Below are 142,169 nucleotides of genomic sequence, written 5' to 3'. Positions count from 1 at the left end.
TCACACACACACACACACACACACACACACACACACACAAGCACTCACAATGGGAGCAAGAGAAAGAGATTCAGTGGAAGGGCTGGAGTCCACGCAGGGAAGATAAGCAGAGTCCAAGTCCTTGGTTGAAGAGAGGGTAGGGGGTGATAGCTACATATCCAGGCTGGAAAGGGGTCTGTGACAGGTAGTCACTCTGAGCCGCCCTCAATGTGGCCCACACACCTGTCCCTGGGGCAACCGCCCGCCTACTCTCCTGCCATGCCTTGGTCTTAATTAATTAGTGTTTATCAGCGGGAGGCTGCCCTTATACTGCCCCGCTGCTAGGGGGCGCTATCTGCGGCTCTGTTTCCTCCCCTACACTGCAGTCCACACCTCGCCGATGTTAACTCAGGTCTATCCTAATCTTGGCCCCTTCCTGTTCTCCCTGGGCCTTCCTTCTCCGTGCCCACACTTGGGCTTCTCAGTCATGCTGCCCCCCTCCTGGGGCTCGCCGCACCCCACTTGGGCTTCTCAATAGTGCTCCCCTCTCTGGGGCTCGCCACGCCTGCTCTGGGGCTTCTCAAGCGCCCCTCTCTGGGGCTGGGGTGTATGCACCCCGTGTGCTGCGCCTGCTGGCGCTGGGGTTCTCACACTCTGCTGTGAGTCCCCTATGAGGCCTCCTCCAACCCCTAATAGCCTCACCCAAACCACCGGTTTTAACAAACAGCAACACAAACTTGAGCCTCCTGGCTATAACTCAAACGTAAGCCACCTGGCTACAACAACATTGCTCAACTCAAGTCAAGCTGTACCTGCGGTTCTCACATCATTACTCCAGGAGCTCCAGCCTCTCTGGCTACTGGCAGGGAACTGCCTCAGGCCTCAGCTCCGGGGCTTTATAAGGGCCAGGCCCTGCCCCTTCTGGTCAGCTGACCTGCTTTGGTCACCCTGGCAACCCACAGCTGTGCTCCTTAGTCATTGCTAGGACTCCTTCCCTAGCAGTTTTCCCCTCTTCAGGCACAGGGCACCTCAGTGCTCTGTGACAGGGTCCTTGTCCAGTAGGTGTTGTCGGGAGTGGGGTCGCTGGCAGGGCCTCTGGGTGGATAGGTGGAGTGGTGTAGTGCTGGTCCAGATGGAGAGGGCGTCCCAAGGAGTCAGTCTTCGCTACCCCTTTTATGGGGCAGACTACCTCTGGTCTCCTATGGGGAGGGCCTGTCCAGGCAAGGTCAGTCTGGTCCCAGAGGGCTCCAGGTGTTCTTACTGAGCATGTGGAGCCTGGCACAATGGTGGGTTGCCTCATCTTTTGTTTCTTAAATGCCGAGGCTGGTTCCAAGGGCTGGGTCATTGGTCCAGGTATTGGTGTTGATGGTTCGGTCATTCAGAGGGAGCTATTTTTTTTTTACAATATAAAGAAGGGGGAAAAAACAAAACAAATACAACTTGCTACCAAAATCAAATGCTGAAGCTTATCCTATGTCTTATCTCACTTATACTTATCTATAGGGAATAGAGAGGGGGAGACAAGGTCAGAAATGGTTGGGGAAAGAGGGAATGCATTTAAAAAGAAAAAAACGAAAAACTGGGGTTTTGCTACAAGCGCAGCCAGACCCTCAGGAGGCAGCTCTGGAGGGGCCAAAGGTATGGTTGACATCTCTGATACAGATCCAGCGCCTGAGAGATTCACAGACTATGGTAACAATCTTCTCTGTATTCAGGTAACCACAGTTCAGGTTTGGTGCCTCATTCTCAAGTGTGATTCTGTGAAGGAGGAAAAGAGCACAGAAACTTAACTGCTGTGAACCTGAAGATAGTCTGAGTAGTGTGTCAATGCCATTTCAGTCAAAAACAAACCTGTTGTATAAGGAAAATACAATTCCAAATCAGTATCTACAATGCTGCTTTCAGAACACCTTAACTTCCTTTATTTCTAGTCACCTCCCCACACTAATGATGGGGTATGGGTGGGCAGCCATACCCACTAACTTACATGTCATTTGTAAAAGGTGATCCATCCACCCATCGCCACCCTTCAGCTCCTTTTGTCAGTCCAATCCAGTAGTAAAAATGTTCTTTGTAACGGTTGATGATTTCCTATAATTAAATCCAGCAAGACTAGAGTTATTCCTCTTATAATTGCATACAGTTTACAAAAGGCTTACAGTGAAATCCTGTCTTGATATAAGTCACTGGTATGACTCTAATGTGTATCAATGGCCCAATCCTTTACCCTTTGATATGACTATAACACAGAGAACTAATACTTGCCTCCAGACTCCTTATGAAGATCGGACCTAGTCTACTGCTTTGCCCTGCCAGACCTCCACTAGCAGGGCAGATAGGGCAGCAAAATGAAACTGAGGTTCTGTTTGTGGACAGCATAGAGGCTATTATTCCACTGGAGGTATGCTGCCAGCTTCCTGATTGTCTTTACCTGTAGAACGAGCTAACGCAGTAATGGGTAAAAAGAGCGGCACTGGTGTAATAAAAAGGAGATGACAATAGGAGTGAGGCCAAGTAACAGGGAAAATGATACAAAACATTGAAGCTTAAACCAAAAGAGGGGCTGGGTCACAAAACCAAGCACTAGGAGATCTGGGCTCCTTTCCCAGATGCCCTTCTCCATGCCACCTTGTGGGTAAGTCATCCACTCTGCAGTGACCATCTCTGTGCATTTATTTTGGGCAATTCACAACAAAAGTAAAATCCCACATTCCTTGCAGGACTTTGTCCTAGCCTCTCTTTTGTTGTGTTAATTTGGATGGAATAAGTGGGCTTGGAGATTTGCAGGTGTTTTTATGACCTTGTCATTGTATAGTATTGAACAGCTGAAGATGGTACAGGTTGTCAAGTATGAAGACTGAGGCTGCAACACAATCCTTAAAAACTAGTATATCCTTTTGTTAGTAATACAGGAAAAAGTAGAGAAAGAGGTTTGAGTTGATTAAATGTGAAACAACATTTTCATTTCAACAATATCCCTTGCTCTCTTTCCTTTAGCGATAAAGTTTAATTAAAGTTCTGTATGGTGACAAGTTAGGATTGAACATGACATTAACTGTCCTTCTTGAGAAGGGGGGAAAGCCTGTTGAGATAGGCTGGTGCAGTTCCATGCACAAGAGCACGAGCACACAGGAAAAGAAAACAACAGCCAGGATCGGACGTGCAGTTTCTGTCTCTTCCACTTGCAATTCCAGCAGGACACGAGTGGAAACAAACAGGCAGAGCACACAGCCCAAGGAGTCACTCAAGACCTGATAAAATTCTATCATGTTGTTGTTTGTGCCTCTTTTCGAGCTGCCTTTCTGATATCAGGCTCATGGTACCATTGCAAAGGATGGAACTGCCCTGCCAGGCTGGGCTGCACCCATTAGACAGAAGCAAAGGGAGAGAGCTAAGGAAGAGACTAAATCTAGAAGAAAACAGCTCTTCAGGGAGAGCAGGAAACCAAGTATTGGAGCCCAGCTGTCATTTAGGATTTATCTGAAGTTAGTGATGGCATGTAGGTCCCGATCTCAGGACATATCTTAGCATTGGGAGGGAGAAGGGGATGGGAACTCAGTAATGTCACTCTGTATCCCATATGATGATAGGGTAATGGTAGAGGCTGCTTCTGTCAGCCCACATTTCCAATGCATTTTAATTCCCTCCCCCAAAATCTTTAATACCCTCATCCGGAGAGGTCAGGGGATAACCCAAGTCCTCATTAATTTGCCAACAATTAGGCATAATTTCCAACAAACTGATTTTGTTTGGTTAAACACCCTTATTCACCCATTCTTAAACTCAGACCCTGAGTTGTGGAAGCAAACTTCTGGATTTTGACTAATTTAGTCTCTCTTTTCTTCTTGTGAAAACAGGCTTGTGCAGCAGGCTGTGCTGGATGTCTGTTATCTTTTGACAGCCTAGAGTTCAGGCCAGGGCACAGCACACCTCGGCCTGGCTAGGGGGAATTTCGGGGTCCATCTTAATTTTTTTTTTTTTTTGCCTGTAAACTCCATCCTTGCCACTATTACTTTCAATGCTGGACATCTCTTATAAGGCATATCTAGCTATTCTCTTTGAACATCTTTTCTTACCTATTAGTAGCATAACTAAGGAGGCGGGACTGGGGCACCAGCCCTCGGCTCCGACTTAAGGAGGGGAATAAAAATAGCAGCTGCTCTCGCTGCTCTCCCAGGCACTGCTGACAACCCAGCTATAGCTGCTGCAATTTGTGCTGCTGCCACCCAGGGCACAGCACTGCCCATTTCTACCTCTGACAGAGATCAATAGTTGAAAAAGACAAGTCGGTAAAAAGGATCTTTGTGAAATTCTAGTTCAAGACTGCATTTTATTTTGCACTTACCAGGTCTGATTTGGTTTTTATTATGACCAGAGAAGCACCAAGCGATGAACAGAATTCAAGACTTTCATTCCAATTTCTGGTCCCATTGGAAAAATAGTAACATCTCCCATTGTATCCCATCCAACCTTTTGGGCAGTTGTTGCACTCTTGAGGTGAAGTATGTTTCACTGGGAAGGCAGAAAACAAATCAGTGGGTCTGTTAATATAGAACAAGTTTCTCTATTTTCATGACAAATCCTGAGAAAGCAAGAGAAAATGTGCAGAAAACATGAAGGTTGTACAGCAGAAACAAAGGCTGAAAGTATACCAATTATCTTCAGTTAGACTCTGTAAACCAAGGGTGGCTGTGACACTCCTTGGTGGCCACGTGGCTCCTGTTGTGCTCTAGCTCTAGGTCAGGGATGGTCAATTATGTGGGTGCACTGGACACATAGGAAGTTTGGGGGAGCTGCTGTGGGCCAAGCCAGCACCCCTACACCCTGCAACAGCTCCCCAAACCTCCCTATATGGGATGGGGCTGTGGGCAAGTGGGGAGTTGGTGTGGGCATGGGTGGGGGAAGCTGTGGCAGGGACACTCAACTGGGGCCCCTGCCACCACAAGTGCCACCTCCAGGCCACCCTTCTACCCCAAGGATGGGATGGTGCTGCTGCTTCCTGGATTCAGCAGAGGCAGCAGCTGGACAGAAGGTGTTGCTGGGGATTGGGAAACAGCAGGTGAAGCCACCTCCCTCTCACCACTGCTGGAGCCCTTCTCACTGCAGCCAGCTGGAGCCTGCACTGGGGCTGCCCTGCAGCTCCTCCCCACTGTCACAACCAGCACCACCTCTGGGCTGCCCTGGGTCTCTGCGCCCAGCAGGGAGGTAGCACAGAACAGCTGCAGAGCAGGCTCTGGACAGCCACAGCAAGAAGGGCTTGGCAGCGGTGAGTGGGAGGCACCCACGCCCACCACTAGGTCCTGGGCAGTATCCTCAGCCCATGGTTTGGACCCTAGCTGCACAGGTCCTGGCCAATCTCCATGAAGCCAGGGCTGCTGCTGGTGGCAGCCAGGAGCCATCACCACCAGGGCTCCCAGGAAATGTAGTCCCACCTCAGTGCTGACCCAGCCCCATGGTAGATGGCAACAGGGCCAAGCAGAACTGAGGGACCTGCTATGGGCTTCACAAAGTCCCTCTGAGGGCCACATTCAGCCCACGGACCGTATTTTGCCCATCCCTGCTCTAGGTTATCTTCCCCTTCTTCCCCACCCGCCACATCTTGACGTTCTTCCTTATCTTTGGAAAGGAAGGCTAGGCTGCCCAAGGGTCCTACAGAAAGCCCTAATCTGTCCTTCTGTCAGCAGATCCCTCTCAGACCTTACTGGTCCCCAACAGCCTTCATATTAGATAGGTCCTCCTGGTCTGCATGTGCCCTTATGGCAGTGGTGGGCAAAATAAGACCCACAGGCCATATGTGGCCTGTCAAGGGATTCTGTCTGGTCCGTGGCAGGTCCCCAGGCACGTGTGGCAGTCTGGATGGTGCCTCATGCAATCAGTTCTGCCGCCTCTAGGCATGCAGCAGGGCACAGTGGCTGGACTCATTTCTCTGCAGTGGCAGCTCATTCTGGCTGCCACCACTGTCAGACCCAGCACTGCTGCCCAGGTACCCCACTGAGTCAGCCCTGCACCCACCACTGAAGGCAGGACCCACTTGCGCAGGGTGCACACCTGGCCAGATGGGATAGGGCCATGGGCAGGCAGGGAGCTGTGTTTGGGAGTGGGATAGGCAGGAAAGGCCAGGATCATAGTTTCATAGTTAGTAGGGTCAGAAGGGACCTGAGGAGATCATCTAGTTCGACCCCCTGCCATGGCAGGAAAGAGTGCTGGGGTCAAACAACCCCAGCCAGATGTTTGTCCAGCCTTTTTTTAAAGACCCCCAGGATAGGAGCCAGCACCACTTTTTTTGGAAGTTGGTTCCAGGTCCTAGCTACCCTGACAGTGAAATAGTGCCTCCTAATGTCTAGCCTGAAACTACCCTCTGCTAGCTTGTTTCTGTTGTTTCTTGTAACTCCCGGGAGTGTTCAGGGGAATAGGGACTCTCCCAATGCCTGCTGGTCCCCCTTGACTAGTTTGTAGACTGAAACTTGGGGCAGAATTGCAGGGTGGTGACATTGTGGGGCTGGGGCCAGGTTAAAGCTGCGATCCAGTCCATTCACACCCTCATGATGGGTACGGGTTCCGTGGGTAGGTGAATGCAGGGAGCAGATCATGGCTCTGGCCTGGGCTTAGCCCTGGTCCCAGACTGTCACAGCCTCCAGATCCCAGATTCAGTCCTAGACACAGCTCCCCACCCACCTGCAACCCCAACCTATCCACTTGGCCACACACCCTACCCATGCAGGTCCTGGCTGGTTTCCTTGGAAACCCCAAGACTGCGGGGCTTTGGGAGAATGTGGTTAGGGCCCTGGGCAGAGTCACATTCTGAATTTTTAATAAGTCATATCAGCCAATACTGATCTGATCGCTGATATGCAGGTGGGCAGCCTAGAGAGCAGCATCCGGCTGGTAAGTGTGTTGTGGGGGAAGGGGGGAGGAGGGGTGTGTGTGGGGGGTAGATTGAGGCCCCTACAGTGAGGGAGTGGGGCTGGGGCAGGAGCTAAACAGTGCTTATCCGGGAAGGAGGGGGGCGGGTGGGGGGATGGCAGCTCCCGCTGCGACACGCACTCCAGCAGGGCATGGGGGTGTCTGCCCCTGCCTGGATCTGTGCATGGGGCGAGGAGGGGCTGCCGCTGTGGTCTGGGGCCAAGGGCAAAGCCAGGATTTTCTCAGTGGGGGACTGGGCTAGACTAGGTGGAAAAAGGAGCTACAGGACGGGGGGGGACTGCAGCCACCAGAACATTCGCAGTAGCCCCTTCCCAGCACTCCCACTGCCTGCCCCAAGTGCAGCACCAGCCCAACCCCCCACCAAGAAGCTCCCTGTGCCAGCCCCAGCCTGCAGTTGCGGCCCGTCCTTCCCCTGCATACAGATCTGGGGACATGCTCCCAGGGTGCGTGCCGTGGCAGGAGCCACAACCCTCTCTCTGCAGCTCCAAGAAAAGCTGCTCACAGCTCTATCCTGCACCCCATGCCCTGCCGCAGCTGTGCAGTTCCTGCCCCTGCCCCTGCACTAGCTTCACTCCCTCCCTCACCCCTGGGGCCTCAATCTGCCTGCCCCCCCTGCCACGCACCTTCCCTCACAACAGACTTACCAGCTGGATCTGGATGCTCTCCACACTACTGGGCCACACTCCTGGCCTCCCGTGTGCTGCACTGTGGCTGCGTTCATGCATGGGACATTTATCAGCGACATTAATCAGCCACATCAGCCAAAAAACACTGACTGCCAATACTGTCAATTTTCCTTCCATCCATGCCAATCCGATATGGGACTGATGTATCGGTGCACCTCTAATTATTAACATTTTACAAAAAGTTTAGTGATATTAAATAATGCTAACCTAGATAAAAATAATTCATGGTAGTTGTTAAAAACTAGCATGCAGCATCCACCAGCAGCTGCAGCTGATATCCTCTGTCTTTCCGGTATGAATGCTTGTCCATACACTGAGATCACATGTTTTCCTTCCACTGAAGGGGTTGGAATGGTAAAGCAGCATTTTGCCAAGTTGTGGAGATGTCGAAGCTGATCAGAAACAAACAGAATGCCAAAATACAGTCACAGTCAAAGGCACCTGGCACGCTGACCAACTTCATTTAAGCAGCAGGTTCCTTGTCATGCTCTTTCTGCGATCCAGGGATTGATTTCAGTAGCTGAGGGTCAAATCTCAGAAAAGGCATCTATTGAGGTTAAAGATGTGACTAGCACTAGAAAAGGAGGCAGCCAGTTGTTTAAACTGCAGTGGTAGTGACTGATCATACTTGTAGTACTGATTCAACTTTGCAGCTGTTGCCTGCAACAGTTCTTGTCTCCACTGCTTTTCATGTTGACAGTTTGAACGCTGTTTTGATGCCATGTCTTTCACCCAACTTATCAAATCCATCAGTGTGTTGCGTGCTTCATGGATCACCACCTGCCAGCTCTCAAAACACATTAGAAATTCCATGAACTGGATCTCATTTTCAACCACAAATTTAAACTTCAGCTTCAGTGTAACCCTGTCTTAAGAGATCATGTAGTTTAAGCATCTGCTGTGTGCCAGGTGTGATTTCAAGCTCCTCGCACAGAAATTCAGGGTGGTATTTCATATTTTTGGCATGGTAATGAACTAAGCTGAACCACAAATTCCACCTTGTAAGCACTGGCTCTGGTGGAAGTGATACAGTTGCATGTAGATCCCTGGTTTGATTGGCAATGCACTCCATATATTGGCAATGGACTTCCTATATTGAAGCTTATGGCCTAGACAATGTTTGAACACTTTTTTAAAAGAGGAAACCAGGCTATCCACATCAGGAAAATGTGCATGCCAGACATCACTTGCTAGAGAAAGGATGTGTGCATTGCAGGTGACATGAATTGTGCAGGGCATTATTCTACAGAGCATGTCAGAGAAAGCTTTGCACATATAAAATGCATTATCAGACAGAAAAGCTGAGACCTAATTAAATTCTAAGCCGTAGTGTAAAACAGCCTTCACTACTAGAGGTGCACTGATAAAAGGAAATTTGACATTATCGACAATCATTTGTTTTGGCTGGTGTAGCCAACTATGTCACCGATAAATGCCATGTGAATGTATGCAACCGCAGCCCGGCAGCTTGGAGATCAGTGTCTGGATGGTAAGTCTGTGGGGGAGAAGGGGCAGGGGGAGGGAAGGGCCCTGGGGGACGCAGATCAAGGCCCCCGCAGAGAGAAAGGTAATGGGGCAGGGTCAGAGGCAGAAGCCCAGCCAGGGTGGAGCAGAGCATGAGATGGAGCCACGCGCAGCTCGTCTGGGGGTGATGAGGGGTGGGGGGGAACGGATCCCGCCACTTCACACACCAAAGGGGCGGGGGGAGGCATCAGGGGCATGTGCCCCCCGGATCTGTGTCTGGGGCAAGGTCAGGCTGCCACTGCAGGCTCAGGGCCAGGGGCTGTGCCAGCCTTTTCCCAGCAGGGGACCTGGGCCAGTGCTGCACTCGAGGCAGGCAGGTTGGGGCAGTGACATGGGGAGCGATGACTTCGGGGGAGAGTACAGCCACCCCAAATTTTGCTGTAGCCCTCTGTAGCTCCCCCTCCCAGCACCACCATCACCTGTTTCAGCACAGCCCCGGCCCAGCCCCCCTGTCAGGAAGAAGCCGGTGCAGCCCCTGGCCCCGAACCTGCAGCGGCAGACTGCCCTCGCCCTGTGCACAAATCTGCAGGTACATGTCTTCCATGCCTCCGAGGTGTGCGCAGCGGTGGGAGCTGCCCCTTCCAACCTGCCCCCTCCCCCAATGAGCTGACTGTGGCTGTCCTGCACCCCACCCTGTCCCAGCTGGGCAGTGGCTACCCATGCCCCTGCCCTTCCCTCAGTCCCAGCCCTACTCCCTCCCTCACCCTGGGGTCCTCAACCTGCCCCCTCCACATCCCTTCCCCACTTCAGACTTACCAGCTGGATGGTGCTCTCTAAGCTGCTGGGCTGCACATCAGCTAGTGGATCAGTATAGGTCGATATGGCTGGTTAATCGTCAGCCATGGGTTCTGCCCCAAACAACATTTATTGGTGCACCCCTGTTCACTACAGCTTGTACCACACTAGAAAACTTGACAGATGCAAGGTGAACTGGCTCTGTTTGAAAAACAGGCAGGTCATGGTATTTGGTGTCCCAGGTACAAAAAAAAAAGTGCAGAACATTATTACCTTGGGCAGTTGTAGCTTCGTGTATTACACTTGAAATGACAAAATCTGCATTGGCAGAATATGAATCAGACTGAAGATGCAAAGCTATGACTCCTGCTGGTTGATCTTGGTGAAGATTTTTTGCATATGGGAAACTCTCAGCGTTTAGTACACATTTGTTCAAGTTGTACCTTCATTTAAGGTTATCAACAGGGCCGGCCCAAAGTTCCTTCCCTGCAAGTTATAGTTTTGTGGCCCCCTGATGCGGAGAAGCTGTCAGCAGTGGGGGGATGGTGGTGGGCACCTGCAGAAACTGGTGGCGGTGGCAGTGCCAGAGTATTCACGGCTGCAAGGTTCGGGGTCCCTTGCGGTCTTGGTTGCAGGGGCCCCCTGCGGCCTCAGATTTCAAAGCATAGGACAGGACAGCCCTGGTTATCAGTTTTCTCCAGAAGAATGCTGTCAGCCATGAATGCCTCCACTAGTGCAAATGTAGCCTTTCTTCTTGTCAAACTGCTTTCAGTGGTTCTTTTAAAAATTGAGGACATAGTTCTTTGTTTCTGCTCTAACCTTCAGGCTCTGCAGCAGCCTTTTGTTTTATATGCAATTCAGACTCTAAATGCCAATCAGTGCTATTTTTCCTCGATGCATCCGGGGTCACGATCCAGAGTGAACAAAATAATTACCACCATCTCCATGCAAGGTTCCTACAGGGAGCTTCCTTACACGGTTCTGAGCTGAAATGTAATTAGCTGTCTTGGATTTCTTTTCATTCAACATCTTCAGATTGCAGCATTGCATGTGACTTCTTAAAAGAAGGGGCCAAAACTCTTTCACTTTCCTGACTAGCGCCTACACTGTGTCTATGTCACCAGCTCAGCCTCTACAGTAGTGCTCTCTCAATCCACCTGCTCAATGCCTGCAGGAATTGCCGTGCTTTCTTTGTATTCTGCTATGCTTTTATTTTATTGTTTTTTTACAGTGATTCTACACAAAATTGTGGGAAACATATTTTTCATGGTAATCGCAGAAAATGCCGTTTTTTTATAGTTTCCATGCAAATCACAAAACCACAATTTAAGTAGGTCCCTGTACAAATGCTCGCACCTCTCCAATTTGATTTCACTGTTGAGAGTAGTTCTGTAGGAATTACATTTCATCTGGTTCCACAATCAAGCTGAAATCTGACTGATCGCTGGTTCATTAGCAGAGCTGCAAATATAGCAGATGACAGTTTATCAGCTTTCTTCTGTAGAGCATGCATGTTCAGAGTATTTCAAACTCCAAAAATCACAGAAAAGTCTTCACCTCCCTTATCAAACATCTCAGTGTCCTCCCCTACTGTTTATATTCTGGGTTTATTTCTTTTGCGGGTGTCACAGCATTGGGACACAAAACCTGGTTTTGTGTCCCAAAGCTCAGACATTTTTGCCATATGCTAGGCTCTTCTTCTTTCTTGCATGCTTTTTCCCTTAGTACCAGCACTGGAGCCTGGGGACCAGGTTCTCAGCGGTCCCTTCTTTGTTCTGGCTCCCGGGTCTCTTCATATTGACCCTGTGTATTTGTTCTACACCAGCAATTGTTGTGACTCTTCCCTTAACTGATTCAGCTGCTTGTAAAATTTGGACACTTGCCCAGAGGCAGATCAGCCTCTCTAAACAATCTCTTCCTTAGCAGGATAGGATCAGACGTCCCACAAATAATTCTGTCTCTTATTAGAGAGTTTGTTATGGTCCCCAAATTATACTGGATGCCAATGTTTTCAGCTCTGTAACATCATTATCTATTCCTCTTCCAAATCCTGATTCCGGGTTTAAAAAAAAATTAAAAAAAAAAACACCCTGCAAAAAAACAACGCCCCCCGCCCAAACCCCCCCCCAAAAGAGTACCTTTCCACAGTCTCACTTTTTATTTAATGTTTACTTATCAAAAGCCCTCCTCAGCTGCTCTGATGTACTGGGCCCCTCAGAGGTCCAGTGTTGCACTCACTTCTTTGCCCTTTGTCCCGATGAGGTAATGAGAAAGATTTATCTTTATTTTCTCATCTTGTCCAGCAGAGTCAGCCATGTGTGTAAGTTTAACTCTTCCTTCCAGTGCTTCCATGCTGCTGCCAGGTTTCTTGATGGAAATCCAAATATGCAAGGGGTCTGAGGCCCTCCGTGCTGCCTGCTTTCTTCGCTGTGTGGGTGATGCTTCAAATCACACATTCTTCACTGTGGTTCTCATCTGCTGCCACCGTGTTTCATGCAGACAGCGCTGTGCAGTTATAAAGGAACTCCATTTGGATTGCAAGAACTTGGATCTTCATTAGAAGAGTGGTCTGCTCGGTGCTGCTGTCTGCAGCCACGTGGTGCAGCACGTGCTTAGAGCCATCCCCAAATCCTCCAAGAACGCAGAGCTTCATGGTGTCACCTTGCAAATGATCCCCAGTACAACTCATGTTCCAATCTGTAGGGACCTGCAGGTTGTTCAGCTAACCACAACAACCTGTGAGTTTGGCTGGCCCCTTGGGTCAAAAAGGGGTATTAAGAAAATAAAGCAAAAAATAAAAGGCAACAAAACAATCCTGGTTGGGAACCAATCTCTTTGGGTTGATTTCCCCTCTGACTTCCCTTTACTGTAAATGGCATTTTCAGGCCTACCCCAATAGCACCTTTAATGGAATTTCACCAGGGCAGAATGAACATGATCTGTTTCAAAAATATGAATTAAAACATAATCAAAATGACAGTAAATGAGCATTTAACTACAACAGCATTTCTGGGTGACACTATTTTACACTGCTATTCAAGTAAGTCTCTTAGGGCTGCAGAGAGATCAAGAAGTGAAGATATAGGTAATGTTATCTCCTTGCACATCATGTAACAGTGGAGAATAATTTTAGTATTTACCTGCGCAAAGCTTAGGAGTGTCAATTAGAGATAAAAATATATATTTAAAAGAAGGTAATAGGTGTAGCCAACTCCTGGCACACAAGGGTCTTTTGCTTGGAATGTATGCCTCAGGGCAAATGGTGGGGAAGGGGTCGGGGTGCGCTGCCACGACAAGGATCAGGCCCTCACGGCTGCCCTGTCATCTGTCCCTGGCATGCCAACACCTTATAAGTCAAGGTTGCACTCATTTTTAGCACCCTGACCAAAAATGTTGCTGACCCCTGTAACAGAGTATTACTCCAGCTCTTCCCAATAATCAAAACAACTTACCTAGTGCAATTGCCAAGCCCCCAGTGATGAGAAGGAGCAGAATTATACTGACAATGTAGATGCAGTTGCACTTTCTTTGCGTGCTCTTAAATCCCTGTAGGAATGACCGCTTACCTGAAAGAAAAGCGGTGAATTTAGGATTATCACACTTAGAAACAGGGATGTAAATGAGATGAAAGTAATATTTAAGGTATAAAGACAGGTATGTGTGTACAGGAAGCCTGAAACAATGGCCCAGAGAACCAGAAACTCCCCCACACCGCTTATAGTCAGCCCTAATTAATGTACCATTCCCAGGGGAATGCAAATCAGCATGAATTATCAAGTAGTGATCACTTATAGGGAGTTAATAATTGAGAGAGGTGGGGGGTAGCACTAGTAGAGAATCAGAATTATGGTGAATTTATCCACACTGGCTAAACAGACCACAGTTTTCTATAACTCCATCAGATGACACTTTAACCATCTCAGTTAAATGAACCACTAACCATTTCATTGCTATTTCATCAAAGGTCTTGTGGAAGATACTTATGACCACTAAGCAGTTAAAAGCTGCTGAAGGTGAGAAACACTAAGGAAAGAAAGGAGATACTCAAATATTGGGAAGGCTAAAGGAACAGAGAAAGCAAAGTAAGGAAAGACAAAGGACAGAAAGGGGAAAAATGCCAGTGGTACTCAAGGGAAGTGAATGTGCACCCATCATTACAACTACACCTTTGGTAACTGCACGAAAACCATGTCCTACATTTATTTCTGTGCAAACCTCACATGGACATGGGTATGAATTTAGTTGTAAAATTAGTGAATGAAGTTTATGCTCCAGTCCATGAGCCATAATAAAAAAATCAAAATGAAATTAATCTCTTGCCACACAAGAAATTTGACATTTCCACTGTATATTCATTTTTACATCTTAATAGAAAGATTTCAGGTTGGGAGATGACTTTACAAAGTCCCTTCCTTTCATCTAAATAAAAATTAGCCATTGAAGTTTAAAAAGATGTTTAAAAAAATAACATGCGCAATAGGATGACTAGAAGTCCCTTCTTAGGTCTAGTGTAACCTAGAGAAATTTTAAAACATATTTACAGTCCCTGAACTAGCAACACCATAGACAAGGTTCCTAGGGCTGCAGAGCCCTTATCTTGCAAGAGGCTGTGGGTGGATCCCTGCACTGCATGGTGCCCCACTGAAGGCAGGGTTGGCTTACAGGGAATCATCTCCTTGATGGGGGCCTGTGCCAGTGAGACCTTCAGGAAATTTTAAGCTGAATATTCAGGATCACTGAAGAGATTTTCCACCTCTCCTTCAAGCACAGTGTAGTCTCACCAAGAGCAAAGAATCCCATACTGGATGAGCTGGATATAACCACCAGCCACCCAAGATCAAACCTTCTGTTCCTGAGCAAACTACAGACCAGTAGAAACTGAAGCAAATACTGAAGAAAGGATACACAATGAGAAACACCCATTGTAATATAGTTGGGTCAGGACATGGGATAGAAAGTACATTAGTAGTGCTAACTTGACAATTTCTGGAAGATAGCAGGACATCAAGAAAATGTCCCCAGTGGGGCAGACACTATCCTGTTGCTAGTTCTCCACGTTATCCAATGAATATGAAATGCAAAGTGCAGAAAATCTGTGGGGGATCTGGAGCTGGAACTTCTTTCCTTCCAGGGCTTTGACCATGTCACTAACCTATGCCACCTCTTGCTTGCTCTCTGCCTATTTGCCCTAAATATCTTCCCCTCTGAGTTGCCCAGTGGGGCAGCTTCAAGAGTAGGCTGGGTAAATTGTTGGCCTGGTGGTTACAGAACTCTCTTGGGAAATGAGAGGTGCAAATTCAATGAGCCTGAAGTTGGTTCCTTATTCCCAGTTCCTTATTCCTGGTTTCTTATTCCCGGTCCCTGGTTCCTTTTTCAAAAGCTAATCTAGACCCAATAAAAGCTTGTTATTAATGAATTATGCATTCTAAAGAGAGAGACACTTCATTAGCAAGGCAGATATACTAATTAACATGTAAAATAATATCCCACATCAAGTACAGAGCCCTAAATGAACCTGAGATTAGGATACGATTATGGGGCAAAATACTTCTTGGGCCACCCCAAACTTCCTGTCTATGCCACTGGAGGACCGTCCCAAAGAACCCTGACCACAGTCCTGCGCGGCCCAAAGCACAGTTTGGCCGTGCCAGGCTGCCAACTGACAGCCCCCATGCCCACTCTACTAAGTATAATGGGGCTTGAATAAGGAACTATAGCTAGAAATCCTTCTTGGGCCACCACAGAACACATCTCTGTGCCACCAGGGAACTCTCCTGCACATCTCTGATGAGAAAGTTGCCCAGCCCAAAGCGCGGTTTGGCCGTGCCAGGCTGCCAATTGACAGCATCCCCAGCCACTGTGCTAAGTATGTGAACCTGAGGAAGAAACAGTCTTTTGGGCTAGGATTACAGCTAGAAATCCTTCTTGAGTCACCCTATGGCATACCTCTGTGCCACCGGAGGACTCTCATGGACATCTCTGACCAGAGACTTGCCTGGCCCAAAAGGCGGTTTGGCCGTGCCCGGCTGCTATCTGACAGCACCCCAGCCACTGTTCTAAGTAAAATGGCTTGGATAAGGAACTGTTTTTTTGGGCTAGGATTACAGATGGAAGTCCTTGTTGGGCCACCCCACTCTGACTCTGTGGCACTGGGTGACTCTCCCAGGCATCCCTGACCAGAGTACTGTCTGGCCCAAAGCACGGTTTGGCTCTGCCACGCTGCCAACTCAGAGCCTCCCCCTGCCTGAGCCCCCCTCCTCCCAGCAACTGTACTAAGGACAATGGCTTTAATAAGGAACTCTTTTTGAGCTGGGATTAGAGATGGAAATCCTTCTTGGCCACCCCACACTATGACTCTGTGGCACCGGTAGACTCCCCTGCACATCCCTGACCAGAGTCTTGCCCAGCCCAGAGCACGGTTTCTTCATGTCATGCTGCTAACTGCAGCCCCCCCATGCCCACTAATATAATAAAAGGCTTAGTCTGTCTGTCTGTGCATCTGTCTGTCCATAATGCTTCTAGCCAACTGCGCATGCACCCCCAAGAGGGTGGGTGGCTATTGGCTGGGTGGCACACATTGCGTGGGCCCAAGTTTGCACCGCTTCTGGGGAATTTTGGCGTTGAGGAATGTGCCCCAGGAGAACAAGGGCTCCCCGCCTCCCTGCCTGAGGGCAAATGGGGTATTGCAGTGGCTGCCCATCCTGGATGCCCCCCAGAACAACCGGCAGCGAGGGGGAGATGGGGGGCAAGCAGACGCAAAGTGGCTGGGGAGGGAGGAGGGGAGCAGGGTCAGACCTGAAGCAGCAGGGAGGGGGTAGGAGTGGGATCGAACTGAAGTGGTGGGAGGAAGGAGGGGATTGGGCTTGGATCCAAAGTGGGGAGGGGAGATGGGGTCAGACTCGAAGCGCTGGAGAGGAGAGGACATTATTTAGGTCTATATATTTAGCACAGTGGCTGGGGTGCTGTCAGTTAGCATCCTGGCAGAGACAAACCGTGTTTTGGGCCAGGCAAGTCTCTTGTCAGAGATGTCCAGCAGAGTTCCCTGGTGGCACAGAGGTGTGTCACAGAGTGGCCTAAAAAGGATTTCTAAGTATAATCCCAGCCCAAAAACGAGTTCCTTATTCAAGCCATTCTACTTAGTAGAGGGGGCATAGGGGCTGTCAGTTAGCAGCCTGGCATGGCCAAACTGTGCTTTGGGCCGGACAGGACTGTGGTCAGGGTTGTTTGGGACAGTCCCCAGGTAGCATCGAGAGGAAGTCTGGGGTGGCCTAAGAAGTATTTTGCCCCATAATCACATCCTAATCTGAGCTTCATTTAGGGCTCTGTACTTGATATTAATTAGTACATATGCATAGCTAAGGAAATCCTCTCTCTTTAGGATTTGTAATTCATTAATAACAAGCTTTTATTGGGTCCTTATTAGCTTTGTAAAGGAACCAGGAACCAGGAATAAGGAGTAAGGAACTGGGAATAAGGAATAGGGAACCAGGAATAAGCAACCAACTTCAGCCTCGTTAAATTCAAACCCCCCTGGTTGAGGGGGACCTAGAACCAAGGGCTTGTACTTCCTGGCCAGTGCCCTAACCCTTAGACTATGGGACTAAAACATAGAAGCACACTCCTTCTCTCCCACCCTTGTAATCCTGGCTATAGGCAGAAGCAAAGTCTGAACAGTGTCCAAGTGACAAAAATCACACGCGTTACTTGGTTACATAAATACCACTAGGGAAAGAAAAAGTTAAAACAGATTGAATTCCAAGACTTCCTGTAGCAGTCTGAATTACACCATTTAAGATCATCTAGGAAATCCCATCCCATCCTATCTTGGCAGGTAACAATCTAGCCTCAGTTACATGTAACTTGGACATTTCCAAACTGCACTACTGCAATGCCATTCACCTAGGCACAAAACCATCACACCTCAGGAAACTCCAATTAGTGTGGAATACAGTATAGCTTCCCAAGGACATAAATGGCCATGAGCAAAACAGACCTATCTAACCTTTAAGATACACTGTTTAATTCTTACCTTCATGCTAGTTAGTCCCAAACAACTAAACGAGCACCCAAAACTCTGTGGTTCTGCTCCTTTCTTTCCACTGCAGTTCTTTGACATATCTTTTTACCAGTCAAACACAGAACAGTGTATGTTACTGATTTATATCATTCATCTTAAAACAGCTCTGTTTTCAAGCATGCACGTGTGTGCACTTCTATACCGGGTTACCCACTGTGAACTTAACTCAGGGGCAGGCAAAATGTGGCCCAGGAGCTGGATGCAGCCTGCCAGGTCATTTTATCCAGCCTGCGGGGCCCCTAAAAAAGTTAGAAAATTAATATTAATCTGCCCTGGGATGCCTCTCATGCAGCCCTTGATGTCTTGCCAAAACTCAGTAAGTGGCCCTCTGCCCAAAATAACTGCCCGGCCCTGACTTAACCCAACATAATTTCTGGACTACAGATTCCTCAGAAGAGCAGTAGATGCCAGACACTAGCTGAGCTGCAATCCAACCAGATGGTATCAGTCTGGGATGGATCTGTGCAATAATTTGACTTACGGGGATGCAAAGAGACATGTTTCTAACACATGTTTTTTCAAGGCTGTGCATCTTAGATCTCCTTGCTCAAATTCAGTCTGCTGACCTATCCTGAGCCCTGATGATGCACAGCAAAATGCAAAAAAAACAAAACAAAAACAAAAAAAAAAAAAGGAGATTGCACACAGTATATTTCCTCAGGTCTCTGTTAAAATCTGTGATACCCAAAACCTTGTCTATGTCTATCCCAGTCATGCAGTTGGTTCAACAAAAGATATCACTCACAAGAATTCTTTCCTTTTGCATCTTCCCTAGACCGTCCGCAGCGTCACCTCCACATTGCCGACACATGGATGTTAGAGCATTAGTGCACCTACACAAGGAGCATGGCTCTGTGTTTGCAGTCATCCCCACAAAACAGGAAGCACATTTTTACAATTAAAAAAACGGGCTGTGTTATGACAGCAGTGGCATTGCAAAACTGAGTTCTTGTTTTGTAACAAAAGATACTTCATTCAAAGTCCCTTTCATGGGCCAGCTGTCTCCAAGACAACAGTAAGACAATTTAGGTACAGGGCCTAGCTACACACACACATGCACGCGCTTAATTCGTTGCACCACCCAGTAGCCGAGGTGCAGCAATAGGTTGTTAGGAAGGAATAAATGCAGGCCACTTCCCAGTCAAACTTTCACAGCAGAGAAAGTAAGAGAACGGCACAGAAACAGCTGTGGGTATTTCCAGGAAGAAAGGCAAGTCTGGCCACCCCGTCCAGGCACGTCTGAAATAAGCACGGGAGAGAACATCTGTCCTGCGGCCAGGGGTGCAGGGAGCGGCAGCACTGACACGGGACTCGGGTGCCTGCTAGCCGGAAGGAGGGGGCAAAGCAGGTCAGAGACGTGGATCTCAGGGATGCCTGAGGGCAGAGCTGAGACCCGGGAGGGGGAAGCCGCCCCGTGCCCACCGGGTGCAGGCGGCGGCAGGAGCTGCTCCGCCACCTCTGCGCCTGCAGCTCCTCCGGCGGGGCGGGGCGGGGCGGGGCGGGCGATGGTCTCGGCCTCTCCCGGCCTCCCGGCACACTGAGCCCGGGTGTGGCAAAGGGCTCCCCAGGCCCTGCTTGCTCTGCAGCTGCTCCGCATGCGCTGTCTGTCCTGCAGGCTGTGGCGCCGGCGGCCAAAGGCAGCGGAGGAGTCGCCCCTCCTGCGCGCTGCCCTTTCTGCGGCTGGAGCCGGCCGGCTCCCTCTCCCACGCGTCTCCCCCGAAGCGGGTATTGCCCCTGCTGCAGGAGGCAGAGCCCGCATCCCCGCCGCGGCACAGCTCTGCCTCGCCCCTGCCCCAAGGTCCAGGGACTCCGGGGTCTCCGTGCTGCCTGCCTCCGCGGCCCCGGCACGCTCGCAGCGCAGGGCACGGCGCTCCGCCTCCGCCTCCGCCTCCGCCTGCCCGGGGGCGCGTCCGGCCGCCCCGCCCCCCCGCAGCTGCGCTCTGGGGAAGGCTTTACAGTGGGGAGAGGGGCACGGAGCCAGCGCGACCCGGGCTTCAACGAGCCGGGCATGGCAGCGCTGCTGGCTTATAGGGAAGTGTCATCATAGTCTCCATGGGCTGAGCCCTCCATCCCGGCTGGAGATCCGGGGCTGCGAGACGTGCTTCCCTGCACGGAGCTGGGCTGTGCGGGCCAGAGGCTTTCTCCCAGCTGCCTGGGCACGGTCTCGGCCCTGGGAGAGAGTGCTTGATCCTTGCTGCTCCTTTAGCACCAGCCAGAGAGGATCCTATGGCTGAGCTCTGTGCTCGTGCCCCGGTAGGGATGATGTTTGTGTCAGGACCGAGGGTCGGTCTGAGGCTATGGCCAGTAGCCCGGACTGTCAGGTGGGGTTTTTCCACGATGGAGTAGAGTTAGGCAGGGAGGCGTATTGGTTTCATAAAGAAAGCTTTACTTACGCTGCCGATGGTCACAGTGCAGGGAGGAAACTTGCTTGAGTTGCAGTTGCACACAAACAAACACAAATGAGATCTCTTCTGAACCGCACCGAACCGAGATGAGTCGTCGATGTACGACTCTATGAGCGCTTCACATGGGGATACGTCAAATTCATATTATGACGGGGAGTGGCTAAGAGCTGATTGGGCCTCTCTGTCCTCCTCCAAGACACACGCGGAGTTTGCTAGGCTCCACAGCGCGCTCAGAGTTCCCCACGAGATGGTTGTGGAGTCCTCCAACTTGGGCGGAAACTGCTCTAGCCTTTTGTACGGCTAGCGAGCCAATTGCTAGCCGCCACGTAGGAATAATTTAGAATCAGCCAATAATGGGGTACAAATTTGCATACGTGTGGCGGGAACTCTTTGCACCCGGGATTTCTCTCTGCAGCTGAGAAATCCACCATGCAAAGAAAGCTCCATGTGGCGGGAAAATTCCAATGTGCCGAGGCACTAAAAATCATTGGGTTATGACAGTTTGCATCCTCATAAAAATATGTTTGGACGCTGGAAAAGAACCAAACTATGACTCACCAGCCCACAGGCCAGGAGTGCCCACCCAGACCTCTCATTAGACATCTTGAAGCTGCCCCACTGGGCAACCTGGTGATAAGAAACGTGGGCTAGGAGGACGAGAACAAGCCACAGGGTGCACGGCTGGCTGAGATGTCTGCTACCCTGGAAGGGAGCGGATCTTGCTCCCAATGAGAGAGGAGCGCTCCCAGGGCAGCCTGCCCATTTAAGCCAATGCATGTGAAATGCAAGGGACAGTGGCTGAGCTTCAAGCAGAAAGCTGGAGCAGCCTCTGGCTGGCCTGGTTAGTTCACTTTGCTGGGAAGAAGGAGACACAAGCTCATGAGGCCACTGGGTGAAAGGGACTTCAAACCCAGCTCTCCTGCTCTGTCACATTGTTAGGCCCCAGCCCAAGTCTGGGTTCGTGCCCGGTATGCAAAGGCCAATAAAGATACCAGGGGTGAAAGTATAAAAATGATTTATTGCTAGCAATAAAAGGTGCAAGCGGAATAATCTCCCAAGACAAGCACACGCACATTCAATACTGAGCCCCTTATATACCAGAGGTTGAATCTTCATAAGCATCCTTGTTTGCTAATTGGTTATAAAGGAGTGACGCAAGGAGTTCTTTACTGAGCATGTCTCTATACCTGTGTTTTAGCTATGTATCTCATTAACGTACATATATGTTCCATTAGCATATATCTTCCCCGCCTCGGGGTGTGATTCTTAGTATTTTAATGAGCTCTTTGCTCCAGTACCTCTGATTCTGTTTTTTGTTTTCAAGTTTCCTCTATCTAAGACTGTCTGCCCCTTATCATTGCAGATGGGCATTCGACACACAACATTCACTTTTGCTTAGGCTTTGCATAGTAGTTTCTAGGTCAAACCTTACAACATTATGATGATGATGATGATGATGATGATGTTCACACCTAAGGGTGTATACAGAAGTTGTATTTTTCACCATTTAAAGACATCATTGCCATAACTTAAGAGAAGTGCACAGCTTTTCAGAACTTTAAAAATGGGTACAGCACTTTAAATTAACTCTTGTTAAATGAGGTATTACATGTGAAGCACTGTATTTTAAAGCACTTTAGCAGCCTACAGCGCTTTAAGCAGCTTCTGTATGCTAGTCAGTTTTCTGGCAATGCCGCCAGTATCCCATAGGTTTTGCAAACTTGGCTAGTGCTGCCGGAGTGTGATGACAGCAAGGGACTCTGCACCTGCTCCGTGGCTCCCAGCCCACCTGGGCTTTCTGCTGTCTTGATGCTTCCTGCAGCGCTTCCCAGCAGGGTACAAAGTGGGTCTTCAGCTGGAGGTTCTTGGAAACCAGCACACCTTCTTCTTCCACCCCATGATTGCTGCTGCCTGAGATCCCCACAGACACAGACCTGAGCCCCTGGCCTTGGGGGCTCTCACTCCCACTGCTAAAAATTGTGCACTTACACCGTGCAGTGCTGCTGGGCTGGCGGTGGGGGGACAGCAGTACTGTGGGCCAAGATGCAGGTGCCCCTGAAGATGCTCTGGCGGGAGGGGAGGCCTAGGAGCTGCTGGGGGCCTCCTGAAGTCTGGAGCTGTGAGCCCCGTAAGGCACTGGAAGGACCATGGGCTGGAGTGCTGGGCCAGACCCAGGATACTGGCCACAATCCCCAGCACTGCCACAGGCTCCCTACTTAACCTTAGTTGGAGCCCCAAACCTCTTGGTAACTCCCCAGGGGCCTTGGGCCCAGCCTGGGCAGTAAGGACAGAAGAGTGGCCTTGGCCTACCAGTCTATTCAGACTCCTCCAGGCTGAGACAGGCTTTTGTAAGGCACTTGGACATGCCGTGGGTGGGACACACACACAAAGACACACGCATGCACACACCCACAGACACATGCATGCATGCACCCACAGGCATCTTGTCCCTGCTCTCTACCCCTCACTGAGACTCTGCCTGGCTGGGAACAAGAGGCTTGGAGCAGGGCCAGAAAGAGCTGCTGCCAGTCATGTTCCTAGAAGACATGGTGTCCACTCCAAGTGACAGGCTAGAGGACACACACACACACACACACACACACACACACACACACACACACACACCCCGCAAGACCCTGCAGGCTATGCTTTCTCTCAGGACAGCTGAGTTTAAGCCAGGCTCCACCCCTTGTCCCCACAGGGCTGGGCCATGCCCTCTTCCCTCCACCTGGTCATCTGGAGATCAGGCCATGCCCCCTCAGCCTGTGCAGCTGATTCAGGGCTGGACCATGTCCCCTTTTACCCATGGGGCTGGGTCATGCCCCCTTACTGCATGGGGCTGCATTTGATCAGGTCATGGTCCCTGCCTCCTGCAAGGCCAGGTTGAGGCTGCTCCAAGGCCCTTTCCACTGTATAGCTAGATTGGGGCTGGGCTGCCCACTCCCCACTGCGCATGGCCAGATGGGGCCCTGCTAGATCTGGCCCACAGGGGGGTTGGGCACTGCCCATCCAGCCTGCCAGCCAAAAGTGTGAGTGTTGGGGCCTAGTCAGGCTCAGTGTAATAGAGAGCCAGGGTTCCCAGTACTTTAAGGGAGAAGTAGTCCCAGGGAGATCCTCAGGTTTGGTGGGGGAGGAGGGGAAGGGCTGCTCTTTAGGGGCTGTCTGCAAGGCAGTAAGCTGCCAGAGACCACCTACAGGCTGTGGATATTGGGCTAGCTGCCCAGCAATAGGACAGCAGGGCAGAGTCCTTTTTGAGCAGCAACAGCACAGCTAGGGCAGCCAGAGGAGCCCCTGTAAGATGCCCATCAGGTGGATGGCTGTGTTGAGGCTGGAAAACATTGGTGATGCGTAGGGGGTGCTTGCAGGTGAGATTGGCCGTGCACCCCCCAAGACAAGCACCGGCGGCACTTCTGGTTGCCGCTGGCACTTGTGCCGGCGGGGTGATCAGCCGCTGGGGTACCCCCTCCCTCAGTTGGTGATCAGCCACTAGTGCCCCCCCAGTTTTAGGAGGCACCAGTCCCCCATGCTGGAGAATCACCTGGCTCAAAAGGGGCCCTGTTTTGCTCTGGAGAGTTTAAAGCTAGCAGGTGGAAACAAGAAGGGAAGCCCATGCTCCATAGTGGAGAGAGCTCTCAGCAGGGAGGAGCTGCCTGAGAAACACTGTGAGATCCCTGCTGGAGGACGGCCGACTGAAGGCTTGTTTCTTTGTTCACCCTGAGTAGGGGGAAGGATTCCTTTAAAAATAAAAGCCTAGACTGATTTTTAATTTCCTCATGTTCATTTGCTCAGAGCAAGAAGGTTTTTGTGTTGCGAAGTTGCTTTGCCCAAACTGGAGGACCAGGGGTGGCTATCAGGGGAAGTCTGGAGGCCATGGAGGATGCCAGAAGACACATGAGGGCTTGAGCCTGCCAGGGGCAGGGGTGCAAGCTACAGTGGTGCCCGAGGGGCACTGGGTGTTTTGAGCTGTGCCAAGGACCAGACTCACAACACAGTCAGGCAGAAGTGGAGAGGACTGAGGCTGGAGCCAGAAAGGCGAGAGAGGCAGGCTGCAGACAGGAAGGCTAAGGCCAGAGCCTGAGAGGGGTGGGACCAAGGCCAGGGGCTGGAGCCTGAAAGGGCGAGATAGGGGCTAGAGTCTGTAAGCCAAGGTCTGGTGCAGTGGGCCTAAGCTAAGGGGCCAGGTAGAGAGAAAAGGGGTGAAGCCTGGAAATGCCGAGGCCACAACAAGGTTGTAGAAGCCTGAAGCGGCCTGTCATTGGCTTGGGGACAAAGTACCCCACCTAAGTGATGGTAACCTCTGTGAAGCATGGGTGTGGATACAGGGGAGATCACAGGCCATGAAATTAGCCCTGAAGGCCATTAGTGCACTAGAGCATGGAGGGGCTGGGAGGGCCACACACAGTGCCTGAGGGGCAGGGCAGGGATTGGCTGAGTCCAGGAAGGACCTACTGACAGTAAATAGGCAAGAACTCGCTCTGGGACTCAGAGCAGCATCCTTTTTTCCAATCTAATAACACCAGCAAGGCATGGCAAGCAAAAGAAGAAAAGGGAGGGTACCCAAGGAACCAAAGCAGGGTAGGAGCCATGTGGCCAGCAGGGAGCGTCATAGCCTCCCCTGGGGCTCAATCCTGGGTCACTCATGCTTCTCCTGAAGGCAGATGCTCTGTAGGGTGGGGTGTCTGCATGAGGGCGTGGTTGAACTTGATGTGTTTGTCTCTAGTGGGTTATGGAATAGAGAAAATCCCACACAATTTACTGATTTGTTTTGATGCACTGGCTGGGGGAGTAGTTAGTTGATTGCACGATTTCACAATGATTACACACTTAATTCATACAACACAATTTTATTTTAAAACTCTTTGCTATGCATATAACACTGCTTAGCTTTAAGAAACACCACAAACATTAAGAACACAATAATTACATATATCAGAAACAATGCTCCGAATGCACTTCCTTCCCAAACAATGCTATAAGAATTAGTATTACAAAAACAACTACAATTACAACTAAAAGTTACATTTGAATCAATACTATTATTTTTCATAATATACTTACAATCCTAGAATTCCGAGAAGCCAAACACCTAAATATGGTTTCATTCCTCAGTAGTACAATTTAATGGGTTGGCCTCAGTAGTGCGGTTCAATGGGCTCGCCTCAGCAATACGATTCAATGGGCTGGCCTCAATACTGATAGGGCTAAGTCCCCTTCTTTCAGTCCCTTTCGGGCGCTCTGCAGCTTCAGCGTGAACTAAGAGATTCGTGTTCACGGAGAGGGTGGTTCAGGTGATCAGTCTGATCCGGCCTACACTTGCGATTCTTCCTTCGTTGTTCTGCAAGTATAGTCACCTCCAAATTGGGAGAGTAAGTTGCAGTTTTATTGAGTGAGCTGCCGTCTTGGGCTCCTCCTACTCAAACCTGTCATTACCCCCAAATTTGGGCTCGGATCTTACTCAACAGATTCTTTTGCTTAGTAATTAGTTTCTTTTGTTGATCATTTTAATTACTTTGGGGAGCTTCCATACCACTGCAAGTGACCTTTTCTTACCAATCTGGTCAAAAGGCTCTAGGGTTTGATCTCTCGGAACTCAGGATATTTGCTGAAGGGTCAATTTTCAGGTTCTCTTTGTAAAAGACTTCTAAAGATAAAATTCAAGAGTTAAAACTTCAAGCAAAGTCTGGATCTTTCACACCTAGTCCAAAACAATGACCTAGATAAGGAGATAAATCTTATCTTCTTCCTGAAACTGGCTAATGGGCAACCATTACAAACATTCAAACTATTTCATTCAATATGACAGTGTTTGCTTCTGTTACCACTATAAAGCATGTAGAAAGGCTCAGAGCAGGGTCAGAGCCTGCCAGATATCAATTATGAAAAAGATGAGGCCTTAAAAATGGAAACACCCCTTTCAGAAAGGGACATCCTAGAAACCAGAGGTTGTTTAAAGACCCAACTGGCTAACTGTGTAACATCATAAAATAAATACTGAATAGAAACTGCAGTGCATGTATTTATTTCTAGTGTCTCAGACAACACAGTATTATTATCAAATTCAGGATTCGGGGATAGTTGCAAAAGATTTAGAAAAGAAATGACCATGCAGGGAAAATTGTTATGAGTTAAAAAACGTTTCAGGTCATTATTTACCATGTGTCAAACAAACACTGCCATTGTTCTCTCAGGAGCTGCTGTAACAATATCTAGATTTAATTTTGTTTGGGATTTTTGCCCCTGGGGGAAGGGCTGGCTTTATTCTCTGTGGACACTGTTACATGTTGGGATGCAGCTGTGCTTATTGTATCAGCATCCCCATGCTGAAAAAATTGCAGTGAGGTGCTATGAACTAAAGCTCATTGAACATGTTTTATTTCAAAGCGCCCCGCTGCCATTTTTTCAGTGCAGGGACACCCGGGGACCCTGGTACATGTGACACAGAAGGCTGCCAGAGTGTGTCATTTCCGTGCTCCAGATTAATCGAGTCTGTTCCAATGCATTGGATTTCCAGCATGTTGGAGTAGGCTTTCCACATGCCTGTAGGAGCCCTGTGTGTTTAATTTTATCCTCCACGACGTTCAACAGCAGTTTTGGTTGAAAAAAATAAGTCAGTGTATGAAGGTCCCATTAGGTCCAGGCTCCTGCTCTGAGCAGTTTAGTTTGTCCTGTTCTTAATCTACTGGCCCTGCTACCGTGTTATCTAAAATGGCAGCGTGGTAGGTCCCTGTTATGCTTTTTCTGAACTTTCCCACCCCGCCACAGAAAAGTACATATGATGGCACTGGGTTAGAATCAGCTCAAGAGCACTACTTTAGGGGAAACAAGTGTGTCCCTCACTGATATGGGAGGCCCAGACTGATGAAGGCCTGATGAAACATGGTGGCAATAGGTCAATTTTGACAAATCCCAGTGAGCAGTGCTGGAATGTCTCTCACTGTCTGACTCATCTTCTTTCAGCACGTCATAGTACTGGGGCAGCAAGGTGTCATTCAGGTCTCAGTGACGACTCCTATGGCCAGAGACACAGAACCTTAGAGGAGGGTTGGCCAAGTGCCACCACAGCCCTAGAGCAGAAATGCCAATGTCAGTGCCCGCATGCACTGGTTCTGAGGAAACATGTTCAGAACCTCAGGAAACGAAAGCCAGGTGCTATTGTTATATAAATCCTTTTTATCCCAAGCTGGGCTCCCTTGCCTGTTCTGGGAAAATTTTTAACTTAAATCTGCAATGACTTCTGACAGCTTTTCTTCTCAAGGAAAGATGGGAGTAGTGGTAATAGCATCTACGATGCAGCTCTTTTTCTCTTAAGGTGCAGACAGAAGTGACAATTTTCAACTGATATGGTCCCTGAAAATGCACTACATCTGTGACCAAATACAAGTGCACAGCTGCAGAGTGCTTTAAAAAGGTCCAATCCCATTACAATCTGAACCCTCATTGCATGAGGGTTCAGATAAAAACAGTCCAAAATGGAGCACCTTCAGTAACCTGTGTGTCTGCCAATGCTGAGAGCAGGGCTGAGCTGTGCTCCTGGTGCTGTCTTCAGAAAGGGAGCAGAGGAAGTTTGTTCTGGGTTGTTTTTTTTTTTTTCAATCAGCCATGGAGGGTGGGGTGGGTGCACTGGAGCCCCCCTGAGGTGGGGGGGTTCAATGCACATACCCCGCCCTTCAGTGCTGGCTGGGAAACCCCCACAATGAGCTCCTTTCCCCCTCCTCTTCTGAAAACAGCTCCAGGGCTGGGATGGGAGAGAGGCATTGCTAGGGGAGAGCAGCTGTAGGCTTGCGGCCACTCTAAATAGCAACCCAATTCATTTCCCCGGTGCACTTGCAATACCAGGAAACATCTGTTGGGTCCCAGGGATCATTGTAACTCGTGGTGCTTCTGTCTGCACCTTTAGTTATATAACTAAACAAAACCATTGCTGTTGCGCATGTTGTCTTGCATATTCAAACCAGTATATGATACAAGGCTCAGAAGATCTTAAGTTATATTGTATTAGCTGTTTGTATATTCATGTTAATAATTATTGGGACTTTTTTCAAAAGCAGCTTTAATTTTTTCTTTTACAAAAACAAACTCACATCATATCCCATATATAACAGGCCATCCCGCACAGTATGAAAGTGCCGAACCAGTTTGGGCCTTGCATAATTCCAATGTGAGCTAGGCTCCTCGTATCTTTTGCTTTTCCTGTGGGCAGCTGAATTTGCGTGGTGACCTCACTGATACAAAATGAGGCTTGCTTATTCTTGTCTGTCTGTATTGCAGTTTAATGGATATGCTGGTTGTACATTCATTGCTCTATGAATCAGAGCATGGCCCAATAGCAGTGTGTGGCATCCCCATGCCAACTGGTGTTCTTCTGTATCTATGGAAACACATAAAGAATTAACTTCCCCTTCATAATGTACACTGGATATGCGTCTATTTTCCATTTCTGATTTGGGATTGCTCCTAGTATAAGCACCAGTTCACCAATTTATCAGCACCCTGGTTGATGCATTTCCTCGGAAAGAGACACAAATTTCTCCTTTAGTCATTTTTCTCTACTTGTTTTACTTAACTTGTTTTACTTGAACTGGGCATGCTCATACTTGACTGTTAAATATTCTCAGGCTGAACTTCCCATTTCATCAGAAAGTGTTTGTTGCTCTCCTGCTTTTGGTCCACTTCTGCTTTTCAGAGGACTAATAGAGCTCCTTGCCACTCCTGATGAGGGAAAGTCCCTAAACCTTTCTTTTTTGCGTAATTTTTTTAATGTGAACAGAGCTCTTATTTCTTGGAGCCTCACACGCGATAAGTACTTGATGGTTAAAGTTCTGCTAAAATCTCTTTCCAAAGATCTTTTTGACATAGATACCTGATAGAATATCTTTATCTTAAAGGATATTGGAGAAACTGTAAGAGTTAAACCGTTCCATAGGCTGTTTTCTAGACGTTCAGTGTGCAGAGAGGGTAATGTTGTCCAGGCCATGTCACTCAGATCAACTTGTCAATGTTCAATGCCATCAGATACAGCTGCTTTCTTTTATTATCTTTTCATTTCATTCTTTTATTTATTTTCATCTCACTGTTTCTTGATTTGTGCAGGGTGTAACCATCCTGGTTAATAAACCAGACTGCAGCATCCTTTGTGTTCAGACCTGTTTCAGGGGTTTAGGTTGTAGCCGTGTTCGTATAAGGACATAGGCAGACAAGGTTCTTTGGGTGAATCTGATATCTTTTATTAGACCAACCCAAATAGTTGGAGAATAGTTATTAAGCAAGCTTTCGGGTTCAAAAACCCTTCGTCAGGCTAAGGAAGCTTCAGCAGTTGGTGTGTGCTCTTCCTGGATGGAATGACAAGTAAAGAAGCCAGGGGCTGGGCTGGGGAGTCAGTTGCCAGGCAGATTATAATGTATCAAAAATCCAATGTCTATGCTTAGTCCATGATCTCTAGTATCCAGGAGGTTGATGAAATGGAGATCATAGGCTCGTCTCTGGGAAGTGTTGTGTAAGTTTCCTTTGAGGATCAGGACTGAGAGATTGGAGAGAGAGTGGCCCTCCTGTGAGAAATGTGCCCCCACCGGTAATTGGGTGTTTCTGTCTTTGATGGATTTCCGGTGTGCGTTCATTCTGGTGCGCAGTTGTTGTTTGGTCTCTCCTACATATCTTCCATCAGGGCATTTGGTGCATTGGATGAGGTATATTACACTTCTGGAGGTGCAGCTGTAAGATCCTGGGATGCTGATGGCTCTGTTTTGGGGTGTAGTAATAGTGGGGGTGGTGGAGATGTGTTGGCAGGTTTTTCATTTCTTGTCATGGCACGGTCTGGATCCTTTTGGTGTGTTCTGGGCTTGAGGAAGTTTGCTTCTGGTGATGAGGCTGGCAAGGTTCGGTGCTTGTCTGAAGGCTAGGAGGGGTGGCTCTGGGAAGATCTTTTTAAGAATAGGGTCTCTTTCTAGTATGGGTTGCAATTTTTTGAGGATTTTCTGTACAGGTTCCAGAGAGGGGTGATACGTCATAACCAGCGGTGTGCGGGTTGTGGGAGGTTTTCTTCTGTACTGCAGCAGTTCTTCACGTGGTATTTGGGTGGCTCTTTCAAATGTGCGATCTATCTCTCTGGAGGAGCATCCTTGTTGGGTGAAAGCCTTTTTAAGATTGGTGAGGTGGCAATCCCAGGTGTTTTCTTCAGTACAAATGCGGTGGTATCTGAGGGCTTGGCTGTATATCACAGCTTTTTTGGTATGTTTCGGGTGATTGCTGGTTCTGTGCAGATATGTGTGTTGGTCTGTGGGTTTCTTGTATACTGTGGTCTGTATTTTACCCTTCTGGATACTGATCATTGTGTCTAAAAAGGAGATGTTGGTGCTGGAGTATTCTAAAGAAAGTCGGATGGAGGGATGGTGACTGTTGAATTTCTGGTGGAACTCAATCAGAGATTGCAGGTTCTCAGTCCAAATGATGAAGATGTCTTCGATGTATCTTAAGTATAGCAAGGGTTTGATGGTGCAGTTCTTGAGGAAGTCTTCTTCCAGGTGGCTCAATAAAAGGTTGGCATACTGTGGGGCCATTTTAGTGCCCATAGCTGTTCCCATCACCTGGAGGAAGTGTTGATTACTAAAAGTGAAATTGTTGTGTGTGAGGATGAAGTGTATAAGCTCAGTAATATCTTTGGGTCTGTTTTCTGAGTTGTAATCTTGTTCCTGTAGATATGTAAGGCAGGATTGGATGCCATCCTGGTGTGGGATGTTGGTGTATAGGCTGGTATCGTCCATGGTGGCTAGTAGTGTGCTGCTGGAAAGGTAGTCTATGTTTTTAAGTTTCCGTAGAAAGTCTGTAGTGTCTTGTACAAAACTTGCTCTGTGGGTGACAAGCGGTTTTAGGATTGATTCAACAAAACCTGATATTTCCTCAGTTAGGGTCCCATGGTTGGACATGATAGGTCTTCCAGGGTTCCCTTGTTTGTGGATTTTAGGGAGCATGTAAAAAGTCCCCGGGTTAGGTAGTGGGGGGATCAAGGTCTGTAGTTTTTCTTGTAGTCTTGGTGGAAATGATTTGATGGTATTGTTGAGTTTTTTGGTGAAAAGGGGAGTAGGATCTTCTTGTAGTTCTTTGTAGTAGGTGGTGTCAGAGAGCTGTCTGTTGGCTTCCTTTATGTAATCCTCACGGTTTAGGATGACTATGGCTCCTCCTTTATCTGCTGGTTTTATTACTATTTGGTGGTTAGATCTTAGAGATTCTATGGCCTTTTTCTCTGGTAGAGAGAGGTTGTTATGGTGGCGTGTGTTGCTGATTGTTTCATTGTTCATTCTTTCCCTGAAGCAGTCAATGTAGCGGTCAAGGTTAGGGTTTCGTCCACTGTGAGGTGTCCAATCTGATGTTTTGGGGGGCTTTTTGGCATTGATCCTTTCTTGAATGTTGTCAGAGGATGAGTTGTTGTTGGGAGTGGGTTCAGTTTGGTCGTGGAAATATTCTTTGACCTGTTTCACACATTTTAGTAGCCTGTATAATAGGGCTGCACTTCCCACCTTTCTGGGAGAGAAGGGAATTTTAGGTCAAAGTCTTATACTTTCTTATCCCACCTGACTGTATGACTTAAGTGTATGTAAGAAAACATGAGGAGAGTTGGTTGTTTTTAACAGAGAATAATATTAGATCAAATATTATTAAGTCTCTATACTAATGCTAGGAGCATGGGAAACAAGCAGGAAGAACTCGCACTCCTGCTTGCAAACAAAAAAATCAACTCAGCTGGGCTAACTGAAACCTGGTGGGTCCTTATCCATGAGTGGACCGTAGGCACTGAAGGCTATAGGTTGTACAGATATGATAGAGTAGGGAAAAACGGGGAGAGGGTGTTGCTCTCTATGTTAAGGAGCATTATACATCTTCCATCATGAAGTTGGGATCAGAGGAGGGGCAAATTGAGGTATTGTGGGTCAGAATACAAGGGGGTTGGGGAAAAAGGACTTGGTAGTGGGGGTCTACTACAGACCGCTACATCAGGAGGATGAGCTAGACCTGGAATTGTCAAGGCAGCTCTCAGAGGCCGTATGGTCTAGGGACGTGGTTGTCATGGGGGACCTAAACTACCCTGACATCTGCTGGGAGGAGCAGTCAGCTGGAGCCAAGCATTCCCATAGGTTCTTAACCTGCATACAGGACCTTCACCTAACGCAGGAGTTATATGGTCCCTCTGGGGGACATTCCTTACTGGACTTGGCGTTGGCTACAGGGGATGACCTGGTGGGGGATCTACGGATACAAGGTAACCTAGGGAACAATGACCATCAGTTGATTGAATTCACTATCCGGTGAAGGATGGGAAAGATAACCAGTAGGGCAGAAGAGATAGACTTCAGAGAGGCTAACTTCAATGCAACGTGCTCAGGAGATTAGTTAGAGAGGCACTGAAGAACAAGAGCATTGGTGAGACGGGAGTCCGGGAATGGTGGCTGTTCCTAAAGGGAGCAATCCTGCGGGTGCAGAAGGAGACAATCCCATTGCTCAAGAAAGGGGGCAAAGGGGCCAAGAAACCCTCTTGGCTGAATAGGGAAATCCAGGAAAGCCTAGGGGCAAAAAAAGAGGCGCACAGGCTGTGGATGCAAGGGGTAATTTCCAGGGAGGAGTATACCTACTTGGCCTGCACTTGCAGGGAGGCAGCTAGAGAGGCCAAAACAGAAATGGAACTTAGGCTGGCAACAAAAATTAAAGACAACAAAAAGTCCTTCTTCGGGGATATATGGAGTAAAAAGAAGGTGCAAGGTAACATAGACAAACTAGACAAACTACCCCTACAAGACAAACTAGGCCAATTGGTGACAGATAGGGGGGACAAGGCTGAGCTCTTCAATGAGTTTTTTGCTTCTGTATTCCTGAACACGGATTAAGACAAATATCCCATTTGGTTCGTAGACGGACACAGGAGGGACACCAGCCCACCAACTGTTAGCACCGACTTAGTGAAAAGATACTTAGAGGGACTGAGTGTGTTTAAGTCACCAGGCCCAGATGATCTTCATCCAAGGATGCTGACGGGACTAGCCAGTGTCATAGCAGAGCCACTGGCACGGCTGTTTGAGCACTCATGGTGCTCAGGTCAGGTCTCAGAGGACTGGAAAAGAGTCAATGTGGTCCCTATTTTCAAGAAGGGGAGGAAGGAGGATCCAGGTAACTGTAGACCAGTTAGTCTCACCTCTATACTTGGGAAAACCTTTGAAAAAATAATTAAGGATCACATTTGTTGGAGTCCAGCAGGAAAAATAATGCTGAAGGGAAACAAAAACAGCTTCATAGCAGGTAGATCCTGCCTGACTAACCTTGTTTCTTTTTATGACCGGGTCACAAAAGGCTTAGATGTAGGAGTCGAGGTAGATATAATTTACTTGGATTTTAAGAAGGCTTTTGATACAGTTTCTCATCCTATTCTCATAAATAAACTGAACAGCTGTGACAGATGATTACATGGTCAGGTGGGTGGCAAAGTGGCTTAGGGTTCACACCCAGAGAGTGGTGGTGGACTGGTCGGTATCGACCTGGAAGGATGTGGGCAGTGGAGTCCCACAAGGCTCAGTACTTGGACCTGTGCTGTGCAATGTCTTCATCAGTGACTTGGATGAGGGTGTGGAAAGCACTCTGTCCAAATTTGCAGATGACACCAAACTATAGGGTAAAGCTAACGCACTAGAGGGCAGGGAATGGATCCAGGCAGATCTGTCCTAAATTGTTATATGTGGCCGTTGCACCCAGCTCTGGGGTGCATCTCAGCCCTCCCCATACACTGTTATATGCAGCTGTTACATCCCAGAGCTGGGTGCATATCTGCCATTCCCATGCACTGTTATATGTGGCTATTACACCACAGACCTAGTTTACCCCATGCCATGCCACACTGGGGAACTCTCTTGGACACCCCTGACCATATGGGCTGGACCAGGGTGAATTTCCAGCTGTAATTCCAGCCCAAAAAACCAGCCCAATTCCAGGAAAACCAGAAAACTAGAAAAATCAAAAGCGCACGAAAAGCAAACCCCCGCCAAAATGCCAAAACAGAGCTCTTCCCTGTGCAAAAAGTAGTGGGGGAAAAATTTGCTGGAGGCAGCTTTGTAAAGTGGGTACATGGGAGATGCAATGCTCGTGTACACTTTAGTAACCCTAAGGTACCACACACCCAGCGCCACACCCAGCACCTGGTGCAAAAAATAGCATGCAGAAAAACAGGGAGGCTGTTGCAACAAGCACCGAAAATGTGAGGGAAAGCAGAGCCACTCCATGCCATGTCTCTGGCACTGGGGACTTTTCTGGACACCCCTGATTATGCGGGCTTGCCCAAGAAGGATTTTGAGGATCCCAGCCAAAAAGCAGCTTCATTGGAGTACTGTTAATGCAGACAAAGCAATTCAAAGGGGGCCTGGGTTTTTGGTATAGCTGTGTTGGTCTAAGGAAATAGGCAGGCAAGGTTCTTTGAGTAGATGTGATATCTTTTATTAGACCAACTGAGCAGTTGTAAAAAAGTTCTTGGCAAGCTTTTGGGTGTAGCCACCCTTCTTCAGGCATGGGGAGTCTCTGCTGTTCTGAGACTCCAAGAAATGAAGAAGCTAAGAGGTGTGGCAAGAGGTCAGTGAATATGTAAATAGGGTTGGGGAGAGTCACTCAAATGTAAATAGGGTTGGCCAGAGTCACTCAACTGGTTTTAAAGGTTCTGTTGAGGAATCTTCAGGTAATGGTCTGAGGGGGGATGGGAAATGGTCCTCTCCAGTCCTACAGGAGGCACCCAGCTCTGGGGTGTAACAGCTGCATATAACAGTGTATGGAGAGGGCTGAGATACACCCCAGAGCTGGGTGCAATGGCCACATACAACAATTTAGCACCATACGCTGTTATATGTGGCCATTACAACCCAGAGCTGGGTGCACCACAGGACCCAAGCCTCTCTAAGAGTGTGTGACTCTCCTCTCCCTGCAGTAGCCTGGGAGTTGTGGCACAAGCATGTGGGGGGTTGGTGCTTGGCATGGGCAGCACCCCCTGCCCCCCACCCCTGCCTGTGTTCGTCACTTCAAACCCGAAGACCCCCACCGCACAACCTCCCTGGGAGTGTTAGGTCATGCTGGCCATTCGTGTTTTCTTCGTGCGGGGGGGGGGGGTTGGAGTAGGTTGATCATGGCCCCCTGAGCATCACTTTGGGGGCAGCTGTCCTGGGCAAGGGGATCCCTGGTAACCAAGGAATCTTCATGATCCTAGAGAACAACCACTGCCCAACCACTGCAGAAATGCCTTACAGTTAGACACGATACAAATGAGAGAAGACACAGGATTCATTCCGTGCTAAGAGAGAGCACCCCCCAGCCGTGGGGGAAGAAGCTGGCTGAAAAACTTCTTTATTTGTGGAGAGAATAATATTATATCACAAAGCTATATCTATATCTATATATATCTATATATCTATATATCTATATATATATATATATATATCTCACAAATTTCAAGTTCTTACATTATATTATATCACAAATAAACCCCAGAGATTTTTTTTGCCCCATCCAGAGCCCCAGCCAGGAGGCAAGAGGCAGAAAAACATTATACCACAAAGTTTACTTTCAACCAACACTGTTCAAACCTGCATGTAATCTTGGTCTAGATTTTTAGGGAAAGCCCTTTTTTGAGATTTTATCCCCTCCCGCCTCCCCAAAAGGAAGCTGCTCTCTGCAGTGAAAGAACTAAGGATTTTTAGCACTCATTTTTTGTCAGCACACACGTTTATTTTCAGATTTTGCAGGAGGAAGACATTAAGCCATGTTTTGATTACAGCAGAAAGTAAGAAGCATAGGCAAGATGGGGGGGAGGGAGGCTAGGCATCTATCCAGTTCCCACCCACCACACTGGCAGGCAGCAAACACCTTTTCATCCTGGACATTAAAACTGACTCCATTAAGTCATATTTTGGTTAGAGCAGAAAGTGAGCTATGCTAGATGCAATGAAACATGAAAGCATGAATGTTGTAATGCTAAAGCCTGAAGCCTGTAGCTGCGGGCCTTCAGGGAAGGTGGGGGAAAGACTATTTTGCTCCAGAAGCCCCTCCTGGCCATGGACAAGGTGTGTGGAAGGGCTATTTTGCCTGAAAAGCCCCAGCAGGGCAGAATACCACAGCCAAGAAGCTGCCCACCTTGAACTCCTACATCAACAGGACTGGCTGGTTTTATCCAGACTTTTACAAAAAAGATGTGGGTTCTATCTAAAAAGCCACCACGCCACAGGAAAGACTCAGGGAGAGTGGGAGGACAGGCAGGAGTGTATGTGCATGTAGAGTACATAGGTAAGGTAAAAAAAATGGGGCTACATGAACAAAGACAAACAAAGAAAAAGAAAAAGGTGTGTGTGTGTGTGTGTGTGTGTGTGTGATGCCCTTGGTAGTGAAAAGCTGGCTGAAAAATGTTTTTCTTGTGAAAAGAATAATGTTAGATCACAAAGTTTACTTTCAAGCAGCACTGTTCAAAACTGGATGTAGTCTTGGTCTTGATTTTTAAGGAAAACCCTTTTTTTAACCCAAGAAAACAGGCTAAAATAGGTGTTCTTAAAGAAGCTGCAGTATAGCAAGTGCGAGTGGAGGCATGCAGGCCACCACCCACCAGGGGCGCTGTGAGGGAGCCACCAGCCATGGGGAAAGCATAATTACTTGGGATAATTACCTGGGCTACATGAAAAGACAAATAAAGAAAAAAGGAACATTACATACACAATCCTTAAAATGAGCTAATGAAGCATATTTCAGTAAGTAGCTGCTTGGACTAGGTTGACCAAGCCTTAGTTGCTGATGTATTCACAGAATATGAGGACTTGTCTACATCGTGGCAGAGAGTGGTTAATGGTGAATTCTGTTGCACAAACGGCTAGTTTCGTGCCCCTGGAAGCTTGTCCAATCCACCCCAGGAGAGAATCACACACAGGCTAGGTCCAATTTCAGATTTATTGTTTGCAAACAGACCGACCCAGGAGTTGAGCCACTCAGATCAGGGTCGACGACAAACTGGGTTTGAAACTTCTTTTTATAGCCAAGGTAAACAATAGATTTTAACATATCATGCAATTATTGGCAGACTTAGCATTACATTTTGCATCGTATGTCTAGCAGTTACATGTTCTATGACGGTTTACATACATGTCTCATTTACATCTTAAATCCCCTCCCAGGGGCAGTTCTTAAGCCCCTCGCGGTCATCCTTCGGTCAGGGTCTGGTCTCTCCACCTCAGCATCTTTCCTGCCTCTCTTCTCTTATCTCTCGTAAGGAGTTATTTATTGCATCTGTTCCTGGCTCTGTCTGCAGAAGCTTTTGTGCTACTCATAAATCTATCATTAGCATATATGCCTTAGCAAAAGCAATTGTGAAAATATGCAGAAGCAATTATAAAAGCAGGAAAATATAGATTATGCTATATTTTTACCACAATTATTCCCCCTCAAGATGCTCTCTAACTCTAATTTTAATAATTTTCAGCTATGGCTAACTTTTGATAATGTACAAACATCTCTCGGTTGACGACCGACTGTACTGTTCGTCTCACGAGAGCCATGATGCAGGGTATAATACAGGGAATCAAACAAAGTATCAACATTAGCAGACAAAAGATTAAGAACGCTCCCCTTAACCATCCAAAATTAGGGAGCCAGGATGTAAACCAATCAAAATTCCACCCGTTTCATGTTTGGACTGGGACATGTGCTACCTCCTCCATTTTATCCGCTAAGGCCTTTATCAATTCACCATTATCATCAATTTCAACACAACAATTTGATAAATTCAACTTCCTGCACACCCCTCCCTCACTTGCAAGTAAGTAGTCAAGAGCTAAGCGGTTTTGCAGTACCGTAGTACGTAGTTGAGTGAGCTGGTTGCCAATCAGACGCAGGGCTGCGGCAGTTTTATTGGTAACAATTTCTATTATGGCCTGGAGTCTAATAATTTGATTTGTCAAATATGTGGGCTCTCTCCCAACCACGTTTGGCTTCTAAGTTGTTGGACCATAGTACTGAATGATTCTCTCTGCTGGCCACTCATCATTTTTTCACTTTTGGCCTCCCCCTGCTGCAATGCCCTCAAAAGAAACATCAGTATTTTGTTTGGCTCGATGAGTTTTGGGTTGTGTTATCCAAACACCCGGAATTAAACCCCCCAAACAACAAGTCCCAGCCCAATTGGCGGGAAGCTGCCTATATGCCCGTCGCCCAGAAATCCACCATAGCCCACAGGCTTCATTTGTGATGGTGGAACGAGAGTTCATTAAAGTTAGAGTTAGTGAGCTTCTTTTTGCTGAACTCCCATTCACCTTGGTATCATTTCGATAGTGGGTATAATTAATGCTCCAAACTGAAATCCACTCCTTACTCAATAGGCAGCTATAATTGTCAAAATTGTTATATGAGACATTTGCGCATGTCCATGCACCCTCCCAGGGGGCGATTTCCTTAGAAATCCATGTTTCCTTGCACCTTGACTGTCCCACTTTAAATCCACTTCCGTGTTGGGAAATGCAAATAGATCCAGTAATTTTTGCCACCATAATTCTCCCAGAACCATTATATCGCAAAGAGAAATTCCGGTTAAAACCCCAATCTGAGACTATATCAGTCCTATTGAGGGGGATAGGCAAGAAAGGGACTCCCTCATCACTAGAAACAGGAGTAAGCGCACACAAAAGACAACTTTGTTAGTTAGAGCCTGAGCTGAGTCTTTAAGAAGGGCCACCCATGAATTTCCCACCCATGTATTTGTAGGTGTGCCTTTAGGTTCCCATATATTATTGACAGGTTGAAGGCTTGAAGGCCAATCTTTGAGAATTGCAGACCAGATTTCTGGGTCTGGCTTTACACACAGCGGTGTTGTATCGCCGGATTGAATTATAGTTTCTCGACATGGGCAGCACCGGGAAATGGGGTGCAGGAGGGCACTAAGTATTGTAGACTTTGAAAGTTTGTAGTTAGCCTCAGTGAGGGTTCCACCCCCGTTTTGGGGACACTTATAACAGGTGGGCATAATAGCTGGGTTTGCTATACCTAAAAGGGACAAGAGCTTCAACAAATAGACTAGGGCCCACATCTTTGCAAGTGTAACTTTAAATCTCCAGCAGGTTCACTTTTTTATTTGTTGGCTTCTTGTTCCCGGGTGTTATCAGCTTTCAGAGTGACCACACCCTGGGAGTTGGTGTCCTCCAGATGAAAAGGCTTTACCCTCGAGCAATGGGTCCACTTATTGCTGTTTGATAAGTGAACAGCTGTGTGTGTAGTCAGCACCTGGTAGGGTCCCTCCCACCTTTCCTCAAGAGGATTTTTTTTTTCACTTTTGTATCAGGACCTGGTCACCCGGTTTAAAGTTGTGGATCGGTGCATCAAGCGGGAGGCTCTGGAAGGGTGCAGCAAACCTGTGTAGGGAAGACAAAACAGACTGCAAGGCGATAACATGTTTTCAAATTTCGGATTTCTCCAAACCCACAGTAATCTGTTCCCTCCACCCCGCTGGCAAGACTCTGGGAGGCATATCAAACATTAATTCAAAAGGTGACAATTTAATCCCTCTACGTGGTGTGCTACGAATACGAGTTAAAGCCAGTGGGAGTGCCTGCGGCCATTTCAAATGAGTCTCAATACAGATTTTCGTTAGCATAGCCTTCAGTGTTCTATTCATGCGCTCCACCTGACCTGAACTCTGAGGTCTCCATGGAGCACGGAGTTTCCATGTGATATCTAAAGCTTTGGACACTTCCTGTACTATTTTCCCCACAAAATGACTTCCTTGATCTGACTCAATGGATTCAGGCAACAGAAATCGGGGTATTATCTCGTGGAGTAGTACTCGTGTCACTGTGGATGCGGTAGCCGTTCTTGTGGGGTACGCTTCCACCCATCCAGTTAGTTGATCAACCAATACTAGCAGATAACGGTAACGACCAGACTTTGGAAGTTCAGCGAAGTCAATCTGCCAAGCTGGTCCGGGATAATGGGCCCACGGTCTTCCTCCCATAGGGGCTGGTGGTCTTGTAGATTTTGGGTTGATCTTTTGACAGGTCGGGCACTGAGAGACCACTCTCTGGGCTTCCAAATAAAGTCCTGGAGCCACCATTTGACGAGTTAACAAGTCTCCCATCGCATTGCCTCCCATGTGAGTGGTATAATGTAACTGGTGGAGTATCTCTCCCAATAAGCATCAAGGTATTAATACTTTCCCTCCGGGTACAATCCACCATCCCTGAGGGTTCTTAATAGCCTTGAGCTCTGCGGCTAGCTTATCTGATCCTGGGCCATACTTTGCTTTACAATCTTTTAAGTAAAAAGGCACCTCATGGGCCGAGCCCTGAAACACTGCCTCTCCTCCCATCTGTGCTGCCTCTTTGGCTGTTACGTCAGCCTTCGCATTTCCCCTTCTCTGGCACTCGTCTGCAGCCTTGCCATGGGCTTTAACATGCACCATGGCCACCTCTTTCGGTAGCCGGAGGGCTTCCAATAGCATTACAATCTGTGGCCCATTTGCAATCTTTTGTCCAGAGGCCATGATGAACCCACGTTCTTTTCACAACAACCCATGGGCATGTACAGTGGCAAAGGCATAGCGCGAATCTGTAAAAATGTTCACTCTTTTGTTTTTTCCTAATATCAATGCACGTGTCAGGGCAGTGAGCTCCGCTGCCTGTGCTGACCAGTTTGCAGGGAGTTTTTCTTTCCATATAGTCTCAGTTAAGGTTATCACAGCACACCCCGTATGCCGCACGCGATGTATTACACTACTTGAACCATCTACGAAGAACTCCTCCTCTGGGTCCTTGAGTGGGTCGTCTGTCAAGTCAGGATGAATTAGTACTGTCTGAGTCAATACCTCTAAGCAATCATGGCACGGAGGTCCCGGTTCTGGCATCAGGGTGGCTGGGTTCAAAGCAGTGGTGTGTTTGAAGGTGAGGCCTGGATTAGATAGGAGAAAGATTTCATATCTGGATTGTCTGGAGGGGTTTAAAAATTTCCCTCCCTCTCCTCCGAGGATCTGGGGAACCCCATGGGGTGTATGTATTTCCATATCCGCTCCCATAACAATCTTTTGGGCCTCTTCCACAAGAGTAGCTGTGGCAGTGACAGCCCTTAAACATGCAGGCCATCCCTTCGCTACCAGGTCTAGGACCTTGGAGTAGTAGCCCACGGGCTTCCAAGTTGGGCCTACTGGTTCAGTTAAGACCCCTGAGGCCACCCCTTTATTCTCATGCACATACAGTCTATAGGGCTTGTGCCCATTTGGAATCATCAGCGCTGGGGGTTGCAAAAGGGCAGCTTTTAATAACTCAAATGCATGTTGGTTTTCCTTAGTCCATTTCCAATTTGTGAGACCCTCTTTTGTGAGGGACTCATATAGGGGTTTGGCTTTTCCCCCAAAATCAGGAATCCACAGTCTACAAAACCCGGTTAGGCCCAGGTAAGCTCGCAGCTCTTTGGGATTTTTGGGGGAAGGCATATCCTGTATTGCTTGAATTCAATCCCTACTCAAAGTCCGAGCCCCCTCCTCAATCTCATAACCCAAAAAGGTGACTTTTGGCTGACAAATTTGAGCCTTTTCTCGTGACACTTTATACCCTTTCTTTCCCAGGGTATTCAGCAAGGATTCTGTTGCTCTTTTTCCCGTCTGCACATCAGGGCTTGCTATCAATAAATCATCAACATACTGCAGCAGTGCCACCTCAGGGTGTCTCTCTTTCCAGTGCTCCAAGTCTTTTGCAGCTTTCTCCTCATGTGAGGGAGGTGTTTTTAGAACGGCTTGTGTCAGCTATCTCTTCCCGATCCATTTGGTCTGTGTCCGGTGGTGTTTTAGCCTCATCCCAGCGCCTTAACCCTTGAGTCAGATCTCCCTCACTATCAGAATCAGAGAGGACTCGGGGCTTTCTCCCAGCGTCTTTTGCCAATAACATCTTACACATTTTTCCTTTACACTTCTGAATCCATGGGGGAATGGGATTCATCACAGCACTCACCCAGCAATCTATATACGGATACTGATCCCAATGACCGTCCCTTGTTATCACACCTAACACTGCATTAGCCAACTTCACATCAAAAGAACTGACATCCGGCCACCCCACCTCAAATGACGGCCATTCCAATTGACAGAAAGTAATCAATCTGTCCTTTGACAGCTCTATTCCGTAATTTTCTTTGAACTTACTAAAGTTCCTTAGCACGCATCCTAATGGGGTTGCAGAGCTTTCTTTCCGGGAGCTACCCGAACCCATTGTGTCAATCAAAATTCAGACCTATTTGCTGAACACTAAAACAAAATCACTCAAAACAAAGTCCCCGGGGCTAATGTTCAGACTTATATACTGAACGTTCCAAAATTCCAAAATCCCTGAGAGACCACTCAACAAAGTCCCTGAAAGACTTCTCAAATGACACAAGGAAAGCGAATACTTATTCCTGCCAACACCCTGGCGCCGTCTCTTCGGAGCCTGCTCAGCCTGGGTGACTCATTCAGTGGAGAGCCTTTTAACCTCCCGCGTGTCCCGACTCACGTTCTCAGTGACCATGACAGACTCCAAAATCAGTCTGGTGCGCACTTCACAGACACCTTTCCCACTTCCGTCGTTGACCCTGGGGTAGGCCAAGAGCCTCTCCTGGCTGGCTCGCCAAATTGTTGCACAAACGGCTAGTTTCATGCCCCTGGAGGCTTGTCCAATCCACCCCAGGAGAGAGTCACACACAGGCTAGGTCCAATTTCAGATTTATTGTTTGCAAACAGACCGACCCAGGAGTTGAGCCACTCAGATCAGGGTCGACGATAAACTGGGTTTGAAACTTCTTTTTATAGCCAAGGTAAACAATAGATTTTAACATATCATGCAATTATTGGCAGACTTAGCATTATGTCTTGCATCGTATGTCTAGCAGTTACATGTTCTATGACGGTTTACATACATGTCTCATTTACAACTTAAATCCCCTCCCGGGGCAGTTCTTAAGCCCCTCGCGGTCATCCTTCAGTCAGGGTCTGGTCTCTCCACCTCAGCATCTTTCCTGCCTCTCTTCTCTTATCTCTCGTAAGGAGTTATTTATTGCATCTGTTCCTGGCTCTGTCTGCAGAAGCTTTTGTGCTACTCATAAATCTATCATTAGCATATATGCCTTAGCAAAAGCAATTGTAAAAATATGCAAAAGCAATTATAAAAGCAGGAAAATATAGATTATGCTATATTTTTACCACAATTCCCACACGCTTTTTTCAGTAAAAGGATATTAAGAGTAGCAAAGAGGCACCTGGCAGTGACATTGCCAGCATTTTTACTGGAGATGGAAGTGGCGCCAGGCGAGTGTCTGAGGCTTCTGTTCTTCTCTTCTGCCTGCTGTGCACAGCGGGAGCAGCATATGAAACAACATTCAGGAACTAGAAATATCAGGAAGGGGGAAATTAAGAGCATAAGACTTTCTATTGTAAAACCACCATGCAGTCATTCCAGCCCTGAAATGGTGGTGCCTCTCCTGTATTGGGGTGGGGGGGGCAAAAAGAGCAAGAAGGGGGAGGTGTATCCTCCACCCCGCCTTGAAACTTGCCTTGCAACTTCAGGACTTCATGCTGTGGGATAGCTTGCACCAAAATTCATGGCAATTAAACCCTATTTACATGAAAATTTCAGTAAACAATGCAAGCCACCCTCCCTCAGGTAACAGCCAAGTGTCTTACCTTTGCCTTGCTTGAGTGTCCTGTTTCAAGTGTCACAAAAGTGGTTTCATTCTGCAGGAGAACGCTGCACCGACATCAGCAGCCAGCTCTGTTGAACTAGTCGTGAGGGAGCAAGTGTCCCACTGGGCTGAGTCCCATTCACCTTAAAAGTCTCTTGTTCATGGATATGCTACACTGCACCAGACATCGGCAGCAAGAATTGAACTGGTCAAACTGGTTTCTGCTGGGCTAAGTCCCATTCTCTGTTTGTGGATATGGCGTGTGCACCCTGATCCCTGCTCCTTGAATTAATAGACCCTCGGGGGGCAGCCTCTCCCCGCCCAAACCCCCGCTGGCCTCGTTCTGGTGTAAAAAAAACCCAAACAATTTGGTGCCGGCATGGAAAGCACCATGGGCTGCAAGAGTGCACAAAAAGCAAAGCCCCCAAAAAACACCCAAACCAAACTCTTCCCTGTGCAAAAACTAGCAGGGGAAAAAAAATGCTGGAGGCAGCTTTGTAAAGTGGGTGCGTGGGAGATGCAATGCTTGTGCACACTTTTGTAGCCCTAAGTACCCCACACCCAGTGCCACACCCAGCACCCAGTGCAAAAAGAGTGCAGAAAAAGAGGGAGGCTGTTGCAACAAGCACCAAAAAAGTGAGGGGAAGCAGGGCAAGGCAGAAGAGGCAGGCAGCCTCTGGGGTGCTTTTGCATGAAAGCACTTGGGGGCAGCCTGAAGGATACCCCGCACCTGGAGCCCTGTGGAAGCAGCATGCTGCCTAAAGGGTGCCCGTTTCCCCCACCCCAGTCCCACCCCAACTCCCCCACCCTGCCGGCCAGCCTTGGGAGATGCTTGTGTACACTTCAGGAGCCCCGCAGGGCTTTGCAATGAAAGGTTTGGCGCCAAAAAAAAAGCTCCTGAATGCCCCGTGCTTTGGGTTAGCTTTGCACGGAAAGATTTCACGCCTCAGCCCTCCAAGCACCCTGTGCAACTTGACCCAGGAAAAGACAGTGGCAGAAGTGCTGCATCTGGGTGTTTCTTGTCCTAAAGAGGTGCCTGGCAGTAAGGTAGGACTGAAAGAGCATGAGGGTACAATTGTTCTGACACGCCCGCTAGCGCTTATTTACTAGTCATAGCATAATAAGCCTGTACATGGTAAATCATGCCCACGTTACTTATTTAGCCATCTTAAACTAAGACAGAAAAATTAAACTAGAAACATTTTTAGCGACTACATTCTATCTCCTGAGCTGACCTTGCAGTGATGTAAAAACCTCAGTCCCTGGCCCTGTGCTCTCTTCTGTACCACGTAGTCTTTCCTTCCTCGTCATCCCTGTTTCTCTTCAGTGTATTTAACTAAAGCAGTATAGTAAACTGTACAGCATCTACAAACACTTTCGTTCCCAGCAGTGTTAATTCTCTGCATGAAGGGGAGGGGCTGTCCAGGAATTTTTAAAATTAATCTTCTTCCTTTATAAGACCCACCCCACCGCCTCCACCCACAGCTCCAACCCCCTCTGACAAGGACAGAGTCTTTACAAGGAAGTTTAAAGTGCATTCAGATGCTCATGTCTGCTGGACTTAATTTCTGTCTTCCCTGACCTGCTACCCCTGGAGACAGCTGAGAGAGAACAGAAAACTTGGGAACTTTTGTGGAGTCGTCTTGTTGGATCTGTTTCTTTTTGCGGCAAGCAAACTTTTCTTTCTTTGGCTTTCTGCCTACATGTACAATTGTTCTGTAAAACATGGGGGTGGGAATTTGTGTGGTTTCAGTTTCTAAAAAGCCTGAACAACCTAGCCACGGCTTGTACGTGAAGACAGGAAAAGCTGCAGCAGGCCCTGGGCACAGGACCAAGGGTCCTGCTGACAGCTGGCAGCAGGTTGGGAGCTGGAGAGACAGGTCATCCTCAAAACTGAGAATAAAGCTCAAGGGAAGAGTGTCGGATGGAGAAGGGGGAGGTAGAGCTGCCCAATACCATTTGTAATCCCTAATTTTCTTCACTGTTCTGGAAGTGTGTATATTGTAGTGTATGCCAATTATTACAGAACCAATTTTGACCCCCTTGACTCCTCAGTGTCTTTGCCAAACCAGAACCAGAAGCCCTGACATACTGCAGGCCTGGTCTCTGCCAAGGTTAGATTTTTTTAGGCAGGTCTGAGGAAGATGAGACATGACACCTGACTGTACCACGGACACATGGGTGTGTGGTGAAGACAAGGTGGAGCTGCAGGGCTTCAGAGGGAATTACAGCTGAGATCACGCCCCTTCCCCAACTCCTTAGTGCCCATGCTAATGTGCATCTTGCACTGTCCTACAGAAAGAATTGCATGTTTTTCTCCCATTGCAATCAGGCTGCTCTGCTGAGCCAGGGCAAGGGCAGCCAGAAAGGGGGCTGGGTGTGTGGTCCTGACACACCTTTGTCCAAGGCCTTGTCACCACTGTAGAGCCATGGCTGGCGTGGTGGAGTGGGAGGGCATGCCTGCACCTTCTGCTCTGCCTAGGTAAGATCTAGCCTCCTGCTTCTGCTGATGTGCAGCAAGTCTGAAGACATGCTTTCTTGGGCTGCCCATTTAGAGCTGCTTTGGAGGCTAAAGCCCCACAAAAACAACCTGAGTACTCATGTAGACTTGTAAACACTCATACCAAGAGCCAGACACATGACTGTGGCAAGTATAGAGATAGTGAGAGTGAGAGAAACTGCGAGCGAGCAAGCAGCCAGTAGAGATGGAAATGAGACTGCACCCAAGATCTCTCTACAAATTGGAAGCATTGGTACTTTAAAAAAAGTTGGTATCTTTGATATTAGTATACTGCAATACAAGTTTCATGGTTGGTACGGTCTGAAGGGACCTGAGCAGATCATCAAGTCCAACTCCCTTCCATGGCAGGAAAGCGCACTGGGGTCAAATGACCCCGGCAAGGTGTTCATCCAGCCTCCTTTTAAAGACCCCCAGGGTAGGAGCCAGCACCACGTCCCTTGGAAGTTGGTTCCAGATCCTAGCCGCCCTGACTGTGAAGTAGCGCCTCCTGATATCTAGCCTAAATCTACCCTCTGCCAGCTTGTGACCATAATTTCTAGTCACTCCTGGTAATGCTCGGGGGAACAGGGACTCCCCCAATGCCTGCTGGTCCCCTCTGACTAGTTTCTAATAGGCCACCAGATCCCCCTCAGCCTTCTCTTGTGGAGGCTGAACTGGTTCAGGTCCCTTAGACTCTCCTCGTACAGCCTGCCCTGCTGCCTCCTGATCATGCGAGTGGCCCTCGTCTGGACCCTCTCAATGCTGTCCACATCCCTCCTGTAGTGCGGCGCCCAGAACTGGGTGCGGTACTCAAACTGCGGCCTGACCAGTGCTGCATAGAGCGGGAGGATCACCTCCTTGGACCTGCTACAGATGCATCTGTGGATGCTTGACAAGGTGTGGTTGGCCTTCCTGACCGCGTCCCCACACTGCCGGCCCATGTTCATTTTGGCATCAATAATGACTCCAAGATCCTTTTCTGCCTCTGCACTGATAAGCAGAGAGCTCCCCAGCCTGTAGGTATGCTGCTGGTTCTTCCTTCCCAGGTGCAGTACCCTGCACTGGTCAGTGTTGAAACCCATCCTATTCTCACCCGCCCACCCCTGTAACCTGTCTAGGTCCAATTACAGCCTATTCCTCCCTTCTAGCGAGCCCACATCCCCCCACATCTTAGTGTGATCAGCAAATTTGAATAGGGTGTTTTTTACCCCTTCGTCCAAGTCACTGATGAAGATATTGAACAGTGCGGGTCCGAGGACCAAGCCCTGGGGGACCCCACTGCCCACATCCCTCCAGGTCAAAAATGACCCATCCACCACCACTCTCTGGGTGCAGCCCTCCAGCCAGTTAGCAACCCATCTGACTGTGTAGATGTCGACACCACAGTCTCCTAATTTTTTAATGAGAACGGGGTGAGAGACAGTGTCAAAGGCCTTCCTGAAGTCCAGAAAGACTACGTCTACTGCTACCCCTGCGTCTAAGGATTTGTGACCTGGTCATAGAAGGCCACCAGGTTGGTCTGACAGGACCTGCCTCTAATGAACCCATGTTGGTTGCCCCTAAGCCTAACCTCTCCTGCTGGCCCCTCGTGGACATGCACCAAGATAATTCTCTCAAAAAGCTTACCCAGGATCGAGGTAAGACTAAGTGGCCTATAGTTCCCTGGGTCCTCCTTCCTCCCTTTTTTGAAAATGGGGACCACATTGGCCCTTTTCCAGTCCTCTGGCACCACATCAGAGCACCACGAGTGCTCGTAAAGCTGTGCCAGGGTCCAACAATAACTTCTGCTAATTCCCTCAGCACTCTGGGGTGGAGGTCGTCAGGACCAGCTGATTTAAATACATCCAGTCCCTCCAGAAGTTCCCTGACTAGATCCTCACTGACCCTGGGCCTGGGTGCGCCTCCCCTGGGCCTGAGGGGGTCCCAGCAGAAGGGCAGATTTGGTTCCTGTTGAGGAAAATGGAGACAAAGAAATGGTTAAATAGGTTATCTTTGTCGTCTGGTGCGACAACCAGATTTCCTAGCTTGTCTTGCAGATCATCAAGTCTGACCCCGTGCCATGGGCAGGAAAGGATGCTGGGGTCAAATGACCCCAGTTAGGTGGCTGTCTAGCCTCCTTTTGAAGACCCTCAGGGTAGGAGCCAGCACCACTTCCCTTGGAAGTTGGTTCCAGTTCCTAGCTGCCCTGACTGTGAAGTAGCGCCTCCTGATGTCTAGCCTGAATCTGCTCTCTGTCAGCTTATGGCCATTGTTCCTTGTTACTTCCGGTAGTGCTCGGGGGAACAGGGACTCTCCCAATGTCTGCTGGTCTCCCTTGGTCAGTTTATAGATGGCCACCAGGTCCCCATAGCCTATCTTCATAGGACCTGCCCTGCTGCAGCCTGATCATGCGAGTGGCCCTCCTCTGGACCCTCTCCATGTTGTCCACATCCCTCCTGAAGTGCAGTGCCCAGAACTGGATGCAGTACTCCAACTGCAGACTGACCAAGGTTGCATAGAGGGGGAGGATCACTTCCTTGGACATGCTTGTGATGCATCTGTGGATGCTTGACAAGGTGTGGTTAGCCTTTCTAACCGCATCCCCACACTGCCGGCCCATGTTCATCTTTTAGTCAATAATGACTCCAAGATCCGTTTTTGCCTTTGTGCTGGTGAGAGGGGAGTTTCCCAGCCCGTAGGTGTGCTGTTGGTTCTTCCTCCCCAGGTGCAGCACCCTGCACTGGTCAGTGCTGAAACCCATCCTGTTCTCATCCGCCCACCCCTGTAACCTGTCCAGGTCCGATTGCAGCCTATTCCTCCCTTCTAGCGTGCCCACTTCTCCCCACATATTAGTGTCGTCTCCAAATTTGAAAAGGGTGTTTTTTACCCCCTCGTCCAGGTCACTGATGAAGATATTGAACAGTGTAGGCTCGAGGACCAAGCCCTGGGGGACCCCACTGCCCACATCCCTCCAGGTTGAATAAGACCCGTCCACCACCACTCTCTGGGTGTGGCCCTCCAGCCAACTAGTGACTCATCCGACTGTGTAGGTATCGACGCCACAGTCTCCTAGTTTTTTAATGAGAATGGGGTGAGAGACAGTGTCAAAGGCCTTCCTAAAGTCCAGAAAGACTATGTCCACCACAACACCTGTGTCCAAGGATTTTGTGACCTGGTCGTAGAAGGCCACCAGGTTGGTCTGACAGGACCTGTCTCGAAGGAAGCCATGTTGGTTGCCCCTAAGCATAGTCTCCCCTGCTGGCCCCTTGCAGACTTGCACCAGGATACTTCTCTCAAAAAGCTTATCCAGGACCGAGGTAAGACTAACGGGCCTATAGTTTCCTGGGTCCTCCCCACACAAAGAGGTTTGAGCCACTTACATGAACAGCGCCTCTTCTGCAGTGAAGGAAATTCTTGCCATGCCAAAGTCAATAAAGAGCCAGGGCGTAGCATAGTCCCTGTTGTGTTACTGAGTAACAGAGGCCAGAGAGGGACATGGCTCCTCTGAGAGGATCCTGGGATACACATCAATGTGGGCTCTGGGGCTGTGGGAGCCACCTGGTTTGAAAGGGCTGCTCCTAGGTTTCTGGCCACTACAGAAGTGCTGGAGCCCAGAGGCTCTGAAGGCAGCTGCTGCCCAGAAGACAAGAAGCTGCAGCACTCCAGGCTCTAACTAGTAGGTCCTAATGGGCCCAGTTGACCTAAGCCTCTGCTAACGACAACCATGGCAGCCGATTGGGAGCCAGGCAGGTCAAGGTGTCTGGAAAAAGAGTGGTCGGGGTCTTATAAACCTAGACCTGTGCTGCCTGAGACTGGTTCTTGCCAGGCCCGGAGGGAGCTCTGCAGGGAGTTTGAGTCTGAAGAGAAGAGCTTTATGCTGCATGATTAATGTTGCTCTTTAAAAGCCATGAGGCATGGGTGCAGGGCTGAAAGGAGAGAAAGAGGACACAGAAAGCACCTAGGAAAGGGGCTGAAGCTTTGCTGATTTGGCTTCTGAGGATTACAGACTGAGGAAGAGCAGCCTGGACTCTGTGGGGGCCATAGCCAGGAGGGCTGCTTGAAACGGCACCGTTCCACTTCGCCTTGAATTTCGACGATTCAACAGAACAGTGTTTCGTCTCAAATTTTAATTTCGTCTCGAATTTAATTTCGAGACCAACTGGGCTGACTTGCCTTCCCCAGTGATAGATTGGGCCAGGGGCCCGGTGTGATCTAGCAAACAAATCTCATTTTGTTTCAAGGCTATTTTGAGGGCTTTTGTTTTGTTTTGATTTTGCTGTTTGTACCTCGACATTGGTCGAAACAGCGTCGAAATGAAACAGCCGGCAACATTTTGCACAGCCCTAATAGCCAAGCTCTGCTAAGGGGCCAAGAAACCCAGCAGAGGGTGGGGAAGGGCCCACAGCCTGTTTAGGGGAAATGGCCAAGGAAGACTGACGGAGAGAAAGTGGTACAAAAATCTCCTCAGAAGAGGAGGGGTTCCAAGCTAGCAACCTACTTAAGCAAGAACAGCCTCCTGTGTTTATAATTTGTAACATCAGGCATGGCAGGAAAGCTGGGAAACTGCACCAGGGGCCCAGAAAGGTAAGCAGGGCAGAGAAGGGTGCCAGAGTGCATCAGACCACCTGAAGCACTCTAGGATTGCTATACATGGACTAGATTTTGCCCTCAAAGTGGTGCTGGTAAGCACTCAGTGCCATGAGCTAACCTGTCAGAGTCAAGAGTAATACTTGAATGAGTGCTGTGCATGTTTCCTGGGGTGAACAATAATTGAGCATTGTAGCCCAAAGAGTTTGGACACACTGGGAGTTAGAGATACCATCCTTAGGAGGGCAGGATGATTTGAAAGAGGAAGCTTGATATTACATACTAATTTTCCTCGTATTTCCTCCTTCAGCTTTCTGTTTCGCATTTGCAGAGAGCTCCCCAGGGTCTGTGATGGATCTGGATGCAGAGACTGAACCCCTACTAGACAGAGATGCAGGGGAGACCAGCTCTTCCCAGTCCACCACGGCAGGAATCACAGTGTATCAAGAAATACAGACACCCCTTGAGGTGCCAGCCCTGACAGCCCACAAGACTCACCACATCTTCATCAGTTACAGCAGCACAGACGCAGCCTGGGCCTGGGGACTGATTCAGAAGCTGGAGGCCACCCTTCCTGAGCTGAAGGTGTGTTTCCATGAGCGGGATTTCATGCCAGGCAAAACCATAATTGAGAACATGGTTGAGTCCATCCAGGGAAGCCAGAAGATCCTCTTATTCCTTAGCCCAGACTTTGTCCAGAGCAGGTGGTGCTTGCTGGAGGCCAACCTGTCCATCTTCCGAGACTGCATTGAAAGGAAGCCTGTGATCCCTGTCATGCTGCAGACCTGCTCTGTCCCACTGCACCTCACCCACCTGACCTACCTCGATGCCAGCGATGTGCACTTCTTTAACAAAGTCAGCAAGGTGATCTGCACTCCCAATCACCAGATGCAGAATGCCACCATGGTGCGTTACAACCCCCCATCCCTCTACAACGGGAAAGCTCTGCTGACCTTACATGCAGTTAATGAGTGCTTCCTACTGAAACGGTCAGGGGGTATATTCAGTGATGTAGTCCCTGACCAGCTGAGCATGGTGAGTGATGATCCTGTGTCATACAGGGCAGCCATCCAGATGATTAATGAGGTTTCCTCTAGGACAGTCCCTTGTTTTCCTGCCATCTGTTTTTTTGTGATATGGACTTGTCTGTTTGTAACCTTAATATTTAATTTTTTCATGCCCGTGGATGATTTAAACAAGAAAGGATTTTCTTGGTTGTTTGAGTGTTTGGGGTCTATGTTGCTTGCCCTGCTCCTGGTCATAATTGTTGCACTTGTCAGCTGCATTTACCACAACAATGTTAAATTACCTAATGTGAAACTCCTGGAGATGTCCCAAGCTGCCGGCTTGGCCAACTGCCTGCTGCAGAAGAGCTCCCTGCTGATGGGGTGTGCGTCCCATGCAGAACTCCACTTCGTCTACATGTCCCTCGAGGGGTGCAGGAAGGAGTTCGCTGAGACCTTCGGGGAGAGCAGCCCCTCTGCTGAAGAGATGTTCCAAAGAGCCCTGCATTATTTCTCCTCTGATTATGCCTGCTGTGTAGCCGAGAAGTATTTCCATTTCTCTTGGGCAGGGGGCATGCCAGGGCACTGGGATAAAGGGCCTTGTTTCTGCCAGTTTGTTTCTCACTGTGTGAGGAAAGGATCCTGGTGCTGGAATGCTTCTGACCACTCAGGAAAGAGAGTGAGTTAGGCTTTGATTCAATATGGGGATCTAGACACTGGATGGAATATTTGTTCTGGAGCTGGTTGTTCTAACTACCTACCCCTTGTTTGTTAAGGCTGAAATGCTGTGTGTGTGGGAGAGGAAGGAGTTCTCCTCTAGTTCCATTTTCCCACCAAAAGAACAATATGCCTGGGGCCAAGCCAGTGAACCCCAAACAACCTTCCCGCTATACATTCAGGTGTCAGAGTGTGGGCTGTTGTGTCTAACTGAAACACCACTATGGCAAGTGCAGATTCTGGATGTAGATTAAGTGTAAATTATAGATATGTTCCTATGGTTGTATGGGCTGACTGCTAAAATATAATCCATATATGGTAGCCTGGGAAAGTAGAGCAAAACCTGCAAGTCAAGGCCACCAATATTGGGCTGGAGCTAGACCGTATACAGGTAATTTTTGAAAAATGCTAATCAATTGCTGTAACGTGAAGTTTAACCTTTTACTAAGAATGTTATAGAACCAGCTAGAATTCTGTTAAGGTGCTAGTGTGTTCTTGTTGACTGGATATGGTAAAAAGGACATGTGTAAGCCCCTATTGCTGGCCTTGACCATTTTGAAGGGGCCTCAGTTATACTACGGAGATGTGACTGAAGTGGACAACCCCAGGTGGTTTTTTTTCTGAATGACTGCAGAGTGTGTTGTTTTTTTCTGAATGACAGCTAGTCTGGTCTGCAAAGGTCAACTTAAACAGAGCAAAAGTTCTGAAGGGAAACATTATGTAAATGCCTTTATAATAATCCAAATATAGTTTATCATAGCTTTAGCTTGAAATTATTGAAAGTATTAACTGAAATAATCAATTATACAAGATATAGTTTTACTATAATGAATATATTTGTTTTAGGTTTCTAGAAAGAGGTGCAAATTAAAGTAGCCGTATTGGTGAAAATCATGAACCAAGGTGAAGTCAAACCAAGACAGAGACAAGCAGCATTCCAGGATGGTGAAGGACAGCAGGCAGAAATTGTTCTTTCCAGAAATGTAATTTTCACAAGGACATAAATATCAGCTCCCTGACAACTACTAGTCTATATTTCAAACAAAACAAAACAAACAAAAAACCCCTTTGATTCTGTCCAGTTTCCAAAGTTTCAGTTAAACCAACTGGAATAAGCCATGCATAAATATATGGTATAGAGTCAAGGGAAATAGAAGAATTCCAAAAATGCAAGATGATCTGCCAGTCTGGGTCCTGTCCTGAATCCTGGTTTGAGTCTCTCCAGATGGTATAGGTGAGAGTCTATTCTGCTGTTGTAGGTAGCTCGATAGAACTGGGATACCTATTTATTTCTGTGCTTTTAGGTGTAATCAATAAAAAGGTCAGACTCTAAATCTGTCTCTTTCATCTTTTTTATAACCTGCATGGTAGTAACACCCTATCTGCAAAAAGGGGATGGGGAACCATCAGGCAGGATAATAATTAACAGAAATTAAATTATCTGATTCTTGTATTTAAGAAAGATAATCATTAAGGGAATTGTACATGATCCTATATTTTGTGCCTAAGTTTGCAAAGGGGTCCTGACCATAAATGGGCTCTAGTCCTGTTTTTCTAAAGGTGAGATAGTCAGACTATGCTAATATATGGTGAGGTATGGCTGTCTTTCTCCAGAGCCCCTCAGTGCAAGGATTAGTCCCTATGTGGGTGGGTATTCCAGGCACAGGTGACGGTTTGAGACCATGACCCCAGCCTCATAGCATCAGCCACTGGAGCCAAGCGGGTGGGGCACAACCCACACTACAGCCGCACACGTCTATGGGACCAGCCAGCCCCAGGCCTCCCTCAGAGATGTGAATGAAAAGAGATGCTTGAAAGTGAAACCTTTCCCACTGCCTCCCCCCACCCCCAAAGTCACTCCTAAAAACACCCTGTGGATTTTGAGGGGCACAGAAAGGATGTTACATTTTCTTTTTCCTGGTGGGCGATGTGGGATCAACCACTCTCAGCCTGAAATAGGGCGAGGTTTGGGGGTCACCCAAAGTCAGAGGAAGCGACTAAGATCCAAAGTACCCTTCCCCAAGCCTACCCTCTGTAGTTCACCAAGTGTGGTGAACTTGTGGGGAGTGGGATTGGGCCTGCCTGGATGCTCCCTTTGCTTGGCTGACTAAAGGAGACTATTTTTTGTGCTTCAGGCTAAAGGACACTCCCCAAGTGCTCACAGTGGCTCAAGCACCCTCAAGGACTACACGGCCTGTGTACCCCAGGGGAAACAAGGCCTGGAAACAGTTCAGACCCCTGGGTGGTGGCAGCGGTTACCCCAGGCTTGTGGGTGTGCTCCAGGAAGGGAGTTGGCGGGATGTGAGGTGCCCCAAGGGAGGTGCTCGGGGCTTGGTAGGTAGTCAGGCAGGTGAGGTGGGTGGCTCAGTACAGGAGTGCCCCCTACTGGCCTGCCACAGGCCACATTGTGCAGGTGAGAGCATTTGTATGTCTTCCATGCAGGGATCCTTAGTTTGCAAAAGGACTCATGGAGACCGTCTTCAATGGGGCACTTCTGTCTTTGGTTAGAAAAATAGTTTTAAGCAAGGAGGGAGCAGAGCATGAGGTGCTTGTAATACAGCACATCCATCTTCTGAAGGCTTTGTGCAAGTTTCCTTGAGGACAAAGGTTACAATGGGGCCAGAGATTGAATAGTTCTTAGATGAAAAGTGTCTCCCTCTGCTGACGGTGAGTTAGCCCTTTACTGTTTTTGTCTGTGAGTTAATTCTGGTGCTGTGGTTTCTCAGTTTCACACATGCGGTTTCTATGAGTGCATCTGGTACACTGAATGAAGAATCACACATTTTGGGATAAGCACGCGTAGGAGGCATGGATTCTGATTAGGACTCTCAGCCTGTAGCCTAAGAGAGACAGAGATTTAGTCTGAGATCTGTTCTTACCTGGCATGTCAGTCTAACACTACCTTCCTCTTGCAGTCACTTATGCCACACCTATTACATCCATCAAGAGATGCACCAGCTTTCCAGTTCGGTGCTTTGTGTTCTAGGTTGACAGTGGCAGCCAAGACCTCAATTTCAAGTGTAGGATACAAGAAAATGCATGTAGGTGGTCCAACTGTTCCTCCCAATTTAAATGGAAATGTCATTGACTCTAGTAAGGAGCAATGTTCAGAATGTTTGAAATAACCTACCAGAAAAGACGGGCGGGGTTTATGGGACCGGTGTCTGTTTTTTTTCCAGAACAGATCTGCAAGATCACTTCCTCAGAGGTCCTAAAGGAGGGGGGGGGGGGGGAGGGAGGGAGGGGAAGTATTTAGAAAGCAGGAAAGGCTTCCATTAATGCATGAATCAAGCTAAAAAATCTAAATGTGATTCAAGCCTTGGAGAGTCCCAGACAAATCTAAGAAATTGTTTTCCTTTGAATAAAACATTAAGGGAGAAACCTAGGGCAATGTTTGTCGAGTTTAACTACATGAGAATGAAGTTGCAAACAATCACAGAATACAATTATCAGCCTCCACAAGACCACATTTTTTCATAACTTTATTTATATTTTTTCCTGTTTTTTCCAAAACAATGTTAACGTGTAGGTGTAATTTCTGGTGAGACTTTCTGAAGGTTCCTGAGGTGTGGTAGGCAACTTGAAAGAAAAGAGCGTACTCTGGATAGAGCATTTGGTATCCTCATAAAAAATGACCCTTTTTTTTGGAGCAGCTGCTGCGGAGAAAAGAGAGCAGTCACTTAATATAGAAAAATAAAGCAAGGGTGTCCAAAGGTCATTTAGTCCAATGTCCTTCCTCAAGAAACAAGCCTCTCCTGTGGACAGGATTTGATCTGGTACAGGGAAACACATTTGGATTTCTAATCCAGTCTTGTTATCACTCAGCCATTGCTCTTAGCCAAAAATGGAGTCTACAAGCAGAGGGAATAAGCCATGTGTGCTATGAAGGTATGTGTTAGGGTCAGTATCCAGAAGGGTAAAATACAGACCACAGTATACAAGAAACCCACAGACCAACATACATATCTGCACAGAACCAGCAATCACCCGAAACACACCAAAAAAGCTGTGATACACAGCCAAGCCCTCAGATACCACCGCATTTGTACTGAAAAGTGTGCCCAGGATTGCCACCTCACCAATCTTAAAAAGGCTTTCACCCAACAAGGACACTCCTCCAGAGAAGTAGATCACACATTTGAAAGAGCCACCTGGATACCACGTGAAGAACTGCTGCAGGACAGAAGAAAACCCCCCACAAATCGCACACCGCTGGTTATGACCTATCACCCCTCCCTTGAACCTGTATGGAAAATCCTCAAAAAATTGCAACCCATACTAGAAAGAGACCCTATTCTTAAAAAGATCTTCCCAGAGCCACCCATCCTTGCCTTCAAACAAGCACCGAACCTCGCCAACCTCATCACCAGAAGCAAACTTCCTCAAGCCCAGAACACACCAAAAGGATCCAGACCCTGCCATGACAAGAAATAAAAAACCTGCCAACACATCTCCACCACCCCCACTATTACTACACCCCACAACAGAGCCATCAGCATCCCAGGATCTTACAGCTGCACCTCCAGAAATGTGATATACCTCATCCAATGCACCAAATGCCCTGATGGAAGATATGTAGGAGAGACCAAACAACAACTGCGCACCAGAACGAACGCACACCAGAAATCCATCAAAGACAGAAACACCCAATTACCGGTGGGGGCACATTTCTCACAGGAGGGCCACTCTCTCTCCAATCTCTCAGTCCTGATCCTCAAAGGAAACTTACACAACACTTCCCAGAGACGAGCCTATGATCTCCATTTCATCAACCTGCTGGATACTAGAGATCATGGACTAAACATAGACATTGGATTTTTGATACATTATAATCTGCCTGGCAACTGACTCCCCAGCCCAGCCCCTGGCTTCTTTCCTTTTCATTCCATCCAGGAAGAGCACAGAGCAACTGCTGAAACTCCCTTAGCCTGATGAAGGGTTTTTGAATCCGAAAGCTTGCTTAATAACTATTCTCCAACTATTTGGGTTGGTCTAATAAAAGATAACAAATTCACCCAAGGAACCTTGTCTGCTTGTGTTAGGGTGGGGCACTGATAACCAGCTTGACTGGATCCTCTGCTGTGGCCGAGCTCTGCATGATGTTGTATTTGAAGGTCAGGACCTAACTACCTCTTTCTGGCAGTGTTACATGTGAGGTGGTAGGTAGGGCAGAAATGATGGTCTCTGGCTAGGTCAATGAATGTGGATTCAGGAGGCCTAGAATCACTTCCTGGCTTAGCTACAGACTTCCTTGTGACCTTGAGTACATCACCTGACTTAGCCAGTGTCACTTCCTCATGCATTCCTGTATCAACATCCATTTCTTCTGATATGGGAGATATTTCTTCATTCTGGCTAGCGCCTGCAGCCAGCGTTTCCAACTGTTCCATGGAAAGAGTTAAAAAAAAAAAAAAAAAAAAAGAGTTAAGAAGGACTCTGTTTGATCTGTGCTCCTCCGAGCAGCACTAAGGGAACAGACCCAAGCTACCCACTGTATCAGAAAGATTAGAGCAGCAGATTGCATGGAAGGGAAAGACGTTCCATGCTAATCCTGCAGAACCAGCCAACCTGAGCAAAGGAAAGACACAGCACCGGTATCCTATATCTACACTACTGGGCATCCAGAAAGCAATGAATGAGCAAAGTAGCTAGGGGTTGACAGCATGGACACTTTTGCAAAGAGGAGTGGATACAGGGAAAGCTTCCCATCTAGAATGAGGGAGGGGAGAGGCATTCCAATGCATCCAGTGTTCCAAAGATTTCAATATCCTTCTTAAAATGATGATTCCTAAGGTAACGCATTACTTTATGTGATTTTATCCACATGCTTAAGTTTGCAAGATGTGGGCCTACAAAGACTACATGCATTGCAGGCAACAGCTAGTTTTTAAGGACATAATACACATGATGGGCTGGAGTAAAAGAAACAATAGTTAGGATAGAGATTAGGAAAAAGCACTCAGTCCTACTCCCATTGAAACCAGTGGGAAAATACCCCTTGACTTCAGGGATAGCAAGATTGGAGTCAAAGCTTTGAAGAGGTAGAGCAGCTGGGCTGGGGAAAGACTCCACTGCATGGCTAGAGGTGGCCTCTGTGAGAGATTACAGAGCAGATATTAGAACTGAATGAAATGGTGAAGAGCCTGCAAAATGCAAGGGCTCAGCTGGGGAGCCAAGAGACCTTTTGTGGCCATTTCCTGGGGTTTTACAAGATATTTACCTCACACACACAGAAAGTCTCCTATAGCCCATGCTTGGCGCATGTCATCATAAAACCCTGTAAACAAAAACACATGCACAGTCAGCTCACCTGGGACTCATTTCCACTTCTATGACTGATGTTTTTAACTGTTGTTTTAGCATCACTGCAAAGTAGCGTCCTGCAAGCATTTGTTCTAATGGGCCTGTCTAGGCTGCATTGTACGCCAGCAGGGAGTGCTGCAGTGAGGTGCACCATGCCTGCTTCTGTGCATGCTGCCTTCCCAAGCTGATGTAATGTAACACCCCATTGGTGTGGTGCTGGCTGGGTCCAGTCAGCTCTAGCTCTTGGGTGAGCCTGCCGATGCACACACACCACCTGACTGGGGAGGGACGGCTTATGCAGAGCACATGCTGCCTTCCTCATCTTGGTGATCCCTGGTGCAGTACCGAAGCACACAGACATGGCCAACGCATAGGAAGAACCAGTGCATGCTCTCTTTTTTCTGGAGGAGGTTTGTCTGTGTTTTGATGCGATTTAGTGCTACCTCTGGGGCATGTTTGTGTAGTGTGTACTGCGTGGAAGCAAGGGCCCCATTGTGCTGTCCTAACAGCAATCCACCCAGCAATCCATATGAAAGACCTGGTTCTCTACAACCCACAGATTAGGTACAACTTTGGATTCATTTTGCAGGCTGTTAGTGGAGTGTCTCTTTATGGAAGTTTGTGCAGGGAATTTACAGGTAGAATGAAAACCATGTGGCAGGTGTGAAGAGCTTTCCTTTAAAACATGACTTCCTTTGCCAGAAAAAGTCCGTTCTGGAGAAATCCCCCACCCTGGTAGCATAACTATTCTCTAGAACACTGTAGTTTTGAGACAGTCTTTCACCATCCAAATGATCACTGAGATTAAAGGAGTGAAAGAATTAAAGAAATTATAGGCAATTATAAAGACATTAAGGGAAATACATAAAACCCTAAAAAAGTGAAAATCTCATACATTCACCCAATCTCTGGGCTTCCAGTGCTGCTGAACTTTCTCCAGCATTCTCACTAAAAACAAAAGGAAACAGTCATTTGGATTTAGAGACAGACAAGAGTAAAGGGTCATAACATTTGTATTTCAATAGTATTTTTCATCTTTGTTTCTTGTTCGCCACGCTGTTGTATGCTGAGCACATTGTCAGTGCTTTAAAAACAATGAAAAATCACTGCCTTACAGATTCTTGACCACATCCAGCTTCTCTGAGGTGAGGGCATTTGTCCTGCTGAAATACGACCTGGCTGGGAATCTAGAGTCTGTAAACCTGCCTGTGACTCTGCCACTAATCTGTTGGACAGCCTTGGGTAACACACTTCATCTCCTAGGTCTCACTCTGGAATGGACTCTTAGGCCCAGTCCTACGTACTGTTCACATGTGTAACTGCATTGCTTCACCCGCATGCCGTTTGGGATTCTAATTGCTTCTTTGCATTTGGAAGCAGGATAAAGCCTTGGACCACCTCATATCCCTACTAACCTCCCTGTTTTGGCTGCCAAGGGGGCAAGCTTGGAGAGGAGAGATGGAAAGAGCTCGAGGAAAAGAATTTTATGCTAGTGGATTCTGCATGTACAGCAGGTATAGCTGAGAGAGATGCCCTTGCCCTCATGCCCCTTGGCTGAACACGCCCTCCCATCAGCTGTGGTTTTGTAGATTGATATGGGGATGGGAAGGAGGCATGTATGATGGTGGCAGAGTAAATTAGCTTTGTATGGAGCCTCACTGGCACAGTCTGGTCCCACTGTGTTGTGACAGTGAAAAGGTGTGGTTACAAGCAAGCGGAGAGCCGGACAGAGCCCTGCCCACCTTCGTGTTGAACATAGTCTAAAGAAGGGACAGCTCTGTCCAGTGACCCCAGATGATCCTACTCCACCACAGCTCCTATTCTTGCTGTACTGCCAGAAAAGTTACCTTAATTGTTCATTGTCCATAGAGAAAGCCAATGAGCTCCCCACAGATAGAGAGGATTCAGTTTGAATGGTCTCCTTTATTGACTGTATCTCTTCTTCTCCCTCCCACTGTAGCTTTGCTTCAGGATTTTCATTTTCAGTATGATGGGCTGCCAGTTGTGCAGGGAGGTCCACCTTGGGTTGAAAAGCTTTCAGAAGGTTCAGCACAGGCTTCAGCACCTTCCCGAATGAGGTCCTGCTGAAGGACTGAAACCTAAGAAGAAGCTTTTAAAGAGGACACCTCCTCAGAATCCTTCCTAAACCAGTTTTTCCTACAGTTTTCTCTTTCTAGTGATCAAATGGCCCTTTTGTCTTGAAGAGAAGTTGCCTTTGAACCAGTCTCTGCCATCAGTAAACAAAGCAGAGAGCTGTAGCTGTCTTGTCCATATGCTTAACCCAAGGGATTCCAGCCCTCTTCTTATCCCCAGACAGATTTTTGGAGAGTAGATTCAAGATTAGTGAATTTACTGGCCACTAACCCAAAATCCCAGCTAGCGAGGGTCCTCCACACTGAAGGCCCACTGCAGGCTCTCTACGAGATGATCTACCACCTCTATAAGAGCATTCTGCATTCATAGTAGATGGGCTTTCAATGTCACATGATTATCTTAACGAAAGATCCAGTTAGAAGCAAAATGGCATTCACAAAACAGGATTGCCTCAGCCTTATTCTTTCTACTTACCTCCTCTCGACTTACAACTGGTTGTCCTGTGCTACCCAGAGAAAAATGACTGTCTTCATTTCTCTGTGCCTCAGATATTGAACTTGCATTTTCAGAACACTTCTCAGTTTGAGCAATGGATGCTTTTTTCAGTTTCTCAGGAGGTTCTATTTTTAGGGAAATAACTCGTAAATGATCAGACACCAAGTCCGAAGCAATGGGTATATGTGTGATTCTAATATAATGGATTGTTTTCACAGTCAGCTCCTCTGTCCCTGATGCGGTTTTGTTTGTAGTGGAACCTGGGATTGTCTCTTCAGAACTCCAGGTTTTAAGCTCTTCACTAGTGGACTCTTGGGAAAGGACCATGTTGGAAATTCTGCCTGGGTTCATTGTACTTTGGCTTGGTGTTGCTGGACTGTCACTAACAGCCTGTAGAAAAGGGCAATCAGAGAGTTCTTCAGTTATTGCAAGGCTGATTTTATGTTTGGACAGGCCTTGTTCCATGGCCTCTTTAAGGTCCTCAACAATTTCATTCACTTTGGATCTTGATAAATGTCTTCTGGAATTTGGGCTTGTGCCGTCAGTTGGACTTAAGACTTTTGCAAGGAATCGACTTAATATTTCTTCCACAAATGTCACGGGTACCACAGGAATAGGTGGGTTTATAGGTGGCTTTGACATTTTCTCTATCGTGCCAAAATCAGCAGGGAATTTCTCAACAATCATGACAAATCCTGAGAAAGCAAGAGAAAATGTGCAGAAAACCTGAAGGCTGTACAGCAGAAATAAAGGCTGAAAGTATACCAATTATCTTCAGTTAGACTCTGTAACCCAGGGGTGGCTGTGACACTCCTTGGTGGCCACGTGGCTCCTGTAGTGCTCTAGCTCTAGGTCAGGGATGATAAATTATGTGGGTCCACTGGACACATAGGAAGTTTGGGGGAGCTGCAGTGGAACAAGTCAGCACCCCTACACCCTGCAACAGGTCCCCAAACCTCCCTATATGGGATGGGGCTGTGGGCAAGCGGGAAGTTGGTGTGGGCATGCTTGGGGGAAGCTGTGGCAGAGACACTTAACTGGGGCCCCTGCCATCACAAGTGCCACCTCCAAGCCACCCTTCTACCCCAAGGATGGGATGGTGCTACTGCTTCCTGGACTCAGCAGAGGTGGCAGCTGGACAGAAGGTGTTGCTGGGGATTGGGAAACAGCAGGTGAAGCCACCTCCCTCTCACCACTGCTAGAGCCCTTCTCACTGCGGCCAGCTGGAGCCTGCACTGGGACTGCCCTGCAGCTCCTCCCCACTGTCACAACCAGCACCACCTCTGGGCTCCCCTGCGTCTCTGCGATCAGCGGAGAGGCACCACAGAACAGCTGCAGAGCAGGCTCTGGGCAGCCACAGCAAGAAGGGCTGGGCAGCGGTGAGTGGGAGGTACCCATGCCCATCACTAGATCCTGTTTTTCCCTGGCATCCAGCAGACACTTCTGTCCAGCTCCAGGCTAAGCAGACAGCCCTGGCCCTGGTCCGCCCTGAGCAGGGGGCGAGGGTTCCTACAGCATCCACTCGGGACTAGTCCTCCCTGGCCATGATGAGTAGCAGCAGCAGTCGTGACGGCCAGGCAGAAGCTGCTGCTGGGGAAGTAGAGGCAACTGCGCCAGCTGCTCAGTCCCATTTTTTCCCTATATCTAGCAGCAGCTTCTCCCTGACTGATGCCACCACTCATCGTGGCCAGGGTGGTTGGATTTGGATTTGGAGCTGGTGCTGCAGGAACCCTGGCCCGCTGCGGGGCGGGCTGGGGCCACGTCCTGGGCAGTATCCTCAGCCCATGGTTTGGGCCCTAGCTGCGCAGGTCCTGGCCAGTCTCCATGCAACTCAACAAGGAGAAATGCAAAGTGCTGCACCTAGGGAGGCAAAATGTCCAGCATACCTACTGCCTAGGGAATGACCTACTTGGTGGAACGGAAGCGGAAAGGGATCTTGGAGTCCTAGTGGACTCCAAGATGAACATGAGTCGGCAGTGTGACGAAGCCATCAGAAAAGCCAATGGCACTTTATCATGTATCAGCAGATGCATGACGAACAGATCCAAGGAGGTGATACTTCCCCTATATTGGGCGCTGGTCAGACCGCAGTTGGAATACTGTGTGCAGTTTTGGGCGCCACACTTCAAGAGGGATGTGGATAACCTGGAAAGGGTCCAGAGAAGGGCCACTCGTATGGTTAAGGGCTTGCAGGCCAAGCCCTATGAGGAGAGACTGGGGCACCTAGACCTCTTCAGCCTCCGCAAGAGAAGGTTGAGAGGCGACCTTGTGGCTGCCTATAAGTTCATCACGGGGGCACAGAACGGAATTGGTGAAGTTTTATTCACCATGGCGCCCCCGTGGGTTACAAGAAATAATGGCCACAAGCTAGCAGAGAGCAGATTTACACTAGACATTAGGAAGAACTTCTTCACAGTTAGAGTGGCCAAGGTCTGGAATGGGCTCCCAAGGGAGGTGGTGCTCTCCCCTACCCTGGGGGTCTTCAAGAGGAGGTAAGATAAGCATCTAGCTGGGGTCATCAGAACCCAGCACTCTTTCCTGCCTATTCAGGGGGTCAGACTCGATGATCTATTGAGGTCCCTTCCAACCCTAGCATCTATGAATCTATGAAGCCAGGGCTCCTGCTGTTGGCAGCCAGGACCCACCACCACTAGGTCTCCCAGGAAATGTACTCCCACCTCAGTGCTGAACCAGCCCCGTGGTAGGACACACCATGGGCCAGATGGCAACAGGGCCAAGCAGGACTGAGGGACCCACTATGGGCTGCACAGAGTCCCTCTGAGGGCCGCATTCAGCCCACAGACCATATTTTGCCCATCCCTGCTCTAGGTTATCCTCCGCTTTTTCCCTACCCGCCACACCTTGATGTTCTTCCTTATCTTTGGAAAGGGAGGCTAGGCTGCCCAAGGGTCCTACAGAAAGCCCTAATCTGTCCTTCTGTCAGCAGATCCCTTGCAGACCTTACTGGTCCCCAATAGCCTTCATACTAGATAGGTCCTCCTGGTCTGCATGTGCCCTTATGGCAGTGGTGGGCAAAAAAAGACCCACAGGCCATATGTGGCCTGCCAAGGGATTTTGTCTGGCCCATGGCAGGTCCCCAGGCATGTGGGACAGTCTAGATGGTGGCTCATGGAACCAGTCCTGCTGCCTCTAGGCACGCAGCAGGGCACAGTGGCTGGACTCATTTCTCTGTCAGACCCAGCACTGCTGCCCAGGTACCCCAGTGAGTCAGCCCTGCACCCACCACTGAGGGCAAGACCCAGTTGCCCAGGGCACACACCTGGCCAGATGGGATAGGGCCACGGGAAGGCAGGGAGCTGTGTTTAGGAGTGGGATAACCAGGAAAGGCGAGGATCATGGGGCAGAATTGCAGGGTGGTGACATCGTGGGGCTGGAGCCAGGTTAACGCTGCAATCCAGTCCATGCACACCCTCATAATGGGTGCAGGATCCGTGGGCAGGTGCATGCAGGGAGCAGATCATGGCTCTGGCCTGGGCCTAGCCCTGGTCCCAGACTGTCACAGCCTCCAGATCCCAGATTCAGTCCTAGACACAGCTCCCCACCCACCTGCAGCTCCAACCTGTCCACTTGGCCCCACATCCTGCCCATGCAGGTCCTGGCTGGTTTCCTTGGAAAACCCAAGACTGCGGGGCTCTGGGAGGATGTGGTTAGGGCCCTGGGCAGAGTCACATTCTGAATTTTTAGCAAGCCATATCAGCCAATACTGATCTGATTGCTGATATGCAGGTGGGCAGCTTAAAGAGCAGCATCTGGCTGGTAAGTGTGTTGTGGGGGAAGGGAGGGAGGGGTGTGTGGGGGGCACAGATTGAGGTCCCCACAGTGAGGAAGGGAGTGGGACTGGGGTAGGAGCAGGTGCTGCACAGTGCTCATCTGGGAAGGATGGGGGGGGGGGGGATGGCAGCTCCTGCTGCTACACGCACTCCAGAAGGGCATGGGGGTGTGTGCCCCTGCCTGGATCTGTGCATGGGGTGAGGAGGGGCTGCCGCTGCGGTCTGGGGCCAAGGGCAAAGCCAGGCTTTTCTCAGTGGGTGCTGGACTAGACTATGCGAGGAAAGGGGCTACAGGACGGGGGGACTGCAGCTACCAGAACATTTGCAGTAGCCCCTTCCCAGCACTGCCACTGCCTGCCCCAAGTGCAGCACCAGCCCAACCCCCCACCAAGAAGATCCCGGTGCCAGCCCCAGCCTGCAGTTGCAGCCCGTCCTTCCCCTGCATAGAGATCTGGGGACATGCTCCCAGGGTGTGTGAAGTACAGTGGCAGGAGCCACCACCCTCTCCCCATGGCTTCCAGAGGAGCTGCTCACTGCTCCATCCTGTGCCCCACGCCCTGCTGCACCTGTGCAGCTCCTGCCCCTACCCCTGTACTAACTTCACTCCCTCCCTCACCACTGGGGCCTTGATCTGCCTGCCCCACCCTCCCGCCACGCACCTTCCCTCACAACAGACTTACCAGCTGGATCTGGATGCTCTCCACGCTACTGGGCCACACTCCTGGCCTCCTGTGTGCTGCACTGTGGCTGCATTCATGCACGGGACATTTATCGGTGACATTAATCAGCCACATCAACCAAAAAACACCGATTGCTGATATTGTCAATTTTCCTTCCATCGGTGCCAATCCGATATGGGACTGATGTATCGGTGCACCTCTAATTATTAACATTCTACAAAAAGTTTAGTAATATTAAATAATGCTAATCTACATAGAAATACTTCATGTTAGTTGTTAAACGCTGGCATGCAGCATCCACCAGCAGCTGCAGCTGATATCCTCTGTCTCTCCAGTATGAATGCTTGTTCATACACTGAGATCACATGTTTTGCTTCCACTGAATGGGCTGGATTGGTAAAGCAACATTTTGCCAAATTGCGGAGATGTTGAAGCTGATCAGAAACAAACAGACTGCCAAAATACAGTCACAGTCAAAGGCACCTGGCACGCTGACCAACTTCATTTAAGCAGCAGGTTCCTTGTCATGCTCTTTCTGCGATCCAGGGATTGATTTCAGTAGCTGAGGGTCAAAACTCAGAAAAGGCATCTATTAGGGTTAAAAATGCGACTAGCACTAGAAAAGGAGGCAGCCAGTTGTTTAAAATGCAGTGGTAGTGACTGATCATACTTGTAGTACTGATTCAGCTTTGCAGCTGTTGCCTGCAACAGTTCTTGTCTTCACTGATTTTCATGTTGACAGTTTGAATGCTGTTTTGATGCCATGTCTTTGACCCAACTTATGAAATCCATCAGTGTGTTGTGTGCTTCATGGATCAATGCCTGCCAACTTTCAAACCATATTAGAAATTCCATGAACTGGATCTCATTTTCAACCACAAACTTAAACTTCAGCTTCAATGTAACCCTATCTTAAGAGATCATGTAGTTTAAGCATGTGCTGTGTGCCAGGTGTGATTTCAAGCTCCTCGCACAGAAATTCTGGGTGGTACTTCATATTTTTGGCATGGTAATGAACTGAGCTGAATCACAAATTCCACCTTGTAAGCACTGGCTCTGGTGGAAGTGACACAGTTGCATGTAGATCCCTGGTTTGATTGGCAATGGACTCCATATATTGGCAATGGACTCCCTATATTGAAGCTTACGGCCTAGACAATGTTTGAACACTTTTTTAAAAGAGGAAACCACGCTATCCACATCAGGAAAATGTGCACACCAGACATCACTTGCTAGAGAAAGGATGTGTGCATTGCAGGTGCCATGAATTGTGCTGGGCATTATACTACAGAGCATGTCAGAGAAAGCTTTGCACATATAAAATGCATTATCAGACAGAAAAGCTGAGACCTTATTAAATTCTAAGCTGTAGTGTAAAACAGCCTTCACTACTAGAGGTGCACCAATGAAAGGAAATTTGACATTATCGGCAATCATCTATTTTGGCTGGTGTAGACAACAATGTCACTGATAAATGCCGTGTGCGTGTGTGCAACCGTAGCCCGGCAGCTTGGAGATCAGTGTCTGACTGGTAAGTCTGTGGGGGAGAAGGGGCAGGGGGAGGGGGAGGGAAGGGCCCTGGCGGGGCAGGGGGACACAGATCGAGGCCCCCATGGTGAGGAAAGCAATGGGGCAGGGCAGAGGCAGAGGCCCAGCCAGGGTGGAGCAGGGCATGAGATGGAGCCATGCGCAGCTCGTCTGGGGGTGCAGGGTGGGGTGGGGAACGGATCCTGCTGCTTCACACACCAAGGGGGAGGGGAGGAGGCATCAGGGGCATGTGCCCCCCGGATCTGTGTGTGGGGCAAGGTCAGGCTGCCACTGCAGGCTCAAGGCCAGGGGCTGTGCCAGCCTTTTCCCGGCAGGGGACCTGGGCCAGTGCTGCACTCGAGGCAGGCGGGTTGGGGCAGTGGCATGGGGAGCGATGGTTACGGCGGAGACTACAGCCACCCCAAATTTTGCCGTAGCCCTCTGTAGCTCCCCCTCTCAGCACCACCACCACCTGTTTCAGCACAGCCCCGGCCCAGTCCCCCTGTCAGGAAGAAGCTGGTGCAGGCCCTGGACCCAAACCTGCAGTGGCAGCCTGCCCTCGCCCTGTGCACAAATCTGGGGGTACATGTCTTCCATGCCTCCCCCTGGGGTGTGTGCAGCGGTGGGAGCTGCCCCTTCCAACCCATCCCCCACACTGATGAGCTCCCTGTGGCTGTCCTGCACCCCACCCTGTCCCAGCTGGGCAGTAGCTACCCATGCCCCTGCCCCTGCCCTTCCCTCAGTCCCAGCCCCACTCCCTCCCTCACCATGGGGGCCTCAACCTGCCCCCTCCACACCCTTTCACCCCCTCAGACTTACCAGCTGAACAGTACTCTCCAAGCTCCTGGGATGCATATCAGCTACTGGATCGGTATCGGTCGATATGGCTGGTTAATCGTTAGCCATCGGTTCTGCCCCAGACAATATTGATTGGTGCACCCCTGTTCACTACAGCTTGTACCACACTAGAAAACTTGACAGATGCAAGGTGAACTGGCTCTGTTTGAAAAACAGGCAGGTCATGGTATGTGCTGTTCCCAGGTACAAAAAAAAAAGTGCAGAACATTGTTATCGTGAGCATTTGTAGTTTCATCTACTACGCTTGAAATGACAAGATCTGCATTGGCAGAATATGAATCAGATTGAAGATGCAAAGCTATGACTCCTGCTGGTTGATCTGGGTGAAGATTGTTTTCATATGGGAAACTCTCAGCGTTTAGTACATATTTGTTTAAGTAGTACCTTCATTTAAGGTTATCAACAGGGCCGGCCCAAAGTATTTTCCCTGCAAGTTATAGTTTTGTGGCCCCCCTGATGCGGAGAAGCTGTTGGCAGTGGGTGGGGGGGAGAGTGGAGAGCACCTGCAGAAAACGGTGGCGGTGGCAGCGGTTGCAGCATGGGGGGGGGACGGTGCCAGAGTGTTCACGGCTGCAGGGTGCGGGGTCCCCTGTGGCCTTGGTTGCAGGGTCCCCTGCGGCCTCAGATTTCAAAGGATAGGACGGGACAGCCCTGGTTATCAGTTTTCTCCAGAGGAATGCTGTCAGCCATGAATGCCTCCACTAGTGCGAATGTAGCCTTTCTTCTTGTCAAACTGCTTTCAGCGGTTCTTTTAAAGATTGAGGACATAGTTCTTTGTTTCTTGCTCTAACCTTCAGGCTCTGCAGCAGGCTTTTGTTTTATATGCAATTCAGACTCTAAATGCCAATCAGTGCTGTTTTTCCTTGATGCATCCTGGGTCACGATCCACAGTGAACAAAATCATTTACCACCATCTCCATGCAAGGTTCCTACAGGGAGCTTCCTTACACGGTTCTGAGCTGAAATGTAATTAGCTTTCTTGTATTTCTTTTCACTCAACATCTTTAGATTGCAGCATTGCATGTGACTCCTTAAAAGACGGGGCCAAAACTCTTTCACTTTCCTGACTAGCGTCTTCACTGTGTCTGTCACCAGCTCAGCCTCTACAGTAGCGCTCTCTCAATCCACCTGCTCAATGCCTGCAGGAATTGCCGTGCTTTCTTTGTATTCTGCTAAGCTTTTATTTTATTTTTTTTTTCCAGTGACTCCACACAAAATTGTGGGAAACGTATTTTTCGTGGTAATCGCAGAAAATGCCGTTTTTCATAGTTTCCATGCAAATCACAAAACCACAATTTAAGTAGGTCCCTGTACAAATGCTCACACCTCTCCAATTTGATTTCACTGTTGAGAGCAGTTCTGTAGGAATTACATTGCATCCGGTTCCACAATCAAGCTGAAATCTGACTGATTGCTGGTTCATTAGCAGAGCTGCAAATATAGCAGATGACAGTTTATCAGCTTTTTTCTGTAGAGCATGCATGTTCAGAGTATTTCAAACTCCAGAAGTCACAGAAAAGTCTTCACCTCCCTTATCAAACATCTCAGTGTCCTCCCCTACTGTTTATATTCTGGCTTTATTTCTTTTGCGGGTGTCGCAGCATTGGGACACAAAACCTGGTTTTGTGTCCCAAAGCTCAGGCATCTTTGCCATATGCTAGGCACTTCTTCTGTCTTGCATACTCTTTCCCTTAGTACCAGCACTGGAGCCTGGGGACCACATTCTCAGTGGTCCCATCTTTGTTCTGGCTCCCAGGTCTCTTCACATTGACCCTGTGTATTTGTTCTACACCAGCAATTTTTGTGACTCTTCCCTTAACTGATTCAGCTTCTTGTAAAATTTGGACACTTGCCCAGAGGCAGATCAGCCTCTCTAAACAATCTCTTCCTTAGCAGGATAGGATCAGGCGTCCCACAAATAATTCTGTCTCTAATAAGAGAGTTTGTTATGGTCCCCAATTATACTGGATGCCAATGTTTTCAGCTCTGTAACATCATTATCTAGTCCTCTTCCAAATCCTGATTCCGGGTTTAAAAAAAACAAAAAACACCCTGCAAAAAAACAACCCCCCACCCCCTCTAATACCCTCAAATAGTACCTTTCCACAGTCTCACTTTTACTTAATTTTTACTTATCAAAAGCCCTCCTCAGCTGCTCTGACGTATTGGGTCCGTCAGAAGTGTTGCACTCACTTGTATGCCCTTTGTCCCGATGAGGTAATGAGAAAGATTTATCTTTATTTTCTCATCTTGTCCAGCAGAGTCAGCCATGTGTATAAGTTTAGCTCTTCCTTCCAGTGCTTCCATGCTGCTGCCAGGTTTCTTGATGGAAATCCAAATATGCAAGGGGTCTGAGGCCCTCCGTGCTGCCTGCTTTCTTCGCTGTGTGGGTTATGCTTCAAATCACACATTCTTCACTGTGGTTCTCATCTGCTGCCACTGTGTTTCATGCAGACAGCTCTGTGCAGTTATAAAGGAACTCCATCTGGATTGCAAGAACTTGGATCTTCATTAGAAGAGTGGTCTGCTCGGTGCTGCTGTCTGCAGCCATGTGGTGCAGCACGTGCTCAGAGCCATCCCCAAATCCTCCAAGAACACAGAGCTTCATGGTGTCACCTTGCAAATGATCCCCAGTAGAACTTTTGTTCTAATCTATAGGGACCTGCAGATTGTTCGGCTAACCACGACAACCTGTGAGTTTGGCTGGCCCCTTTGGTCAAAAAGGGGTATTAACAAAATAAAGCAAAATATAAAAAGCAACAAAACAATACTGGTTGGGAACCAATCTCTTTGGTTGATTTCCCCTCTGTCTTCCCTTTACTGTAAATGGCATTTTCAGGCCTACCCCAATAGCACCTTTAATGGAATTTCACCAGGGCAGAATGAACACGAGCTGTTTCAAAAATATGAATTAAAAGATAATTAAAATGGCAGTAAATGAGCATTTAACTACAATAGCATTTCTGGGTGACACTATTTTACATTGCTGTTTAAGTAGAAGTCTCCTAGGGCTGCAGAGGGATCAAGAAGTGAAGACATGGGTAATTTTAGCTCCTTGCACATCATGTAACAGTGGAGAATATTTTTAGTATTTACCTGCGCAAAGCTTAGGAGTGTCAATTAGAGATAAAAAAATATATATTTCAAAGAAGGTAATAGGTGTAACTCCTGGCACACAAGGGTCTTTTGCTTGGAATGTATGCCTCAGGGCAAATGGTGGGGAAGGGGTCGGGGTGCACTCCCACAACAAGGATCAGGACCTCACAGCTGCCCTTTCATCTGTCCCTGGCATGCCAACACCTTATAAGTCAAGGTTGCACTCATTTTTAGCACCCTGACCAAAAATGTTGCTGACCCCTGTAACAGAGTATTACTCCAGCTCTTCCCAATAATCAGAACAACTTACCTAGGGCAATTGCTAAGCCCCCAATGATGAGAAGGAGCAGAATTATACTGACATTGTAGATGCAGTTGCACTTTCTTTGCGTGCTCTTAAATCCCTGTAGGAATGACCGCTTATCTGAAAGAAAAGCGGTGAATTTAGGATTATCACACGGAGAAACAGGGATGTAAATGAGATGCAAGTAATATTTAAGCTATAAAGACAGGTATGTGTGTACAGGAAGCCTGAAACAATGGCCCAGAGAGCTAGAAACTCCCCCAGACTGCTTATAGTCAGCCCTAATTAATGTACCATTCCCAGAGGAATGCAAATCAGCATGAATTATCAAGTAGTGATCACTTATAGGGAGGTAATAGTTGAGAGAGGTGGGGGGTAGCACTAGTAGAGAATCAGAATTATGGTGAATTCATCCACACTGGCTAACAGACCACAGTTTTCTATAATTCCATCAGATGACACTTTAACCATTTCAGTTAAATGAACCACTAACCATTTCATTGCTATTTCATCAAAGGCCTTGTGAAAGATCCTCATGACCACTAAGCAGTTAAAAGCTGCTGAAGGTGAGAAACACTAAGGAAAGAAAGGAGATACTCAAGTATCGGGAAGGCTAAAGGAACAGGGAAAGCAAAGTAAGGAAAGACAAAGGAAAGAAAGGGGAAAAATGCCAGTGGTACTCAAGGGAAGTGAATGTGCACCCATCAATACAACTACACCTTTGGTAACTGCACAAAAACCATGTCCTACATTTATTTCTGTGCAAACCTCACACGGACATGGGTATGAATTTAGTTGTAAAATTAGTGAATGAAGTTTATGCTCCAGTCCATGAGCCATAATAAAAAAATCAAAATGAAATTAATCTCTTGCCACATGAGAAATTTGACATTTCCACTGTATATTCATTTTTACATTTTAATAGAAAGATTTCAGGTTGGGAGATTATTTTAGAAAGTCCCTTCCTTTCATCTAAATAAAAATTAGCCATTGAAGTTTAAAACGATGTTTAAAAAATAACATGCACAATAAGATGACTAGAAGTCCCTTCTTAGGTCTAGTGTAACCTAGAGAAATTTTAAAACATATTTACAGTCCCTGAACTAGAAACACCGTAGACAAGGTTCCTAGGGCTGCAGAGCCCTTATCTTGCAAGAGGCTGTGGGTGGATCCCTGTAGTGCATGGTGCCCCACTGAAGGCAGGGTTGGCTTACAGGGAATCGTCTCCCTGATGGGGGCCTGTGCCAGTGAGACCTTCAGGAAATTTTAAGCTGAATATTCAGGCTCACTGAAGAGATTTTCCACCTCTCCTTCAAGCACACTGTAGTCTAACCAAGAGCAAAGAATCCCATGCTGGATGAACCGGATATAACCACCAGCCACCCAAGATCAAACCTTCTGTTCCTGAGCAAACTACAGACGGGTAGAAACTGAAGCAAATACTGAAGGAAGGATACACAATGAGAAACACCCAGTGTAATACAGTTGACAGGACATGGGACATGGGATAGAAAGTACATTAGTAGTGCTAACTTGACAATTTCTGGAAGATAGCAGGACATCAAGAAAATGTCCCCAGTGGGGCAGACACTATCCTGTTGCTAGTTCTCCACGTTATCCAATGAATATGAAATGCAAAGTGCAGAAAATCTGTGGGGGATCTGGAGCTGGAACTTCTTACCTTCCAGGGCTTTGACCATGTCACTAACCTACCCCACATCTTGCTTGCTCTCTTCTTCTTTGCCCTAAATATCTTCCCCTCTGAGTTGTCTGGTGGGGCAGTTTCAAGAGGAGGCTGGGTAAATTGTTGGCCTGGTGGTTACAGAATTTTCTTGAAAAATGAGAGGTGCAAATTCAATGAGCCTGAAATTGGTTCCTTATTCCTTATTCTCAGTTCCTTTTTCCTTATTCCATGTTTCTGATTCCTGGCTCCTGCTTCCTTTGTCAAAAGCTAATCTAGACCCAATAAAAGCTTGTTATTAATGAATTACACATTCTAAAGAGAGATAATTTCATTAGCAAGGCAGATATACTAATTAGCATGTAAAATAATATCCCAAATCAAGTACAGAGCCCTAAATGAAGCTCAGATTAGGATGAGATTATGGGGCAAAATACTTCTTAGGCCACCCCAAATTTCCTGTCTATGCCACTGGGGGACTGTCCCAAAAAACCCTGACCACAGTCCTGCCCGGCCCAAAGCACAGTTTGGCTGTGCCAGGCTGCCAACTAACAGCCCCCACGTCCACTCTACTAGGTATAATGGGGCTTGAATAAGGAACTGGGTTTGGGCTGGGATTATAGCTAGAAATCCTTCTTGGGCCACCACAGACCACATCTTTGTGCCACCAGATGACACTCATGGACATATCTAACCAGAGACTTGCCTGGCCCGAAGCATGATTTGGCTGTGCCAGGCTGCCAACTGACAGCACCCCAGCCACTGTGCTAAGTATCTGGACCCGACTAAGTATCTGGACCTGAATAAGGAACTGAATTTTGGGCTGGGATTATGGCTAGAAATCCTTCTTGGGCTGGCGCAGAACACATCTCTGTGCCACCGGGGGACTCTCCTGGACATCTCTGATGAGAAAGTTGCCCAGCCCAAAGCGCGGTTTGGCCGTGCCAGGCTGCCAATTGACAGCAACCACAGCCACTGTGCTAAGTATGTGAACCTGAGGAAGAAATAGGCTTTTGGGCTAGGATTACAGCTAGAAATCCTTCTTGAGTCACCCCATGGAATACCTCTGTGCCACCAGAGGACTCTCGTGGACATCTCTGACCAGAGACTTGCCTGGCCCAAAAGGCGGTTTGGCCGTGCCCGGCTGCTATCTGACAGCACCCCAGCCACTGTTCTAAGTAAAATGGCTTGGATAAGGAACTGTTTTTTGGGCCAGGATTACAGATGGAAGTCCTTCTTGGCCACCCCACACTATGACTCTGTGGCACCGGTAGACTCCCCTGGACATCCCTGACCACAGTCTTGCCCGGCCCAGACCACGGTTTCTTCATGCCATGCTGCTAACTGCAGCCCCCCCATGCCCACTAATATAATAAAAGGCTTAGTCTGTCTGTCTGTGCATCTGTCTGTATGTCTGTCTGTCCATAATGCTTCTAGCCAACTGCGCGTGCACCCCCAAGAGGGCGGGTGGCTATTTGCTGGGTGGCATACATTGCGTGGGACCAAGTTTGCACTGCTGCCGGGGAATTTTGGCGGTGGGGAATGTGCCCCAGCCGCCCGAGGGCTCCCCGCCTCCCTGCCTGAGGACAAATGAGGTATTGCAGTGGCTGCCCATCCTGGATGCCCCCCAGAACAGCTGGCAGCGAGGGGGAGATGCGGGGCAAGCAGACCCAAAGTGGCTGGGGAGGGAGGAGGGGAGCAGGGTCAGACCTGAAGCAGCGGGGACGGGGTGGGAGTGGGATCGAACTGAAGTGGTGGGAGGAAGGAGGGGATTGGGCTCGGATCCGAAGTGGGGAGGGGAGATGGGGTCAGACTCGAAGCGCTGGAGGGGAAAGGACATTATTTAGGTCCATATATTTAGCACAGTGACTGGGGTGCTGTCAGTTAGCATCCTGGCAGAGACAAACCGTGTTTTGGGCCAGGCAAGTCTCTTGTCAGAGATGTCCAGTAGAGTTCCCTGGTGGCACAGAGGTGTGTCACAGAGTGGCCCAAAAAGGATTTCTAAGTATAATCCCAGCCCAAACGCCAATTCCTTATTCAAGCCAATGCATTTAGTACAGTGGGAATGGGGGGCTGTCAGCTGGCAGCCTGGCATGGCCAAGCCATGATTTGGGCAGGCAAGATGCTGGTCAGAGATGTTCAGGAGAGTGTCCAGGTGCCACAGAGTCATAGTGTGGGGTGGCCAAGAAGCATTTCCATCTCTAATTCCAACCAAGAAACCAATATCTAATTCAAACCCATATACTTAGCACAGTGGCTGGGGTGCTGTCAATTGGCAGCCTGGCACGGCCAAACCGTGCTTTAGGCTGGTCAGGTCTCTGGTCAGAGATGTCCAGGAGTGTCCCCCGATGGCACACAGACATGTTCTGGGGTGGCCCAAGAAGGATTTGTAGCTATAATCGCAGCCCAAAATCCAGTTCCTTATTAGGGTTCAGATACTTAGCAGGGTGGCTGGGCTGCTGTCAGCTGGCAGCCTGGCAGGACCAAACCAGGCTTTGCGCCGGGCAAGTCTCTGGACATAGATGTCCATCAGAGTCCCCTCTGGCACAGAGATGTGGTCTGGGTGGCCCAAGAAGGATTTGTAGTTATAATCCCAGCCCAAAATCCAGTTCCTCATTCAGGTCTATATTCTTAGCACTGTGGCTGGGATGCTGTCAGCTGGCAGCCTGGCACAGCTAAATTGTGCTTTAGACCAGGTACGTCTGTGGTCAGAGATGTCCAGGACCGTCCCCCGGTGCCACAGAGGCATGGCATGGGGTGGCCCAAGAAGGATTTCTAGCTATAATCGCAGCCCAGTTTCTAGTTCATTATTTGGGTCTATATACTTATCACAGTGGCAGCAGTCCTGTCAGTTGGCAGTCTGGCACGACCAAACCGTGCTTTGGGCCCGGCATGTCTCTGGTCAGATGTGTCTACGAAAGCCACACATGTCTATGGGACCAGCCAGCCCCAGGCCTTCCTCAGAGATGTGAATGAAAAGAGATGCTTGAAAGTGTAACCTTTCCCACTGCCTACCCCCCGCCCCCAAAGTCACTCCTAAAAACACCCTGTTGATTTTGAGGGACACAGAAAGGATGTTACATTTTCTTCTTCCTGGTGGGCAATGTTGGATCAAACACTCTCAACCTGAAATAGGATGAGGTTTGGGGGTCACCCAAAGTCAGAGGAAGCAACTAAGATCCAAAGTACCCTTCCCCAAGCCCCCCAATTTAAATGGAAACGTTGTCATTGACTCTAGTAAGGAGCAATGTTCAGAATGTTTGAAATAACCTACCAGAAAAGAGGGGGCAGGGTTTATGGGACCGGGGGCAGGGTTTTTTCCAGAATAGAGCTGCAAAATCACTTCCTCAGAGGTCCTAAAGGAGATGGGAGAAAGAGTATTTAGAAAGCAGGAAAAGCTTCCATTAATGCATGAATCAAGCTAAAAAATCTAAATGTGATTCAAGCCTTGGAGAGTCCCAGACAAAGCTAAGAAATTGTTTTCCTTTGAATAAAACGTTAAGGGAAAAACCTAGGGCAAAAGATTAAGGAAGAAAACAAACCACATGAGGACCGAGACAGCCTGTTTGAGGGGAAACCCTGGATCATTAGCAGCTGGATTACTGTAGCAGTGTCAAACATATGGCCTGTGGGCCAGATTTGGCCTGTGGAGTTATTCCATCCAGCAGCTACCAGAAGTTGGGGTATGGCCAGCAGGGCATGGTCTGCCACAGAATTTGGGAGTGCTTAATACAAATAGACAGGCGCATCAGTGACAGCGGGGCAAGAAAGGTATATGTAGAGACAGCCCTTGCTTGACCTGTCACCACCTGATCCTCAGACCTGTGCCCAGTGCAGTTGCTGCTGGCATCATGTATTCAGCCCAGAAGACTGGATCTGACCCAGGATGATTTTAATACCCTTGGATTATGATATAATCATTAGCTTCTGGTATTACAAAGCATACAGCACTGTTTAGTCTAGACACTCTCATCACTGAGCTTGCAAAAAAATAACTGGTATTCACCACTGAAGTTGTCATGGGTCTAGTTGAGACTGTGGTGGTTTTTTGAGATCCAAGGCCATAGCTATTCCTATATATATATAGCAACCTAACAGAATGCTGAAGTTAATTACATAATTTCAGCATTTGTCTTCTTTTCAGTGTTAGTGTGATACTGTACCTAATGTAGAATACACATTCTTGTACTATCCTGCATGCTGGACTTACCTTCCCCATCAAGACAGAGATGAATAAAGCTGTCTTATGCAGAATCAATATCTGTCAAGTCAGATTCTTGCTTTGTATCCCATAATTACAGCATCAAACAATAGGAGAGTTATCCTGTTTGTACTGGCCAGTGTATTTTAGTATTGACTTCAACAGGGCCAAACTTTCACCTTAGGTCAATGGATCCAAGTCAAAGTTATTTTCTTTCAGTACACCGCTCGTTACTTAGGTTGTTCACAACTTGGGTTTTATGCCATTAGAGAGATGCCTTTGTTCTTGAGCAGTTTCCATGGTGCCATTGCTTTGCCTGCAGAGAGTGTCTGCAGGCAATACTCTTATGTCACATAATATACAGCTTGTTTTTACACCATGGTCCTGTAGTGCAGTGCCATTATAGTGCACTGCTACACTGTAAAGCTGCAGAAAAAAAAAACAAAACTCAGTTGTAACTGCTTGTGAATAACTTATTGTTTTGTTTTTCTTTTTCCCTTAGGACTAACATGATGATCTGGTGTAAGTTAGGGTATTTCATTAAAGTCAATAGGACTGTGGATAGGTATTTAATAAGAGATGAGGCATAATTTTTAGGCTGTCTTCCTTGGATTAGAGGTCTCCTGTGGAAGGGCCACACAGTCATGAGCTACCCCTACGGGAGCATGCTCTGTGAGATGGGCAACACCAGGATTGTGCCCTGTAAAATGAAGCTTTTCAGCCCTCTCAGTGAAATGTTAGTCTTGGATAATCACTCTTCCTGCTATCTCTACACCCTCGAGAAGCAATGAAGATATGTTGAAATTTCATCATCTGAGGATCTGGACCATCCTTTAGCTAGTCAGTTGGAGCATATTAAAATAATAGCAGATAAGAGAAGTCTTTGGGTACTGACAGATTTGTAGCTCCCCACTGTAACTCATGGTGCTTTATCGAAAGTGCCATGAGTTACAGTGCACCTCCCCGACCCAACAAATGTTTGCCGTTTGGTCAGGGGTGGGGGTGATCAAGTTCCACTTTAGAACTGGTCCTTGGGAGAGAGGCTGCTTGTCTGCAGTCAATCTCCCCTAGCTCTACCACCTCCCCAGCTCTGGTGCTGTCTTCAGGATGGGGGGGCAGGAAAGAAAGGAGGGAGCTTGATCTGGGGCTTGTGCAGCCCCCATGGAGGGTGGGAGAGGTGGCTTGGAACCCACCCCCCACCAAGGTGGGAACCCCCCAATCCACCTCTCTCACCCTCCAGTGCAGATTGGCTGTACCCCACCCTGAGAGAAGGGCCAGTGGCACTTCTGGGTTTGCTGCCAGCACTTCCAGTTTAGTCATTGGTACTTCCACCTGCAGCGGTGATTGGATGCTGGGGGACCCCTCCCCTCCCCGACTGGTGATCAGCTGCTGGTGCCCCCCCTCAGTATTAGGAGGCACCAGTTGCCCATGATTAGTTTGTCTTGCAATCAGGCACTTTTAAAGCGCTCTGCAGCCATGCATTTCTGTCAGGGCATGGCTGTAGAGTGCTTTCAAGGAGTCAATCATACAACAGTCATAACTTCTGTAAGTGCCCTTGATGGCTATGTTGTTTACTATGAAGGAGAGAGAACAAAAGGGAAGCTCACGTAGCATGATGGAAGCCACCCTATTAATCCCATTTCTTGACACACTAGCTTATGAAAAGTAAAATAAGCTTTGGAGCCAGCACAGTATTGTTCTTCTCACATAAGAAAATGTGGAGATGACATCTCTCTCAATTATTTAATTATGGTATTTATTCTCTGCTTATCATGGTGGTAGCTGAGCGACCCTGCTTTACGTAGGAGCTTCTTGAGTTCAGGATTCTTAGTGACATGGCTGCCCGCTGGTTCTGAACAAAAGTGTTAAGAGGCCTGAACAGCCAGTGTTTGCAAAGGGGAAGCCCATCTAACACTCTGCAGAACAGAATGCTTGCATTTTGAGATTACTTCGGAAGGAAGGTGCAAAGCAAGCAAATGGAGGAACTTTATTTGTAACTTATAAAAATGTTGTTTCATGCAAAAAATGATTTGGAAGTAACTTGTAATGGTACAGAGTGATTAGGACCTGATAATTTAATTTTTTCAGTGAGTAAACTAGTTATATTCATGTTACAGGCCACTTATCCAAAAAGAACAACTGGAGTGTGAAATCACTGCTCAAATAAAAAAGCAGGTAAAAGGGAAAAGATGTACTAATGGGAAATTTTTACTCCCAGGCACAGTGTGCAGAGTACATTAAATGGAGAAAATAAGGCTAGAGATATATTAGTAGACTGTACCGGACTGCAGTTTAATCCAAAATGTAAGCAACATGCAAGAATGGAACAGTAGTGGAACTGGCATGAAACTGTAGAGAGAGTGTAATTGAGGACAGAAAGGCAGGGAAAAATCAGATGTCATAATCATAAAACTCAGGAGGTTTAATAAAAAAAAAAAGAACACCACCAAAAAACAAGGCTTTCTTAACTGAAGTGTACACACTATGTATTATAGATGTAATGTGCCCCTTTCCCAAAATAAGCTACTGAAATGAATAGTTTATGCAAGGTAGCAGAGATTTTTAAAGATGACCAGAAGATCTGAATGCCCAGTAAAAATGAATGGGAAGTGGTCACCCAAATCCCTTAGGCAGCTATAAAAATAGATACTCTCTGCATTAATAATGGTTCTTAACATTTTTAAACTCAAGGAACCACTTGTTAGACTAAGGCACTCCTCAGAAAATGTCACCTCTTAACTTTCACTCTTTTATGACTATGGAAAAATAAGAGAGCAATTCTTCTGTTGCAAAGAGCTTAGAAAGACCACAGTAGGTCAGAATGTTTTTTACCCTCTGGATTCCTATTTGAAATCTCTGAATTTATCTTGTGAACCATGTATGGTATGTAGCAGGGCGAGGGGACTGGGGAAGGAGAACACTCTGCTCGTCCCCTCTCCCTTACCTGGGGTCTGACAAAAAGCCCCAGCAGCTCCGGGCAAGACATCCAGAATGCTAACCCCAGTGCCACAAGAAACGCAGCCTGGGTGCTGCAGACTGGAAGTCCCCGCCAAGAAATGGCAGCTAGTGGAGAGCACCCCAGCCGGCACGCTGAGCTCTGGGGAGCCCAGGGCCCCGGAAGAAAGGAGTCTTGGCACGACTCACTCTAGGTGGGTCCTCTGCCCACAGGGGGCACAAGCCACAGCTGGAAGGTGAGTCCCGTCACTGATTGGCTGGACAAGCCCCATAGTAAAGTCAAAGGCATGCCAGAATTGACAAGAGGGGCTCTTGGATGCTAGATGAGCACAAACACACCAGAAGAGGTTGAGAGGCAGCCGGGCTGCCCACATTTCTTTATTTTCATGATAGACAGATTGTTGGAGATTCCAGGCATGAGGTCTGGGAGATATTGTTAGTACGCTCCAAGGCTGGCATAACAATCAAAAGGCAATTGATGGAGCAATGGGAGCCTGGGTCCACTGGGACCACAGAACCATACGGAGGCCTGTGGTGCGAGCGTAGGAGTGGAGGAGCTCCCAATCTGGACGCCATCAGGGTCCCACCAAATGGCACTCAGGAGCACAGTAACTGATAATGGATGGCCCCAACTCAGCGAGCATTGTCTCCTGCTGCAGCAGAATTCTTTAATTTTTCCATCAAGTCATGGTGGGCAAATGCCTCAGCTAGGAATGGTCCTCCCCAGCATGGGCAACTGGAATAACAACCAGGCCAGAGGGTAGGCATTGTCACAAGGTGCTTGCATACATAATAGTGCTAGCATTGTGTGAAACCCTGAGGTACTCTTAAACTCTTGCAGCACTCCAAGGTGTCATGGCACCCTGGTTGAGAACCATTGCTCTGCACTGTATTTTTTTAATATACTTTAATTCACTTGCCATGCCACCAATGGCACCTTTTGCCCTAGTCTTCCCTACATTGAATATGAATGCAATAATGCTAGAGGTCAGCCTGACTTTTTAAACCTCTGATGTTTTGAATGCTGTTTCTAAATAAGTGATACTACCCAGTATCTGTAAAGCTTTAATAGGCTAGTCAGTGTCTGAGTTCCTACCAGGTCTCTCTCCAGTACCCTCATGCTCTTCTGTGCATCTCTAAATTGGAATGATAAAGTCAGATCATCAGCTAATAGAAACAGGCCAAGCTCCATTTAGGCCCATGAACAGTGCCTATTCACACTTCAGTACTTTCCTTCATGTCTTGTAGCATATTCATGGCTACTACTGAAATCACAGATTACAAATAATTCTATATAATATACACTTGACCAATGTATGTTGCAGTATCTCGCCCACTAGGGTTACTTTGTACCATATAAGCAGTGGTGATGCATAGGGGGTGCACAGGGGTGCACGTACACCCCCTGAGAACACTGGTGCACCCCTTTACAGGCCTTGCTCTCCGCTTAGGCAACAAGCAGAGGGGCAGGTGGGAGCGCCGGTGCCTCCCCATGAGAACTGGCCAGGGAACAGGAGCGCCGAATGAAGCACAATGGTCACTTCCAGGAGTGCCACAGCCACTTCCACGAGCACCATGGTTGCTTCCTGGTCAGCACAATTGACCGCGGGGGGACCCTCCCTCACAGTTGGCGAGATTGGCCATGGGCCTCCCCCCAGTCACCGACTGCTCATGGAGGGGCACGTACCCCCCCGACTAAGGTGGAACCAGTTGCCCATGTGTATAAGTACACAGTCAAAAAGCCTGAGGCTGAGTTGATACAATCTTCGCAGGTTAGTTTAAGTTGTATAGATTGAACCAATAAGCAAATGAACAGACACTCACTTTTGATTCCAGAAATGCAGCCACATGCCTGCAGTGGCTCAGGCCGGAAGTCAGGGGCATTAAAGCAAGCCTCTCTGCTTGGCCGAAGCAGACAGCTTGGACCAAGGCTAACTCACCCATCTTGCGGGGGGGGGTGAAGGGAGGCGGGGGGCGGGTATGTGGGGAAGGTGCAAAGCATCCTGGGGGACTGTGACTTAACTTGAATGTGGAAGGGATCTGGAATAGCACTTCAAGAAACTTATTTAACCTAAATCAGTCAAGTCTGATACTACATCCATCCAGATTTGTCTTAAATATTTTTTGGCCATTTTGAAATTGGTTTTTGTGCATTGAACTTCTGTTGTGCTACAGATTTGAACTGGTTTCTGATCACTTGTACTGGTCTATGTGTAATTTCTGTCCCTAGCCCCAGAGATAACCAAAAGTATGTTTCTCTTTCATAGGTGAGCTCTGCAGGCACAAATATGGCATGTCCCATGCCAGCTGTCATTTCATCACTAATATGAGGCAAAAAAGGGTGTGTGTTAAGGGTATACCAATGGGCAAGATATATGAGGGGGGAAAACATGTGGTGAAGTAAAGATCTGCTATGCCTGAGCCTCCGCTCCTGGAAGGTCCCTGAGGAACTTTAGACCAGCAGTGTATATTAGGATTGTTCTTTTATGCACATCTAAATTGCATTGAAGTTGGACAGCCATCAGTCACCTGCAGTTATCTTCAGGCAAGCCTTCTTTCCCTCTACCAAGCAGAGTATGGGAAGATTGGAACTGAGGTGTAGCAGGGCAGCTCCATACCCAGGGTAGTTGTGATGCACAGGGCAGGCCTGCTACCATCATGCTGATCATAGTCGGGGCAAAAGTGGCTATTTTTGTGCCCCTTCACAAAGATGGCACCTGGGGCTGCTACCTTGGGTATGTCTCTAAGTTACCCTACTAGACTGGAGTATCAGTCTCACAGGGTTGTGACATGTTAAAGAAATTGCTGGTACTGAGATTAAGAATAAATATGTTCTTTACCTGTTTGCTTATCTGCAATGGACAGCTTCCTAATATTTTCTTTTCATTAAATGTTGGAAGAGTCATTCCCTAAAGTAAGTAGATTAAGAAGATCATCCACATGAAAAATATTTGGAGAGAAATGTGAAAAAAATATTTATTCCGGAAGTTAATTCTGAAATGGAGTTGGGGAGAACGTGGGAAAGGAATGAGAACAAGTCATCAGTGTGGACAATATTATTGGGACATCACTCCATTAATCAACTCAATCATCTTCCAGTAATTTCAGTAAAACCCAGGAATAAAAAGTGATATTACCTCGACGTAAATATCTCACAAAACTGAGTCATAGCCTGGAATGATTATCCCTTCTCTCAAATACCCATCTATCCCACTAAAACATTTTCTCTTGTCTTCCCATCTGAATAGCAAATCTGCTGCTCCCCTCCCCCCAGCCTTTTGTCATAAATATTTTCTTCCTAGTTTTAGTCTCTCTTTAAATCAAGATATCCAATTTGTGTCCTTCAAATTCCCCAGTCTCTTTGTTCTTTGCCTGGCATGAATAAGGCAAACTCTCTGAGCTTTTCTTTTACAGTTAACTAAAATGATACCTGGACATTATGTATTGTGATAATGGGAGCCAAAAAGCCCCTTAGATGGAGAAGCAGGCACTGCGTGGGTTCCATGGTCCTGAGGATCTTAATGGTCCTAAAGGCAGTGAACTGAAAATGGAAAATGAATGTAGGTAAGAGGAAAAAAGATTTACTTGGGTTCTGATACACTTTGTGCTGGCCTCCCTAACTCCATGTCCTTTAAAGAAGAGAAAGGTATATCACAAGCTAGCTTTTGGCTCTGATGGGTCGATAGACTGTAGAACAGGGCTTGAGTCAAGTCTCCCACAGCATTTACACTGGCCACACTGCACCAACTTAGATGGAATTGGTCCTGTTTTGCATCACTGTAATAAGAATTTCTCTAATTTATAGTATGACTCAGTCTCCCTGCCAACCTGTTTCTCTCTTCCATGTCATCCCTCTGCTTAGATCAGCTGCCCTGCTTTGTGCTAGAGTACACCTGCTCTCTTTCATATGCTATCTTAATATCCATGTTTTTAAAGAAGGCTTCAGGCTGAGGACAAAACCTCTTCTTTTTCCCTTTGAACTATTTGTCTCAGGTTGTAGGGCATGAATACTCTTCTGTACATGTTTATAAGTGTGATACACACCTACGGTGCTCTCTAAATAGCATAGACCAGTTCACGTCATTCAAAATACCAGTGTGTTGCATGCCTTTCCTTTCTTCACTGAGAGACATGCCACATGTCACATAGCGCTCTTGGTGGTCCCCTCTTAGTTTGTCTGAGCCATTTCCCATCTGTGCCTCCACACAGGCTGTCCTGAAATATGATGCAGAAAATTTTAGTCTTCTATTTAGTGATAAAACGTATGGGGTTATGTTTAAATGAATTAAATGAAGGCTGTTGCCCAGAAACCACTCTGTATGCTGGGTAAAATAATACACAGAATGAATATAATATTCATTCTTTGATTAGCGGTAGTAATAGCTCCAACTATGTTATAAATATATATATATTTCTGAGTGCTGGATCTCTGAATGAACTGCAAGGTCTGTAAAACAGTAGGTCATTCAGATGCACATTTTTTTTATGTATTCTTCCCCCATCAAGCACATATGTACACTCAAGGAACATGCATTGGTGTTACTTTTGAGCAGAACCATGTGAACATCAGGTATATAGGATACGGACTGTTCAGTGTTGTTCAGGTTGAAATGGGGAAAAACCCCATCAAGTCTGGTGCTTCACTCAGGATTCTTCTTCAAATGTCTGGTAGTGTGATAGCCACCAATGGGTCCTTTAACCTCTCTTCTCCAGGCAGCCTGTACCTCCTGAATAGGCCTTATAGCTTTACAGGGTACTAAACACTTCCCTCCAGGGCTTTGTTTCCCCACCCTGCTGTACTTATCTATGCAAGGGGAGGTCCAGGGGACCATTAAGTCCTTTTGCAGTTTTCCTTCCTCTTCAAGAGCAGCACTGGATCCTGCTACCCCTGTGTTGTGGCTTTCTAATTAGAGTATGACCCAAGCCTTTTTCCCCGATTATTTGGTGGTTTCAAATTTACGTTCTGTCCACCACAAATTGGCGCCCTTTCTCATTGGGTCTATTAGTTTTTCAACAACTTATCACAGGTATTGTGAAATCCTGGAGCTTGGTGAGAAACCTACTTCCATTTCCACACGAGCTGCTAGCTGCCAACCATACTTTCTGGAACACATGTCAACAGATGATCTAATAGTTCTCTCCAATTCTTGTTTCCAGGGTCCATCCTAATGTAGCATCCTGGAGCAGCTAACCTTGAATTAAAACATTTACTAACCTCTCTACAATGTACACAGTGGCCATGTCCACATGAGGGAAAAAGAGAAATTGCAAGCAGGCTGCAGCAGAGCTATACTGGGGATGGGACAAGAGCTGCAGCCGCAAAGAGGGCAAAGCTACCAGGGGCAGTGCAGTCACACAATCACACCCCATTTCAACAGTGTGGCTCACCTACTGGTGGCTCCAGTACCCCATGGCCTCAGATGGCTGGGTCCCCTATAGAGCCTGAGCTGTATGGGGTGCCAAGAAAGGGGTCCCTGCTCCCTTTCCTTTCCCTTGGGTTTTCCCCATAGATCAGGGAAGCTCCATTTGCTGGGAGTGGCTATGGGCAGGGGGAGGGGGTGAGGGAAGGCTGTGCTGGGATGGGCCAGGGATAGCAGCAACTGTGGGCAGTCCCTGCTTCCAGTGCCTGCTCTCAGGCAGCAGGACAGGAGTGGCCTGGAGCACTCTCCCGCCCCAGGTCCTATGGGGAAAGTGGCAGTGGTGGATGGGTCCCCACTTCATGTGGCCAGAGGCAAAACCTGTTAGAGAGGGGGAGGTAGAATAGGAGGGGAAGGGACGAGCCACTGGGCACTGGAGGGGAGAGGGTACCCAGAGTGCAGTGGTGGGGGAGTCAGACCTGCTTTAGGGACTCAAAAAAATCCCTGGTAGTTACTGTTGTGGTCAGGCATGCTCCAATCACCCCTGCAGCCCCAGTCACATCTTCTACCCCCACTTTTTTTAAATCCTAGATATGCTCATCAAGGCTACTATGTGTGCAGTTGCAGTGGCTCCCAAGTGACAAGCAGAGTATCCATATGTGTGTGGCACTGTGCATAGGCCAGTCTACCCTGCATTTCAGCTCAGCTAACTAGCCTGCCTGTGATGCCACATTTACATGGCTACACTGGTTCTGCTTCAGGAGCAATTATGCCTGGCTTGTTGAAGCATGGCACCATCTTATGACTTCCAGAAACGCTCTTACAGGGCAGGCTCCATCAAGAGGAGTGTGCTTTGTGGGAGGCATTTGGTGGTGGGGGGAGTTGTCTGAACAGGACACAAAAACTTCTCAGTACAGTTTGGGGCACCAGGAGGGTGGCGGGCACCTGCAGTAGAGCCTGAAGCATTGGATGAGGTGGAACAGGAGGAAAGCGGTGGAGTGCATTGCCTAGAGTCTGCAGGAGAGTGGTTTTGTTTCATCTTTTGCCCAAGTCTTATATTACAGAATAAAATTGTGCTAAAAAAGGAGCATTAGCATAGCAGTGAGTCCTTCTACGACTGAGGAAATGTGTCAGCTACCTTACAGGCAGGCAGACAGTCTTTATGCCAATATAAGAACAGTAATAATTAGAGAAGGACTTGATAAATTTATGCCATTAACTGCCATTACATTCTAAAAGCAATTAATCAAACCAGTGTGGAGAAAAGTTTTCTGGTAGTTAAGAGCTCTTTAATCCAATGGCATAAGATCTAATGCCTGGAAGCTGAAACTAGACAGATTCTGATTGGAAGTAAGGTGTAAATTTTAAAAATGAGGGTAATTTAATCTTTGGAACAACTTACTTGAGGGTATCATGAATTCTGTTTTACTTAAGGACTTAAAATCAGCTTGAAGGTCTTTCTGAATCATATATTCTAGCTCAATCAGTACATATTTTTTAGATAAATTCTATTTCTGTATCTTGTATACAGGCTAGAAAGATGATTGTAGTAATTTCTTGTGTCCTTAAAGTTGGTAACTTTTTAGGACAGAGAATATCTTTTATTTTATATTTGCTCATCACCCAGTACTGTATAGTCTCCTTAAAAATCTAGATTAAAACTAATAGTAAAACCAACCAACCTGTAATATGCATGTGTGAGGTGTACACACACATACACAGCATTATGATAAATATATGTATAAGGGCCTTGATTGTCCTGCAGAGATAAGGGCCAAAACCACTGGTGTTCAGCAATAAGAAGTTGATTGTATTCTGACTGTGTGAACATATTTAACATATATGAGCATTTTTTGTACTTTATATAAATAACTGTATTTGTGCTATTATTAAACTTAAAACTGCATAGCAAGATCTTCAAAATGTATCCTTTAATATTCCCTTACTATCCTTGGTTTCTTCTGGATCAATTGCAAAAAAAACAGCAGAGATACAGTTCTAGTAGCTCAGCTGGAAATAAAGCAGCTGGTATAGCATGCTTTAAAATCCCGAGGCTCCTGTTTTACTTATATATGAAAGAGGAAGGGGAAAAAGCAGAGAAAAATAAAACTTGCAGATCACTTTAATCAACATCAAGATGATTATTTATGGAGTGTAAGGTATTTATATCCCTGTTTATCCAACACTTCAGTAATGGCTATTGATCTCCAGAAACAGAATAGTCAGAGCTTTAGTACAATACATTGGTCTCAGCGGTTCTGGGAACCACCTCTTTTCTGTTGACCCATTCAGAGTCTGCCAGCACATCCCCAGCTGCCTCTCCATCTTGCTCTCTGCAGGCTTTTCCTCACTGGCTGTTTCAATCCAAATTCCCCTTGACCTTGTTCTCTCTCTGTAGTTGTTTTTTTTCCCCCAGCCTCCCTCCACTCCTCTCCCATATTTTTCTCCCTTGCCCTTCAATGTACATGATTACATTTTCATGTACTTTTTCTCTCATCATATGCAAGGACTGCAATATACAAAACAATTTATTCTGTCTACTGTGAGGAGAGACCCTCACAGTAGCTTTGCAGCCTGTCTGGCCGAGCACTTCCATTTGCAGTGTAATAAAAGCCTAAGTGACCTGTCTACGGATGAAATAGATTAGCCTACAGATCATTCAGAAACCTAACTGGACAGGCTCGAAAGGTACAAAGTCATCCTTTGGCTGCTAGAGCAGGAACTTGAAAGAAATCCGACCAAGGAAGGTATACTTTCCTCTTTTAATACTTTCACATCATTAACACAAGTGTTTAAATATGTGGGCTGTTCAGTGGAGTACCAGGTCAGAATGGGAACATTTGGGTCTACAACAATGACACTTTACAGGCACAGACACACAAAACCAGAACTGCCTGTAACACCTGCTAACCTACTTCATCCTGTTTTGATGAATGAAGTGTTCCCAGGGTACTGGCCTGCAGGGTGCAACACACACAAGAAAAAGAAATGACATGTGTCCTTACATGTCCTCCAGGCAGATAAGTTATCACCAAGGCTTTATACTATGTTGACTTCCTAGTACCATCTCCCCAGGGATCAGGGGCAACAGCTGAACGAGTGGAATACCCTCTACTATTATACCATGTGCACACACATGTATGTCACCTTAATGATAAGTTTATGTAGTTTATAGGGTATGTAGTAAATGCCCATTAGTCAGTTTAGGCCAGAATTAACAATTGACTAGAATTCCGAGCAATTGAAACCTAAAAGATTTTAGACAACTAATCAGAAATTGAGGGCACTAAAGGTTCACCAGTGGTATGGAAAGTCCTAGAAACTGAGGGCACTAGGACTTCACTGCAGAGGAAAATTCCGCTTGGTGGCTAAAATCTTCTCACCAAGAAATTTTCCATGACATAATATCCGAGCCCAAACATGGGAGTAGTGACAAGTTTGGGAAGGAGGGACCCATGATGGCAACTCACCCGCTATATAAACCGTAACCTACTGTTCCAATTTGGAGGTAACCTCACTTGCAGAACACCAAAGGAAGAATTGCAAGTGTAGGCCGGATCAGACTGATCACCTGAACCACCCTCTCCGTGAACACGAATCTCTCAGTTCACGCTGAAGCCGCGGAGCGCCCGAGTGGGACTGAAGGAAGGGGACTTAGTCCTATCAGTATTGAGGCCAGCCCATTGAGCCATACTACTGAGGCCAGCCCACTGAACCGTACTACTGAGGCCAGCCCATTGAACTGTACTAGTGAGGCCAGCCCACTGAACCGTACTACTGAGGATGAAACCATATCTAGGTGTTTGGCTTCTCAGAATCCTAGGATTGTAAGTATAATATAGTAATAACTTTTCTGGTTCAAATTATATAATTATTTGTAATTGTAATTGTTTAAGGAAGTGCACTTAGAGTATTGTTCTTTATATATATATATATATATAGTTATCATGTTTTTGATGTTTATGGTATTTCTTGAAGTAAGCAATGTTATATGTTTAGTAAGGAATTTTAAAATAAATTGTGTCGTATAAAATAAGTTTGTAATCATTGTGAAATCGTGCAATTAGCTGAAAATTCCCCAGCCAGTGCATCAAAGGAATCAGTAAGTTGTGTGGGATCTTCTCTATTCCATAACCCACTAGAGAACATGGCATCACAAACAGGATGTGCTGGTTGTCCACTTAAAAATGGGGTGAACGTGTTGCAGCATTGCACGTTCCACAGTGATAATGAGGGTACTTGGAAAGTAACCATAAAAGATTTTAAGAGTGAGGATGAAAGAATCACGTATAATTTTGTATTTACACAAGATGGTTTGAAGTGTTGTTTAGGAGGCATTCAGAAAGTATACAGTCTAAGAGATTGGACCCTAGAAAATAAGGAAGTAAAACCAGAAATAAAGGTGTGTAGGAAGAAGGAAAGCAAAAAAAGATGAAGGAGGGCTCCAAGAAACAATGCGGAGAGTGTTAGGAAAGGGAGTATATAATCGGTTGGAGCTGCCGTTAGCGAGGGAAATAACACACTCAGTGGCCAGGGAAGTAGTAAGAGAGTTAGAAGTAAGTTGGAAGCAAGCATGAGGAGGTCCTTTGAAGAAACCTAATTATCTGTCCCTCTTAGGAGAGGCGACTTGGGGGATTATTCAGTTACTGCATGAGGTAGAAACTTTAGTGGCTGAAAATAATGCCCTAAAAATGGCCACGAATCTAATTGAAGTAAATAAAAAAGGAGAACAGGAGGAGAAGCCAAGTAAAATATCTGTGCAATCTACTGCACCTCCTCCGATTACTCCACCCCCGTATGGTGAAGTTACAGCAGAATTAAAAGAATTGCAAGAAAGCTATGAGGTAGGAGAGGTAGCTGGAGATAAAGAAAACCCCATACCGGAGGCCTGTCCTATAGTAACTACCACTTGGAAGCAACAAGGGATGAATCCTGCAGTTAGGCAGAATACCTGTTGAGAAAGGAGCAGAGAAGAGAGAGAGGAGATAGCAAGGAGAACGGCACGACGTACCAATGAAAATTGTTACGTTTGGCTGGGAAGGGTAATAGAGGAGGAACATGAAATAGGAGTGCTGTTGAGCCAGGAAGAGACCATTCCATTGCTGAGACATTCGGGATGGGGTAAGGTGGCAATCCTCATAAACACCATGAATACAATCCCGGGATGGACATATCCCATATCTTTAGCTGGATCAATTGCCACTGGAGTTAAAAACCACCTGGGAGCTCTAACTTTCCCCAGAATCTAGAGGGAGGCATAAATAACGTCAGGTACATAATATGGGGAATTAGCTTTGCCCATTGGATAGCTCCCCCAAACACCCTGATGACAGCACAACAAAGTATAAGAAATTATTGTTTGTTTGTTACCACTCCCAAACAAGTGGCATGTCATAGGATGGCATTAGAGGTAGCAGCAAACATAATAAAACCACCAGGGAATTAAAGCATGGTTACTGCTACCGGTGGGGCAGACACCCTGGGAGGTAACTGACCAAATAGGAACCATAGTGCAGGAGGAAGAAACCAAGAAAAAGCCCAAAGTATATGTAACCGAAAAGGGTACAAGTAAATCTAGCCCAACTAGAGAGGATAAGGCAGTGTTTGGATACCTGTTAAGTAAAGGGTTTGAAAGGGAGAAATGAAGGAAAAATACGCTGAAGGAAAATAAGCAATTGGCCATAAACCATGGGTGGAAACCTTGGAAAGAATGGGCCACTGAAAAACAAAATCATCCAAAAAACGAGCTACAGGGGGAGAACCAATAAAACGTGGTCCCTCCCCCGAGACAGCTGAAATTATGCCAGAACAACAAGATTCCTGTCCTTATGTGACCCTAGAATGTGTGAATCCCGAAGATTTAAAATTAGAAGAAGTAACCTTCCTAATCGATACAGGGGCACAAGTTAATGTGATAAGAAAGACAAACTCAAATCTGGTCATACTAAAAAGTGAAGAAATTATGATTACAGGAGTGAATGGGAAACACACTAAACATCAGGTTGGAACTATAATAATAACAGGAAGAAAAGAAATAGAAGTATTAATTGGCTCCAAGAATATATTAGGAATAAGCTGCATAAGGCATGATTCTCACATAAAAGAAATGTTAAAGGAAATGTTACCAATTGAAGTTTCAAAGGAGGAACTCCACAAACTTAAACTAAAAAGCAACGTTCCCCCATGACAAAAAAGGTGCGCACCTACCAAATTAAGGACTCGTTATTAATGCCAACCCAAGTATTAATAAAGGAGTTAATCGATGAGGGAGCTACTGAATTAACTACTCCAGGCAAGTATGTCAGTCCTGCCTGGACCATAGAAAAAGGCAACAGGAAGGTCAGATTAGTAGTAGATTATCGAGAAGTAAACTCAAAGATAGAAGATGTGAGTATCATGCAAAATCATACAGCCCAAGAAATATTGTATTCCATTAGAAGCTTAGAAGATCACCCATGGGGAGCAAGTATTGATCTGAAAAACATGTTCTTCTCAATTCCTACGCGTGATGAAGAAGGTTTATTAAATATGAACCTTGATGGGAACACATACCGGTGGAAAGTATTTCCACAGGGTTATAAAAATTCACCAGCCATAGCGAATAGTTGCATAAACAAAACTCTTATTAATTTTCAGGCCGACACAAGTTACATAGCCAAGGGAATAAGAATCTGGCAATATGTAGATGACATTAATAACCTGCCCCATTGAGAAACAGGTCAATGAAACTCTAAAGCTGTTAATTAAGCATTTAACTCAGGAAGGCTGGGAGGTAAATCCAGACAAAACCAAACTAGCAGCTGCAACTTTTACCTTCTTGGGGAGAACAATAAATGAAAAGGAAATAACCCCAGAAGATACATGGGTGACGGCTTTAAAGAAAGCAACTGAAACTACCCCAAAGACTATAACTGAAATGCAGGCAATATTAGGGATTATCAATTGGTTAAGAGATTGGATTGAAAATGCGCCGGTGCAAACCAAGGCTATCAGAGCAGCCATAAAAAATAAGAGCTGGTCAGCAGCAGCCCAAAGCCAAGTAGAGAGAATAGTAGCAGGTTTAAGTTCCAGGAAATTACATCAGATACATAATCAATACCGATGGAACTATACGTCAGGACAGGCATAGCTTGGGTAAGTGGAAAAGCAGTCCGAGGAAAAAATGTAATAGACTTGTGGAGTCTTATGCTTAAAGGACCTGAAACTAGGTATTGGACTTTAGGTAAAGTGTTACTTGGGTTACACTGTTGTTATAAAAGGTACACCCGAGAGTTAATGGAGAATGCAAAAGTCCATCATCCTGCAGGGGGAGAACCCGTAACCCCTAATACTCCAGCTGCAGATTTTGAAGGAAATCACAGCACTTGGGTAAAATCAGCCTCTAGCCTAATGCAAAATTGAGGGAAAAATTGGCAGGGACATAGAACCCCGAATGACAGTCAAAGAATAATGCCACAGTTTGCACATGATGGAAGCATGTTTATGGAAGGATGGGGATTTAGCGATGGGGTTCAACCAAGGATGGGCATAAATTTGGTTGGAAATGTACCAGGTGTCAGGTAACCCACCTAACCAATGAAGTCAACAAATGTAGTGCCCAGGTATTAGAATTAAGAGGAATGCAAGCATCGATACAACATTGTATGATACATCACGGTTCAGAAATCTGGGAGTTAGTAACGGATAGTACGTACATCTGGCAGGTGTTAACAAAGGGAGCCAACCCAGTAGCACACTTAGAAATTTGGGAAAGTATTTTTCAAATGTTAACTACACACAGAATCCCAACATTTGTTACCCACACCAAAAGCCATACTAAAAGTACTAACCCACACCATGCAGCTTTCGATAATGAAGTACAAAATTTTAGCCTAGAAAAGAACCAAGAAGTTGAGCTAGAACCGTACCTTACATGGCTGCATGAATACAATGGACACTGGCGTCAGGAACGGGAAAACCGAATATTAAAAACCAATAGATGGGGTCCAATGAACGGCTGGAATCTAAGGAAAAGGATTAGACAACAGTGTGAAGTATGTAATCAATTTAAAGTTTCACTCAAAAATCATTATGCATATAACTATCTTAAAAGCCAGTATTTTAATCTAGGCGAAACATGGCAAGTGGACCTTATGGGACCATTAACAGATGCAAAAAGGTTCCCAAGTGGATTAGTGGTAGTGGCCATGGGAACAAGAATGCTTAACCATGTTCTGTTGAAACATACCACAGCTAATGATGTTGTAAAAGCCTTAGAAAGGATTAGTAGTTCATGGAAAATCCCAAAGCAAATTGCTACAGATGGTGGTCCGCCATTTCAAAGTAAATAATTTACTGACTGGCGCCAAATTAATAATATAGAACACCATGTACACACTCCGTACCATCCACAATCAGTTGGGGTTGTGGAAAGACACATTGGCATTTTGAAAACACAATTAAAAACAAATTTAAAATCAACCTCTTTTAAAAACTGGGACATGGTACTGCATGTAACCGTAATCCAGTGCAATAATGATAAATGTATGTGGCTAAGTCACGAAAAGGTCCAACTTCCAGTTTGGATATATAAATATAAAAAAGGTGACAATGTACAAACACACACACACACACACACACACACATTTTTATCAGGCGAGTTGCTTTTCACTTTGCCATCTCGAGTCTCAGCAATTTCGCAGTTGGGCACCATTGCCTGTAAGAGACTCCCAGCATTCAGCTAGACAGGGACAAGATTTGGAGGAGCTTCATTCAAAGCAGCATCACGGCCACTTGCTTCTCTCCCAGTCCTGGTCCCCCCACACTGTTCCCTGCACCAGAAATGAAGGGGAAGCCCCCTGCACCTCTGGCACTGCCCAAGTGTGGCGCAGCCTGCTGCGTTTCCCAGCCCCAGGTGGCCAAGGGCTTGCACGATGCTGTACAGCTGCTAGGGGTGTGCGATGGCTCTTAGATGCACTGTGGGTGCAGGCAGCAAGGGGTGTGCATGTGTGTGTGTAACGCTGTTCGGGGTGGGTGCAGCAGGGTGTGTATTAGGGGCAGAAAATGGGGGGGTGTTTGTGAATGTGTGTGTGTGTGTTAGGGGTGGGTGCAGGCAGTGGGGGATGTGTGTGGGTGTTAGGGCTGGGTGCAGTGAGATGCGTGTGTGTTAGAGGCAGTCAGCAGTGTGTGTTTGTGATTGTGTGAGAGCTGGGTGCAGTCAGGTGCGTGTGTGCGTGTGTGTGAGCGCGCGGGCTGGCTGGCTGGAAGGCGCCGTCAGCGGGCTGTGCCGGGGCCGGGGCCGGGGCCGGGGCCGGCTTGGCCGCCCGTCTTGCCCGCCCCGCTCCCAGGAGCTGTCCATGATCTCCGCCGCCGCCGCCGCCAGCCCGGCCTGCTCCCCGCCCGCGCCCTGCCCGCGCCGAGGGCGGCGGCTGGAGCCAGGGAGGAAGCGAAGAGAGACGGCGAGGCGATGCGCGTGGGACGAGCCCGGAGCGGGGCGAGGGGCCCCGACACGGCGTGTGCGATGAGGCAGCTCCCCGGGAGGCTGCGCGTGGCCCTGCCCGCCCGCCCGGCGGCGCCATCCTCCAACCGGCGCAAAGAGAAGTGGAGGCTTGGCGCTCGGCGGCCGCCCCGCCCCGCCCCGCCCCGTCCCGTCCGGGTGCCACAGGTCCGCCATGAAGACCAGGCGGGGGCGCTCCTCCGGGGGTCCCGCAGGGGAAGCAGAGGCAGGGGTAAGGGCACCGTGCGCCCGCATCGTGCCGCAGAGAGCCACGAGGACGCTGGCAGCCGGGCAAGTGAAAGCATCTCCCAAGGGCTGGCCTGGGCACAAGGGCACCGGGGCGGCTGCTGCCGGCACCGGGAGCCTGAGCTGAGCTGAGCTGAAGTGTCTGTGCCGCCCGGGCCTTGCTGCAGCGCCGCGCTCCCAGCAACGCGGTGCTCGGGGCCGCCGGGGAGGAAAGGGCCGTGAGGCGGCGGCGCTGCATGGAGGGGCGCACGCAGCCGCCCGTGGGAGCTCTGCACAATGAAAATAGCTACCTACGTAGGCAGCAAAGCCAAGCACTCAGTTTTAAGATAGTTTTAAAATAGTTGATTTAAGATTATTCATGCAGTCTTAATTCTGCTCTCTTCTGCATTCCTCATATGTACTAAATGAAGCTGAGGTCCTATGGAAAAGTATTGGGTGATGATAGAATCAAAGACTGTATCATAATTCACTATAACACTTAGAGTTGTTATTTTGGCTTTCTGCCAGTTGTGAGGAATGCAAGCAAAAGAAAGAAAATAATGATTTTCAGAAATGTATAACTCAACCACATCTGAATAAAATTGATGAGAAAAGAAAAGGGCTATCTCTAGCTGCAGGGCTTTGTCTATTATCCCACCCATCTCATTGTGGGAGAATTTGATCACTTTGCAGGGAGAACATACATTCCTGGGAATTAAGTGTGTGTAGGGAACACCATAGGAGAGGGAAATGAGGGGTGTGTAAAGCCCATGCCTGAAAAATGCCTTCTTTCTACAGCACTACTTACAGGGAGTGCACTGCCATAGACTGGGCAGGATAGCCAAGCCAATTGCTGGTGCTACCAGTGTTTGAAGTCCAATACAGGCAGTCCTCGACTTACAACAATTTGCAATTACAATAGTTATAAACTTTCTTTCTTTAAGAAAACAGACAAAACTCCAGAAAAACCTGCAGCCAAGACTCCTGAGAAGACTCCAGCCAAGAACCCTTCAAAAAGTCCAAGCAAGAGCCTTTCAAAAAGTCCAGCAAACTCACCTCAAAGAAGTCCTTCCAAATCGATGTGATTGCTATTTACACTATAAATACATTAATGTAGCTATGACAAGGTTCCTTGGGTGAATTTGATATCTTTTATTAGACCAACCCAAATGGTTGGAGAATAGTTATTAAGCAAGCTTTCGGGTTCAAAAACCCTTCGTCAGGCTAAGGACACTGCAGCAGTTGCTGCATGCTCTTCCTGGATGGAATGAAAAGTAAAGAAGCCAGGGGCTGGGCTGGGCTGGGGAGTCAGTTGCCAGGCAGATTGTAATGTATCAAAAATCCAATGTCTATGTTTAGTCCCTGATCTCTAATATCCAGCAGGTTGATGAAATGGAGCTCATAGTCTCGTCTCTGGGAAGTGTTGTGTAAGTTTCCCTTGAGGATCAGGACTGAGAGATTGGAGAGAGAGTGGCCCTCCTGTGAGAAATGGGCCCCCACCGGTAATTGGGTGTTTCTGTCTTTGATGGATTTCCGGTGTGCGTTCATTCTGGTGCGCAGTTGTTGTCTGGTCTCTCCTACATATCTTCCATCAGGGCATTTGGTGCATTGGATGAGGTATACTACATTCCTGGAGGTGCAGCTGTAAGATCCTGGGATGCTGATGGCTCTGTTGTGGGGTGTAGTGATAGTGGAGGTGGTGGAGATGTGGGGGCAGGTTTTGCATTTCTTGTCATGGCACGGTCTGGATCCTTTTGGTGTGTTCTGGGGCTGAGGAAGTTTGCTTCTGGTGATGAGGTTGGTGAGGTTCGGTGCTTATCTGAAGACTAGGATGCGTGGCTCTGGGAAGATTTTTTTAAGAATAGGGTCTTTTTCTAATATGGGTTGCAAGTTTTTGAGGATTTTCCATACAGGTTCAAGGGATGGGTGATAGGTCATAGCCAGCGGTGTGCGATTTGTGGGTGTTTTTCTTCTGTACTGCAGCAGTTCTTCACGTGGTATCCAGGTGGCTCTTTCAAACGTGCGATCTACCTCTCTGGAGGAGTGTCCTTGCTGGGTGAAAGCCTTTTTAAGATTGGTGAGGTGGCAATCCCGGGTGTTCTCTACAGTACAGATGCGGTGGTATCTGAGGGCTTGGCTGTATATCACAGCTTTTTTGGCGTGTTTCGGGTGATTGCTGGTTCTGTGCAGATATGTGTGTTGGTCTGTGGGTTTCTTGTATACTGTGGTCTGTATTTTACCCTTCTGGATACTGATCATTGTGTCTAAAAAGGGGATGTTGGTGCTGGAGTATTCTAAAGAAAGTCGGATGGAGGGATGGTGACTGTTGAACTTCTGGTGGAACTCAATTAGAGATTCCCAGTTCTCACTCCAAATGATGAAGATGTCATCGATATATCGTAAATACAGCAAGGGTTTGATGGTGCAGTTCTTGAGGAAGTCTTCTTCCAGGTGGCTCATAAAAAGGTTGGCATACTGTGGGGCCATTTTAGTGCCCATAGCTGTTCCCATCATCTGGAAGAAGTGTTGATTATTAAAAGTGAAATTGTTGTGTGTGAGGGTGAAGTGTATAAGCTCAGTGATATCTTTGGGTCTGTATTCTGGGTTGTAATCTTGTTCCTGTAGATATGTAAGGCAGGCATGGATGCCATCCTGGTGTGGGATGTTGGTGTATAGGCTGGTAATGTCCATGGTGGCTAGGAGTGTGTTGCTGGGAAGGTGGTCTGTGTTTTTAAGTTTCCGTAGCAGGTCTGTGGTGTCTTGGACAAAACTTGCTCTGTGGGTGACAAGCGGTTTTAGGGTGGATTCAACAAAACCTGATATTTCTTCAGTTAGGGTCCCATGGTTGGATATGATAGGTCTGCCAGGGTTCCCTTGTTTGTGGATTTTAGGGAGCATGTAAAAAGTCCCCGGGTTAGGTAGTGGGGGGATCAAGGTCTGTAGTTTTTCTTGTAATCTCGGTGGAAATGATTTGATGGTATTGTTGAGTTTTTTGGTGAAAAGGGGAGTAGGATCTTCTTGTAGTTCTTTGTAGTAGGTGGTGTCAGAGAGCTGTCTGTTGGCTTCCTTTATGTAATCCTCACGGTTTAGGATGACTATGGCTCCTCCTTTATCTGCTGGTTTTATTACTATTTGGTGGTTAGATCTTAGAGATTCTATGGCCTTTTTCTCTGGTAGAGAGAGGTTGTTGTGGTGGCGTGTGTTGCTGATTAATGTAGCTATATCACTCATTTATAATTGATCGAGTATAACCATTCTGGGGTATTTTTGGTGAAAATGGGGTATCAAGCCTTGGTTCAGAAACCAATCTCCCATTTATAAAATTGTTTTTTTATGAGAAAATTGGTTCCAAGTTACAACGTTTCAACTTAAGACACGGTTTTCAGGAACCAAGTGTGTCATAAGTCTGAGGACTGCCTGTATAGATAAAAGCTAGCAAAAGAAGTAAATGAGATGGAAGACTACATGCGTGTAAGGGAATGGTTAAAGACTCCTCAGACAAAGGTCTCCTTTGGTACGCTGCTTTCTCTGCAGAGAGAGTTAAAGGGCTCTGAAGTGAATTGAGACTTAGAATTGAGGCTGGGTGAGGGTTGTCTCCACCAAATTTCTGGATATGTGGGAACCGTGGAACTCCACACTGGACCCGATTAAATGCGTAATGTCTGAGATGGGTATGGATATACCAGCCCTACTCAATGCTAAGTTGGGGTCTGACACTTAAAATCTATTCTAGTATCTGTCTTGCACCTGCATGCCTTGAGCAACCGAAAGTCCTGCAGCCAACAACAAGGGGTTAGAGACTAAATAAAAATGTTCCGAGAATGTTTTATAATGGACTTGCTTATAAAGGTAGGCAGCCTACACATATGGGATACTACCGACCCTTCCTATAATGTATGTAAAATACTGGGAATACAACTGTAATATATAGCACATGGCGTAATTGCATACATTTGCAAACTGTGTACTATTTTTCAGTTTGTTTGGCACCCAGAGGTGCCAAAGGTCACACAAAAGAATGGTATGACTATCTGAATACTGACAGGTGTTTTATATTACAAGTAAGATGAAGATACCTTCTGGAATGCAAGAACCACACTGAACTATTTTCATCTATGCAGAAAGAGTAAACAACATCTCTCACTCTGTACCTGATTGGAAAAAAGAAAAAGCTTTAATTTGAATTTGAACTTCCAGTCTGTTTTTGGTGTCCAAATTAATATTTTGAAGTCTATTTAGGTTCCAATGTAGCTGTGTTTGCTCAGTTCAGAGAAGTATATGAAATGGTTGGTACAAGAAAAATAAATCAATAAATAAAAAGGCAAGGGTTTTTTTAAATATCTGTACTTAGCCTAAAGGACCACATGATAAACCTTGTGTGTGTTACCTTTATACAGCAAAATGGATACTGCCTTGCATAAGAATAAACCATTTAAGGGGCATGATCTGTTGCGCTCAGTGGGTGCCATTATGTTTGGCACTATAGAATCCATTTCTTTATAGTAAGATTTCTTTTTTTTTAATGGATCATATTTTGCTTATGTATGTAGGTTTATAGTGCCATATAAATGAGTTATAAGTACAGGCAAAATTCAGTTGGGCAACTTTGAAAATTTCTCTCAAATGACTTAAAGAAATCAAGGGTTACACATTCCAGGAAGCGAGAGGTTTTTGGTGATATTGTTTGTTGGACTAACAGTAGAACTGGAAGAGGTATTAGATAAGCTTTTGGTCAAGTACCACCATTTCTCAGGTAACTGTCATCAGCATGTGCATGACCATAGAATCTGTCTGCATTACTCTTGTAAGCTTGGCAGCTACCCAGGAGCAGGGAGATAAATGAATTAACAAATTCTCTTCCTTGAGCTGTGATAGCACAGATATTAATGACCAAGTGGTAAACAAGTATTTAGAAGAAACTACTCTTTTGGCCCTTTTTCATTAATAAACATTTGAGGGAATGTTTTTTTGGGTTTTTTTTAGTGTCTGAGCTAACATTAGAAACATTTAAAAAATGAATAAAGTTTAAAAATAAAAATGGATAAGACAAATTAGAGTAGCCAGAGCAAGTAGAAGGAGAACAGCAAGTGTAGAAACATTCCAATCACAGGCACCTCTGCTTACTTCACTAAAGCAGTTTTGTCTGACAAGCACTGCTTTACTGACAGGTTTTCTGACTTTGGAAATTCATGCACAGGAGCCATAGAAAATCTAAAAATACTGCAAAGCTGCAAATTCATCTTTGGCCAGTAGGTGATGGCAGCTCACCAGCAAGCCTATAATGAGTTAGGGCTACAGGAAACTGGTTGAACACATGCCCTACTGTTCTCATTTGCAAAGTGCTTATTGCCAGGGGAAGGAAAAAGCTTGGGGCTTGAGGGGAGAAGGCAGAAATGGGAGAAGCCTTTGGGGTTAAATTTGGGGGACAAAGTAGCAGCAAGGACAAGGGAGTGACTGAGAATGGAAAGGTAGAAGGGGAAAATGTAGTGTTAAGATAGACTACATCAAATACAAGAACTGTACAGTGATAAAAATGATATAAAAGCATGGAAGGTAACTTAAGATTTTGTATTAGAATGAGAGTCTGAAGCTGGGTCTGTGCAGCTTTATGATATGCGATGGAAAAAGAAGTGCAGGTTTATGGAGTTGGCACAAGCATGGAAATGCATGAGCAAGTCCTTTTCCATAGCGTTTCATTCCCATTCTCAGTTTTCACTAAACACTGTTTTTTTGTTGATAATCTTTGAGTCCACTACCACTACGGGAAGCTCTCTGTAACTATCTCTTTATAAGAAGAGTGTATGCTAAGGCAGATTTTATTTTCTTGGCAGTTAATCACTCTAGGGTTACTATATTTCCAGGATCAAAACAGAGGACACCTATGGGGAGTGGGGTGGGGGGAGGGGGTAGCTGGTGGCGGGGAGAGGAGAAGAGGGGGAAGAGTATATATATATATATATATATATATATATATATATATGTATATATGGGGGGGGTCAGTGATATGCCTGTACCCAGCCTCTGCCCTTCACTCCTAAGCCCCTGCCCCCCGCCCTGCCAGTGCCTCTCACTCCTGATCCACAGCCCCCTGCTTCCCCCAGCACTGCCTTCTCTGTCTGCCCTCTTTGTTGAGTTTAACTACATGAGAATGAAGTTGCAAATAATCACAGAATACAATTATCAGACCACATTTTTTCATGACTTTATTTATATTTTTTTCTGTTTTTTCCAAAACAACATTAACGTGTAGGTGTAATTTCTGGTGATACTTCCCGAAGGTTCCTGCGGTGTAGTAGGCAACTTGAAAGAAAACACCGTACTCTGGATAGAGCATTTGGAACCCTCATAAAAAATGAAGACACTTTTTTTGGAGCAGCTGCTGTGGAGAAAAGAGAGCAGTCACTTAATATAGAAAAATAAAGCGTGGGTGTGCAAAGGTCATTTAGTCCAATGTCCTTTCTCAAGAAACAAGCCTCTCCTGTGGACAGGATTTGATTTGGTACAGGGAAACACATTTGGATTTCTAATCCAGTCTTGTTATCACTCAGTCATTGCACTTAGCCAAAAATGGAGTCTACAAGCAGAGGGAATAAGCCATGCGTGCTATGAAGGTGCGTGTTAGGGTGGGGCACTGATAACCAGGTTGACTGGATCCTCTGCTGTGGCCGAGCTCTGCAGGATGTTGTATCTGAAGGTCAGGACTTAACTATCTCTTTCCAGCAGTGTTACATGTGAGGTGATAGGTAGGGCAGAAATGATGGTCTCTGGCTAGGTCAATGAATGTGGATTCAGGAGGCCTAGAGTCACTTCCTGCCTTAGCTACAGACTTCCTTGTGACCTTGAGTACATCACCTGACTTAGCCAGTGTCACTTCCTCATGCATACCTGTATCAACATCCATGTCTTCTGGTGTGGGAGATCTTTGTTCATTCTGGCTAGCGCCTGCAGCCAGCGTTTCCAACTGTTCCGTGGAAAGAGTAAAAAAAAAAAGAGTTAAGAAGGACTCTGTTTGATCTGTGCTCCTCAACATTACACCGCCACAGAATGAGGGACAGGCAGTGGTGGTGGGGCTGTCCTCCCAGCCACGGTTCCTGGTGGTGCCATGAATGGCCAGGTGAAGCCCGAGTCCATGTGTGGAACGAGGGCCCCTTGTGTCCTACCTTCTGAAGTCAAGGGTGGAGCAGTCTTGCATACAGGAGCCTCAGCTCAGCCCCTCCCCTGCCTCCTCTGCTTTCCCGAAATCCCAGCTAGCAAGGGTCCTCCACACTGAAGGCCCACTGCAGGCACTCTACGAGATGGCCTACCACCTCTATAAGAGCATTCAGCATTCATAGTAAATGGGCTTTCAATGCAATATGATCATCTTAACAAAAGATCCAGTTACAAGCAAGATGGCATTCACAAAACAGGATTGCCTCAGCCTTATTCTTTCTACTTACCTCCCCTGGTCTAACGGACACTTGGGAAAGGACCATGTCGGCAATTCTGCCTGGGTTCATTGCACTTCGGCTTGGTGTTGCTGGATTGTCACCACCAGCCTGTAAAAAGGGGCAATCAGAGAGTTCCTCAATTATTACTATAGCCATTTCTTGAGGAAAAAATAAATCGAAACCTGTTATGTCATCATGAAGTTCTTGCTCAGATCCAGATATTTGTAACATATTCCTGGAAACAGAAAGAACAACTTCATTAACTGCGTCTTCACGCTCTGGAGGTAAATGTTCATTTGTAGCTGCCACAAGGCTGATTTTATGTTTGGACAGGCCTTGTTCCATGGCCTCTTTAAGGTCCTCAACAATTTCATTCACTTTGGATCGTGATAAATGTCTTCTGGAAGTTGGGCTTGTGCCGTCAGTTGAACTTAAAAGACTTTTGCAAGGAATCGACTTAATATTTCTTCCACAAATGTCACGGGTACCACAAGAATAGGTGGGTTTATAGGTGGCTTTGGCAGTTTCTCGATTGTGCCAAAATCAGCAGGGAATTTCTCAACAATCCTAACAGCTTCTGTTGAAGTTGAAACAAGCAATGTCTCCCCCTCTGAACTGCCTTGAAATTCAGGTTTGGCAACTTCTTTTGCTATGGAAGCCGCTATCCTATTAGCTAAAATATCTGTCTTATCTGTTAGGTTTCCGCAAACAAAAATGTCAGAGTCAGAATGGTCTCCAGTGCTTGTGGAAGCCAAATGGAATATGTCTCCCATAGCCGGCCTGTCTTCAGTGCCTAAAAATTCTCTTTCATTGATATGTTTGTTCATGTTCATCTGGTGTTGTGACAGGACTACTTGCAAAGCATGCAGTATTTTCCTAGTTGCTCCATTCAGTAACAAAATCTTTTCTCTGTCCAAATCGGGAAAGGGAAAGAGGGAAGAAAGTGTTGACATAAGGTTTGCTTCTAGTTTTTCTATGATGAGGGGAGCTATCTTACTAAGATATGATGATAAACTGTTTGGGTGATGCAAAGGCTCAGTAACATTTGTTAGTGTAACTTTTTCAGCAATCTCGTCAGCTCCAGCACAGTGGTGAAGCAGTAATTCTTCAGAAAGAGAGTTCTGCAGTGGATGTCCAGAAACCTCTTGGACGACCAAGTCACAGAGAGCTTCAGAAATAACCATGCACCCATTTCTTAGACAGTTCTGCATATTTAATCTAGACTGAAACTGTGTCAAAAGCTTATTATAGACTGCATCAGCAATTCTTTGAATCGTGTCCTCCGCCCTGGAATGCGGCTGTTCAGTATGCAGGCTGGAAGAGTTCTCATCTTCAGAGATTTTTGCCATGACTTTACTGATTATCTTCATGTGAATTAAGTCAAATTCTGCAAAATCCATTTTATTTTCTGTAGAGGAAGATGTGCTGGCGGTGGCAGGGAGAATGTTAGATAAAAGCCTGCTGATTAGATCTTCCAAAAATTTGTGGCATACCCCCAGAACAGATGGTGTGGGACTTTGGCCTCGGGCGTTACTTTTGGTAGGATCTTCTAAAAGCTTTTCAGCATCAATTTCTCCAGGTTCTGGAGGGTTATACGGAACTGAAGAGGGTGCCTTTGCTTTTTCCTCTTGGTAACCAGTAATTTTTCTCTTCATCAAACCACCAAAGCTCTCTGCTGGCACACTGTTGTTGTTTTGCATGTCTGCGTAAACTGAGACTTGGGAAGCTCTTTCTTGCATAAGGTCAGAAAAACTGGAAAGAATAATTTTGGCCGTCAATGTGTCTATGTCAGGGGAGAGACCCTGGTCTTCAGAAGGCTGCAGGTTTGTGGCCTGACATATGGAAAGCTTATTTAGGATTGAATCAGCTCCAGCTGTGCTGATACATGAGGGATTGCTTCCAGGGATTGGAATGTCCTGAATATGTGGGTTTTGTGATAGGACTATTTTGCTTATTAGTTCATCATATATCTCTTTAAAAAAAGCATCAGCATAAATACTGGTTGGTGACTGCAGTGTTTGAGGCTCAGCTGTGCATGTTGCCAGGGGCTTGCTGAAATCTCCCTGCATTGCTACTTCCTCTTTGGGAAATACCTTTCTGAATGATGGAAAAAAAGGCTTTCTTGCAAGGTGCCTTCTTGTTGGAGACTGGCTAGGTGCCTGTTGAGAAAACAGTTGGATTATTTTCCTTCTCCTCCCTCTCCTCATACATCCCGGTGATCTGCTGGGTGTTCTGTTTCTGTCTGTGAAGACAAAGTTTTTGGCATTGCCCTCATCATCTCCCCTGTCTCTCTCTGCGATTTTTCTTCCTTCATATTGAATTATTGCTGGATATATTATGTCTGTTACCTCAGACACAAACCACGTCATTATTTTTGTAATTTCATTGGTTATGTCTTTGGTCTTGTTTTTCTGTAGCAGGAACAAATGAGAAGGGACAATAAATGTGTTAATTAATTCCTCCATTCTCCCTTCTGTACATGGCAACAGCTGTCTAATGGGTGCGATTCAAACTTTTAGGATAAACAATAACAGCCCCCCCATGAAAAGTGACATGTATCACCAGAGCCGTTTGGATAGGGCGGGATATAAAACTTACGGAATAAATATAGGAAATAAAGAAACAGCCAGTTTGGGAAAGTCAGTGAAGGACAAACTAGGATATAGGTTGCTTCTCCTTGAGTTTGTTTCTGAAGGGCCAAAGTGCAGTCTGAAGACCACGGAAGAAAATTCTGCCCATCTTGAAGCCCAAGAGGGGTTTGTTACTGATTTTAGCAGGGCCAGGATTCCTCCACATGAGCATAGAGATGATCTATTTTTGCCAGTTTACCCTATTACAAGTGTCAGGGGGGCTAGAAGTTGGATATATGTTTGGACTTACTCTGTGCAAAGGACCCTGTGTCCAGAGACTCTGCCACATTGGGACTGTCTCACTTGTTTCCAAAAAGAATGTGAAAGATTGTGTAGAACAGTGCCATTTGGTGACTCTTGCACAATAATACACGTCATGGCAGGGTGCACTTTATCTTTCATTTGTGGCATCATCAGCTTCCACTTTTGATGTCTCCCCATGCCCTGACTTCTTACCCAAGAGGATAATCTTTTCTTGTTTGTGCCTTTTTAGCAATTGGCGTAAATCTAGGCTGCTGATTACCTGACATGAAAAACAGTACATTCCTAGGATAGTCCTAAATGTTGAGTGTAAACTGCTTGCAAGTCTAGGATCTGTGTCCCAGACTCTGCTATAAAAAAACAATTCAGGGGGTGAATAAGGGTAAAAAGCTTGGCCCTACTGAATTAAATGGGAGTTTTGACATTGGCTTTGGTGTAGCCACAGTTTTGCCTAAGGTACATAACCGTTTTAATGGAAAGACAGTGAAAAGACAGATACAACAGTGGAGACAACCCCTGGAGATCAGGACCTTGATCAGGACTGTGAGAACTCTGCTCATCAAATTAAAAAACTGACAGGGTCCAGTTTCCTTCTGTGTTGTACCCTGATCCTACAAACATTGATGCAAGTGGCTACGAAACAATCACGGGAGAAGTCCTATTGAGCTCCCTGGGATCACAGACATTTTTGAAGTAAAGCATGAGCATGTTGTTAGATTGGGGCTGTAGTCATCACCTTCTTTATGAAATTCCAAATAGAACTGCCAGCAAAACCACTGATTACTATTGACTCTAGCCATTTACCGATTTACCTCTAGCCATTTACCGATTTACTGATGACCTATGTATATAAATTGTATTGTGGCTTTGTTTCTAACCTTCATTGCTTTAGGAAGCGTATGTTGTTTCCTTTTGCTCTGTCGGTTTCTTTGTCCGTCCATCCGATATGTCGTCTAAGAAGCTAATGAGTTTTTTGTATTCTGTGGAAAACCTGGCAAAATCTCCTGAGAAACATGTAAACAGTTGGTTAATATCACTTCTGGTGCAATCAATTTTTCTTTCACCTCCTCCTTTCCCTGGGTTTCTTTTTGCTAAAGCAATGGTAGCATTTTTTAACAAATTCCAAGAAGTTGCTAATACCATTTGTGAGCTATAGCTTGGAGGCTTGCAAACTGTTTCAGTGGAGTGTATTGCTGATGAATGAACACAGGCCACATCCTGTCTTTTTGAAGGCACAATGAAAGTGGAAGGATGCACCTTTCCTTTATGAGCCAGGAAGGGGACCATGCTCAGTATCTCTCTTTTCTGTGAGATGTTCTAAGTCACCTTCTCCACACATTTTATAGTAAGGTGCTGGGATGCTTAGCAAGGAGCCAAGAATGAGGAAATATGGAACCGAGACAAGGCCAAGTTGGAGGGGACCCAAAAAGAGTTGAGGCTTGTTGGAGAGAGAAAATGGGCACAAGGCTCTGGGTCACTAGAGTGCACCTCTGTCCAGATCCTGGGATAGACCTGAATATCCACGAGTCTACCCCACTCTTCTGCTGCCAGCAAATTTCTGTGAGCCCTATTTGTAGAGTGTGCCCCTTCTCCCTCTACCTCCCCCTCACCGTTCCCCTCTCTCCCTCTCCCTGTCCCTTTCCTCCCTCCCCCCTACACTGGTGGACAGAGAGATAGACAACCCATTGTTGCTGTCAGTTCCCGAATCAACTTCAATGGCAGAACCCACTCCTAATTTCTGTCGAGTGCCACTTTTTGCCCCCTTTTCTCCTTGCCATGTACTGATGCTTGGCCCTTATTTGCTGCCTTCCCTTTTTCTTGCTTAATGCAGAGGGGCTTAGAGACAAAGAGTTTTCTTTCTTGAATGTGGAGTCATGGCTCTTTGGCCAGATGATGAACTATTTTCCTAGGATTCTCCATTTCTGTTTGTATTTTTTGTAATGTTTTCCTCCTATCAGTTGCGTTTCGCATTATCTTCAACTTGGGGGGATTAGATGATTAGAAACACTGATTATGTGATGTGATGTCATGGCCATATAATTACAGGCTTAAGCTCTCCTCTGTGACAGCATGGAATGTAATTGGATCACAATCACCTTGCGCTAAGCAACCACCTGGCCATTGTGTCCTAGCATCAAATGCTCTGCTCCATGATTGGCTATGTCTGGCTCATTTGAATAAAAGCCATATCTTTCCTCCCAGTAGGGTTGGAGTATTGTTGTAGCCATGAAGGTCTGGGCAATATGCTAGGATCAAGGTGATTTTAGGGATCTCTTTTCTTGGACCAAGCATATAGGTGGGAAAGAATTCCCCACTTCAGTGTTGATTTTTCTGTCACGTTTTTCTCCCAGTCACAGTCTTTTTGCGTAGTTAGAGAAGTTTCTGGGCACCAGGTGCCCTTCTTCTGTGCCCTTGTCTAACATCACTCCCAAATTTTACGCCTGGCCCAATAAAAGACACCTCCTTTGCTTGATCCCCAGTGGATGAGACTTGGAGCAGCCCCTTTGTTTGCAGTGCAGCAGCACCCAAGTCAGAGTGACAGACAGCTGGAGAGACAGAGCGAGCTGCAGGGGAATATGGGGATCAAAGCTCCCTGCCCATCAAAAGGGGACAACTCAGGTATTTTGTCCTGAGCCCAAACATTCCTGGGGGCCTGAACTGGCTGAGATTTGGCAGAGCTCATAACTGGCTTTTACACCAAAGTTACTTGCTAGGGCCCTGTGACCTGGGCCTAAATTACAGACTGTGACTGAGAAGGGCCACAACCCTGAACTCATGAACCATGAGGAAGTATTGGGGACCAGGCAGAGAGAGGAGCCCAACTGCACCACTTGGCCCAAACCTGAGAGTTTCTGGGGGTTGCACCTGTGTGGCGGGAGGGATACACAGATAAGAGAGGTGGCCCTGGGACCAGAAATAGGAATCAGATTCTCCCTTACCTGTAGGAGCTTCAGCCAGAGAGACCTGCCACCATAAAGGTGTGTTCTGGTCTGAGCCTCTGGCCTGGGGTTCTGGAATTTATCCTGCAGGCTGATATCAGCCCTCTATGAGGTCACTGTCTCTCTGGCCCAATGCCTGATATCCTACCAATGCCCCTCTATGACCTCACTGTCTGCCCCACCCTCCCCACCCAGCCGGGCTCATCCCCTACCTATAGCCGCCCCTCCACTATATAGTCTAGCAAATCCTGTGTGCCATCCCTGACAGTGCCCAGTGCTCAGTGCCAGAGACTGGAGAGAATGGTACAAGAGAACCCCATCCTGGACAGTGGGGGGACTAGTCTGGGCAGAGAGGGGACAGTTCTGCCAAAGTGCATGTAGTGAGTGCAATCTGCCCAGCAGTGCGAGTGACAAAAACCAAGGGTGTTTATATACATGCTCTGGGAGTGTGGGAGGGCGGTGCTTTAGTTAGAGTGGCTCTGAGAGCCATCATGTGCATCAGTGTCCCCATGTTAAAAAATGGCAGTGGGGGCACTTCAACTACAGCTCACTGAAAGCTTTAGTTAAAGCACCCCTGACAGCATTTTTCAGCACAGGGACACTGATACACGTGACACTGGAGTCTGCTGGAGTAATTACCATGCTCCAGCAAACTCAAGTCTGCTTCCACACACTGTAATTACAGTGTGTCAGAGCAGCCTTGCTGTATGTTAGGGGTTTTCAATAAAGGGTACGTGTACCCCTGGGGGTACTTGGGATGGCTTCAGGGGGTATTCAGCAGTGGGCGCCGCCACTGCCACTCTGCCAATTCAACATGGGGGTGGGGGAAAGCCCCTCATCCTGAATTTGAGTACCAGATGGAGAGGCAGACAGTTGCTGCAGCTCCAGTTCTGGTCCAAACCCCAGCCCCAACCCTGGCTCAAGGTTGGAGCCATGGCTGCTTCCCCCCACACTGAAACCTGCCCCTGAGTGTTGGGGGATCATTTTATATTCAAAGTTGTCTTGGATTTGGGTAAATACAGTAATCTTGGTCTATCAACTTCAAATATTAAACATGAGAACTAAAATGTGCATTGGAAAGAAACACCTAAGTCAAATGGCCGCTGGCTGTCCACTGCCCCAAAAAAGATGGGGACACACTGTCATCCTGAGCTGACATCAGCTCTAAATACTAACTACTTTATTATTTGTTGTTTTGGGGAGGACCCCTAAGCAAAATCTAAAATGGTCAGTGTGGAATGGCTCTGTAACTGTGCAAGAATATTGTGTTCTTCCTTTTTTCTGTGAAGAATACCCAGGGCCACTGAATTCATAGCAAACTCCCACTGACTTGCATAGAGTCAAGTTTTCACTTTTGTCTGTGAAAAATCTTTGCTTACATTTTAAAAAGTTATTTCTAGCACTACCGTTTTGGAAGTGCAGTTAGATTAGAAAGGCATCAGGATTCTTCTACTCCATCAATTTATTAGCAACCTTTTAAAAGAAATGTTAATTAGCGAATGCTTATTGGTGATGGCTCTATAGAAAAGAAGAGGTTCTAGGGTTAGTTTACACTGCAGTGCTCAAAACAACTGGAGTTGTAAACGGAATAAATGGAGCTGTTCTGAACGTTTAAACCATGTCATAAGTTTCTATTTTATTTGACTCTCCTTTCTGATTACAACTGCATTTGAAACAGAAGTTATAATGCAGTCTTTCTGTACTGGTAATTCATTAAACATAACCAGGACTCATTCATTTATCTCTGTAAGTAGGGGAAAGGTTCACTGCTTTATTTTATATATCTTTTATTATTGTCTCAAAACACCTGGTGCCAGGGCTAATAAACTCCCAGGAGACATTATTATACATCCAAGGAAATATTTTAGTTCTGCGATGTACTCTATAGTGGAAACCTTTTATCCATATGTATGGGGGGTTTTTTTTAAATGGTCAATCACTTTCAGCAGTGTTTCATCTTTTTAGTTGAAAGATGAACTTTTGATTTGTTATTACTAAACCACAAATATAATGTGAAATGTATATGCTAAATTCTTTCTACTTTTTGAAACAATTGAAAGAATCCCTGCAGACTTCTGACCTTTTTTTGTGTGAATGAGCTGGGTTGGTGACAAGCTATCAGATACATTTATGTAGAAAGCAGAACCAAAAGATGGTTGGTTCAAAGTAATTTTTGTCACATAGTATCTTACATGTAACATAGAATATCAACCTGGAGGGGTTGAAATGTTAAGGGTTTAGGAATACGGCTGTGTGAAATTTTGGCAGCTGTTTCATTTTGGAGGTGTTTCGGGCCGTTTCAGCGTCTGAAACACCAAATCCAAATTGTAACAGAAGGCTCAGAAACTTCTCCAAAACAAAACGAGGCATCCAAAATGTTTTGGAAAATTTCAGAGATTCGGAGCCAGGCCTGCAGGGAAACAGCTGCCCTGCTGCGCGACTTGGCTCCACAGGGAGTAGAGATCCGTGCCGGGAGTCTCCTCACTGCTGCTGCCGCCCTGCACTGTCCTGGTGAAACAGGGCTGCATGGGGCGGGCAGTGGTGCTGAGGAGATCCCCGGCCCAGATCTCTGCTCCCTGAAGAGCCAGGTTGTGTGGCAGGGCAGTGCTGGTCCCTGCCACGCAGCCTGGCTCTGCAGTGGTGAGGAGACCCCGGCATTGTTGTCTTCTCCCTGTGGAGCCAGGTTGCATGGCAGGGCAGTGCTGGTCCCTGCCATGTGACCTGGCTTTGCAGGGAGCAGAGATGGGGCAGCGTGGGGCGGGCAGCGGGGGCAAGGAGACCCCGGCACGGATCTCTGCTCCCTACAGAGACCAGTCATGCCACAGGGTACAGCAGGCTTGCTCGCTGCTCTGCACTGCTTCTCTGCCCCATGACCTAGCAGCTCTGCCTGGATGGGCAGTAGGACTGTGCAAAACTTGCAGCCTGTTTGAAACAGATTCGGAGGAGATTCAGCTGAAACGAAACAGGACAGTGATCCGAAACACTGAAACGAATCACTGTCCTCTGAAATGGCCGAATCCGAAACTGAATCGAAACACAGCTGTTTTAAACAGCTCTAATTAGGAAGATACTGCAAAATTACTATGACACTACAGAAATGAAGACAGCCAGATCCAGAACTCATCTAGGTGGACAGTTTGTTAAGCAGTATTTTATGCCAGGAATGATAACAATCTGAGGCCTGACTAATTTCATAAATATCTGCTGCCAAACTCTGGCCCTCCCTTTTTTAATACCAAATGGAATCAACAAATAGTGAAAACAATAATACAATGCAGCTCTGAATATAACTACAAAGTAGACATGGTTTCAAAGACATAAAAGCTGAATTAAATAATCATCTTTAGAGGTTAAATAAGAATGGGTATATTTGGATTTAATTTGTAGAAAGTCGGATGGCTTAGACATCTGACACTTGCCATGGTAACCTAGCAAGGTTTATCGTTGGAGAAATGTTTTATGTATGTCTGGGTTGTGTGTGTTATAGTCACATGGGTCTGATGATAGCCAAGGGATAACTGAAAGAGCTGTCATATAATCAAGAGATGTTCTGTCAATTACTTTGTGTACCACTGGAAGGTGCCTATTTTATGTGTAATTAAAGTAATTACTTCTATGCAATTTACATGTCAGATTTACAGCAGCATAACTATGCATATAAAAATCACCGTGCATTCAGGGAAATGCCTCACTTTACACACACAGTTTTGAATAACAGAGCTTATGTAGGTCCTTAGTGTTGGATTTCACCCCCCTTGTGCATCTTTGAAATGGATGGAATCCCTTGCTATTGCAAGTATGGGTAAAATGTGGCTCTTGGGTGTAATCCTTTAAGCAACAATTAAATGTTATTCTTACATAAGTAGAAATGAATAGTGGCATGCACACAGTTATTCATTATCATACATATTAAGAAATGGTCATTAGACTTGTTTCCTTTTCAGGGTAAAGTTTACTAAATCAGGGGTTGGTAACCTATGGCCTGTGAGCCAGACCCAGCCCAGAAAGTAGAGTAAAAGCTTTGCTATCTGGCATGAGTGGGATGAGGAGGGTGCCGGTTATCTAAAAATCCCGTTTTAACGGAATTAACACGGTGGTGGCAGCAGTGGTGGTGGCAGCAGCAGCATTGTGAGGTGGCGTGCAAACTCCTCCCCCCTCAACATCCGGCCGGCCAAGTGGCACCTGTGCGGCCCGCAGAGGGGAGCCACTGCCCTCAAGTTCCCCCCACCCCCCTGGCCCTGCTCAAGAAATACTTGATGTGCTTGTCGGATAATAGAGTATTTTGGTTAGTAAAATGCCAGTTAACACAGCTTTTACTGTAATTGAATCTGGTCTACGGTGGCACAGATGATTGGTGGCACACAGCTTAGCTTGGTACATCCCCCTCTCCACTTCATGCCATACTATTAATCCTCCATCTCACCTGCAGTGCCCCTGCCACCCACCTTTATCACTACGGCATGCACTGCTCACCATCACTGCTAAATTCAGCCCTCCCCACTGCTACTGGGGATGGGAACTGATAGCACATGGTGAAGACAGCAGCATGTGGTGGGGCAGCGGGCAGCCTGGGTACTGCAGACAGAGACATGAAAGAAGGGAATGGCAGCCTGCAGTGATAGCTAGGTCAGAAGTGGCAGCCACACTTTTCTAAAAGGTTGCTAACTCTTGGACTAAATAATAATGAAAATCCAGCTTCAGTGACATTGAAACCTGGAGAAGTGGGATCAGGAGAAAATGGCATTGCTTCTCTTTTTTCTCCAGGCAAACAGTACCTGTATTGCATCCTTTGTGTTCAGTAGATTTGGCTATACTGCTTCCAGTTGGGCAGTAGCATGTGCCATGTAGCTGAGGACAGTGTTGCCAGTCAGGGTAAATTTGTGTCCTAGATGTGGCCTATATCCACTGAAAGTTTGTGGGACTGGTTGCAAAATGACTAAATTGCTTTGAAAATTATTGGGGCTCCTAAGTAAAGTATGCGCTTTTGGAAATTTTACCTAGCATTTTGGAGTTTTGAATATGTAGGGTAGCCTACTGTGCCACCCATTGGTGCTGCAGGAGAGTGATGATGTGTTTGCCTGTGGCTAGAGGGGCCTGGCCTGCCGCACCCTGGAAATTCCCACACAGAATCAGGCCCCTCAAGCCTCAGGAGTGAGTGCCTGCCCAGCTTTCCCCATTAAGATGTTCCTCTGGGATCTCTGGGATACATTTCTATAAGCAGTGAAAGTCAGGGTTTCCCCACTTACCGAGACGTGCCCTTGGGCTCATATAGAGCCTGGCTCAAAGTTTGTTAAAGTATGTGAAGAAACTCTTACGGACTTCAGTGGGCTTTGCATCAAACACGTAGCTCCAAAGTGCTTGTGTCTTAGACTGAGAATATTGTACATTTTTTTCTACAGCTTTTCTTCCACTTCCAAGTTTCCATCTGTCTAGGAGGCAAACATCACCTATACATGAAGAATGATAAGAGTGCACCAACCACAAGCAAGAATACTTGGCATAGAAACCTTTTCTCAATCACAAATAACACTTTATGGTGTGAAACATAAAAAGGTGAAACTTTGATAATGTGCATTTTGCAAAAAACACTTTTTGCCTCTGGGAAATGTACTTAAAAGGATGATAGCAGTTCATTCAGGCTTTGAATTTTTCAACACACACACACACACACACACACACACACACACACACACACACACACACACACACACACACCAGCCAGCCAGCCAGCCAGTGTCCCCTCTGCTCTTGTGACTGGCACATGGTGGTGCAGGGTGGTGCATGGCAATGCTCTGTCTCCACACACCCGCACATACCCACTAGCACCTTTCCAAGGACCCCTGGGGGCATGTGTACCTCTGGTTGGCATCCTCTGGTGCATGTGACAATATTGGTTAAGTGAAATTAATAATTTGAAAGTTGTGTCCCTGTTTTCTGAGAGTGTCTGGGTATCTGTGGGTTTCTACTTTGTTCAAGTGAACAACTGTAGTGTTTGCACTAGAAGTACGTATGTGGTCACTGTGCATGTTTTCCAATATTTGGAGTGATGATTCAAATGACTGATAAAAAGCAATTTTTAAATTCATGATTGTGACTATTCACATGGGGGAAAAACCGGACAGGAATTAGTTTTCTTGTCTGGTCTAATCAAAACAGACATCTGCAGCGTTCTACTCTCCAGTGCTGTTTATGAATAATGAAGTGCTCATACAAGACCTATGGATCTAGAGCTGGAGGTGGAAATAATGATCAAGCTGTGTACCTATGTTCACTGACAGTTTTATGCCTCTCTCAGCAAATCAAGCTGTGCTCAGGGCAGAAGGCTGCCCCTCGCTTTAGCCATGTCTGTGGGCTTCATACATAGCTTAGTCTGTCCAGTGCAGATGTGCCCTGCCGTCACGCTGCCCGGGCTAAGCCCCTCGCTCAGGCTGGCCCTTGCCCTCCTGCCCTTCCGCCTGGCTTCTACTCGCTCCTTCCTGTGAGAGCCATTGATTCGTGACCTTTTCCATCCCCAGCCATCTACTTCAGACCGGCAAGGTGCTCTTTCCTTTGAAAGGGGTGTTGGTGCAAGGACATAGACAAACAAGGCTCTTTGGGCAAATGTGGTATCTTTCATTAGACCACCTAAATAATTGGACTCTCGCTACGCCTGAAGAAGGGTGTTTGTGCCTGAAAGCTTGCAAAGAACCATTTTTTCCAACTGTTTAGTTGGTCTAATAAAAGACATCCCATTTACCCTAAGCACTTTGTCTGCCTTTCCTTTGAAACGCTTGGTCAGACATCTGCAGGTTTAGCACCCTTCTGAAGTCAAGGGGGACTTTTGTCTCGACAGTTATGACTAAGGAGTCTTGAATAGGGCCCTTGTGTGTATCAGCTGCTAACTGGAAACCCAGATAATCTTTTTTGTTTAGTTTTGGGGCTTTTCCCAGGAAATAAAAGAAATAGGCTACAGTATATCTTTTGTCTCCTGGAAGCACCTCAATTGTGCGGGGGTGTCTGATATCCTGTAGTTCATTTCTCCATTAGGAAAAGTTGTCAGAGAGAGAAAACACACAGCCAGTCCTTATGCTTAAATTATTGTAAACAATGCAATGTGGGAGTTTGTGCACATTAAGCTTTTCAGAATCAGTTTGTTTTCTGAGGACACATGTATATACGTGTTTTTTTTTGTTGCTGATATGTAGGGGAGCCTTGGATAACACTTGGGCTACATTTAATGGTTGCTTAGAAGCTGTTGATAGTCATACAGTGGTGTACGGGTAGGGTGCTTACTTTCGGTCTTTGTACGAGTTGACAGAGCAGATTGATTCGGTATCATACGTAGTCAGGAAAATGGATTTGTAACAAGGTCTTTGCCACGCTGTGTTCACGGTGCTTTCTGTTATGTTAGTTATGCTTTTTTTCAGCTCCGTGTTTCTCACTGTTCAGATCGGTGCACAGATTTGTGATACCCAAACGTAGATGTAATGTGATTTGGAGAGAGAACCGGGGATTAGTGGTGCCTTAGGGCCTGATCCAAAACCTAGTTAAACCAATGGAAGGAGTTCTGTAGACTTCAGTGGGTTTTGGATCTAGCCTGTAATTTCCACCTGTTGTTTGCTATTCCCTCTAGCAGGGCTCTTAAACAGGACCTGGGAATTTGCTTTCAAAAGTTTTTGAGACACAGTAACAAAAAACCATCTTCATCTACTTTCATCTGTACTCTCAATGGCTCAGAGATGTCATGGGTGTGGATTTATAAGCAATAATGCTTCTGGTTTTGCCAGATTATTTCATTAGTCTGCAGCAATCAGTTTAGCGAACTACGGGTAATTATGCCAACTGCACGCAAACCTCGACCTGGCTTTTTAATCTGTGCATTAAGCTACATTGATATTGTGCAATAAGTTACCACTTGCAACCATGCTTGAGTTTCCATAAGTATAATTAGAGAGCTATTGTAGACCCGTCACACTCGTGGCTTTGAGAAAGACAAGAAAAGCTTTGTACCATAACTGCTTCGTCTATGAATCTTTTCCGTAATTCATTGAAATAAATATACTATATTGAACCTGCTAATATCACTTACAACATTCCCACTGGTCATGATTCTTCACCTTTCTCTTAGTGTAAAGCAGGAATGACTCTACTAAAATCAGTCTGAGTCCTAAATCAGATTTACAGAATTCAGTGACAGGTGGGCCGGACCCAGTTCTTGAAGTTTTCTGAATCATTTGTTTCTAAATCTATTAGTGTTACTCATAGTGACTCTCATGGTGTTAAAATACATGACTTCTTAAGAATAGGCTGCCTTTTGGAAGAGCAGATCTAAATTGATGCTTATTGAGTTTTGTCTCCAGTGCGTAACTTGAGTTACGTACTTGGGTTATTGTTGCATGCAGTGCTTTGGCCTCTTTCACTGATATCACTTAGCCATAAAGTACAAGCAGATATTTCATGTAGTAAACAAAGCAGCAGATTTAAATTAATGCTAATGTGTTCACAGGCTGAGCCAAATGCTTTTTCAAGGTTATTATAACATATTGGGCATAGAGCCAGTCCATCTAGAGCCAATACCGGTTATTGATGTATCAGTAAGTTAGCTGTGGTAAATATGGTGGAAGAAGTATGGTCCAGCATAGTATTTGAAGACCCTGTCAGGAAATCCTTATATCTCCATGGATTTCCTCGGGGAAGTTACTCAATGTCTCTGGCTTGAAAGAGACATCCTTTTAGGAGCATGATCAGCTGTGCCTGCCACTATATATCAAGTCACTGGGGCTGTTCTGCAGGGTTTGTCCCTTGCCCCTTCTGAGTCTTGTGGGGCCCAATCCTGTGGGAAAAGGGCCACAGATGCTGTGCCTCAAGTTGGGGAAATTCCCGCAGGCAGGGGAAGTACCTGCTTGCGGATGTGTCCTCCCTCACCATGTTGTGGCATGGAGGAATCCCCCTGCCAGAAATTCCCCCACTTCTCATCTGCAAGTGGAGAGGGGGAACTCCCAAAAGGAGTTGAGGGGCAAATTATGGCACCACAAAGTTGACTTCTGTTTGCAGCCTCAGTTAAATGGAGATAACAATGCTTCCTTACCTCATGAAGGTGTTGTGAAGATGAATACATTAAACTCTGTGAGATGCTTGGAGATTAATATTCCATAGACAGAATATTGAATTAATTTTAGAAGGGATGTGTGCATGTGCGTGTCTAAACTGAATGTGTTGTGTCCTGTTTTTAGAATTAACTACTGATTTGGGCCAATTACATAAAAGAGCTTCTTAAATTGTTTCTGGTATTAATCTGATTTCCTAACTGGTGTTAACATAGATTTTCAGTTGCTGAAAGTCACGTGAGATACATGATGTTATAGCTTTATGTGCTTGAGATGCAATTGTACAACCCATACTGAGTATATTTATTATAATGCAAAGTTATTCAGGTGCATAATTTATGCTGGGCCTCTGAATATTAATAGTTCTACTTGAGTGGGACTACTCAAGTCAAGGGAACTGGCATTTGGTGTCGTGCATCACTTGATAATTATGTTCACTATTCAAATTAATAGTTTGGTACTGTAATAAAAGTTCTGCCTCTTTAAATGTGCCGATGCTGAAATATTAAAAATATTCTTAATGAATTTGAGAAAACAAAATATTTCTTCAGCTATATCCCAAATTTGAACTAAAACTAGACTTAGCTGTATTGACAATGCACAACAATTAGGCATAACCTTTGTAAGGTTTTTTTCTTTTTTCTTTAATTTTTTAGTCTTACTGGTTCTTGAAATGTGGATGGCTGTGTTAGTTTGTACTGTAGATAGTACTGTAATAAAAATACCAACACTGTTATGGTATTAATACAAAACAGTTTCCGAGATATCCAGGCATATCTGGTTTAATTCTGTTAGTGCTACATCAGCTTCTTACAAGTCTATAGAATTGTTTCCATAAAGCAAAATCTGTAGATGCCATTTTATTATGTGAATAAGCAAAATCAACTGAATATGGAAGTTTATTGGTAAGAATGGAGTTCAGTTTCAACAAATCGAGTAGAAAATGTTCATGTAAGCACAAAAATAAATGTAAAGTCATTTTGCCCCTTCCATGTTTACTTTTAATTGAGTGTTGAATGCCTATTGTGATCATTTACAGTGTTTGTTTGCTGCAGTTTCTGTTACCTGGCCCCTCATACTTTTGAAACAGCAGACTGGATGCAAAATGCTGCCAAATGAGGATCAATGGAGCATGATCTGGCCAGCGCCACTTTGTTCTCCTGTAAATTACTAGATAAGATGCAGAGCAGTGGTAGATTGGGCCTTCTTTGTTATGTGTTTTGCTTGTATATTGTAATCGGATGAAAATATAAGTTAGATGTGGTGCAACTGGATATTAGTTTCTTAAATAGTACATTTTATGTGCTACACATTGTAAAGATAAAATTAATTAACATAAAGTATCCAATAACATTTATCATGATAAAATCCATTACCTCCCAGCTCTCTTGTTTTATATGGTTGCCCACCCATGTAGGGATTAAAAAAAAAAAAAAAAAGGAACAGATATTTTATTTTCTATTTTCTTGCAAGAGCTGAAACAAATTGAAGCAATTCTGACTTGTATGAAGAAGGAAAGTTCCAAATCATCTGCCATTTAAAATTCTTGGAAGATTTTTGGAAACTATATTCATTATGAATATTAAAGAGCTTTTTAAAACTAAGCCTTGCATGCATTTCTATAATTATTTAAAATAGTTAATTAAACCTTACCTTGTTTACAGGTAATGGAGCTGGATCACTTTTTCCATTACCAAAGAAAAGAAGCCAGTAGGGCTGTGCAAAGCTTTGGTCCCTGTTTCAATTAGGCAGAGATTTGGCCCGATTCGGTGGCCGAATCGCTGAATCCAAATCGAATCAAGTGACCCTTTAATCCTTCCGAATCAAATCGGAACCCTCTGAATCAATTCGGAGAGATTCAGAAAGATTCGGAGATTCGGACGTAGACACCGCTTTAAATGTTTTTTCTACATACCTCTAGGTAGCAGGTGGCTCGTGAACACTGCGATGGTGGGGCTCATGGAGCATCCCACAGAAGTATGGCGGCTCCCCAGCTCACTTGGCAGCAGATCAGGAAATGAACCAGAAGCACTTCTGGTTCAATTCTGGGTCCACTGGGAAGTATGCTGGGGGCCACCCCCCGCACCCTCCAGCTCAGCGACTGGTGCCTCCTGGGTCTGGGGGGGCACCTGGGTTCCCCCCACAGCCAATCACTGAGCCAGGCAGGGCATTGGGGGGGCCCCCCAGCGTGCTTCCCTGTGGACCTGGAAGTGAACCAGAAGTACTTTTGGTCTACTTCTGGGTTTGCCACTAAGCATGTGGAGGGCTCCTCCACACTCCTGTGGCGTGCTCCATCCGCCCCAGCATTTCACCGTTCACGAGCCACGCTGGTACCTTGAGGTATGTAGAAAAAACATTTAAAGCTGTGTTTATGTCCAAATCAAGTCGAATCTTCAGATTCAGATTTGGCCGAATCAAATCAGGGACAGTGATCCAAATCAACAAATTGAATCACTGTCCCTGATTTGGGCCGAATCTGAATCCGAATCGAATAGGACCCACTTTGCACACCCCTAGTAGCCAGCTCTTAGCATAAGCACAGCATAAGCTTAGGACAGTGATTCTCCACTGGGGTGCTGGGGCAGCCTGGGGAGCTGCGAGTTCCTTGGAAGCATGCCACAGGAAAAGTGAAGATATAAGGGAAGTATGAGGAAATAAGCACATAAAGGCAGGCTCAAGTTTCCCCTGCTTGGTGGCTCCGCTTCCCCCAATGCCTATGTAAGGAGGTAAGCACTATAATGAATAAATTAGGTTTTGAATTGGGGTGCTGCTAAATTCACAGAAGTTATGGAGGGAGCCAAATGAGTGGTACCTTGAGTCTAAAAAGGTTGAGAATCACTGGATTAGAAGCACATGACAGTGAGGAGTGCAGTTGTAGACTCTTAAGCCAAGACACCATGTGCTTTATCAAAACGAAATTTTAGGGGGAATGTAACTAAGAGGTAATTTGGCTAGGGCACTGATGCTACCTTTTGGCCACATGGGCTGGATAAGTGGCACAGAACTGGTCTGCGGGCCAGGTCCCTCGAGGTGTTGACATGTGGGGTTGGGCAATGCGCTGGTCAGATCAGGCCCCATGCTGCCCCAGCTTGGCTCCCCACATCTGGTCAAGCCCTGCACTGCTCTGGCCCACCCTGGTGTGCCCAGCTTATGCCCTGCTGTTCCCTAGCCAAGCCCCACATTGCTCCAGCCTCATGTACCCAGTATAGTATGCAGAGTCACACTCTCCAGCCTGCTGCGTTTCCCACAGGTCCAGAAATTTGTCAGTAGGGGAGTGGCAATTAATGTTGCCACTGCCCCACTGCTGCCAAATTTCTGGACCTTTGGGGATCCCAGTGGGCTGGATGATGTAGTTCCATTCGCCAGGGGTTGAACAGCCCTGAGTTAGGGCACTGTGGTCCCTACTTGTCTAGAGGCTGTGTGGAGTTACCATGAGCCTTGAAATGGAAATCTTATATAGTTCAGTAGTTTCCAAACTCTGACAGATTGTGCACCACCAATTTAAAATGATAAACCTTAAGTACCACCAGGTGGAGTGTGTGGGAGGGAGGTGGGTGCATGTAGGGGGTTTGAGGGGGTGTGGCTGCATGCGTGGGGGAGCATAGGACATATTGGGGGGTTGTGTATATGTGGGGGGTTGTGGGGGTTGGGTGTGGGTGTGTGGGGTTAGTGGGGTGTGAGGAAGGGTGAGGGGATGTGGGGACCTCCCAGAATACCCCTATGGTGCAGCAGCAGGTGGTGGGGCGCTCAGGGCGCCCAGTGAGGTGCAGCTCCAGCCAGCGTTACACATTGCAGAGAGGGGCATATTCTCCACCAAGCAGTCTGTATCATCGGCAGTCCCTGCACTCACCAGGCACAGGAGGGAAGCCCTGTGCACTAGAGCTGGCAGCCTTCCCCAGAGGAAGGTGGCCTGGGGCTTCCCTCCCATGCTGCACAATCCTGGTGGGGAAGGAAGCCAGCACCAGTGCACAGAACTTCCCTCCCATACCCGGCAAGTGCAAGAGCTGCATGTGCGTGCAGGGAGTGCTGGCATTACAGACAGCCCAGCAGAGGCTGTGCCCCTTGCTGTGATGTGTAGCACTGGCTGGGCCTGTGCTGGGGATAAGTGCCCCGAGTGCCCCCACGTACTGCTGTCATGTACCACAAACAGGTTGTCTGAATACCATTGGTAGTATGCGTATCACAGATTGGTAACCGCTGCTATAGTTGTAGGAGCTGACCACATACTGAAGAGTGACACAACATTATAATTTGGCCTGCGTTTCCTCTTGGTGGGAGATGGTTGGTGCTAGAGGTGCACCAATATATTGGTCCATGTTGGATTGGCACCGATAAAAGACAAATTAACATTATTGGCAACTGGCTTTTTTTGGCCAGTGTAGCTGATAATGTCACCGATACATGCCACATGCATGGGCACAGCTGTAGCATGCATGTGGCCAGGAATGCATTTGGGCAGCTTGGAGAGTAGCAGCTGGCCAGTAAATCTGTGGTGGGGAAGGATGTGTGGGGGGCAGATCGAGGTCCCCACGGTGAGAGAGGGAGTGGGACAAGGGCAGGTGCTGCCCACCCAGGGTGGTGAATGCAACTCTGGACGCCAGGGTAAGCCTGTGGGGGAGAAGGGGCTGGGGGAGGGAAGGGACATGGGCCAGGGAAGATCAAGGCCCCCATGGTGAGAGAGGGAGTGGGGCTGGGGCAGGCGCTGCCTAGCCAGGGCAGTGAATGCGACCCTGGGACTAATCATATTCAGAAAAATAAATTCTACTAGTATAAGAGTATTATAGGACTGATGACTTAGAGATCTACCTCCTTGTTCCGGAGTACCCTCCTTCTGTTCATGTTGGGCTGTCTCTCTTTTGTATGCAAGCTCAAGTTCAGTCCTTAATCTCCCTTCAGACCCTTAACCCTCTATGTTAAATACTTTATCAGTAGCTACAGACTACAGCACCATCCTGCTCAACACTAGCAATGTCTACACGTGCATTTACATTGCATGAAATTTACTGCGCAGTAATTTACTGCACAATAAGCAGGAATAGGCTGGCTCTACATGTGCAGGCGTTAAGGCACATGAACACTGTGTGTGGACTGATTTGGGACTAAAGTTAGTCCCAAATCAGTCCATAAACACAGTGTTACTGTGCTGTAAGGTGTCTACATGTACATTACTGGTGCAGTAACTAATGGGGCATAAATTTGATACCTGGGTCATTCGGGTATCACATTTATGCCCAAGTCAGCGTAAGTCGTCATAGTTACTGTGCAGTACAGGTGTGCAGATGTATATGCACACCAGTTTGCAGTAATTTAGGTTACCGCTCAGTAAATGTGCATGTGTGAATGTACCCACTGATACCTGTTACCTGTGTGTCATCTTAGTTTGATCTCTCTTGAGGCCCTCAAGTCCTGTTTTTGAATGTTACACATTCTTACAGTATTTCTCTAAGGTAGGAACATTGTGTTTCTTGTGGGATGAGCTGTGCTGGGATATAGCTGGGAGCAGGGGCCACTCCAGGGCTTCATGGGCCAGATCCTGCAGGACAATTATCCTGGGTGCCTGGCCCTGACTGGGGTACATGTCTGCATGGGCTTCCTTTGCTCTCTAGGGTGAAAAACACATGGCTTGGAATTCCCCCATGTATTTTGGACATGAAGAGGGGCCAGGATTGGGGCAGAAGTGGTGAATTGTGGGATGCCTGGGTCCCCTATTCTGCCATATTGCTGGAGACAGGTGTTCAGGTGCCTTTTGGAATGTCCTGGGAAAAACCGTTATCACATTTTTTGTGGTAGCAGATTTTGGTCATTGTTCTAGGACACTTAATGAGGGACATCTGAATGGGAACTGCTCTGTCCTGCCATAATCAGAGAATCTGTTTCTACCCCAAATACAGCCTCTCATGTCCCTTCACACAGCTAACACTCTTTCCCAGACTCGTTATCTCATGTCTGCAGTACTGCAACATCTTCCCCTATAGCAGTGGTTCTCAACCTTTCTAGCCTTCATGCTTGTTCTGAATTTCCTGGCACCCCAGCTGAGAATCACTGAGCTAGAATGTATATTCAGAAAAAGTTATGGAGAGCTGCCTTGGGGCTAAAAAGATAAAGAGCGCTCATCTAGTTGGGGCCAGATAAGAGTGTGGGTGAAGCGGGTGGACAGGATCTCACTCTGCTGTGTCTTGCTCTTTCCACTGTCTGCCCTGCCTGTATCTGAAGGGACAAGAGCAGTCCAAACTGCTGAGGCTGATCCTGCAGGGTCTCATACACCAGTCACCTTCCACTGGCCCCAGGAGTGCGGGAAGAGTGGAAAAGATGAACCAGGCTACAAAGAATGGCTCCATATGTTTGTCCCCACGCACACCTGGAGCTGCTGGGAGCATGGAGGCAGCCAGCACAGGTGATGGCTGGGGCAGGGGAGTGCAGCAGTGGAGGCAGTTTTCAGATAAGCAGGTACAGGCGGCACAGGGTTAGCTGGAGGAGGCTCAGGGCAGGCACCACAGCACCCTGATGCAGAACCATTGCTTTTTAGCCTTGACAATGAAATATCTCTCCTGTCTTATCCATTCAAAAGGCCTCTAGCAAAATCATTTTCCCTACCATGTGACATTTTGATCATATCATTCCTCTCTGTGTGTTCTTTCAGGGGTTCTCCCTTTTCTGTGGCATCAGATATAACCAGTCTTCACTTTCAAGGTCCTTCATGATCTATGCTCATCATACCTATAACCTCTCACCTCCCAATCAAGATGTCAATTCTTGCCTCTAATCAACCCATCTGTCAATCTTCATCGTCCATTTATTACATTTTTAAAGAAGCTCTTTTTAATGCTGCTTCTTGTGCTTGGGAGGTGCTCTGCCTACTCATCTGCAGAACCAGGTCTTCTTTCAAAGTCGTTCTTAAGACACTCTTGCTATTATGCCTGTTTACAAAACAAGAAGAAAAAATCAAGAAAAAAAGGACAAAAGCTTGGTGTACTGAGACTCCTGGCTAGCACATCAGTCAGTATTGTCTTAATCAGGGTAGTCAAATTCATTTGGCTTGGCAGGCCAGATGAGGGGTTCAGGGTCTGTCTGCGGGCTGGGTTGGGCCCACAGACGGACCCCATGTGCTGGGTACAGAACGTGCTTTGGACTGGCTGCACGTGCTGCTTGCACACCCTAGACCAGCCCTGTGTGCCACATGCAGCCTGGGACAGACAAGTTGTATGCACCACCGCATGCAGTTTGTGGGGCTGGGACTGGGTCTGGGGCCCGGGCCAGCTCACGCTGCATGTGGCAGGCAGTATAGCAGGTTGGATGATGTGGCTCTGCAGGCTCTCTCTTTGACACCCTTGTAACTTCTGTCTTGTCTCTCATGATATCTATCCATTATCTCTTGTGTTAGATTGTAAGCTCTCTAGGTCAGGCACCATATTTTTGCTGTGTACATTGCTTAGCACAGTGGGTTTCTTGTAAAGAGCTAGGAGTCTCAGACATCAGGATAATCGAGGCAATAAACACTTTTGGCAGTGGCCTGTATTATAGCATGTTAAATTACCTTCAGTCATTTATTCCATTGTGCTTCTTGTTCATACCAAATTCTTCATGATTTATGTTGTTCTTTAGATCCTAGATGTTCAGTAGGCCAGAAAGCGATGGAGTCAATGCCTGTGTAAGAACAGAGGGGTGGGACCAAAGAGATGCAGTATGTCTACAGTGAAGAATTCAGTGCCCTAAGTGTAGTGATCACTGGGTTCAATAAATACAGGCATTCATGAGTGAGAAAAAGAAACTTTAATGGTGGAGCAGTAGGCTACCTTTGCAGACCCGGTCTGGCTCTACCTGGTTCCTTAATTGAGGGATCATCTCCCAGTTACCCAACTCCTTCAGTCTACTGGAAACAATCTACTGGAATGAGCACCTGAGGGTAAATTAACTCAGGAGAAGTGCTGACATTTGTGGTGATACTACTTTCAGTGGCCAAGCTTGACAATACACAGAATTGTATTGCGCAGTTTAGGCATACCAACAATTTTCTGGTATGCCACTCATTTGAACATGATTATCCTTCTAATTTTGTTCACTGATTTTCATCATATTTTTGTTCTTAGAGATGCAACCGCTGTGCAAAACTGCTTCCTTTCATTTTGACTTAATGTTAGCATGTGCTGGGCATTTTAAATAGTAGGTGAAATGAATGCCACTGCTGTGTTTTTGAGTGGATGTCATATGCCATGGAAGTAGGGATTCAATTCAAATAAATGCAAGTGTGTGCTAAAAGAGTACGTAGGGTCTTCCCAGCCTTCCACGGAAGGATACTGTCTCTTCAGTATATTGCATGTGATAGAAAGTGGCAAGGAACAGGAAAGACGCTTTGCTTTTCAGAGTGAAGATTGCTATGGCTATTTCCCGTACAATTTTCTGTACAATTGTATTTGAAAGATAAAAATGACAGATTTTATGATACCTGCTTTAAGGTTCTACTTAAAATGTTTAGATGCTCATTTTACAGTATATCAGCTCAATAATTAATATCATTTTAGGATATAACCAGAATATCTTCACTTTTGGTATGACATTTCTTTTATCGTTGCTTTTTTTCCATCCTCTCTCTTCCCGTACCTATTTCTGCCACAAAAGCAAGCAATTGAAACATCTTGCCTAGCTGTCTTCTAGGGTTGTTTCAGATCTTTGTCTAAAGGCACAGTTCAAAGGTCTTGTATATCACTGGGACTGGATGAAAATTAAATTTTAATTTTGACAAAAATATGTTTCTGTTTTGTTCAATTTTTTTCAGATTTAGAAAAATACTTTTAAAAATTTAGTTCTCAAAATCTGGTTTTAGTTTTTGGTTTAAAGTTTTAGGTGTTTGGAGGGAGTTGGCATTTTTCAATTTTTCTGTGTCTAACACAAGTATGTGTTCCTTTTCTAGCACAAGGAAGGAGAAGTTAAATAACTGAGGGAAAGCAGCTTCACTCTTTCTGACTTTCTGTTTTACAAGCGCTTTTTCAGAGTGAAAAAGGAAAGAGAAAAAATAAATTATTATTTAAAAACAAGACAAGAATGAGCTGAATTTTAAAAAGCAATTTTCATTTCATGTTGAATATTTTAATTTAAAAATTGAAACACTTTGGGAAAAGCAAAATTTTCCCACAAAAATTTAGTTTGTGAAATTCTATTTGGTGAAAAGCTATTCTGATTCAGCTCTGGTTGGTAAAGACATAGGTTATATATTGCTCCAAGTAGTATAGTTTCCATTGTATATTCTGCACTTTCCTTCACCATATACATCATTGACTAACTTCTTTGGGAATATGTGTATAGCAAGACTGTGCAAGACAGGACTGCACAGGCTTTGTGCCAGATTAAAACACAATTTATCTTCAGTTCAGACTTTCCGATAGCAGGATACTTTCATATGTACTCCTGGTCTTTTATAGTAATATTGTTCTTCATGACCTAGAGCTAACAGAAATCTCTAAAATTAAATCCATAAATTAAGCTGCATCTTTAAATTAGCTTTTTATGTAAGATACACTTGTAATTAATCATCTCCACTGGTTCCCTTCATCTCTTCTTCAGTCTCCAAGATAATTTTTCTGTAGAAGCATGGATATAACAGTGTTAAAAGTATTGGGATTTGCTATCCTCCATGCTGCTTTGTTTACTTTATAACTATAATGATAAAAAGACTATGCTCTGTGCTTTTCAAAATGGTCCTAGAAACAGTCAGTTGTTGGGCAGCAGATACAGTATACACACACATAAAGCCAAGTCATTATGTGTTATGAATGAAGTCCTGTTATGAAGCAAGTCATTGGGGTTAGTTCTGAAAAGGAGACAAAGGGAGCATCTACACGTCCAATTAATGTGATTGAATAAACTGAGCCAGAGTAAATTAGTTCCGACATCGCTGTGTACATGTATGTTTAAACACAGTAATTTACTCCTCCATTAGATGGTACCTGTGTATGATGGGACTAATTTATGGTGGAGTAAATTCATCTATTGTGTTCTAATCTATTGTGTTCTAATTGCTGTGTAGGTGAAATGCTTAGTAAATTAGGCTACTGTGCAGTAAAGTACGCATGTAGACATACCCAAAGAGTAGTCCTTCTTGAGGGAATTGAGTACTTTCTCAGCAGCTTGTGCTCCATAATTTCAGGAAATGGTATATAAACTACTTACAGAAGTTTCTGCTTCTGGTTTTGAAATGCCCCTTAATGACTATTATTATGGAACCACAGCTGTAGAGCTGTAATTTTTCTGTCATTGTTTGTGACACAGTGAGTGCATCTACATGAGATGTTTACTGCGTAGCTGACTAATTAGCTGTGTGGAGCTGACTGCTGCAGTGAAGCACCCTCATGCCCTAGCCAGCCCCCCCTGAAGCACTTTGAGGCAAGCAGGAGCAGCCCCAGGCTTGCAGGCAGACCCCTGGAGCCCCTGCTAGCCAGGGTCCACTCTGCCTCAGCTCAATGTGCTGCTGTCCTAGCCACATATGCAAACAGTGTATCTGGGAGCAATAAACTCCAGCCCAAACTGTGCTGAAATTTATTCAGTCAAACTAATGTCACATGTTGATGGGTTCTCCTATTACTGTGGATGCTCAGGACCCTATATTTCTTTCACTGTGGTGCGCTACTGGAATTTTTGTAGGGAACAGCACAGAATGAATGAACCTTCCTTGTTCAAATTACCTTAGCTTTTGTTATACTATCTGTTGTGCCATGTGCTTTTTAGGCATCTGGAGGGGAGAGAAGGGTAACAGCAAAGGGGTGAGGCCAGGCAATCCAAAATGGACAGGAGTGGCTCATAAAATTCATCTTCACAATCGTTCGCTCCCCTAAGAGGTCCTTCACTATCATGTATGTCAGAAGCTTAAAAACCACTGGGCAGAGGCAGTGGCAGCAGGGATCGGGCCAGCTGCACATTACTTTACAGTTTTATTTACACAGATCATGAATTTATTTTTACCTTCGCTCAAAGTGTGCTGTTTGCTTGGCTCACGGTGTTGCAGGGCCCTGAACACGTGCTTTACTTGAAGCACGTGAGTCCACTGAGACCCTTCTCAATATGAACAAACGTCTAAGAATGTGGCTCTTGGGGATTTCAGTGTCTTTGTTCTTGCACTTTTGCAAATCTTATTCTGCCTTGTATGACTTGGTAGACACATTTTTTAAATGTTACTCTTTTATTCTTTCAAAAAGTCTCAAGTAGCAGTGGGGCTTTTATGTTTTTTCTTTGTTTTTTCTTTCCTCTTGAGTGGGAAAACATGAAATTTTGACTTGAGATGCTGTCATTCCCATTCTTCTCCCACTTTGTGTGTCATTGTTACAAATTGATACAGATAAATCTTAAGCATAGTTCTTTGTTACAAATCACTTCTTAGCTTTTTTGGATACTGATATAGACTTGTTCATATCTACAATGTCTGGAACAAAACATTGAAACAGATACTACACAAAGTGCAGCCACAGAAACCAAGTAAACATGTTGGAGATTTTTTTTAAATCTCTGCTTGCAGCAACAGTAAATATTATGTGGAACTATAATCTTTTTCAAAGTTTGAAGATGGAACGGGTTTGGCAGTATTCCTTCAACTACTACAGACTCATTTTTCCTGCCTAACACCTTTTAATCATGTATTCCATTTCCCCCTGCTTTTGACATGGTGACTTCTATGCCTTTTTTGTGATCACTTGCATTGTTTTAAGTGACCACACAAGGTAGGGGGTAATGGAGAATTATGTCCTATAATAGATGGTACAGTGGTGTTGCAAAGACACCATTCCTAATTGGACTTTATAAGCTGTACTATCATTGCCAATTAAAATAATTCATTACATTTTCATTCAAAATGAAGATAGAGAAGAGAGGGTGTGTTTGAGACAGAAGATTAGGGGAAGCCAGGGAGACAAGATGCAGGAGACAAAAGTTAGGATGACTTGGATATGAAGAGGCAGCTGATATTAGTCACCTGTCTTGTAAGAGTATATTTTCAATTAAGTATATAGTCTTCAAAATGTGCCCTTACTAAAAAATGTCTGGATGAAGTTTTCATTGGGAAGGTTTCTGAGTTCAAGGTCTCTCTGGCATTATTTCTGATGATGGAGAGAGGGAGGGAGAAATTAATAAAAAAGCCTGAGCTCTTTTTAATCCAAAAATAGACATTTTTATATTATATTTTATATTAATCTGTGTGCCTTGTGTATTTGTAGTTGCTGTCTCCTCATGAGGCTACTGCAGTGCTGTGTTCACAAGCCTTTACTGGCTTAACCATGGCTCACATGGGTGCTGGAGGAATACAGTTGTTAGGTTTAAGATTGAGCATTTGATGTGTACCACGCAGTACTTACCAGCTATTCCCATCTGCCGCACGTCTCCCATGGGCTCAAACATTCCATTCTTCCAATTTGCTGTGGCCTGAGCAAAGGGAAAAAACCCCAGTAAGATTAATTCATAACATATTTATCACACTGCCCTGGGCGACCAGTTTTCCCACAGCCCATTGATCATTCACTTAACAGTCCTGTCCTTTGTGGACAGTCAGTTTCACTGCTTCCTTTATGCAGCTACGTTGGTAAATAAGTTTCCCTCTTGGCATAGATCTTCCAGAAAGCAATGGGAAGAAGAAAAAATTATTGCAGGACCTCCTCAAGATGGACCTAAAAGGTAGGTCCGTCCAATCTGAAACTACTTTTATCACTTTCTAAATTGGTTTCTAGTTTAAATGACTGCATCCTTTTAGTATTTGTAGTGCTAATTAGAGGATGACATTTGTTTCATGAAAATGTTTTAGGTTTCAAAATCTGTTTGTGTTCTGCATTGCTTTTTCCTTCTCTCCTCCTGAGCTGTGGTACACTGGGCACAACACTGAACTTTGTAAGCACAGCTCTGCAGCGATGCCACTATGGACCCACAAAGTAATGATTGAGAAAACAGGGGGGAAAAAACCTCATACTATAAACTGCAGAGTTTTGAGAATAATTTTAAATGTTACTTGTAACAACTGTAACTATGATGTTTTTGACTAAGCATGACTGGTGTTGTTGGTAATCCTTTAAGGAATCATCTGCAACACTGCTGTCCATATCCAGTCCTCAGAGGTGCTGAATATCATCAATTCCTATTAACTTTTCTAGGTGTGTGGAGGTCAGTTCCTCCTAGCATCTGATTCCTAAAGTAGTATTCCCATTTTATAGCTAGAGAATAAGAGGCAGAGGAAATAAAGGACTTGACTAGAGCTGTGTTCAGCCTCTATCCTCAGGAAAACCTTTGAAAAAATTATCAAGAATCAGATTTATGGGAGTGGAGCAGGAAAAATAATGCTGAAGGGCAACCAGCATGGGTTCATAGCTGGTAGATCCTGCTTGACTAACCTTGTTTCTTTTTATGACCAGGTCACAAAATGCTTAGATGCAGGGGACAAAGTAAATGCCATCTACCTGGATTTTAAGAAAGTCTTCAATATGGTATCTCATCCTATTCTCATAAATAAATTGAGCAGCTGTGACATAGAAGATTATACAGTCAGATGGCAAATTGGCTAATGGGATGCACCCCGGGAGTCGTGGTGGATGGGTTGGTACTGACCTGGAAAGTTGTGGGACTCCACTGCCCACATGACTCAGTCCTTGGATCTGTGATATTCAATGTCTTCATCAGTGACTTGGATGAGGGTGTGGAAAGCACTCTGTCCAAATTTGCAGATGATACCAAATTATGGGGTAAAGTTAACACACTAGAGGGTAGGGAATGAATCTAGGTGGATCTGGACAGGTTGAAAAAGTGGTCAGAACAGAATGGGGTGTAGTTCAACAAAGACAAGTGCAAAGTGCTGCACCTAGGGAGAAGGAATCACCAGCACATTTACAGGCTGGGGGAGGACCTTCTCAGCAGCACAGCAGTAGAAAAGGATCTTGGCATCATTGTTGACACCAAGATGAATGTGAATTGTCATTGTGACAAAGCAATTAGTAAAGCTAACCGCACTGCATCATGCAGTTACATGATGAACAGGTCCAGGGAGGTGATGCTTCCCCTCTATGCAGCATTGGTCTGGCTGCAGTTGGAGTACTGCATCCAGTTTTGGGCACCGCACTTCAAGAGGAATGTGAACAACCTTGAGAGCGTTCAGAGGAGGGCCACTCATATGGTCAGAGGCCTGCAGGCAAAGCCCTATGAGGAAAGATTGAGGGACCTGGATCTCTTCAGCCTCCGCAAGAGAAGGCTGAGAGGGGATCTTGTGGCTGCCTACAAATTAATTGGCAGGGGGGCAGCAAGGAATAGAAGATGTTCTGTTTACCTGGGCACCCCCTGGAGCAACTTGGAACAACAGCCACAAACTGATGGAGAACAGATTTAGCAGGGCAGGGGGTCAGACTTGATAATATACTGAGATCCCTTACAACCTAAACATCTATGAATTTATGAATTATTTAGGGTCAGGAGGATAAGGAGAACCATAAGAGAAGATACACGTAATGTAATCTTACTATATGTACTAGCTTCTTCTCCAAGGTACTGTTATGACATGCCTTTATAATAATACCTGTACTAAGTATGAGACCAATACCTTGCTAGCAATAGAGTGTTCTTTGTCACTTCTGTTAGATATTAGATCTTTATCATTGTAATGCTGGATGACTGGTTTCTTGGTATGTCATTTGGGATGTTCACTTATCTGGTTTACAGTTTCCAAAAGTATGCAATCAAGTACCTCTTATTCCATTTCTTAAATTTAATGAGAGTGTTTTTAGTGCTCAAAAAGTTTTTATTTTTAGGTTACTTAGGGTATAGGCCAGGGGCTGGCAACTGTTTTCAAGCTGCGAGCTAGCACAACCTGGCTTCAGTCCAATGTGGGCTCAGTGGCTTGCGTGGTGCATCAGCAACAAGGGGTTGTGGAGGCAGTATTTCCCTTGCACCAGGACCACACCATTAGATGTGTTGTGCAATGCTGCTTCTTCTCCCAGCCCTTCGGTCCCTGGTTGTGAGGGGCAGCATACAGCCCACGAGATTGTAGGCATTTGCTTGTGCCTGTGCCTGTGCCCATGCTGGAGTTGAGTATAGGGTGACCACCTTTTCAAAATGGAAAGGGGGAACACATGCCCGCTTCCTCTGTGTCACCCCGGTGGCAAGGCTGGAGCAGAGCCTTGCAGAGTCCATGGGGGATGGGAGGATGCAGGCTGCCTGCTGTGGGCTTGGGGCTCCCTGCCTTGCTGCCTTCTCCCCAGGAACCTCATATTGGCTGTACCACTAAGGCAAGGTGCCCCCTGCCTGCACAGCAGCAGCAGGGGGGACAACTCAATTCTGCTGCCACCGCAGCTGCTGCCAGGTGGGCACAGATGCCTTGCCATGGTGGCACAACTGGTGTGGGGCTCTTGGGGGAGGGCAGCAGGGTAGGAAGCCCTGAGCCCCTCAGCAGGCAGCCAGCATCCACCCCTGTCCCATGCACAAATATGGGGGACATATGCCCCCCCATGCTCCTCTCCCAGGAGTGCATGTAGTGGCTGGCAGCTGGCCCCCCCACTACCCCCAGACAACCTGCCCATGGTTCCCTCCCACTCCCCAGCAGTGCCCTGCAGCTGCACATTCCCACCCTGGCCCTGGGCCCATGCAGCACCTCTGGCCCCAGCCCCTCTTCCTTCCTTACCATGCGGGTCTCAATCTGCCCCTTCCCTCTACCCCATAAACTTACCTGCAGGGAGCTGCTCTCCACTGCTGCCTGGCTGTATTCCCGGCCACATGCATGTGTGTGTGCATACACATGTGCAGGGCACCCCCTGTGTCTCCCCTCCTCAATCAGCTCCTTGCAGGCTGGAACTCTGCCAGCTTGCAAGGGGAAACCTACTGTTTCCCGTATTTTTCTGTGGCAAACAGAAAACCTGGATCCCTGCATAAACCTGGGACTCTGGGACAAATACTGTCCCAGAGTCATTCAGCCCAGGACTGGGACTTTATGTTCACATTTTGGGACTATCATGCCCAATTAGGGACAGGTGGTCACCCTAGTTGAGTAGCAAGGAGCTGCACTGGGGCAAGGGGGCTGGGAGCTGTGTCCATCATGCTTCTGCTTCTTTACAGCCTTGGGGAAAGGGAATGAGGCAGAGAAAAGTGGTAGCTGTGCAGGCACAGCTTCTGGCTCCCTGGCCCCAGTGCAGCTCCTTGCTGTTCAGACCCAGCATAGGCAAGAGCAGAGTCAAAGCCCTATGACTCTGTGGGCCTGATCCAGCTTGTGAGCTGTATGTTGCTGACCCCTGGTACAGACAGATAAAACAATGGCACTAAATTAAAACCAGCGGGAATTATTGCTCATAAGTATGAGTTAGCTGATCTGTTGTGACAGTTTTATGTGCCTGCTCCTTTCCTGCAGTAAATGGAAGCTAAACATGTGTGCCATGGTAGCTTATCCCTTGTCATTCGGGGTAGATTATTGTTATTTAGTTTCCACTTACAGTGGGAAAGGGCTGACACATGAAACAGAACATATCAGGTTTGTGTGAGAGGCAAGGGTGATATCTTTTATTGGACAAATTGCATGGTTGGGATAGAACTTAGACAAGCTTTTAAATGCAAGCCCTCCTCTGCCTGGTCCTTTTTAAATCAGTATAATTGTTTCATTCCTCAATACCATTAGAGAGAAGAGTTTTGCAAATGCCTCTCAGGCCACAGTACAGAAAAGCACTTAAGCACATGTTTAAATTTTAGTCCCCATTTAGATGATTCATTTATTACAAAACAGACAAGTGCTTAGGTACCTCACTGAATCAATGTCTTAGTGAGAGCCTGCAAATGCAGTTGGGGACTTGGTAGTTGGACACACGTGATACATTTGCAGTGGAAGTATGGGGAAAGAGTACCTGGTGAACCTGCATGTATATGTGGAAGGAAGAATTGTCCTCTCTAGAGCTAAGTACAGACAGTCAAAAGCCCAAGGCTATATCAGTTCAGTCTTTGCAGGTTAATGTAAGGTGCAGAGATTAAACTGAGAAACAACTGGACAGACATTTCCTTTTGATTCAGAAAATGTAGCCACATGCCTGCAGTGGCTCAGGCCACAAGCCAGGGGGGTGCTAGAGCACAGCTCTCTGGCACATAGCCAGCATGGGCTCTGTTCACTTCCTCTTCTTGCTGCCCCCAAGGTCTCTGGGATTTGCAGTTCACAATCACAGCAGCAGGACTCTACAGGTTACTAATCACTTCCTCTTCCTGCTCCCAGGTGCCTCTGGGATTTGTAGTCCACAGTCACAGCTAGCAGTAACTTTCAGTAAGTTTAGTAGAGCAGGGCAGATCTGTGCTTAGGGGAAGTAGGATTTAACCAGGGGAATGGGGGTTTAACCCCACTCCCTGGCCCAGACCTCAGCTGGGGTTTGCCTGGGGTGGGGGGCAGTCCCTACCTCCTCACCTCCCCCTGCCTGCCCCCCCCCCCACCCTTCTCTGCTGGAGCAGGTAGCCCAGCCCAGCCCAGCCCAGGCCAGGTCTGGAAAGCATGCTGGGATGCTGGGCGAACTTGGGTCACAGCAAATCCCTGCTCTACCACTGACAATTTATTAATGGTCTTGGAGAAATCACTTTGTCTCTCTTTGTCTTCAGCTTCCAGTTTGTTAAACGGGTATAAGAGTAACCTACCTGCCTTATGAGGCCTTGTGAAAATGATTCAATACTTATAAAGCTTTTTAACATACAGAGAGATGTATAAACACTAATGTATTTTTAGAATAATTTTCTCATAATTGAATTTTTATAAGTTGTGTTCTTTCTGGAGTTATCTAGTTGACTGCTAAGCTGTTGTGATAAAGTGATGAACAGCCATGAATTTTTCAGGGATTTTGGAAAAACATGCAACTACTGAAGACATATATTTTTCTCTGGGTGGGGTATAGAAAAGGTGTGTGTATCATGACTGAAGCCATAAAGGAAATCTTGTTTTCCAAGGGGTTTCTCAGCTGAGGATGAAAATATATTAGAAAATTAGAAGATTTTTATTAGAAGATTTGCACTCTATCAATTAATATTTTAGCAATCTATGTATTTTGTATATGATCATAGTCTGGTCTTTATTCTACATGCTGTGCCTAAAATCAAAGTTATTTACCTTGCCTGTATACAAATATCTTCATTTACATATGTAAACCCCCAGTAAGTGTTAACTGTTTTTACATACCAGGACCTGATGTGCATACAAAATTACACTATTTAACATTGTTCTCATGCATTTAAGGACTCCCTGGCAAAAATAATAAGTAAAATGTCCATATAGTCTTTTCTGAGTGGGAAGTAAGAGCATAAATTAAGCTCCTTTTTTGAAAAATTGGGCTCCTTTTAAATAAATAATATACTTGGTTTCAGAACATCTTTGATAGCCATTTCTGCTATGTCTGTATGCTATATAGACAGCACATACCACACAGTTGAGTGTAATATAGGTACTACAGCTAAGAAATGGAAAAGTTAATATGGAAACAGTTTAAGATCTTCAGAGCTGCCTAGATTAACATGCATTGTTTCCATTAATTTTAAATGGGAGCTGTGTGTTTCTAAATCCCCTCAGGAGCTTAGAAAGTCTCATCTATAACATATAATTTCTCTGAAGCACAGTCAATATTTTATATTCTGACTGTAATAAACCAGAATTCTCTTGTTCATATTAATGAAACCATCGTATTGCCTGAGAAGACTTTAGAGTTGTTTTTTTGGCCCATCCTGGAAAAAAAGTATTAAAAAAAACAACAAAGCATATCCTTTAAGATTGTCATTGAATATTTGTATTTCAAGAATGTCAGGAAATATTTATTTCAAGTCAGCATGAAAATGCACTTATTATGCTTCATGGTACCAAAATAATTAGGATGCAGTAGGTCAAACTGAATTTTGAGCATAAGAGGGTCACTAATATTAATGGAGTTTGGGCTAGATATTTAGTTTACTTTTGATGAACAATTCAACAAAATAGAGTGGTTTTACATAGTCTTTGTGGGCACTAACAGGTATGACCAGTTCTCCGTGGTCAGCCACTGAAAACACTCTACAGCTGTGCACTGACAGAAGTGAATGGCTGCTAAGTGCTTTTTGGTTTGTGCCTTGCCTTGCTCTTAAATCCTGCAGAAGCTGTGCCTGATTGCCTTATTGGTTTGCAGGCAGCTGAGGCCAGGATTTTCAATTGAACTGTGGTCCATCAGTGCTCTGTAGGGATGCAGCTTCTCTCAGGCTCTGCTTTCACAGTTCTTCCTTGGTTCTTACCTTCTGTATTGGCTACAAATTCCTGGCTCTGCTCAAGTTCCTGATTTCTTGGTTTGTGACTTCCGCTCAGTATCTGCTGTTTGCTGCCAGCCCTGCTGTTCAGGTTTGTGACTTAGCCCTCACGATGAGTTTAGGCTGCCCAAGTGCTGGTTTGTTAAGATATGAGGCCTGACTGAACTGTTAAGTCCCTACTCTGCTCAGTTCAGTGTAATATGCATTGAAAACTCTTGAATTTTGAATAGCAAGGACTTAAATCTGGGTTATCTGCATTCTTGGCCAGTGCCCTTATCACCAGAATACAAGGACAGTTGCACTCCAGTTTAGGAATTAAAAAAAAAAAACAACAACCCCCCCCCCCCAAAACTGTAGATACTTAACATAATTCTGTTTTTGCAAAAAGAGTTGGTTTTATTTATGTATTTATTCTGCTAAACCAAATGTTGAATTCTTGATATTTGCTAAAAGCTGAATTACAGTCCCTCTAGTTATAATTGTTACTTTGACATGGTCTACGCAAAATTCTTTTCCATTTAACTTCCACTCCAGTACTACTAAAGTGCAGTCCCTCACAGAAATGGTGACAGAAAAAAAAGAAGCTTCTGTATATAAGCAGTGACTGATCACTGTTCCTAGGTCTGAATCTCTTGTGCAGACCTCCGTATCCACCACCATTCTTGGGCTGTAGGACCAGCTGCCTCCTGAGCTCCCAGTTGTTTTAAAGCAGGGCTGCTTGACCTTTTGGTCCTGTGGACTGGATGAGTGGCATGGGGCTGGTCTGCAAACCATTGTATCAGGCTCCGTAAGCCAGAGTTGGGGCCTCCACCTAGCCCTATGAGCCAGTTCTGCATGCTTGGATCAGGCCTTGTGCTGCCTTTGGATCAGGCCTGTGCTACCTTCACCTGTCCCTGCATGCTTGGATCAAGCCCCATGCCACCCAGTGTGCCCAGATCAGTGCTGTGCTGCCTTCTGTGCCTGATCTAGCATTCAGGGTCCTGTGGGATCCTCCCGCCTCTGGAACTTTGGTAGCAGGGGGTAGAAATTTGCTGTAATTAATGCTGCCACTGATTCCTGGCCACCAAATTTTCAGACTTGGTGGGAGTTGTGGGGGCTGTATTACATGGGTCTTCAGGCTGGGGGTTGAGCACCCCTGTTTTAAATATAATTTCTGCTTTGTTTCTTTATTAACAGAGGAAACTTAGCAGATGACCATAAGCAGCTTTAGCAAAACGTTTCTTAATCGCAGACCTTTAATTGTTAAACACCACACTTGAATGTTATAGAGCCTTGCAAAACAAGCACACAAACAAAAACCCTAATAAATGTCCCCTTCCAGCTCCTCTTGCCTATTTCCCCTGGCATGGCATGATGGACAGCTCTCATGCTTAGAGTAGTACGCTTTTACAATGGTCTTTAACTTTTTGGATATGTGGCTTCTCCCTGCACCCAGTTCCAAATAACTTTCTAAGTAGAAAGACAGAGCAATTGGCCCAAAATAAATTGTTCCTCAAAACCCTGAAAATGCTTGTATTCAAGCTTGCCTTTAGGCCCACAGCAGACCCTGTGAGGCCCAAAGGGGCAAGGATGTTTGTACAGTGAGCCTTAGTCTGAAGGCATCATATGGTTAAAAAAAAAAGAAAAGAAAAGAAGAAAAACTTGAATGCAGTAGCAGTGGATGCCAAGAAGCGATCCTGTATAGGTGGAAACATTCTCATACAAAGGCAAAGCTTCCTTCACAGATGTACTTGACAGTGTTTTAGAACAATTTTTTCCTTAACTTTTTGTTCTGCTTTCTAAACACACCAAGTTTGATTTCCAAACCACTGTACTCATCTTGAAAACCTAACCATTACAGACAATATTGCTGTATTGACTTTTAAACTCCAGGCTATTTCTGTGTACCCTTGCCTCTTTGTGAAAAGAAACAGAGGAAGAGAGAAAAGCAGGTAACTTTTTTATTTAAAGAAGAAAAATGAGACATATATTTGGTAGGGAAAAAAAGACCTTGTTTGTATGATGATCTGATTCATACAACAACCACAATAGTAGTAATAATGTAAATTCTAGGTTGCATTCAGTAAGTGTAGTGTTGTCTAGTGGAGGAAAAGGTACATACTTAGGTTTGGATGTTACTACTATTTTGACAGAGTTCCAAAAGTCGGCTGCAGTGGCATCAGCTCTTGTACCTTTCAGTTAATGAGGTTCTCAGTTTTCAATAGTTTGGGTCACTTAGAGAGAGAGACAAATGCCTGAAGCCTTAGCATGTCATAGGTGAGATTTTCAAAAGCACTCAACATTGGCTTCTGATCCTACTGAAGTCAATAGCAAAACTCATGGGATCAGAATTAGGCCAATGCTGAGCACTCTTGAAAATTCCCAGGAGTTTTTTCCTTTCTCCAGTAGCAGGGTTCAATATAAAGAGAGTGCATTACTGTCTTTATCTTAGGTAGTAATACATATTATTGCAATAGGACATCATCATTTTTAAAAAATTAATTAAGAAATGTAAATGAAGCATTTAAGATGAGACATGATGAACAATCATTTCTTGCTTGTCGTTCTGTCTGCCTGAAGGTGGGGTTTAGGTATGCATAGTTTTCTTTGCCAGTACAGATTAGGGCTTTAATTTCTGGAATACTAACAAAAGTGGCTATACTCCAAAGTCCCAGTTGTTTTCACAGGCTAAATACAGACAGTCAAAAAGCCTGAGGCTGAACTGGTTCAGTCTTTGCAGGTTAGTCTAAGCCAGTGTTTCTCAACCTTTTAAGTAGCAAGTACCCCCTCAGTTCTGAAAATTTTAATAAGTACCCTAACACTCAATTTTCCAGGGGATTTTATATTTACAGACTAATGTGTGCTGTATGTTAGAAGAAGGGCTGTGTAGATAAGGATGTGATATGACAGATGTCTGAGCTGGTGTGGATAGTGTTGCCACCTTTTTACAGCAGGGGTGCACAACTCAAATATGTACCTGAGCTAGAGGTGATGTTGCCCAAACCTAGGAGAGCTGAACCACATTATTACTGGGGAATTTATTTATTGGCTGAACCAAATTATTACTGAGGTCTTTAAAGCCAATTTTTTTTGCCATAGTTTTGAGAAGAAAAGGGGGCAAGAGAGAGAAGAAAAGAGGGTGAGAGAGAGTGTTGGGGTACCTGTGTACCCCCTGCCTGTGTCTCGCATACCCCCAGGGGTATGTGTACCACAGGTTGAGAAATAATGGTCTAAGTCAGGCTTGTCCAATGTATGGCCCACAGGCCGCCATGCAGCCTGCCAAGGCATTTTCTGTGGCCTGCAGTGCTGCAACAGGAAGCAAAAGTAAATATGGTTTACTTCTGTTCCTACCTCTTGTCCCTCCCCCAGCCCCTCAGCAGCTTCCTAATGGCTGCTGAAGGGCTAGTGAAGGGACAAGGTTCCCACACGCACCATGTCAGCTTGACGTTGCTGACGCAGTGTGTGTGGGAAGAGGAGTGCAGACCCGGGCCCACCTCCTCCCATCCCCAGCACTGCATGAGGAAGCCACCGCTTCCTGGCCCAAGCAACTCGCCACTCCCCGCCCACAGGCGAGAGGCAGCCCGGTTTGGCTGCCTGGCCCCAGGTCACTGGCGGAGGCAGAGGTGGAGTGGCGCAGGCAGGTACCTCCTCCCGCTGGGCTGTCGGCATTGGCCGCGCCACACGGGGCGGCCTCGGGCTCGGGCAGAGCCTGAGCTCGCTGCGCCCCGAAGTGCCACCCGGTCCCGGCTCCGGCTCCGGCTCCAGCTCCCTCCAGCCCAGCATGGCGTGGCGCAAGAATGCAGACCCGTGGAGGCGGCACAGCAGCCGGGTTCACCCTCGTCGTCTGCCTCTGTTGCCTCCTGCCCGGCTGGGGTGCCACAGGTGGGGTTGGGGTGAGAAGACAGCACCTCCTCCAGGGCCAGGCTAGTGACTGTGGGCTCCTGGCACCTGCGTGTGTGTGGGGGGTCCCTGCCTTTCACAGGGGAGGGAGGCTCAGCTCTGACCCCATCTCCTGGAGCCAAGGCTTTAACCTCAAAGCCTGGTCTTCCCTCCTGGGAGCCGGCTGTGCCCATGTCCCAGAAGCCAGGCACTGGAGCATTACAAAGGAAGGCAAAAACCTCCAGCCTGCTCGAATCTGACCATGGGGTAAAATTCCTTCCTGACCCCAAATTTGGGATCAGTGGGACCCCGAGCAGAGGGACAAGACCAGGGCTCGGCAGTGTTTTTTGGGAAGTGCCAAATGCACCTGCAGCCTTTACTTGTAAAATGTCGGTGTGTCAGTGGCAGACAGCAAGGGAGCCACAAGGGGCTCTATCCTTGTTGTGGCAGCACAGCCCTGGCCCTTCCTCTGAAGTCTGCCCCAAGGCACACGTGCCAAGCAAAATGCCTTTGTGTGCTATGCTCTGGTACCCATGGAAGGGGTTGCCTACCTCTGGACGTAACCCTCTAGCCAAAAACCTCTGGATTTGGTCCCGGAAGGAGCATTGGCACACGCCAGTCAAAGTCCCTAGCCTCGGCTGTAGCCAACACCCAGTACCTCTGAGGAAAACTTAAAAACACCCTGGCACATACAGCAGAAAGGGGAAGGGTGGTGGTGGGGGCAACCAGCAAAACCCAGAAGCGTGAGAAGTACCCATAGTAGAACACAGGCATAGCTATGCCTAGATCAGGGGGGTAGGCAAAATATGGCCCATGAGCTGTATCCAGCCCACCAATTGATCCTATCTGGCTCACCATCAGAAGCCTGAGGAGCAAGGGTTGTGCCCTGTG

At 46.4% G+C, this 142,169-nt stretch overlaps 5 protein-coding genes and 2 long non-coding RNA genes across 8 annotated transcripts in view; 2 read left to right on the top strand and 5 right to left on the bottom strand.

Annotated features, from left to right (window-relative positions):
• LOC132250255 (killer cell lectin-like receptor subfamily F member 1) overlaps window positions 1–20,447 on the bottom strand; it is a 20,522-nt gene extending 75 nt beyond the window's left edge. Inside the window, exons 1-5 of the mRNA XM_059726784.1 lie at window positions 20,319–20,447; window positions 13,301–13,414; window positions 4,325–4,491; window positions 1,967–2,070; window positions 1–1,737 (exon numbers count right to left, since the gene is read on the bottom strand). The exon at window positions 1–1,737 is cut by the window's left edge and continues 75 nt beyond it. Coding sequence (XP_059582767.1) covers window positions 1,590–1,737; window positions 1,967–2,070; window positions 4,325–4,444 — 372 coding nt within the window. The 5' untranslated portion in view covers window positions 4,445–4,491; window positions 13,301–13,414; window positions 20,319–20,447 and the 3' untranslated portion in view covers window positions 1–1,589. The remainder of the gene's footprint in view (window positions 1,738–1,966; window positions 2,071–4,324; window positions 4,492–13,300; window positions 13,415–20,318) is intronic.
• Window positions 20,448–37,263: 16,816 nt separating this feature from the next.
• LOC109285075 (uncharacterized) lies at window positions 37,264–44,799 on the bottom strand. The gene is made up of 2 exons (XM_059726783.1): window positions 44,017–44,799; window positions 37,264–43,719 (listed from the first exon to the last, which is right to left on the bottom strand). The coding sequence occupies exon 2, from the start codon at window positions 41,797–41,799 to the stop codon at window positions 40,873–40,875; it is 927 nt and encodes a 308-aa protein (XP_059582766.1). The 5' UTR covers window positions 41,800–43,719; window positions 44,017–44,799; the 3' UTR covers window positions 37,264–40,872.
• Window positions 44,800–45,513: 714 nt separating this feature from the next.
• LOC132250254 (uncharacterized) lies at window positions 45,514–54,136 on the top strand. The gene is made up of 2 exons (XM_059726782.1): window positions 45,514–45,682; window positions 51,392–54,136. Exon 2 carries the CDS (start codon window positions 51,433–51,435, stop codon window positions 52,771–52,773), a length of 1,341 nt encoding a protein of 446 aa, XP_059582765.1. The 5' UTR covers window positions 45,514–45,682; window positions 51,392–51,432; the 3' UTR covers window positions 52,774–54,136.
• Window positions 54,137–56,244: 2,108 nt separating this feature from the next.
• Window positions 56,245–76,978, bottom strand: LOC109285076 (fibrous sheath-interacting protein 2). Its single transcript, XM_059726781.1, has 7 exons — window positions 76,906–76,978; window positions 71,957–72,070; window positions 61,674–62,389; window positions 60,953–61,215; window positions 60,001–60,053; window positions 59,023–59,079; window positions 56,245–58,183 (listed from the first exon to the last, which is right to left on the bottom strand). Exons 3-6 carry the CDS (start codon window positions 62,379–62,381, stop codon window positions 59,024–59,026), a joined length of 1,080 nt encoding a protein of 359 aa, XP_059582764.1. The 5' UTR covers window positions 62,382–62,389; window positions 71,957–72,070; window positions 76,906–76,978; the 3' UTR covers window positions 56,245–58,183; window position 59,023.
• Window positions 76,979–83,737: 6,759 nt separating this feature from the next.
• LOC132250252 (uncharacterized) lies at window positions 83,738–95,343 on the bottom strand. Its single transcript, XR_009461912.1, has 3 exons — window positions 94,768–95,343; window positions 94,052–94,147; window positions 83,738–85,002 (listed from the first exon to the last, which is right to left on the bottom strand). It is a non-coding gene; the product is annotated as an uncharacterized LOC132250252 (long non-coding RNA).
• Window positions 95,344–95,762: 419 nt separating this feature from the next.
• On the top strand, window positions 95,763–96,974 carry LOC132250253 (uncharacterized). The gene is made up of 2 exons (XR_009461913.1): window positions 95,763–95,851; window positions 96,789–96,974. It is a non-coding gene; the product is annotated as an uncharacterized LOC132250253 (long non-coding RNA).
• A 5,058-nt stretch (window positions 96,975–102,032) lies between these two features.
• LOC132250251 (uncharacterized) lies at window positions 102,033–109,148 on the bottom strand. 2 transcript variants are annotated; one of them, XR_009461911.1, is made up of 5 exons: window positions 109,105–109,148; window positions 107,044–107,169; window positions 103,284–105,685; window positions 102,730–102,805; window positions 102,033–102,223 (listed from the first exon to the last, which is right to left on the bottom strand). XR_009461911.1 is itself a non-coding variant. In XM_059726780.1 (3 exons), the coding sequence occupies exons 1-3, from the start codon at window positions 103,617–103,619 to the stop codon at window positions 102,084–102,086; spliced, it is 552 nt and encodes a 183-aa protein (XP_059582763.1). In that variant the 5' UTR covers window positions 103,620–103,813; the 3' UTR covers window positions 102,033–102,083. The 2 variants fall into 2 exon arrangements, 1 of the variants encoding a protein (XP_059582763.1); XM_059726780.1 differs by lacking the exons at window positions 107,044–107,169; window positions 109,105–109,148 and having other exon boundaries at window positions 103,284–103,813.
• Window positions 109,149–142,169: the final 33,021 nt, after the last annotated feature.

The sequence above is a fragment of the Alligator mississippiensis genome, chromosome 4 (assembly GCF_030867095.1).
Source record: "Alligator mississippiensis isolate rAllMis1 chromosome 4, rAllMis1, whole genome shotgun sequence".
In the NCBI taxonomy this organism is placed as follows: Eukaryota; Metazoa; Chordata; order Crocodylia; family Alligatoridae; genus Alligator; species Alligator mississippiensis.
This window is presented reverse-complemented; position numbering and strand designations above follow the sequence as displayed.

Bases quoted from the DNA above. Each gene is read 5' to 3' on its own strand.
- LOC109285075 (XM_059726783.1), bottom strand. From the start codon at position 41,799: ATGCCTTCCCCCAAAAATCCCAAAGAGCTGCGAGCTTACCTGGGCCTA.
- LOC132250254 (XM_059726782.1), top strand. From the start codon at position 51,433: ATGGATCTGGATGCAGAGACTGAACCCCTACTAGACAGAGATGCAGGG.
- LOC109285076 (XM_059726781.1), bottom strand. From the start codon at position 62,381: ATGATTGTTGAGAAATTCCCTGCTGATTTTGGCACGATAGAGAAAATG. The intron at 60,054-60,952 runs GTAACTTTTCTG...TTTTGTTTTTAG, and splicing joins ATGGACAATGAACAATTAAG to TGAGAATGCTGGAGAAAGTT. The intron at 59,080-60,000 runs GTATGAGATTTT...TTTTGTTTACAG, and splicing joins AGCCCAGAGATTGGGTGAAT to GGTTTTATGATGACATGCGC.
- LOC132250251 (XM_059726780.1), bottom strand. From the start codon at position 103,619: ATGGAACAAGGCCTGTCCAAACATAAAATCAGCCTTGTGGCAGCTACA. The intron at 102,806-103,283 runs GTAAGTAGAAAG...TCCACGGAACAG, and splicing joins TGTCCGTTAGACCAGGGGAG to TTGGAAACGCTGGCTGCAGG. The intron at 102,224-102,729 runs GTATGCATGAGG...TTTTCTCCACAG, and splicing joins AGACATGGATGTTGATACAG to CAGCTGCTCCAAAAAAAGTG.